The sequence below is a fragment of the Oreochromis aureus genome, linkage group 7 (genome assembly GCF_013358895.1).
Source record: "Oreochromis aureus strain Israel breed Guangdong linkage group 7, ZZ_aureus, whole genome shotgun sequence".
Lineage (NCBI taxonomy): Eukaryota > Metazoa > Chordata > Actinopteri > Cichliformes > Cichlidae > Oreochromis > Oreochromis aureus.
In genome coordinates this window covers 30,422,259-30,564,072 of record NC_052948.1, presented here as the reverse complement: position 1 = coordinate 30,564,072, position 141,814 = coordinate 30,422,259, and the positions used below count along the sequence as shown (strand labels likewise).

The following is a 141,814-nucleotide window of genomic DNA, read 5'->3' as shown; positions in this document are numbered from 1 at the left end:
CACAAGCCTGCCGTGGGCTCTTTTACTTACAGGTCAACATAGTTTAATGAATTTTGTGTTGCTGGACATAAATTTTCAAATTTTTGTGTGAATACAAATTTTTAAAAACAGACCATCCATGTCTGCAAAGCTCTACACGACTCAAGGTTTTATTAAAGTTAATTCTCCTTTATTCACAGAGTGCAGAAGACCAAACTCCAGCCTACTCAAAGCAAGAGAGAGGGTGCCCTGAAGGTATGTCATGTCTTTTACTCTATTTTTGATTATATGTGTTGTTACTGGGAATGCATTTATTTCAAGCTGCTCTGCTCTCCAGTCTTTTTTTGGCTAATCTCTTCAGCTGTACTCGAAAGAACACACTCACACTTGTGTTTGCTTTATGTAAACACTTTCTCAAAGATATTTTAACAAGGGAAAACAACTAATTTCAGTTTCTCTCTTCTTCTGTCTAGCTCCACATGCAGAAACTGTTCAAAGGAAAGCGGAAACAGAGAAAATTCATCTCCGTAAGTGTCTCATGTTAGTTTACACTGTCTATGTTGTGCTTTCCATGTGTTCATAGGTAACTGTGTGAGGTATTAAAGAGCTCTCAGAGGGATATGAACAAATCCTTAATTACACGCAATTATAGATTATAGAATTATAGCTATAGATTGAGTGGGAGACTCCAGCTGTGCATAAGTACTTGAAAATCTGCAGCATGAAAAGCTGGAAAATACTTAAAGTCTAGACGAGCCTCAAAACAAATAGAAACACAATAGAAAAGGTTGTGGTGTTTTGTCAGAATTCGAATCTTTATTGTCATTATGCTTTAAGAACAACAAAAATTGTATGCAAACCCGTTCAGTGCAAGTGAAAAGAGCACACTTTTAAGAAAAACAAAAAGGATACAAATACAATAAATTAAAAAAGAATCTCAGGATGTGAGTGATTCAGTGACTCACAGGCTGATATCCTCTCTTGCAGAGTCTACAGGCAAGACTAATGGATCTTACATCACGTGGACTCCTATGTGGGGAAAAATGAACTACGACAAAGAGAAGAATGCCATTGTGATTCCCACGACTGGTATCTACTTCATCTACCTGAGGTTTACTTTAAGCTGTGATGATGATGTGGAAAAGGCAGAATTCCGGAAACTCCATATACAGCTGCAGCGCTGGAGTGAAGCATATGGTAGAGTCACTACAGAACTGGATGCCTGGGAGAGTGTCAAGTGTCAAAAAGAGTCAAAAGACTACCAGACCTTGTTTGTGGGGCAGCTTTTTGACCGGTTAGAGGGAGAATTCTTGAGCGTGAAAGTCATAGATGGTTACAACCTGATCAAGACGTCCTTTTTTGGCGCTTTTCTCCAATAATTGGTGTACGTGATCATTGTCTCATTCTTAATGCATTTACTTTTTAAGTTAATATAACTTGGTGTTCTATAGGGTTAGGGTTGTGTTTGGTTTGGTTTTAGCCACATGCTAATTAGGCTAATTTCCAGAATCGAGACAAGTTTGCCTTTCAGATGTATTATCGTATATTCAATGAGGCCCCATAATTTGAAGGGCATGTTAATTGCATCCCAACCCTAGATGGGTCACTGGTAACCTGGTGGATGTTAAGGTTAAAATTTAAACAGTTGTATGCTCTATATTTTTAATCCTGGAACTTAAAGTGCCCTTATGCAAGCCCCTCAGTTCGTCCTGAACCATCCAGTTTGGGGTTTCAGTGTTTCTTTGTGGTTCAAGAGGCAGGTGCTCCACATAAGGGTAATTTCATTTCATCAGCTTTAAAGACTGAGCATACAAAATGTGTGTGTGTGGTTATTGTTTTAAATTTGCACTGAAAAATGGTTTAAAATATTTAAAGAGAGAAAATTGAGGGTGTTTATTTATTTTCAGATTACCCACTCATTTATCAATTTTACATGTTTATCCTAAGTTCCAGTTTGTTATCCCAGCCATTGCCATGTACTTTAGCATGAGATGCTACTGTTGTTTAGTTCTTTTGTTAGTCTTGCATCAGCCTTTTAAATAAACCTCTTAGATGTTTCATACATCCCTAATAACTTTTGTAAGTCTTTGAGTGTGTGTGTGTGTGTGTGTGTGTGTGTGTGTGTGTGTGTGTGTGTGTGTGTGTGTGTGTGTGTGTGTGTTCAAAAGCCTAACAGGCATATGTTAATGTTTAAAGAAGCCACCAGACCAGATATAAACAGACAGGTTTTTGTATTGCTTGTACTCAGGGACGCTTTGGGAAACAAATGAAACTCTACTAATAAAAGCACAAAACATACTGACGCTTGTCTCTTGCTTCTTATTTTATTCATATTGTATTGTTAGTCTCATAGTGGTGATTTTCACACTGCATTTTTTGGATTAAATGACTTTAACCAGATATTTGTTGATTAAATATGCTACATTTCTGGATGCTTCTGGCAGGCTACACTACAAAGGTTTTTTCTTATTATAACTGTTTTTAGTAGACTGCCTGTATTAATCCTTGTGTCAGATTTGTGAATTCATTCACTGACTTTCATCTGCTTATGTAATAGTAAACTTGATGAAACTTGGAAGTGGGAGGAGGGAAATTGGAGAAAGCAGGAGTAACAACAACAGGATGGGGCAACCTCTTAAACTGAGGTTAGTCACCTCAGTTTAAGAGCTAAAAATACATACTGAGTCAATAAATATAATGAAGTGATGTGTGGGAGCTGATGACATGAAATGTCAAATGATGGCGAGCCTTTGAATCGTGAGATAATAGCACGATTCACTCACATAAACATGAAGCTACACTTCAAGCTGAGGAAATTCCTCTGTGTGAGTAATTCGTTTATCCACACCCTCTTGCATCACAACTTTTCTACAGTAGCCTGGAGGGTTTTGAGCTTTACAGTGAATAACTGATGGCAGCAATGATGCAGCTCTATTTATTATTAGTAACTTTCCTGTCTGACCTGAGGAACAACAGAGTAAAAGCTTTAAAAGGCAACACTACCTTAACCTGGTCTTTTATAGAAACGCACCTCCAACAACATGAACAGATACAGCTTAGAGGGATTATCAATGTTATTTCTTTATAAAAATCAGCCTGGTAAAAGGTTGGAATTAATTCCAAGTATTTTCCTAAAGAAAAGTGGATAAGGCCATCTTCAGGCTGCAAGAAAAAGGCAGAGACCATCAGATTTTTGTACTTCAAGGAGGTTTACACTGACAGTAATACAGAGGAAAGCTCAACAAGCACTTAGCAACACTGGGATGGAAAAACTCACTTTAACAGGAATAAAACTTGCAGAACCACGCTCAGGGAGTGGTAGCTATCAGTCGTGACTAGTTGGGTTTCCATTATAAAACCCACATCCAGTATTCTAACAGCACTTCACTCTCAGGAGGAAGAGCCTGCAGGTTTCAATCACTGTGTGATTATACAGTAGTATGCATTTAATCATTAGGTATTATTGTAGGGTCTTTACCTTACAATAGTAGTGGCCTCAAGGTGCGTTATATTATGATTTGATGCTAAATAAATAAATCTGAACTGAATTAAGTTGAAACTGTAAAGTAGTTTTAAACTATGTTTTAAAAAGTGCTCCAGGCTGAGTCATGTCCTGTTCCAACAGCTCAAGTAGCTGTGACATTCCTGCACCTTCCTCTTTTGACATTTCACTGAAAGTAGAGTTTGGCAGTCATGCTCAGTTCATGTTTTATCAGAGGAAACATATAACCACAACCTGCTGTCCAAGACACCACATGTATTACTGTTATTAGTGTCTGGATGGAGACAAGATGCAGTACAGCAGATTTTGTGTTTGTGTCAGGGTGATTTGCAGAAATGCTTTCCCCTTTTTTTTTGGTTTAGTGAGCTATTGGTATGAATGCACTGTCTGGAAGATTAGGGGTATTTTGCTCCATATGCGAGGTAATATGGCATAGATCCACATGAGTGTACTGAATTTACCACAGAACCTACCTATTTTGTAGTCACATGTGTTAATTATGAGGTTCAAAAGAAAATGATTGTTACCAGCATGGGCATCTGGTCAGCCAGTGTTTCAGGTTTATTTGACTTTTAGATCAAAATTACTTTAAATGAATAATGGAAAGACACCCATGGACTGTGAAACCCCCAAAAGGGACAAAATAAGGTTAGACTTTAAATCATCAATTTTCCGTAATCAGTCATTTTTTGCTAGGTTATTTAAACAGTAAGGATGCTGCAGTCATAAATATACATGCATAATCATGTAATTACATCTTCAACAACTTGATGAATTTTCATAAACCGTCAAGGGACATTAAAATTTGTGCCTTCAGACTGAAGATATGATGGATTATTCCTATATTTTATTGTTGGAGAATGGGTCCCCTTCTCCAAAGAAGCAAAAATGTGAAAGAAAGAGACACTGCAACTGATGTCTTAACAAAATGCCATCCTCTTGCTAGTCATTATCTTATCTCCCAACCTTAAGTCAGGACTCTAACACACAGCAATGTGCATAAGCATTCTTATTTCATCCCAATATTGCCATAGTTACATATTAAGAACAGATTAGACATGTAAACCTCCTATCTCTGAAAATCTGACAAGAGATAACTAAGTAGAAAGCTAACATGAAGCCAGCTAATTTAGGCGTGTGTGTCCTAAAAATCACACTTTCCCACTGATAAACCCGTTGATTGCATTCTCACATCATATGAGAGTTTATTCACCAAGCGTCAGAATCCAATGTCACTTCAAAGAAAGTTTAACTAACACTTAACTTACGCTTACCGACAGAAAATTTTAACAACTCACCTCAGTATGGCTGTCATTGGCCAGAAATGAGCTTCACTGACTCTTTGAACCATGTCAGACTCCTTTCACGAAGTTTTATAGCCTCTTCCAGATTAATAAAAGTTGGATGTTTTTCATCCGGCTTTGACAGCTGAGGTAAACAGTGGACCGATAGCCAACAGAACTCAAGGGTGGTTCTATTGCAATTTGAAAACTACAGATGTCTGGCAGTGAAAACTTTACACACTGAAATTTGAAATTAGCTCTGGACAACGACAAAATAGGCACTTTAATGGTTTCCTATTCCAGAAATGAAAAGAGTGAATAGAAGAAATGAAGAGAGGTGAGGTCAGTTAAGGAACAAAGGAACACAGGAGCCAATGAGTGATAGGGAAAGCCAGAGCAGGAAGTGAGGTAAGGGAAAGAGTAAACAAATGCTACAGTGGATGTTAAATGTTAAAACTGCAGTTCTGTGATTTGAGGTTCTCATATGAGCGAATGCAACTGCCCAAATGCCTGAATGCATGACTTTGCCTGAACTTCTTGCAACAACTGTGTTGCGAAACGCACACAGCAAGTGGAAGAGTAGAGGTCAGTGTTGTGTAATGTTGAAATAATTGGGTGGAGACAGCCTTGCGTGCAAAGGAAACACAGTAATTATGAAACAGTTGTTCAGTAGAGGGGTCAGCTGTAAATTAGCCCAATGTTTAATGACTGAATAAACACACAGTTGAAAATCATTCATTTCTCATTAGGTCCAGGAGCAAAGGAGAGTGAAGGGACTTTCAATTATGGTGTCTAACTGAGAAACAGCAAAACTCTGTGCTCCAACCTACATATGCTTTAACTGCATCACCCCCACAGTTAAAATCACCTTTCCATTTGTACTTACCTTGACGCAAATTACTATTCACTTCCGGTGCCGTCTCAGATGGCAGCCTGTCTGGCATGTTCTCTGCATTTTAAGCTACATTCCTCTTTCTTTCTTTTTCCTCTTATTTATTTCTTGTTTTTCTACTTAGTTTTTTCAGTCTATACTTCTTGCATAGTCAAGTAATTTTTTATCCGTTTGGACACGCAATTCTCCTAAAACTACAACTCCTCTGCCATGACTGAGACGCCACACTGCACCTTTGTCTATAGGGCTTTGGAGTTGACGTCATGCCGCAATGTATTGTGGGAGCGCGGTGCCATTTTCCGGGTCCACAAATCAAAACAAACACACTGTGTTGGAACGACGACCACAAGAAACATGCTTAAAAGCAGCTGAAAAGAAAACGGACGGTATAGAGACCAATTGCGTCCAGAGGCGAAGCGGCGGTACTTGAAAAAAATACAGTGGATCGCAAATGTGGACCCATATGAAATACGGCAGTGGAGTAAAGACCCCGACGACTTACCGCCATTGTCCTACCCCGATATCTTTACGTATCTTGTTTGTGGAGTAAGCGCTTACACTGCGAACCAGTTTCGTAATTACAAGTCGCTGGAGGCACACATCCAATTTACTAACAGCTGGGTGCAAGATTTGGCTATTTTCAACCTGTGAGTACATCGTCATTCAAACCAAGGTAAGTCAGCTGGAGTGCATCGAGTGTAATAGCCATGGTTCACCCCCTACCACAATTAATGTTATACATTTATCAATGAACTGCTAAAATCTCGTTGTCATATTATGTGTCCATAATTGTAAAGTTGATGCAAACAACCACATTGATAATCGGGCAAGATATTACATACATTTCACAGGCAGGCTTCCCTACAGTTGTGCGAAAGAATTAGCGAATCGTTACATAGCACGTATGTCTGCAAAGTCACTCAATTTGATGCTTGTTCGCAATTTCTATAACCTCCGAGACCACCAACGATAATATTATTAAGCTATAAAGAGTGATCTGAACATATATAGAACTTACCGGAGTGAAAATGTCCAGTAAGTTAAGTGATATCTGGAGATGGAAGCGAACTGGATATCAGCTTGTCTCACGGCTGCTATCCAGGCTAGACGCCTTCGTTTGGTAAGGTCCACCATATGAGCTCCCTCATGTTGCTTCCAGGTTGGGAAAGAATGAAAAGACAAACCCTTTTTAAGCTTATTCCTGTGCCGGTCGTGCAATCGAACATTGCAGCCGACCACACAGCAAGTACGAACGATGGCTGTTGTGTGTGCCTTCGCTCCTATTTTGCTTGCGCTTTGTTTGGACCCGGAAAATGGCGCATCAGGCCAAAATCCTTTCCACGCCCACCCCCGTGACATCACGCTCCAAAGCCCTATAGCTGAGGCCAGCTGCTGGGACTCCGACAGCACAGCCGTGCCGGTGTTCAGCATGAGATCCCTGCGGTGTTCAAGAGGAACTACCGTGGCTGCAGAGCCTAAAAAGCACAACGACTGAAGATGAAAAGATTTTGTCCTGCTCTCCCGTCAGTAGTGACTGGTAACATCAGATCGCTGTTAAATAAGATGGACGAGATTGCGACGCTAACAGGGACAGAGAAAGTTTTCAGAGAATGCAGTGTTATGTGTTTCACGGAGACATGGCTGCATAAAAACATCCCGGATCAGGTGATGGATCTAAACGGATTTACGTGGGTGAGAGCAGACAGGGACCCTGGCAGCAGGGCAGCTTTATGTCTACAACCACTGGTGTTCCCCCAGTCAGGTTAAGGTGTGTAATAAACACATTGAACTGTTAGTATTATTATTTATAACATTTACTGCGAGAGTTTTTCCTTGCCACAATCATATTTAAGAAGAATTGTGTATGTTTCTGTTCTGTGTCCTGTGTACTGTTTGTTTGTATATGTGTCTTTTTGGCTGCTGTTACAACCAAATTTCCCCTTGTGGGACAATTAAAGGATTATTCTATTCTATTCTATCATCATTGTTTACATCGCAGCTGATGCTAACGCGGTGCAGGCGTATGACGTCATCAGCACTGTGACAGTGGACCTCCTGAATCGAAGCCCGTCCACGTTTGTAGCTGTAACGGGCGATTTTTACTACACAAACCTCCCCACACAACCCTCTCCACTGTTCTACCTACGTTCAAGCAATATGTGGACTGCAAAACAAGAGACGATACAACAATACAACAAGAAAAAGAGAGCTTTCAGAAACGGTATCAAAGAACAGTTGAAACTGGTGCAGAAAGCCAAGATTGCAGAGGGAAAAGAGTCCTACAGAAGGAAGCTGGAAACCAAACTGCAAGAAAACCAGGAAGGTGTGGAATGGAATGCGGGCCATTACTGGCCTGAGACAAAAGAGATGTGTTGGGGTGGACGGGGAAGTCGAATGTGCAAACGTTCTAAATCTGCACTTCAATAGGTTCGACTGTCTTGCGTCTCCATTTTCCTCCCCCCTCTCCTGCCCCCTCAGCCTGTCTCACTCTGTCCCTCTCAGCAGATGATATCAAAAGGGAACTGTGTGAGACTCATCCTGAAACACCTGCATCTGGGGTGGAGCCTTGGCTGGACCCCCTGCAGTTTGCTTATCGACCCCGTATCGGTGTGGAAGACGCCATCATCTACCTGCTGAACCAGGCTTATTCTCACCTGGACATTGTTGGGAGTACTGTGAGGGTCATGTTCTTTGACTTCTCTCATGCTTATAACACGATCAGACCATCACTGCTGAGGAATAAGCTCACGGAAATGCAGATGGACACCCCACTGGTAGCTTGGATTACAGAGTATTTAACAAATCGACAACAGCATGTCCGGCTGAAGCGCTACTGCTCGGACAACATCCGGACAACCGCAGGGGACTGCCCTATGACCCTTCCTCTTCACCCTCTACACGTCTGACTTCAGGTACAAGTCTCCGTCATGTCATCTACAGAAATTCTCTGATGACTCTGTCATTGTGGGCTGTATCAGGGAAGGTGGTGGACAGCTTTGTTGAGTGGTGAGTTAAACCATTTACAATTTAACATCACAAAGACAAAGGAACTGATCATAGACTTTCGGAAGCATGCTCCTCCTACCCCTGTCACCATCAGAGGGGCTGACATGGACGTTGTGGAGGACTACGGTACCTGGGGGTACACATTGACTGTAAACTAGACTGCAACATATGATTTTTTTTCCTGACCTGTTGGGGGAGGTTCAGAAACAGCGGAAACCATATAACCAGGTAAAACAGCAGCTCCTTGAACTAAATATAAAATTGGACTGATCTTCTCTGGAATGATGAGGATTTTCCCTCAACCAGCATCTCTTCCACACACCAGCGGAGGTGGAAGAATTCATACGAAGAAATGGACAACAAAATGACAGATAAACTCACATTGACTCCAGGTTATAGCAACATCTGAAAGGTGCGGTTTTGATGAATGATCTCACTTCGGAGCAAACAATATGCTGTGGTCATAGATGTACAGTTATACTACAGGTGGCCTTAGTCACGTTACATTCAACTAATTTTATTCTGATAAATATTACTTAGCCACTGTTTTCTGTTAATATGATTGTTGTGAAGTTTAAACCTTTAAGTCAACAACAGGGTGTTTTTTTCTGCTCCTTGTAAGAGACCAGCAGTGTAACCAAGTTGTAATGAGAACGGGCAGGAGAACTATAAGATTTCCATATGTTGGAAATCCTAGGATTGTTTTTTTTGTTTTTTTGTTTATAAGAGTTCATTGTTTTCAAGGTGCAGTGTTTTTCTGGTTGTAATTTCAAGCTCCAAGAGTTAAGATAAAAAGCAGTCAGGGTTAAGTTACTAAGGGCATTAACTGAATGAGCAGTGACTCCAATCTTGAACAAATCTCTGGAATGTAAGAGGCAAATTAAGTAATAAATAGACTCAAACAATATCACCCACTCACATGTAGGTGTGTTTATTCAAGAAACACACCTACATGTGAGTGAAATTACTCGGCCTAGTCAGGTGTTTTCAGGCTCCTTCTCTTCACACAATACTTATTCATAAATCCTTACCCATATGTATAAAAATCATGTTAGACCCCACAGGGAGGTTATGGGAATGTATACAGTGGCTTGCAAATGTATTCGGCCCCCTTGAACTTTTCCACATTTTGTCACATTACAGCCACAAACATGAATCAATGTTATTGGAATTCCACATGAAAGACCAATACAAAGTGGTGTACACGTGAGAAGTGGAATGAAAATCATACATGATTTCAAACATTTTTTACAAATAAATAACTGCAAAGTGAGGTGTGCGTAATTATTCAGCCCCCTGAGTCAATACTTTGTAGAACCACCTTTTGCTGCAATTACAGCTGCCAGTCTTTTAGGGTATGTCTCTACCAGCTTTGCACATCTACAGACTGAAATTCTTGCCCATTCTTCTTTGCAAAACAGCTCCACAACTGCCCTGTGACGGCCTCAGAGGTTGTCTAAGAGAATATTGGGAGCAACAACACCATGAAGTCCAAAGAACACACCAGACAGGTCAGGGATAAAGTTATTGAGAAATTTAAAGCAGGCTTAGGCTACAAAAAGATTTCCCAAGCCTTGAACATCCCACGGAGCACTGTTCAAGCCATCATTCAGAAATGGAAGGAGTATGGCACAACTGTAAACCTACCAAGACAAGGCTGTCCACCTAAACTCACAGGCCGAACAAGGAGAGCGCTGATCAGAAATGCACCCAAGAGGCCCATGGTGACTCTGGACGAGCTGCAGAGATCTACAGCTCAGGTGGGGGAATCTGTCCATAGGACAACTATTAGTCGTGCACTGCACAAAGTTGGCCTTTATGGAAGAGTGGCAAGAAGAAAGCCATTGTTAACAGAAAACCATAAGAAATCCCGTTTGCAGTTTGCCACAAGCCATGAGGGGGACACAGCAAACATGTGGAAGAAGGTGCTCTGGTCAGATGAGACCAAAATGAAACTTTTTGGCCAAAATGCAAAACGCTTTGTGTGGCGGAAAACTAACACTGCACATCACTCTGAACACACCATCCCCACTGTCAAATATGGCGGTGGCAGCATCATGCTCTGGGGGTGCTTCTCTTCAGCAGGGACAGGGAAGCTGGTCAGAGTTAATGGGAAGATGGATGGAGCCAAATACAGGGCAATCTTGGAAGAAAACCTCTTGGAGTCTGCAAAAGACTTGAGACTGTGGCGGAGGTTCACCTTCCAGCAGGACAACGACCCTAAACATAAAGCCAGGGCAACAATGGAATGGTTTAAAACAAAACATATCCATGTGTTAGAATGGCCCAGTCAAAGTCCAGATCTAAATCCAATCGAGAATCTGTGGCAAGATCTGAAAACTGCTGTTCACAAACGCTGTCCATCTAATCTGACTGAGCTGGAGCTGTTTTGCAAAGAAGACTGGGCAAGGATTTCAGTCTGTAGATGTGCAAAGCTGGTAGAGACATACCCTAAAAGACTGGCAGCTGTAATTACAGCAAAAGGTGGTTCTACAAAGTATTGACTCAGGGGGCTGAATAATTACGCACACCCCACTTTTCAGTTATTTATTTGTAAAAAATGTTTGGAATCATGTATGATTTTCGTTCCACTTCTCACGTGTACACCACTTTGTATTGGTCTTTCACGTGGAATTCCAATAACATTGATTCGTGTTTGTGGCTGTAATGTGACAAAATGTGGGAAAGTTCAAGGGGGCCGAATACTTTTGCAAGCCACTGTAGAAATCCAGAGTTTTTGGAAATAAGTTTTTAATGGATTTTTCACATATTTCAAGTGTTAAGCTGAATGTCCTAAACTATGTAGGTTATCTTATCCCACTGAAAATCAATTAAGCAAAGTTCACGAAAAAAAAAACCACAATCTATTGATCGTTACAGGCAAAATACAGTATAGACAAATCATGGAAATCCATTAACAGACCACATCTGAAAGCCTGTTTGTCTATGTTGTCCTTAGATCTGGAGAAACTTAGTTTTATGATTAAGGTTACTACGCCTTTAAAAAGATGTGGGGAAACCTTGTTTTTGAAATGTAAAGAAATGTAAAGAAACATAAATATAGTCATTTAATTTATATGGGAGATGTATTTTGTTATTTCTATGGAAAACTCAAGGAACCCAATAAAAAGTAAGAAATGGACTTCATGTGTTAGGTGCAGGCTGTGTGCAGACAGGAATAGGACCCAAGGTGCAGACTCCAGAGACCAAAGGTGAACTCAAAACAGCTTTAATACTGAACTCAAAAAGGGGTAACATAACATGACTGGAAAAAATCAAAATAAACTTAAACCAGAGGACTAACAGAACACACAGCTAAGTAAACGGTAGAACGCGACAGAGAGCACAGGAAAACACAGGGCTTAAATACGCAGAGGGAGTAATCAGGGAATGGGTGTATGGGCAACAGGAGGGAAACACAGCTGGGGCAAATCAGGACTAACGAGACAAAGAAGCGTAAACTGAACACACTGAGAAAAGACAGAGACCTTCAAAGTAAAACAGGAAACACAACACAGACTGAACTTAGACAAAGACTGACTGGACACGGGGATATAGCAACTAAGGATACACAGAGACGCGAACTAGACAAGGGGATACAGCTGACAGGGGAGACAGAGCAACTAGAGACGACAGAGACAAAAACCATAAGACAGAACTCAAAGAAACCAAAGACTAGAAATTATAAATAATATAACTAACTCAAAAACCCTGGGTCAACGACCCAGGCCTCCTAACATCATGACGTTAAACTACCCAAGATTGACGAGGAGACTGTTTATTACTGCAGCCAAATTAGCTGATGCCTCTCTAATGGACATCTACTCTGAATTTTTCGAGTAAATTTGGGTATGTATATATCCATATATAGTTAAAACACATCCATAAACACATTTTGGGAATTTAAAAAAAAGTGAGAGTGAACAAACGTTTTGACCGTTGTAGCTACATTACCTTAGCTCAGATATTTGCCAGGCATTCAATCCAATTGCCTCTCACTCAGTTGGCTGCAGTGTTAGCAGTAAAAGGACAGTTAGCACCGCTCTGAGCCCTCACTCTGAACCACATGATTGCCAGTCATGGACATCAGTCCATTACACTTTAAATGGCACCCTGATGCTGACTTACCCATATTTATTACACTAACACAAAATTAGTCTCATGCAGCACATTGATTTAATTGCTGATGTGTAATTGATTTTATGTTATTCAGGTGAATGTTACGTATTTAACAGTAAATCATGAACCATCTCAGAGGACTGTGCATTTTGCATGAAACAGGCTTTTTAAAAATTGGTTATTTAATTCCCAAATTAAGAAGAAGAGCACAAGGCTGGGCTGAAAGTGTCTGTATGAGCTGTGAGCAAGTGAGCAGCAGTGAAGGTTTGTGTTACAGAGATGTCAGCACAAGCACAGAAACAGCTCAGTGTCTTTTCCTTTTTTCTTTCTTCCTTTGATTTTTACTGCAACAGGTCCAGGTGAAAACATTTAACTCCGACTGTGGGTTCATTATCCAGTGGCCAATGCAGGAACTTGGAAAAATCTCCTGTGCAAATAAAATGTTTCTTTGTTGTGGCCTAATGCTGTGGAAACTGTAGAAGTGTGTGTATTGTGGTAATACACTTTAGTGTTGGTTTGGATTAACTGAGTGATGAGATTTAAGCTGTTACTAAAATATTTGGAAAAACTTTTTTAAAAGAATATAATGTGAAATAGAGACAAACATCGAAACATAGGAGTAGTGTTTCTTTATGTCATTTATCAATTAATTGGCTTTATTGTTATTGTAAAGTAAGGGAGCACAACAACAAAATTACTTTAGCACGTGCAAGACATACTCCACTGTATTACATGTATTATACAAGTATTATTTTGCACAAGGTAGAAATACTATATAACAGAGTTTAGCTGTAAAATATATAAATACTCTGAAAAAAAAAACATTTTGCAGTGTATTGAACTTATTCTTTTTAGAAATTTGCTGGATAAATTTAAAGCATTAATTTTGTTTTTGAATCAAACTCAATTTTAAACCACACAAACTTGGAAGAGTTGGCCAGAACTGAAACAGGCAGAACTAATGCAAACGCTATATTAAAAAACAGAATTTCATATAAAGAAAAATGAAAAGCGTATTCTATTAGTGCCAAAGTGCCTGCTCATAAGTGTCATATGATTATTTGTTTTCTTTGTATTATTGTTGGGTCTTTACCTCACAAAATAAAGCGTCTTGAAGCAACTGTTGTTATTTTGGCCCTATATACAATATATATAAATTGAAAAAAGTGAAACTAAATAACGAGATTTTATCATTTCCTTCCTGTAAAAGTTTTAGGCCTGTACTACGAAGCAGGCATGGTCTCATCCAGTTAACTTCATGAATAACCCTGGGTTTTCTCCACTATGAAGGTTTTTCACTTCTTACCAGGGTACATCACCATGCCAACTTAAGCTCCAAACATAATGAATAATAAGTTCTCTGGAAAACAGTGTCACCATTCCTGGATGGTCTCTCAGACATCTGTGCAGAGAGTAAGCAGGTTTTTTAATACTGTTTAATGTCTTTGTGTTACACTCATCAGTAATGAATAGAAATTCTTAGATGCAACTTTATTCCTTGATATTTTTTTCCTGTAGGTTGAATTTATTCATTTTTGCTCTATAAGCATTAAGTTATATTCCTAAAACAGAGCACTGTGTACTTTACTCTCAGACTCCACTGAGTCTGCAGCCGTAAGGATAAAACACAAAACTCTCTTTTAAACATTCATTTAATGAAATACTTCATTAATCCATCAGGTTCCCTCATGTCTGGATGGCAGAGCTGTGGTACTGATGTCTGTTAACAAACTCTGGATTTTTGCCAGCTTTCCTTTCTACCTTCAAATAGAATAAACTTTATTAATATCCAACAGAAATTTTAGGTTATCAAACCTTGGATCTGTCATATGTTGGGAAAAAGCATAAACATCTACACTATGGCGCCATTCGACAGTCACCCTGCCAATATAGCCCACTCAGAGGGAAATATGTAAAAGGTTTAACTTGACGTTACCTCATTAGTTATGCTAACATAGCTGTGTTGCTGTGTCGCACGTAGCACATCATTATATATCAGCTAGCCCAACTTCAGTAGCCCTACAAACGTCACTGCTGTTTAGTTTTCTGTCTTCATTTATGTTGGAAGTGATAGCAGAGCTGTACGTTTTAATTTTTTCAGAAATCTCTCAGTCAGAACATGCTATATCATGTTTAGGTAGAAACTAGCGAGCTAATTTCCTGCTAACTTTTAACTCTGTTAAATTTAATAAATTCTGTTTTCATGGATGCCTGAATGTTAAACTTAATTGTTACAGCTGGTAAAGCAGCAACGCTGATAATTTTTATTAAAGATGAAAGAATTTAGACAGTTTTTAACTCTCACTGATGTTGCAGTGTTCGTTTGACTTTGGGACCTGAAGCGGACGGAGTTTTGGACCCAGATTACTCCGTGAGGCTCCTGACTACGGTAGCCGTAATGCTCCGACAATCCATCAAGCGGTGCGGCTTTGTAGCTTACCAAAGTCATACTAAAACATTTTTCGACAGATTTTTGAGCGCCGTGTACCACATAAAATCGGTTCGAGGTCAGTAAGCACAACCAGAATTCATGCAAAAGGCACACCGGATTATAAGGCGCACTGTCGATTTTTGAGAAAATTAAAGGATTTTAAGTGCGCCTTTATAGTGCAGAAAATATGGTACATCTTTTGTCATGGTTAGTGAACAACTGTATGGAGAGAAAAGAAAGCAGACCCAAGTGCAGGCACTGACGACAGCGTGACGACAGCGTAGCTATGAGTGAATTTATTTACTGAAAGACAAAATGCAAACAAAAGCAGGGGGGGACTTTAGACTAACCAAACCTAAACTGGGATAAACTAACAAAAGAATACGAGGAAAGTAGTAAATGTTACAAAAACCTGAACACCGGGACCAAGGAGCCTGAGACATAGACACCAGGGATGAGATTACACGCAGACGAACCAGCAAAAAACGACACAGGGCTTAAATACACAGCGGGACAACGAGGGAAATGAGGCACAGGAGGAGAGCACAGGGAGTTTTCCTACATGACGAGACCAAGGGGAAGCAAAACTGAAAACATTAACATAGGACGCAGACTGTCAAAGTAAAACAGGAAACATAAAACAGAGACGCACACTTAACAAGGGGACACGGCTGACAGGGGAGACAGAGCAAGCATGGAACACAGAGACAGATACCAGAAGACTAAAGCTGGGCATACACTGTTTTTAGTCGCGTTATTCAGCTCCTGCTCAAACTGTACGATTGAATCTCAGGGTTTAGAAATTCGTCGGTCACGATGCAGGGTCTCACACTATAAGGCCCGATGCTCTGATGCGACCTGAGTGCTCACACTGTGCGTCCATAACATGAAGCTTATAACACAAAATCTGTCTCTCGCTCTCCCTCTCTTTCACTCACACTTACTCACACAGACACACACCAACACCATCAACTTCAAACTAAATTGCTAATGAAAAACATTGACCAGGCAGCTGCAATTGAGCAGCAATGTTCATCACGGTTGTTGCAGTCGTGATAATTTTGTGAGGCCACATGGAAAAGGCGCGGATGAGCTTGCCAAAGTTCTACAAGTTGTGCCTCCATCGCTTGTGTCCAGATCACACGCTGCACTGCCGTGCTACTCTGTCTTTTTCACTTCCATTTCTATGTTTGCTCGTGCGCAGTGTGAAAGGCTGCGTTTACCTAGGAGCAACAGGATTTCAAACAGGTTTCATTTTCTTGCAACCATACGATTGCTGATCGGGAGCTGGTCATGAGGTGTTAATCGCTTCTCATTGCCCTATGTATACTACACGATGCATGACACACGATTAAGGCGAAACTCAGGCTGATCCCCAAAACGGTCGCACGACTGAAAAATCGTCTCAAAATGGGCCAAAAATCGCACAGTGTATGCCCAGCTTAAGAACTTTAAATAACGCTGAAACCAAAAGACTTGAAATTATAAATAATGAACTCAAAAGACTATATAATAATTAAAAATACAAAACCCTGGGTCACTGGACCAGGACCATGACACCTTTAATGACTTTAAAAAGCAAGTGTCAAAGTACACTTACACTTCCACATACATTTGCTTAAAGGAGGTGGAGGTGCAGAGGTGGGAAGTAACAAATTACTTTGTTACTGTACTTAAGTGCAGTACTTAAGCAGATTTCTCAGGTATGTGGGTATTTTTTTTTCTGACTGCTTTTTATCTTTATTCCCTGCATTATTAAACATATTTGTACTTCTTACTCCTTACATTTTCTAAACTGGCTTGTTTAACATATATTTGAGGGAAGTTATTATTTTTGTCACTGCAAGCCTTCAAACATCAAACCGCTTTGAGCCTAAACAGTAACATGAAAGGAATCCTCTGTGTCTTAATCACTGGGGATGTTTTTTTGTTTTTTCTTTTCTTCTTTTTCTGGAACAGCACTTGAATGACAGTACTTTGTTCATTCATTATCAGTGTTATTTGGAGCTTTGTGATTTGTTCTGCTGGTTCTCTTCATCCTCTGTACTCCACGTGAAGAATTATTTCTCTGTAGTTGGGGCTACAAAGGAGGCCCACACATGATTTACTGGAGACAGGCAATGTGGCATCTGACTGCATTCGGTTAAGAATGAAGTGACTTAGTCACATAGACACGATCAATTCTCAGAGCCGCTGATTTCATAGTTTAGGAGAAAGCTTTTGAGTAATAAACGAGTCATTTTCTCCAGTTATGAGCATATATTATGCTTTCAGTTGAGGAATGTGTAAACATATTCATTTTCTGGTAAAGATAACATTTTCCCAGGAAGTAATTTTACCTTTAAAAGTAACGTTTTGGAATATCTCAGGCATACAAACTTTTAAACACACAGACTGAAGCTATTTGCAGTAATTGTTATTGTTATTATTGTAGGGTTATTGGGCCTCACAGCTCTAGGCAGTGAGGAAAAACTAATGTTTTCGTTCATGTTGTTCACTGTTTATGGCCTTTTTGTTCCGGGATGGATTACCATGTCATGATAGCTGTTGCGTTTATTTTTGTTCCATTTTCTTCTTTTGGCTTTTCTATCATTTTACTATTAAACACCAGTAGACTAATTCTGCTACACCTCCTCATCTCTTTCTAGAATTCTAACACAGTGTTTTTTTGTTATCTTACAAAAAATACTCAGTTTGGGACATTGTGAAATCAGTGATGTCTGGGAAACATTTTAGAGAACTAATTTAAAAAGTTGCGAGCAACAAAACAAGACAGCACCTGAAAGTCTGGAATCCATTTGCACACACATGGTGAAACAGAGCATGGTAGCTCTTTAAAAAGATATTATGTTTGATTTTTACAGAACAATATGGGGTTAGTATTAGGATGAAGTTTGGAAATCACATATGTATTTCATGCATCTTATTTGATTCCTAGTGTCAGGATCTGGAGACTCAACTGGAAAGTTCTATCAGGCACCTGAGTTCCTTGGTCTCCACCCCTGGGCGGAGCCATCATCCCTGCTGCAGTCCTGCACACCTGAGACTGATTCGGGGCAATCAGGTTGAGGATTTAAGGCCCCCTCAGACTCTCCTTCACCGCCAGTTCGTCAACGACCTCACATTTCCTAGACCTTCTTTGTTATCACCCTCAACCCCAGCTCTCCTTGGATTATCTTCATATTCAGGAAGAATACAAGGACCCTCACCTGCCTGCCCTCCAGCCTCACTCACCACCTTGGACACAGCGGAACTCAGGTCTGCCAGCCTTTCCACTACTCCCCTGGACTATCACCGCCTCTCCCTCAAAGCGAGGTTCACGCCGGTCACCAACGCAACCGCTCCGTACCCGTCACAACCTGCTAAATCCCCGTTCACTCCCACTGACCCATGGCTACATCGTTAGCAACACCTTGTCACAAATTCACCTGTTGACTAAATAATAAACACTGCAAAACGTTTGAGCCGTTTCTGTTTGTGGTTATCTGCAATCGAGTCCAATTTAGCTATCGGCCCGTGGCCATTGTGACACCTAGTGCCTGTTTATAAGCTCTGGACTCCCCTTTCACAAAAGACTACATATTCATGTTTATAATGGCGTTGTTTTGTAACTGATTTGTGAATGAGCTTAAACTGAACCGTTAAAGCTGACCAAGCTATTGGTCGATCCACTGGTTGGCGACAAATTAATCCTCGCCAACCATGAGTCCACAGTGCAGTGTTTAAGCTACTATCAAACATCCAGCTTCACTATATGTACTTTGGTGTATTGAGAAGTCCTTTGGTGTCCCATTGTTAGGGCTTGTGTGTCAGAGTGCAGTGATTCAGTCTCTGTCTGGAGACACCATGTTTAAGTTTAAGAGAAATATCTTGTGCAATTAACATGCTTGGTAATGTAATATATTCAGAGTGACACATGAGAAGGATTGTGTAAACAGTTGCTTTTGTACTGATGACACATGTTCAGAATCCCCCTGAAATCACAGTTTCTTAGTTTATTAAAACTGAACATCTGATTCTCTGAAACTTGATGTTATTGTGTCTTCTGTTAAACTCAATCGTTTTTTAAGCACATCAGCTATTTATTTACAGATCCACAGAAACACTGGTGGAAATAATGGCTTTATAAAACTCTGATGTGACAATCTTTCTCAATCTGTTTATGATACGAAAACTCACAGCAGAAGATTGGAAATGAGCTCCAAACATGCTGTTTGTGAGATAAATCTAGATTATTTGTAAAAATAGACACATTACACAAAGATTAAAATTTTTTGGAAGTAGTTACGGCGATGTTCAGATATAGTTTCACAATTTTCTCCCTGGTGTCCAATTGAACCCTTCTTCAGGGAATTTCACCAAAAAATGTCATTTGGTTTGTTTTTAAGGTAACATCTTTGAGTTTTTCTCCACACAACTAAATGCCCTGACCGACACGTGTTCCACTTTAAAGCCAAGAAGGCCAGGAGCTTACTGACAGCAGTTTAACTGTGGGGTTTTGCCATAATGAAGAACCAGACACGCTTTACAGTAACACACATGCAGGTTTATTGCACATCAAACTGGTGGCCCCTACAGGAGGATGATAACACTCTGAAATCATCGATATCTGGACAAAAATATCAAAGAAACTTTTGAGGGACAACTTGAAAATATCACCAACAAAATAACACACCTCCTAAAAGACCTGAATCCATTTACACACATATATGGTAAACTGGGTAGACTAGGTTTTGCACATCAGATAAAGAAAGAAGAAGCTTCCAGCTGCATCTCATGACTTACTGACATTTAGTCATAACTTGTTTTCTTCACATTGTGTTATCAACAGCCGACACTGTGGGGAGTAAACCTAAACCAAACTACAAACCTAGATTGGGTTGTTGGTGACCTGTTTGTGTTGCACATCTGTTGGTACCCATGAATCTTTAGGATTACACCAACTGAATGTCATTTCTTAACTGACGTCCCAGAGGTCTCTCCATCACATTATTCACCATCCGAGGTTTTACTGTCTTGTTATTCTGCCTCTTCACTTTCTTTTCCTTTTCTGATAGTGAAGCTGTTTTTTGGGGTAGATTTGACACATTAGTTCTGATTGTGAATTTATCCCTTACACTATGAGATAACATAAACCAAACAACACAAACTATAATTTTTGTGATTTTGTTGGCGTTCATGTTGGAAATCAACTCTTCCACATGGGAAGGAAAATACCTCTAAAGGTGAATACTGCTGGACAACAAGCAGCATTGTTGTTATTTTACATTTATACATATCTTTCCTTAAATAAAGTGATCGTCTTGGCTCTGAAGCCAAAATCTTGCGTAACAGTTATTTTTACTGAAAGAGGGAAATAGAGCCTTTTACATTCAGTTTCATAGACGTGCTGTCCTTGTGCTAATGTTCACAGTAAAAAGACCTGTCATAGTTGTTAACCACCCAGTGATGACATGGATTTAGGCTATAGTTTAGGAGCTGTAGTGTAGGGGCTACACTCTTCTGACAATGGGGTTGTTTTGTGGAGTAGATTGGCCAAAGTTCCTCAAGTTGTTCAATCATCCGTTTTGATTGTGAATTAATCAGTTGGCCTAAACCTAACCATACATTACATTTTGGAAATCAATGCTATGATGTAATTATTGTGTAGCTGTAAGGTGTAGGAGCTACAGTGTAGCAAGGGTACAAGACTATGGTGCAAAATATATGGCGAAGGTGTAGCGTATGGGGCTCTAGCGATTTAATGCGGTACTATGTAATACATTATATGACCAGCTGAATAAAAAGTATTATTTAACAGTGCGGCTGAAGGAAAGCTTAATAAGAGTCTTAAGAGCTTAATAAGTATTGCTAGCAGTACCAGATGCTGCAGGTGATCGTTACTGAGGGGTTAAACACATGGTTTGGAGCGCAGAGCCAAAACCCTTTTTTCCTGGGGATTTTCGGTCAATAAGTTTTCTTTTCTTATGAACTAAAGCATATTTGACCTGATATTCAGGTGTCACAGAAACTACAGCAGGCACGTAGAAATATCCCAGTGTCAGTTTCATTGAGCGACTTTAAATTAGGTTTCTATTGTTATTCTATGGCGGCCATGAAAGCTCTGTGGGGATTCCCCTCGTGACAGTACACACAGGTCTGGTATGCATGTTTCACTGCTGATGCAACCCATGCACAAACACTTTTCATCATTTAGTGTAACTTACAGATTACAAACAAAGGGATGTGCAAGACTTCAGTTTCACAAGATGAGTCACCTCTTTTACCTTTTTATGTTAAGCTTTGTTGGCACATGCACTGCATACCAAGTAACTTTGCATATGAAACTCGCTGTCACAGCTGCTGGAGCAGTGTTGCCAGATTGACTGGTTTTTGTACCTGTAGGGCTGCTTTTGAGTTTAATTGGTAGGGTAAATATGATCCTGGCTAATCTGTGAAGAAAAAGTTCTGCTACTATTCAGAGATCTTCAGGATGTAAATGTCTAGGAATGGAGGGTTCACAAGCTTGTCAACACACATGATCTCTTCAGTGTATCCTGGGCCTGCTTGCTTTCTCATTTAGATGTGAGAGATCCTGAACAACCGAGCTCCACACCCTGCCTGTGCACCCGAAGCCAGACACCCTTCTGAGGAAGCTAATTTCCGCTGCTTGTATGCATGAAACTCATTCTTTCAGCTAGTTCCTAAAGTTGACAGGTACAGGTGAGCGTGGGAATGTAGATCAACAAGTACATCAACAGTTTCTCTTTCTCCTATATCAGACAGTGCATGCATCGCTGAACTAACATGTGTTTCGGTTTCCTGTTTCAAGGTCTCTGAATTTTACTGAATTCCCCCTCCAATACCTGATTAACAGATACACAACGCTCTAGGAACGGCACATGCTTAGGTGTTACAGTCACAGCCTACAGCACAAGTCAGTGAATGTTGTGAAATATTACACTTTTGTTTGCTTTGTTTTGTTTCTTTTAAATAACAATTCAAACTAGCAAATTATGTACACATTTAGTTTTTTAGAGGTGTGGTTTGCTCAAATCTTTCTCCAGAACTGGTGGAAAGAAGTTAGAGAAAGTGGAATATGCTAAGACTTCCAGCCTCTGTCTGCCTCTTGATACAGAAAAAAGGAAGTCATTTGTTATATTTAAGCCTCAGTAATCAAGTGATACAACACTTTAATGCAGGTTCTCTCTCAGTATGTTTCCATTATATTCATCCAACCCAAACACTGAGCTGTGCCACTAACACTTGAAGAACATGATTACACCCTGATGCAATCAGAGTGAAATCAGATGGATTCTACAGGAGAGCATTTATTTGATTAACTGACTTTTTTGCAGGTTTTAAACAGACCCTTTATTTATTCAGCCCAAAATTCCTACACACCTCAGAAAATGCTCATAGCGTGGATGTAAAATGTTGCATCACATGATTAAATAAACTGAAGTAACTGAAGAAAAATAATGAGCTGGTTCTTATCAGTGTCTTGTTTTCTTTTTTGAAGCTGGAATCCCCGTCATGAAGTTCTGCATTTAAAGATGAAAATGGGAACTTTTGAGCTTCCACGTGTGTGACACAGCTTTACAGCAAACTAGAAAGCCCTGCTGAGCAAATAGTAGATGATGTAATTCATCAAGCACAACAATATCCAGGAAAGCATCATTCTGCACCATTAAACCTTGTATTCTTAACAGGAAACCCGCTTAATTTGCTTAACTGTAAATTTAGTGGAAATTTGAGCTCCTGATTTTGTTTGTGAAGTTGTTTTATTAAACTTTTTTTTTCTTTCCCAGCATCAAGTAGGTGTAACACTACCAGAGTGCAAGTACGGACACCATATACCTGCATTTACTCTAATCCAGCTTTATTTAAAGCAGGAGGGCCTGTAAAGACAAACTGACAGGTTGGTCAGTGACTTAAGTTACCTTAAATGTTATTGTTGCAGGCTGCGGGCTAGCCTTAAACTGGACACTGAATTCATCTTTTTTTATTAACTGAAAAAAATAAAAACAAATATAGAAATCTGTGACTGTCCTTTATCTACCTCATCAGCTTGAGAAGTTATAATTGGTTGTATAGTATTGTTTAGTACTTCCAGTCCACTCGTACCTCATTAAAGTTACTGCACTTTTGTTTATACACACTCAAAACTTTCCAGTATTTGTTTCAAATTAAAAGCCCTAACAGCTGCAAGAAAATTATGTGGGGAAAAAATGTAGTTAGAGCTGATAAAATTGCAAAATTATGACTCACATTGTAATGATTATTGCATGGAATTTTTCTTTAATGGATCAAACAAGGCCTGGGTCTTTGAAGTTTTCACAGATGATAGAGTATTTGCCAGAACTGTGTAAGTTTCCACACAACAATAGACAAGTTTGCACAGTCAACAAACTGAGGGCTTCATTACACTCTGTGTACACATTACTGCAATAAGAGGAAATCTAAGTAACAGGCCACATCAACATAACCTGACTCGTACAGTCACAGGTTTCTTTCTGATAATCATCAGTATTACTAGAAATGAGTCAAACAGGCAGTTTTGCATAAGTTTTTTCACACAGCCACAGATCAGGAGACGGGAAGCCAGCTGCAGTTTGGACTCTGCGTATAACAGAGGGGACCGTCACACTGATTTCTCTGGTCTCATAAAAATAAAAATACCGTAGCTGTGCAGGTATTTCCAGAATTAGGTTCAATCTCTTTAAATGGCAGGGCACCTACAGAGACCATCATGAAAACCCTCAGACTCACATCCACACGGTCGACATAAGCACGCTGTTCCACGAAGCCAGACGAGGTTCCTCTCCTGTGTACTAAAAACACTGGTGCCTAACAAAGAGGCTTTTGCTTTCATCTGAAATCAAAAGTCACCATGACTGGCTTTTGTTACTCAACAAATGCTGTGTGGAGATTAACGCATTCACTAAAAGATCAGTTATCACGGATGATGAGTCATGAGAACATCTGGTGTAAATAAAATCTGTGTCAAAACGACGTGTAGGCTCATTTTAGTCTTTCAGCACACCTTTTCTTTTCTTTGTGCTCCTCCATAAAAGTCCAAATTTAAATGAATCCACTTTTTTCTTCTTTTTTGAGTTTAATAAACTGAAAAATGTAATAAAATAACTGTATCATCATTGCCATTCTGTGCAGTTATTTGTATCAAAAGACCGTCCAAGAACATCTGAGCTCTGGGGAATTTATTAGCCTGTTAATTGTCACTTAGCAGATACAGTCTATGGATAGAGCTTGCTAACCAAGTTCTCCACTATCTCACCTTGATAAATCTTCATATTGTTTTATCCAGGTGGTTAAAGATACCTGCACAGCATTTTTGAAACAGCCCTGGGTTATTAGCATAGAAGTCAGTGCAGGGGTTCCCTCTGTGAGCTGAACCGATACACAAGGAGCACAAACTGGGGCCAACAGCAGGTCTACCCAGTCCACATGTGTGACGGCGGATAGAGGTTTTTGCAGAGGTGTGTGTGTGTGTGTGTGTGTGTGTGTGTGTGTGTTGCTTGGTCCATTAGCTCAGCAGTTCTAGGTAGGTGACGGGTACTTTGCCCTTTTCGTTTCCTCGCTCTCCGATCAGCCAGTCGGGGTCCATTCCTGGTACGGTGTAGACGGTAATGAGCTGAGAGAGAGAGAGAGAGAGAGAGAGAGAGAGAGAGAGAGAGAGAGAGAAATATATATATATCAACACACACATACAGGTTACAGTGAGCAATGTTACGTTACGAGGAAAGAAAATCATTGCTTATGATGTAGCATAACTGCATCCCGTCGCTGCTCGGGCTCACGTTCTTCATGCCAGCCCATTATCAGGAATTTCCCTGTCTTCCTCTCTGTGTTATCATCTTCAAACACTTCCTCCAATTAGCACCTGTGCCAGCATTTCTAAAGGTCTGCTAAGGGAAACCCATGTGTGAACAAAAGGGGGCAAACTGAAAACAGCATTGCATAATTATTGTACCACAACAAAGGAGGGCATCGATGCTTTTTCATACCTGCTGCTCAGCGTTTGGCTTTTTGTCAGACTCTGGGACCACGGTGATTTTTGTGAAGCCACTTTTCTCATTGTCAGGTTTTAAAAGTTGTGATTTTGATTTTTGTGAAGGAGACGCTCTCATGACTCATCGAGTGACATCACTGAGAGGCCAGTCTGTAGCATACAGTCTGTTGGATCGCTTGGAAACCTGGCTGGTACCAGATACTACCACCTAATGAAAAACCCTTAAAAATTAGCCAATCTGTGCCGAGCTTAACCGAGTAGGATGCCACTTTTATGTTTATGTGTGTTTTATTACCAAATTTTCCTAATTTGACTTTTTAAAAGTCTTACATTGAGAACAGCTCAGATGATTGCAAGTGTTCATAATTTTTTCATGAGTTGCGTATGTAGTCACTGAAAATCTCTTTTCCTCTCCACAAGGTGTTAAATGGAAGCTTGAATGTTTATGAGTTTATAGTTGAGTTAAACTCAAAGGGAAGCTGACACATCCTACCACAAGTCTAAAGTATTAGCCAACTCTGACCGAGGCCAGGCAAGTGCTAGAAAACTACTTTAAATACATGAATCACACTTTTTGTTTTCCACACATGCTGATATTATAGATAATGTTTTGTGACCTGTAAGAGAATATGTTGTCAAGTCTTCCCACACAAACATACAGTACAACATTGCATGAGGAGAGGAATTGAGGCTGAACTTCTCTCTGGAAAATAAACTGGATGACAGGATAAACTTAACTCCCTGCAGATAACATCCAGCTGTTACTGATTCAGTTGTCATCTGGGATGTCAATTTTGTTGTGGTATTGTTTTGTGGTTTTAATCTTATTTAGGGCAGCAGCTAGGCCAGAAAAATGTTCAACATCCAGCAGTGTGAAGGTGGGGGCCGATGGTGACTACTAGTCCTCACCTCCTTTACTTGTAATGATCAAAGTGGACCTCTCCGTGTTTATGGGTCACTGTTACTAATCTGTGCTATTTAAGGACATTAAACTTTTAGAAAAATGCACTGGTCAAGTTCAGGATATTCTGCTTTTATAGTTTTGTCCAAATTCTCCACATGTGACGAGTGTCAAAAGTCCCCCAATCCGAGACAATGTCGTGTCCATGACTGTTATTATACTCTATTAAAGTATTCTGAATGCACAGTCACTTTCATAATTGCATTTTCTATGTATGTATGGAAGGATTCATTCCTAGTTTTATATTGATTCTACCATTTGACATGAAAGGTATACCTGTCCACTGACTGAATTTAATTATTCATTTTTAAAAGGGAGCTGCAAGACGTTTTAAATGGGGGTCCTCTGGATGTTGAAAAATTGTTTTCACTTATTCAAATTATTTCATCAGCTTTAAAACTATTCACATTTGGGGTTTTTTGTTTTTTTGTTATATATTATACATGAAGCATAATATAAAAGATTCAAAATAAAATCATGTCAGTCAAACATAATTTATAATAAATAGTCTTGCTGCCTGACATGTCTGAGGTAAACTGAGCACCAAATTAGAGAAGAAAGGTGATTTAATTGTCTTTGAACGTAGCTTGGTTTCTGGTGCCAAACGGGCTGGTCTGAGAACATCTGCTGATCTGATGAGATTTTACCACCACACCATCTCTATTGTTTAAGTGTCTTTAAGCTGACAGCAAGGCCGAAAAGCACATCCAACCTTGAAGCGGATGGTCTACAGCAGCAGAAAACCACACCGGTGCCACTCCTGTCAGCTGAGGCAACCGTACCCAAACACGACCATAAACAGCATGAAAGCATTGATCCATCCTGCCTCGAGTCAACTGTTCAGGCAGCTGCTGTTGGTGTAATAGTGTTTGGGTCCTTTGGTACATGTGTTTCATGTGTTTCCAGCACCTTGTGTAATCTATTCCATAAAGAATAAAGGCATAGCGCAAGCAAAGGGCCCAAAGCCGGTACAACCAAGTGAGTGTATGTGTGGGATGTAATAACAGGACGTGCTACTTGAAGTAAAACCGATTAGTTAAAACAAATCATACTACATGCTACAAAACAAGTCTGTTTCTTATCATGATCGAGCCAATATTCATGTCACAATGTTCAATTCATCCATCCATCCATCCATCTTCATCCGCTTTATCCGAGGCCGGGTCGCGGGGGCAGCAGCCTAAGCAGAGAAGCCCAGACCTCCCTCTCCCCAGCCACCTCCTCCAGCTTATCCGGGGGAATACCAAGGCGTTCCCAGGCCAGCCGAGAGATATAATCTCTCCAGCGTGTCCTGGGTCTGCCCCGGGGCCTCCTCCCGGTGGGACATGCCCGGAACACCTCACCCAGGAGGCGCCCAGGAGGCATCCTTGTCAGATGCCCGAACCACCTCAACTGGCTCCTTTCGATGCGGAGGAGCAGCGGCTCTACTCTGAGCCCCTCCCGGATGGCCGAACTTCTCACCCTATCTCTAAGGGAGAGGCCAGCCACCCTTCGGAGGAAGCTCATTTCTGCCGCTTGTATCCGCGATCTCGTTCTTTCGGTCACTACCCACAGCTCGTGGCCATAGGTGAGGGTAGGGACGTAGATCGACCGGTAAATTGAGAGCTTCGCTTTTACACTCAGCTCCCTCTTCACCACGACGGACCGGTGCAGCGTCCGCATCACTGCAGCCGCAGCACCAATCCGTCTGTCGATCTCCGGCTCCCTTCTCCCATCACTCGCGAACAAGACCCCGAGATACTTGAACTCCTCCACTTGGGGCAGGAACTCATCCCCGACCCGGGTGGGCACTCCACCCTTTTCCGGCTGAGAACCATGGCCTCAGATTTGGAGGTGCTGATCCTCATTCCCGCTGCTTCACACTCGGCTGCGAACCGCTCCAGTGCGAGCTGGAGGCCTTCACCTGATGAAGCCAACAGAACCACATCATCCGCATAAAAAGCAGAGATGAGATTCTGAGGCCACCGAGCGAAAGCCCTCCGCCACTTGGCTGCGCCTAGAAATCCTGTCCATAAAAATTATGAACAGAACCGGTGACAAAGGGCAGCCCTGGCGGAGCCCATCACCCACCGGAAAGCGAGTCCGACTTATTGCCGGCAATGCGAACCAAACTCTTGCAACGGTTGTATAGGGATCGAATGGCCCGTAGCAATGGGCCAGACACCCAATACTCCCGCAACACCTCCCACAGGACACCCCGAGGGACACGGTCGAATGCCTTCTCCAAGTCCACAAAACACATGTAGACTGGTTGGGCAAACTCCCATGCACCCTCAAGTATCCTTGAGAGGATAAAGAGCTGGTCCAGTGTTCCGCGACCAGGACGAAAACCACATTGTTCCTCCTGTATCCGAGGTTCGACTAGCGGACGAACTCTCCTTTCCAGCACCCTGGCATAGACTTTCCCAGGGAGGCTGAGGTGTGATCCCCTGTAGTTGGAACACACCCTCCGGTCTCCCTTCTTAAAGATGGGGACCACCACCCGGTCTGCCAGTCCAGGGTACTGCCCCTGATCTCCACGCAACATTGTAGAGGCGTGTCAACCAGGACAGCCCTACAACATCCAGAGGCTTCAGGAACTCGGGCGGACCTCATCAACACCAGGGCTCTGCCACCAAGGAGTTGTTTAACTGCCTCAGTGACCTCGCCCCGAAATTGGCGGGTCATTCCCTCATCCCCAGACTCTGCTTCCGCCTCGGAAGACGTGTCAGTGGGATTAAGGAGGTCCTCAGTATTCCTTCCACCGCCTGACAATTTTCTCAGTCGACGTCAGTAGCGCTCCGCCAGCACTATACACAGTGCAGGTAGAGCACCGCTTTCCCCTCCTGAGACGCCTGACGGTTTGCCAGAATCTCTTGAGGCAGTCCGAAAGTCTTTTTCCATGGCCTCTCCGAACTCCTCCCACACCCGAGTTTTTGCTTCAGCCACTGCCCGAGCCGCATTCCGCTTGGCCTGTCGATACCTGTCGGCTGCCTCCGGAGTCCCACAGGCTAACCAAGCCCGATAGGACTCCTTCTTCAGCTTGGTGGCTCCCTTCACCTCTGGTGTCCACCATTTGGTTCGGGATTACCACCACGGCAGGCACCAACCACCTTGCGGCCGCAGCTCAATGCAGCAGCCGGCGATGGAGACGCTGAACATGGTCCATTCGGACTCAATGTCCCCAGTCTCCCTCGGAATGCTGTTGAAGCTCTGCCGGAGGTGTGAGTTGAAGATCTCGCAGACTGGGGCCTCTGCTAGACGTTCCCAGCACACCCTCACTACGCGTTTAGGTGCACCGGGTCTGTCCAGCGTCCTCCCCCGCCACCTGATCCAACTCACCACCAGGTGGTGATCAGTTGACAGCTCAGCCCCTCTCTTACCCAGTGTCCAGAACATATGGTCGCAGGTCTGGTGATACGATTACAAAATCGATCATCGACCTGCGGCCTAGAGCCGCCCTGGTGCCACGTGCACTTATGGACACTCTTATGTTCGAACAAGGTGTTCGTTATGGCCAAACTGTGATTTGCACAGAAGTCCAATAACAAAACACCGCTCGGATTCAGATCAGGGAGGCCGTTCCTCCCAATCACGCCCCTCCAGGTCTCGCTGTTGTTACCCACGTGAGCATTGAAGTCTCCCAGCAGGACAACAGAGTCTCCCGGTGGGGCACCTTCCAGCACCCCGAGGGACTCTAAGAAGGCTGGGTACTCTGAACTGCCACTCGGGCGCATAAGCGCAGATGACAGTCAGGACCCTTTCCCGACCCTAAGGCGCAGGGAACAAACCCTCTCATCCATCGGGAAAAACCCCAGCGTGCCGGCAGCAAGCCGAGGGATATTAGAATACCCACCCCAGCCCGCCGCCTCTCACCAGGGGCAACTCCAGACTGAGACAGAGTCCAGCCCCTCTCTAGGAGACTGGTTCCCGAGCCCAAGCCATGCGAGAGGTGAGCCCGACTATATCTAGCCGGTACCTCTCAACCTCACGCACTAACTCAGGCTCCTTCCCCACCAGAGAGGTGACATTCCATGTCCCTATTGCCAGTCTTGGCAGCCGGCGATCAGTCCGCCAGGGCCTCTGCTCTTGGCCACCGCCCAGCACACAATGCACCCGACCCCTATGGCGCCTCCTGCGGGTGGTGGGCCTGCGGGAGGATGGGCCCATGTCTCCTCTTCGGGCTGTGCCCGGCCGGGCCCCATGGACTAAGGCCCGGCCACCAGGCGCCGCTCGCCCTCGGGCACCCTCCCGGGCCTGGCTCCAGGGCGGGCCCCGGTAACCCTATCCCGGGCAGGGTAAACTGTTCCCTCGATGTTTTCTTCATAAGGGTCTTCTGAATCGCTCTTTGTCTGGTCCCTCACCCAGGACCAATTTGCCATGGGAGACCCTACCAGGGGGAAAAAGCCCCCAGACAACATAGCCCCTGGGATCCCTGGGACACACAAACCCCTCCACCACGATAAGGTAGCGATTCACGAAGAGGTTCAATTCAATTTTTACTTATACAGTGCCAAATCACAACAACAGTTTCCTCCATGCACTTTACACTGTAAGGGAAGGACCCTACAATATTACAAAGAAAACAGAAAACCCCAACAATCAGACGACCCCCTCTGAGCAAGCGCTTTGGTGACAGTGGGAAGGAAAAACAGAAAACCAGAACCAGGCTCAGGGAGGTTTCATGTTGTTTCTTGCCACGTTTCACCTCAGGGACTTTGTGAAGCTTCAGTTTACCATCTGTAACTCAGTATCTCTGCTGAGATGTGGATTTAAATGTCAAAATGACAGGATTAAGAAGACAATGAAAGATAAGTCAGAATACTTGGTGGAGTTTAGTGTTACAAAGGTCCAGGTTAGTTTTCCTTTGTGTGGTCTTCCATGTTTTTTCCATCATTATCCTTCTAGTTAATTTTCTTCCCTGCTGAGTTTCTTTAGAAATGTACCAGTGTTATTCATTATCGTATTTAATTTAAGTGTACATAAATGCAAGTCAAGCTGTGACTAACGGGAAAAGACTGGACAAACATCCTGAATCAAGATCAAGAAACTAAGAACCGGAACAAAAACTCAGAACATTAAACATTAACATAACCAGACCTTGAAACCAAAACCCTGAAATCCAGTGGAACTGAATAATAAATGAAAACTTTTAAGATAAGATAAGATAAGATGACCTTTATTAGTCCCACAGGTGGGAAATTTGTTTTGTTACAGCAAAGTGCAAAGTTATGTAGCAGAAATTAGAAAACACTGGAAAGCAATAAAATACAATAAAATAAAATAAAATAAAATACCATATACAATAGAATAAAATAGAAATACAAATACTATATACAACTGAGTAGGAAAATACAAAAACACAACTTCGTCAGAAGAAGAATTGCACATATAGCAGTCTTATTGCACATGTGTGGGTTTGTGTGTTTGATCAGCTGCAAAAGTCTTTATTGTGGAGTCTGACAGCAGTGGGGAGGAAAGACCTGCGAAATCTCTCCATCCCACACCGTGGGTGCCGCAGCCTGCTACTGAAGGAGCTGCTCAGTGCTGTCACAGTCTCCTGCATGGGGTGGGAGATGTTGTCCAACAGGGATGACAGCTTAGCCGCCATTCTCCTGTCACTCACCACCTCCACTGGGTCCAGAGGGCATCCTAGAACAGAGCTGGCCCTTTGGATCAGCCTGTTCAGTCTCTTCCTGTCCCCAGCAGAGATGCTGCTGCCCCAGCAGACCACACCATAGAAGATGGCTGAGGCCACCACAGAGTCATAGAAGGTCTTCAGGAGTGGGCCCTCCACTCCAAATGACCTGAGTCTCCGCAGCAGGTACAGCCTGCTCCGCCCTTTCCTGTAGAGAGCGTCTGAGTTATGAGTCCAGTCCAGTTTGTTGTTCAGATGAACACCAAGGTACCTGTAGCTGTCCACAGTCTCAATGTCCATACCTTGGATGTTCAGTGGTTGTAGTGGAGGATGCTTGTGCCTGCAGAAGTCTACCACCAGCTCCTTGGTTTTACTGGCATTGATCTGGAGGTAGTTCAGCTGGCACCAGTCCACAAAGTCTTGAGTCAGTCCTCTGTACTCCTTGTCGTCCCCATCAGTGATGAGGCCGACTATTGCAGAGTCATCAGAGAACTTCTGCAGGAAGCACTGGGTGGAGTTGTGGGAGAAGTCTGCAGTGTAGATGGTGAAGAGGAACGGAGCCAGAACCGTTCCCTGTGGGGCCCCCGTACTGCAGACGACCCTGTCCGACACACAGCCCTGAGTCCTCACATACTGTGGTCGGTCGGTGAGGTAGTCCAAAATCCAGGTAGTGAGGTGATGGTCCACTCCAGAGTTCTCCAGCTTGTCCTTCAGAACCGAGGGAAGAATAGTGTTGAAGGCACTGGAGAAATCAAAGAACATCAGCAGCCGTAGCTTGTGCTCCCAGCGGTCTCCAGGTGAGCGAGGGAACGATGTAGGAGGTGAATGACGGCATCATCCACTCCAATGCCAGGCTGGTAGGCAAACTGAAGTGGGTCCAGTGATGAGCTCACCAGGCGCCGAAGCTGAGCCAGGACCAGCCGCTCCAGGGTCTTCATCAGGTGGGATGTCAGAGCCACCGGCCTGTAGCTGTTGAGGTCCTTGGGGCGTGAAGTCTTTGGCACTGGTACAACACAGGAGGTTTTCCAGAGTTGTGGGACTCTTCCCAGCCTCAGGCTCAGGTTGAGGTTGAAGAGGTGCTCGATCACCCCACACAGTTGGTCCGCGCAGGACCTGACGATCCTTGAACTGATGCCATCTGGGCCCGCTGCCTTCTTGCCATTAATCCTCCGCAGTTCCCTCCTAACCTGGGTGGTTGAGAGAGACAGGCTGGAGCCTTGTGTTGATTGTGTATTGGATGCTGTTGTTGGGGGTGGGGAGGAGTGAGCAGGGTGAATAGAGGAGGTGTGAAGTGTCTGAGGTGTCAGAGGTGGAACAGCAGCAGTGGGGGTGGGTGAGTCTGCAGCCGATGTTGGAGACTGCCTCATGGATGAATCAAACCTATTAAAGAAATGATTCAGTTCATTTGCCCACCTCCACCATTTGCCCAGGCAGAGAGTTCTGATGTTTGTGGCCTGAGATGGTTCTGAGGCCTCTCCAGATTTCACCAACGTTATTTTGCTGAAGCTGGTTCTCCATCTTCTGCCTGTAGCTGTCCTTCCCATTCCTTATCAGTCCCCTCAGCTCTCTCTGCACCCTTTTCAACTCCTCCTTGTCTCTGGATTTGAAGGCCCTCCTCTTCTGCTTGAGGACAGCTTTAATTTCTGGGGTAATCCAAGGTTTGTTGTTGGAGAAACACCGCACAGTCCTGGTAGGTACGGTGTTATCCACACAGAAATTAATATAGTCAGTAATGCATGTAGTAAGGCTGTCAATGTCATCTCCGAGGTCGTCACAGATCACCTCCCACACGGTCGACTCAAAACAATCCTTAAGAGCCTCCTCGCTCTCCTCCGACCATCTCTGTACTGTGCGGGTGGCTGGTGGCTCCCTGCGCACTAAGGGCTCATACACAGGGACAAGGTGCACCAGGTTGTGATCAGATCTGCCCAGGGGAGGGAGAGGTGATGAACTGTATGCCTCTTCTGCATTGGCATACAGTAAGTCCAGTGTTTTATTGTCTCTGGTTGGGCAGGTCACATACTGGGTGAAGGTGGGCAGTGTGGAGTCCAGTGAGGCATGATTGAAGTCCCCTGATATTATGAGAAGGGCTCTCGGAGATTGTGTTTGCAGTCTGCTGACCACTGAGTGGAGAGTGTCACAGGCTGCATCCGCGTTGGCCGAGGGGGGGGACATATCGCGATAACATGCGAGAATTCCCGGGGCAGGTAGTACGGACGCATGCTAACGGCTAACAGCTCAATGTCTCTGCTGCAGAGTTGTTCTTTTACACTTATGTGGCCGGGGTTACACCATCTGTCATTCACAAACACTGTCAGTCCTCCTTCCTTTCCTCTTACCGCTCTCTCTCATCCTGTCCGCTCACAGCATCTGGAATCCCGGTAGTGTCACGCTCGTGTCCAGAGTTAGCGGTGTTAGCCACGACTCCGTTAGCATCATGATCAGTAGCGGTTTTTGATACGGCCGACACGGGCGGTTGCCCGGGGCGGCATCGTGGTGGGGGGCAGCATCACGGGCATTGGCAAAAAAAAAAAAAAAAAAAATTGCTTGTACTCATGCTGCCCCGACATCAGCCAGCGCATATTGGGAATGGCATAGGCACCGATCGGTTTTCTATCACCCATTTGCTGGGAGTAAGGGCGCCCTCCATTTGCGAGGTGCACCTGCTGCTTGCGGCACAGGGAGAAGAGGGCGGGGCGGCGGGGGATTCTCTGGCTGCCTGGAGCAGCATCTAATAACCAACTCGCAAAATAAAAGAAAATAAAAACAAACCAACAAACACGAAAACACGAAAACACCAGACATCATGATACAGACTTATAATTTGCACCGATGTTTTTTAGAATTTCTACGTGCAAGTGCGAGAGCGCAGAGGGAGTGTTCGCCCAGGGCGCCAAACAGGCTAGGACCGCCACTGATCATGATGCTACATTGCTGGTACTCCCTCTGTGACCAGGTTAGTGATGTGAGCTCATCCATCTTATTGGGCAAAGATCTTACGTTTCCAATAATTACAGAAGGAAGAGATGGTCGATAACGTCTTCTTCTCGGGCGACGGCGCTCCTTCCCAGCACGACACCCCCGTCTTTTCTTCCTCAGCTCGCTTGGAATGTCGAGTCTGTCTGCCGGCAGTACCGCTGTGGGACGCATCACTAACAGCTGATCCTTACTGTAAACAAAGGATCCCTGCTCTGGGTCCCCAGACACGGGTGAAAAAAGTAGAAAAAAACTAAGAAAAATGACCAGAACTAGCACAAAACGGTAGAACATGGTTGAGTCTAATTACTAATACGTTAGTTATAAAAATTACAAGAAGAAAAAAGATAAGAAAGAAAGAAACTCAGAATGAGCAGAGCTGCTGTAACAGGCTGCCGCACACGGGGGCGCCGGAAGAATTAATTGAAACAACTGAACAAAAAAAGACAAAACAAATGCACTTCTACATCACCTGCAACTCATCAGTGAACAGCAACGTTTTGGCCAAAGGTGGAAGATCGAGGCCGATTTTTTAAAGGTGCACCAGGAGGCCCACACATCCATTTGCAAACAGACGATCTCCGTTTTTGGGGGGTTTCTCCAAAAGTTGTCATTGTGACATTTGAATCCACTTCTCAGCAGAGATACTGAGTCACAGACGGTAAACCGAAGCTTCACAAAGTCCCTGAGCTGAAACGTGGCAAGAAGCAACATGAAATGAATTTTCATTCAAGCTAGAAGTCAGACAGATGGAGGGAGATGAAGCAGCTCCACCGTTGACCTTCATCAAAGATCTGTCACTTGATATTTTTAAGTTGTCATGCTCAAGCCAGAGCAAGAGCGAGATTAAAAATCCACTGCTTCACTTTTAGGTCAGGATGTTTCGACTTTATCGACCGCCGGTCCTGTGAAACTGCGTGCAGTGAGGTGGCTGTAATCGGAATGCATCATTTTATTCAACAAAATGTTGGAAGATGAAAATGTTGAAGGTGATGAACATAAAACTGGTAACAAAACATTTATTTTTGACAAATATTCTTGTATAAAATCTCCTGATTTACCAGATGCCAAGCAGTAACGTCCAGTGTAATTAGCTTCAGCCTGCATCCTCTTGGTCAATACTGTCTCTTCTTTTCATTTAGTTTGGTTAAATGATTTATTTTATGATGATTGTTGTTGTTGCCACTTAAAAAAATGCATAAATGATGGACTATTCTGTGGGTCTATGGACTAGTCTGACCCACATAATTGCTTTATGTGGATCAGACTGTCCATGGAAATGCTCGGTGAGATCTAATTAGAGCTGCTGCAGTCCTGTTTCGGGTAATGTTCAGCAGCTACTGATGTTCTCATCTCATCCCACAGACTTGCTCAGGTGTTCCTCACTACATGGAGCATTGTAGCAACCAACACATGCCTCAGGCCAGTGCCAAGAAAGATTTTATATATCGTCCTGTAATCATTTTTTCCACACTATAATCTAGCTGAACTGTTTTTAGTCATACTTCAGCCAAAACTGCCATAACAGACAGAAAATTAACTAGTAACTAGATCGGATCCTCCCTGGATGTTGAGGCGATCAGCAAGACTTCACAGTGGAAAGAGCAGGCATCAGCAGGACTACCAACACTTCCAGCATCTCACACAAGCTTTCACCTTCACTCTCTCCACAAACACACTTAAACCATACAAAGAAAAAAAACAGCCAGTACTTTAACCTGGATGCTTAAAACTGCAATTTTCAGTCTTAATATGAGGCTTGATCAGCTCCTACACAGACAGACTCGCTATTCTGAGTCTTTTAGCTTTAATCGCGTGAAAACACCAACCACCTACCCCCTGGAGTTTTTAACCCTTTGACACAATCACCCTTTTCTCTCATCTTTTTGGACATTTTACACTTCCATCATAGATCTACACCATAAGTATGCCAAACCAAAAACCCTTTCATAATTAAAGCTGCAGCTTGCCGTGCAACTCACTACAAACACATCGGGCTCATGCACCCCACAGTCCCACACTTTCCTTGTTACCCACAGCCTCTCACAAAAACACGCAAATTTCTTCCATTTCTTTATTTGAATCCATGAAAAATGCCAAAGAAACACAGTTACAAAGATTAAAAAATGTTTTTAATCAACAGCTATCAGCTGAAAACCTGGCATCTCTCAGCATGGTGTGCAGGGTGTCCTTAAAAAATTTTGAGGAAACTGGAAAAGTGGAGGACAAAAGCACTTTTCTATGCTACCTGAGCATTCAAAGCCCTTTAAACAACATATCTCATTCGCCCATTCACAGACGCAGTTTTTTTCTACGATTAAGTGCTTTCTTTTTAGCATTCACACTCGGATGGATTCACCAGAATGTAACTTGGGGTTAGTATCCTGTCCAGAGATCAAAAAAGCAACTTTCTGATTACTAAATGACCCACCCTACGTCCTGAGCTACATAGAGGATTCTGAGGATCATAGATAAGAGGAAAATAAGTTAACTGGCAGCCCTAAAAAAGCTATGTACAGCAGACGAACAGTATCTGAAAGTTATGTCCTTAAGAAACAGGAAAAATCCAGCAAAGACCTGAATCAGGACTGGAGAGGCACATCTGGACTTTCAGCTGATCCATCTATCATGCTCTTATCTATTACCTTATCAGGGTTTGGGTTGCAGGGGCAGCAGTTTAAGCAGGCCAGCGCTTTCAGCAAATCATTCCCAATCATTAAAGAATACATAGAATTAAAGCAAAGATATGTATGTACATGTTGGCTCAAGACTTTTGCACAGTAAACAGGATGCATCATAGACTCTGCATGGATTCAATGCAAAAGCATAAACTGAGCTTCAGTCTTCGGTCTCGCTACCCTGTTATTTCCTTCCCATAATAATGACCTCGTCATCCTTGTGTGTATCAGCACAGTAAACCCAACCCATCTTCAGTGGTTCAAATTTTTTTGCCTTCCCATACTCATTCTGCGGCTTCTCTAGCCCACCACATGTCTGAATACCGAACAAAGCACATCAAATTCTTGGAAAACTATGAGGATGTTTGCAGCATAAAAAATGATTTAACACAGGAGCTGAAGCTTTGTTGGTGATACCCAGCTCTTCCACTTTAAGCTTCAGAGGATGCATGTGTGTGTCTCCAAAAGCCACACAGTTGGGTGTCTTCCACAGCTGCATGAAATATTTACAGAATTCTTCCAGACACATGCTCGGAAGATCTAGATTTAAAAGCTCTGTATCTGTTTTTAATCATCTACAATTGTAGAGTCGTGTTCTCTTGGCTCCTTGTGTCACATAAATCAAGTCAATACATGCGGTGGAAAGCACAAATCTCCCCCACTCGCCACTTTTCCCACCTCCTGAAAATATAAAATCACATTGAAAAGCCGCATTTAATCACATATATATTTTTTTTAGTTCACCATTCTTTCTCATCGAGACACAAAGTCTCATTTTCAAGAGTGACCAGTTTTAAATATCCATACAAAACTGCAGCATGTTAAAACATACTATAGTCAATTACATATTCATCATATTCTTCTTATTATTGGAGATTAAGGATCGGAATTTCAGGAGCGGGACCACGCCTCCAAACATGCTCCTTCCGGTTCTCATCTATATAAGTTCCCCAGTCCTACAAGCTGTTCATTCTCGTTTACGTGCCCCACCGTCCCTCCACTTTTCAATTCTTTAACTTCTTCCTTTCTATTTAGTACATGGGGATCCGCCAGGCCTGGGAACCGCCGCCAGTCCCCTTCGAGACCTTCCCCAAACTACAGCTCAATTCATATCCAAGCCATTTGCCTTTATCTACTAAAAGACTGTCAAACAAAATGAGGGCCCAGCTAGTGAAATTTAGTCTTTGTCAAATTGCAGAGCTGGTGCGGTAGAGGTATTCCTAAGTACTCGATGACTTGTTGCTGTGGCCACTGAAAAGTTTGGCAAACAGAGGTCGAGATTATGAGCTGATGTGCTGCATCCTGCTTGTGGTCAAGCACACACACGAGTGTAGTAATACTGAGGGAAGACTGTGGTTTAGAAAAAACCCTGAGGAAGTTTACACATCCTGTAGCTGCTCAAACAGATCATCCAAATATAAAAATATTGCCCAACTCCAGCCAACTGCCAGGAACTGACAATGCGTGAGAAAGGTTCCCACCTTTGTTAGAACTGTACAAACTCAGAACAAGCTTACTTTTTTATGTCCGGTAAAATCAGTATATTTACAATGCCATGCAAAAGTTGAGCTTCACACTATGGAAACTGTCCACTTGGACAAGTTCCTAAAACACGCTTGGCACACAACCAGAGTGAAGTCAGACGGCTTCAGCAGAAAAACATTTATTGTAAGAATTTTCCAACCGAGCAGCCCAAAGCAGGGAATCATTCCAAGAAGAATCAGTTTGTGCCTTCCACTCCAAACACTTATAAAAATCAGCTGTGATTTGTATTCCTCAGCCAGGTACTCTGTGGAGGGTGAAGACAAGTGTCAGGTTTAATTTGTGACACAAGGACAGCAGCAAGAGTGAAAGAGAGGTTTAAAGATGGCAGTGAGACCTGCTGTCATGGTTTGGAGACGGTGACACTGACACATAGACAGGAGGCCAAGCTGGAGGTGTTCAGAAGTTCCATCGGAGTGAGCGGGACGGATGTGATTGCATGAAAGTTGTTCAGCTGCAATGAATTCATTAAAAATCATACAATGAGATTTCATGAATTGTTATTTAAAATCGGTCTCTCACAGTGACAATGCACCTACAATGTGAATTTCAGACCCCTTCATGATTTCTAAGTAGGACAACTTGCAAAATCTCAGGGTGTTCAAATACTTATGTTCCTCACTGTATATGCAAGGTGTAAAAACTGCAGATAGTCAGATTAACAGCAACAGTGTTTTGTCTATATCAGCCATTGTAGAAATTCATCTCATGTAAACAATAACGTGGTGCACAGGGTGACTTCAAAAAAGGCGCACACCTTTGACGTTCTGTGACTAAATCTCCATTTTCCTCGACCACACATAAACACAAAACTCTCCACCCTGACTGGGATATTTCAAAATCTCAGTTTTCAGTGATCAAAAACGCTGCTTATGTGTAGACGAAAAGCCCAAAAGCATAGAAAAAGCTGCGTTTTCAAAAATACCCATGTATGCGTAGACGTAGCCTTAATGTGTGTGCGTGTGTCTTTATGTCACTCTGTGTCTTAGTGTGTGGCTGAGAGGGAATGAGCGAATGGTCTGTGTGTGTGTGTGTGTGTGTGTGTGTGTGTGTGTGTGTGTGTGTGTGTGTGCGTGTGTGTGTGTGCGTGTGTGTGTGTGTGCATGGCTGGGTTTGAGGCTTGCTGGGCCTTCGCCGCTGTTGGACATGGTCACTGCTTCCCACTGGAGCTTCTGCCTGGGGTGCGAGTGCTTGCTAGTTCCAGGGCGCATGGCTTGATGTTCTGGTGTGGGCGTTGGCTCGCTCCCTTGGTGGCTTGGGTGTTTTGGACGGCCTCATGGGGGGGTTTGACTACCTGGAGCTGTGGGAACCTGTTCTTGACTCATACCAGGGTGGCTGGCCTCTAGCAGGTTCGTCTGCCTGTTCCCTCTGGTCCTCTGGGACTCTCACCCTATGACAGTGCCCCCCGCCCCGATGTGGGGGTGCCCCCCTCCTGTCTGTGTTTGACAAATGTGTCACACACAAATGGGTGTGTGACACCTTCTCTCACACTACAAGAAGATTCCTGCCGAAATGCCGTGCATTTATCGAGACTTTCAACCCCAGGTAGGCCAAGTATGGAGAAATGTAAGAAAAGAAAAATATCTGAAGAAAATAGAATATTTAATGATGCCTGGGCACATTTATTTGCATTTACTTCTGACAAGAGCGGCCTAATTTGTGGATTGTCGATCTTCCGATCCACATACGTATTTGAGCAGCCATTCTCCACCCAAGTGGAGTCGTGATAGTTTGCAGACTTTTTGATTAAATGGTTTTGTCGCCTTGAGGCGACTTTTGTTGTGATTTGGCGCTATATAAATAAAATTGAATTGAATTGAATTGAATTTTGCACGCTCATACAATAACCAGTTGGTCACAGTAAACACTGCAAATACTTCTTTAATATTAAAAAAAGTTAATTCTGTAAATTATGGTTTTAATTAATGGAAAAGGGATGATATAGATGGAGTGGTTTAGGGCAACTAAAAACTCTTTACTGTAAACAATGTTTCCAGTTCAAAACAAAAGATGATGAAAAACAGTAAATGTGACAGCACAGTGATTCCATCTTTTATATACAGTTAATAGTCTGGACAAATGTAAGTGCAGTTAGTTAGGAGTTGGTATTTTGTCAATGCTACATGGCTCAGTCCACGACATCTGCTGGACAAATAACCAAAAAGATGTCCAAGGTCACTGGTTTTTTTTGGTTTTGGAAAGTTGTTCTCTCAAATCTTTGAAAAAAAAAAAAAAAAAACAACACCACCCACAACATTTTTTCTTTAGGACTTTTTCAGAAATAGAGGGTTGTGGTTTGTGTGGCCTGAACTTTAGAAGTTAAACTACAAATGTCTGATCTGACATAAAACACTCTTTTATGTGGCGTCTCTTTAGTGCAAACCCTATGTGATAATAATGACTCCACTATTGCAATTGGGGGATTCACAGCCTGTCAGTAGATATCTTGTGTTTTTAAAAGCTGAGAATCATGTCTCGACCTGACGTTGGGATTTTAGGCCAATGAGTTATAAAGGGATCACAAAAAAATGCTGCAGGATGGAAACCTCCAAACCTTAATTTCATTCTGCACATGCCTACGCGCTCTTTCTATTCATACTCGTAGCCTTAAGCTCAGGAGTGTTTGAGACGAAGGCGGGTGAATACATACACTTCCCACTGGTTTGTCTCACATACCATAGAAACTTCACTTACATAAGTGAAGTATGTGTGTGTGTGTGGTGACTCAGCTTGACTCTGCTGTACCTCATCAGCCAACAGTGACAGCTCACTGGTGTCGTGGGCATCATAATCATACAGGACCCTGGCCTTCCTGGCGCCCGTGATGGGCAGCTGTGACTGCTCCATGGCAAGCGTGACCGGCTTCTGGCTGGATGAGGATGAGGAGGGGACGGTGGCTCCGGAGGATGCTGGTCCAGACAGAAAGGCAGGGGACACGGGATTGGGGCAGACGGAGGCAGAGGAGTGGGGTGCACTGACAGCATTAGCACATCTGTGTGAAGAGACATACACGATAGGTATGCTTTACTTACTGTAAACAAACGTTTTATGCCTCCCAAAAAGGAAGAAATAAAAATTTATTATTTGCAAAAAATAACTTCAAGCCTGTTTTTATTGAATTGAATCTCAAAATGTTTAAGGCTTTATTGGTGTTTTTTTTCTAATGTATGCAAATATTTTATTTTTTTTTTTTTTTGGGGGGCAGTTGGACAGTTGGACTTTTAGCAACAGTTTTAAAAGCAAAAAGCTTTCATCTCCCACTTCATAACCTCATACACAACCCCAGGATTCAGGATTACTGGTAGGCCTGTTTAGCAGCTGGACTGTCCTGATGTAGAGCCATACAGCTGAAATACATATAAACCACATTTTGCTGACGGCCATTTCCCCAAAATCTCCTCATATCTTCCACCCTCCAGTTCCTCTGGGGAGACTGAGGTGTTCCCAAGCCGCCTAAGAGATGTAATCTCCCCCCACAGTTACAACTTTTCCCACGATGGCTTAAATGAACATAGGGTCCAGTGAAAGCAGCAGTTTTGTTTACGTGGTTTGGCTTTAGCTCTAAAACTCATAGACTAGGGTCAGCATTAATGGGAGCGTCACTGATGATGACGTAAACAAGGATAACGAGACAACATTAAAACGAATTTCAGGTTTTGATTCGTCACAGGGGTGTTTTTCCAGTTTAAACTATGTTACCGGAGGTTATGAAAAAGAAGGCAGCTCAGTGTCTGGACCTTGTGTACATGTTTTGACACCATCCTGGTCTCTGGTGTGTTTGAGACCACATGCTGTCTGAATATTGAAACCAGCAAGTATTAGTTTTCAGGTTTGATCCAAATTTCAGGATTACTATGAATCATGAAGTCTTTCCAACTTGGTCTTGAGGGAACAGCTTTCTTATTTTTTGGCTCAGTATGACATATTTCAAAACGTTTTACAAATGTAAACACTCCATCTTAATGTCATTGATGGTCTCTTATTTTTAATCAGATACTGACATTTAATGATTTCCAAAACACTGCATGGCTCTTTTATTTACATTTTCACATCATCTGTGTCCAAATGGAGAGCAGTGTGTTCAGTGACCTCTGACCTTCACTGACACAAACGCCTCCAGATTCTGGCCAATGACGGTTCCAGCTTCATAAATCAGCCTCCCTGTCATGGATGCCAGGATGATGAAAACTTTATTCTAACACCCGAGACAACAGCCAAATTCATTTCACTGCAGTGAATTTGGACCGTTTTTGACTCTTTTTGACATCAGACTGAACAGGCAAAGAGTGGCATTATTAAAGGATGACACAGGTGAGCTCAAGTTACTACAAGTAGGTAGAGAGTAAAGTGCTTAGTTTAAATATAAGCTATTTTGAGGACTTTAAGCTACACGGTATTGCCAAAGGTTTTTACTCAGTCATCCAAATGATGGAGTCCAGGTGTTCCAATCACTTCCATGTCCACAGGTGTATAAAATCAAGCACCAAGGTATGCAGACTGCTTCGACAAACATTTGCCAATGAATGGGTCGCTCACAGAAGCTCAGTAAATTCCGGCATGGTACAGTGATAGGAGGTCAGCTGTGCAATAAGTCCAACTTTGAAATTTCCTGAATACTAAATATTCCACAGTCAGCTGTTAGTGGGATTATAACAAAGTGGAAATGACAGCAACTGTGCCATGAAGTGGTAGGCCATGTAAACTCAGAGTGGGGTCAGCGGGTGCTGAGGCACATAGTGTGCATGCCCAAACTTCATGTGGTTCAGATTAGCTCTAGGACAGTGCATAGTGAACTTCATGGAATTGGTTTCCATGGTGACCAGCTGCATCCAACCCTCTAATCACCAAAGTGTTCACTGTTCTGTGTGCAGATGTGTTCTCTGGAGTGATGAATCACATTTCTCCATCTGGCAATCCGATGGACGAGTCTTGGTTTGACGTTTGAGAAGAGAATAGTACTTGTCTGACTTTACTGTGCCAAGTGTAAAGTTTGGTGGAGGGGGGATTATGGTGGAGGGTTGTTTTTCAGGAGTTGGGGTCGCCTCCTTAGTTTCAGTGAAAGGACTTGTTGATGCTTCAGCATACCAAGACATCTTGGAGAAGTTCATGCTCCCAGCTTTGAGGGAACAGTTTGAGGACAGTCCCTTTCTACTCTAACATCTTTAGTTCCCGTAAGTAGCAGCATTTTGGATGACCATGAGCTCAGTAAGGACCAGACAACTTTTTGGGTATCACTTTGAGTCAGGATGTTTCTCCTGGATGTTTTTTTATTGCTAACATTGTTCAGGTACCCAGGAGAAATCTCAGTGTGACTGTGTTCCTGTTTTCTGCTTATAGATGGTGTGAAAACCTCTGTGATTATGTCCTTCCCTTTGGAGGCGCTTTATATTGTAAGGTCAAGACCCTCCAATAACACAGAGAAAATCATAGTCATGAACTACTGACGATTGTTATTGCTTAGTTGAAGGCCTTACTGATAAGTCAGATATTGGATCCAAGTTAATTATTGGAAACAATGCCATCACGGGTCCCTTGAGAGACTGCACCCACTCCCAGCTGCACATCAGATCCAGACTAAAGCCTGTGGTTATTTTCAGTATTTTGTGGTGTGACTAACTCTGATCTCTCCCCATAATTTAAACAATACAAGAAAAGCTGAAAATGTTTTCGATTCACTAAATATTGCGGTCGGTGGGAGTCATAGCAGTGTCTGCAAATAAATCCCGACCTGTTGAGCTCCCGCTGAAGGTCCTGCATGTAGTGATGACACTGAGCATAGTAGGTGGCCTGAGCTTCAGCGAAGTCCTGCAAACAGCGCAGATGGTTGAGCTGGTGGGAAAAGAAAGGAGAGGATTGACTCAACAGGAGTGAAGGACACCAAAGATTTTATAAGTCATCATGCACCTTTAACAGCCAGTTTTCTCACTCATGGATGAAGATGGGACTGAAATGTTTAGCTCTAGAAATGACCACTGACAGTCAAACAGCTGTACAGTCACCATTTACTGCCCAGCTTTACAGCAGTGTTACATAGGCACAAAAATGCTTTAATCACGGCAGTCCAATAATATTCCACAGGATGCTCATATTCAAAGCATTACAGTAGGATGGACACATTAAAAGAATTCCCCTGTGTTTTAGTCATGGCTCTTTTTTCTTTTGAACTTTTGATTATGCAGTATACATTTTCCTTATAAACTGGTTATGGTTCAAAAGGAAAGTGGTTATGTTGGAAGGGCATGCTGAGAAAAATATCTCTTGCCTTTCCCTGTCGTTTGTGCAAAATACCAGGTAACCCGTAGATGTTAACTGTGCAACAGGTTTTATTTTCAGTGAGTGCCAGCAGTCAGCCGGCATTTTAAATTATGTTTAATGAGCGACGCACACCTGAAAGGTGAAGCTGTGATGATGCTGAAGCATTGTTACCACTGTTTCATATGTTTCCACTCATACTGTAATACTGAGACATATCTACAAGCTAGTCCTCTGGAAACCATGAGGTGTGAGTGTGTTTGTGTGAGTGAGAGGGTGTGTATGTGTGTTTGTGTGTGTACTGGTTTAGAAATCTTTGTGAGGACAGAAAATTGGCATGCCACAATACTTGTGGGGAGCAACAGTCACTTATGCCTGTCCCACGAATTTGAAGGCATTTTTGAGGCTCAAAATGTGGTCCTAGTGTCAGGATTACAGTTAGTTTATGATTAGGTTTATACTAAGGGTTACGGTAAGTGGCTAGAGAAAGCATTATGTCAATTAGATGTCCACACCAAGATATGAAACGAGTGTGTGTGTGTGTGTGTGTGTGTGTGTGTGTGTGTGTGTGTGTGTGTGTGTGTGTGTGTGTGTGTGTGTGTGTGTGTGTGTGTGTGTGTGTGTGTGTGTGTGTGTGTGTGTGTGTGTGTGTGCGCGTACGCTCTGGCACAGCACTGTGTAAGGGCCAAATAAAATAATCTGCAACACTACTTTTATTAAAAATAAACAGATATATTACAATATAAACACACAGACACAAAGATGAGGTCAGGCCATTGAAATGTTCCCAAACTCTCAAACAAACATCAAAGCCTCTGCTTCTCTCTCTGCCTGAAGGGTTGGGTCACATAAAAGTTTCTCAGCACCATCGATGTGCTTTGTTGATGTGTAAACATCAACAAAGCTTTATCTGGTGCCTAAAAGCTGTCCGCCTTCATGCATTTCATTTAAAACATATTTAAAACCAATTTAAAATCACCATGAGAATAACATGGTTTGGTTCCCATATGTTCATCTGCAATATTTTGACAAAAACACTCGAATGATTCACGCCGCATGGCCTTTAACAGGAGCCTTTAACAGGAGCCCAGTGGGGTGACCGGCCTGCGGTGACTCACATGTGTGCTGCTGATGCCTTCAAGCAGCAGCCTGGTGACCTCAGCCTGGCGATCAAACTCCGTCTGGGCCACGCGAAGCTCGTGTTCTGCCTGGAGGTGAAAACGAGACGAGAGGAAGGAAGGAAGCTGACAACATGAGTCCTGCATCTAGAGAGCGCTTTCTGCTGGTGAGGGTACTCACTTTGTCCACTTCTTCACTGAGCAGCTGAGAGGAGCGTGGCAAGGACAGAAAGAAATAAAAAGTCAGGAAGAGCAGATTATCTTCATAGACACAGCTGAATCTACATCAGGGCTTTAGTTTCACACAGGGAAGGGAAAAAGCAGCCATCAGGGTGGATTTAAGGTGGATTTAAGGTAATTTTTATTGGAAATTTTTAGGCAACAACTATGGAAGAAAAGTATACTTTAATTAAGATTATTTAATCCACTTAATCCACTTACGTTTAACTCCTATCTTCTCAGAACATGCTATTTTTTACTTGGGGTCAAGCCTGCAGTACATTCCCACAAACCCGTTGGCCCTCTGTGCCTAAACAAATCTACTAATGCACACATCAGAATAAACAACTTGGTAGCACTTTATAATGACAGCCAGAGTATTGAGGTATTAGCAAGTGCTTCATTCATCATGTATATAGCTATTTATAAAAAACAGACATATTATTATGACTGTGACTGATAGCAGTGACAGCTGTACATGGTGTAACAATAACAGCTGCATAAACATGTCTGTGCTTATAAATGGCACTCTAAGGGGAAGTAAGGATATGGAAATGATTAATCAAGCACTTAATAATGCTTAACAGTGTGAAGCCATTATATATTATATTAATATATATATTATTTATATTATATAAAAAAACTTTTGTTTTTGTTGTTTCTCATATTAGAATGTGTGTTTCTGGGGAATCCCTGCACTAAAGTGGTGTCCCTGGAAAATGCCACATGCTGTGACAGTGTGCGTCGGATAATGACACCTGATAAAGGAGAATGCCTTTGCCGAAAATCTTGGCTAAAGGAATCTCCTTTTACACTGGAAAACGCCCTTAAAAGCGCAACCACCACTGTGGTCTGCTGTCATGCGGTCTTACTCATCATGAATATGATAAGAAAACATGAGGCTCAAAAACAGCCGTAGTCCTTGAACACATCTCTACTGTAACCTAAAGAGGAGACGCACCTGGAACAACCGGCATCAGCATATAAAAAGGAGCAGGACCAAAAAAAACTTATTTCAGTTACTTAGCGGGACGCAATGGGACTCTAATGAGGATTTTTGCAGGTTTTAAATGTTCCCATGTTGGAAAATGATGCTCAAGTTTCATCTTCCAGCACACAGAGCTATAAAAAGATGCCAAGGCAGAAATCTCTTGTCTGAAAATAAGACTGGGTGGGTGGGGTTATACTGTGCTGTGGGAAAACTGAGATGGATTACGAAGTGAAAGGATAAAATCGTGTGAGTCACCTTCCAAATGAGAAACAACAAATGGCTTTTTGCTGCTGTTTGCATTGAAAGCAGACATCACAGGGGAAACCCTGCTGCTAAACAATTCCACTAAAAGGGGCATCCTTACAACAGAAAGGAAACATTTACATCAAATAAAACCAGTTTGTTGTTTGTGTTATTAATGCCAAACCTTGCATTAGTGACCTTTCCACACTTCGCTTTACAAACACGTTTTGGTTCCCTGGGATCCAGTCTCCCTGTGAAATAATCTCAAATTCATGCCCTTTTCCCTGGCAGACTCCTGGCTATGACGACAACATGCGATATAAACTGTGCTTATGTTTATAATTAAGACTTAAACGCATCATTTCACTGAGTGAACCTGAGTTACAGGAGATGCTGAATAAAGGGAAAGCATGACCTCAAATGCACTGTAAACACAGCGATGACGCACCTCTCGCAGCTGCTGCTGAACTTCACACGACCTTTACTCTACATTCTGCAGATGCTGAAGACTGGAGGAACTGGTGTGGAGCTGCGCCCCCCGGTGGTAAACATGCAGTATTGTAGCGGGGAGGGAGCATCTTTTGCTTTGAAAAGACTTTATGGACAAATACTTCATGTTTAACCATCCTAAATGTAGATGTGTATCCCTGTGTGCAGGTTTATACTAGTTTATGCGAAAAATTGTGAGTTCTTTGGTCTACACGATGCGGTTTGTTCTCTAATGTTCCTCTGAGGCTGTCACAGAACCATGTTCTGTATTTCGACTGAGATTAAAGGACACACTCTGGACTCTGTTTATTTATTATATGGCCTCTTTTATTTAGGGCTGTTAGAGTAAAGGGGGCTGAACACATTCGCAGATTTTTATTTGCAAAACCTTTTGAAATCTTTGTTGGTCTGAATGTGAAAAATTTAAAGAGGGTAGGATATATTTTTAAAGCACTGCATGTCAGTTATAATGCTATTAACATTAAAATTAAAATCCCCCTGTCCATTTGGGATGAATGATATGGTAGAAGTAACCTGGAAGCTCTTTTTGTGAATAAAAGGTATGGTCCTCCCTACCTTTTGTCACACAAAGGATACAATTTATTACATTTCTCCAGGTTCATAGATTTTTATAAAGTTAATTTATTTCCCAGATTTACCTGAAGAGTCTCTGGTGGAAACTGTGTGACATCTCTTTGGTCTAGTTTGCTGATTCAATCTGCAAAAGCCATCAGTGAATTTCCTAAAATCGGGTTTTCTGGGAGTGTCCTAATCGGTGCAAGGATTGGTGGTCAATCTTTAAATGACCCTGGGACATTTTTGAAACTCTGAATCTCTCTTGTTGGTTCTCCTGAACAGGAAGAATAATGACATCTGATAATTTTGCTGCTTTTAACCTAGTTTATCCCTGTTCTGTGCGTTCTAAAAGTAACAAAGGGAGGGAACAAAATAACCATGAAGTCTAAACAGGAGGGGAAATAACCATGAAACACCCTAAAAAACATGTCTTTTCTACCCAAACTACTAAACAAACATGGGACTTCTAGTCTCTCCACGTGTCCAACCTTCCTCTGCTCTGACACGACTGGGTCGGGCTCCACGTCCCAGCTCTCCCAGCCGCTCTGCAGCTGGTTTGATGAAACCACAAAGGGGGTCAAAAAATCAAAAATAAATAAAAATCATATGTTGTGTAAACACTGTAACTGTCCTAAACAACATAACAGATTCTTTTTCCTGTCACATATATTTCCAGCATTAATATTAAACATGGCCAATAAATAACGACATAAAGGTATACCCTCAGGCTTCAGTCGGCTCTAAACCAGGTATTTGAAGCTCCAACCACTTCTTCTTAAATCAGAAGAAAGCTGTCTGAAAGGCAGAGGAACTAAAAAGGCTTGTTTCAGACTGAGGATGAACTGAGGCTTTGCACCAAGGCTCTTTAAGGATATTTTTATTTTATGTAAATGAAGCCATAAAAATCAGGCACAAGGTTACAAATAAAATATAATTGAATATAAAGTGACCAGGATCCCAGGGATTCTGTATTTATCAGGGAATGTTATTTGATCATAAAAATAATTAAGAACTTATAACTCCAATGAATTACAGCCATTTTTCAAAATAAAAGTCCATGCGTCATTCAGGTTCTGCTGATCGGTGTCTCTGTTTGAGCTGAAGCTGTTGTTTTTGTTTTATTTCACATCGGCGTACAATAAACTTCAACAAGCCTTCATTTAAAAAACATCAGAGCCAAAACTGAACAATAATAACCATGCTCAAACATGCTTGTGTCATCAGCAACACGTCATGCACAAACACCATTATCTCATGGCTAACATGACATGCTCGACTGAACATTCAAAACACAGCCCTGAAAGATCACTCATGCTGTGAAATCTGCAATCTAACAACTTTTTATTTTCTAGATGTTGGCACAAAATAAAAGAGCCAGTGAAGTGTAAACTCCAGAGCCCTGATGGGATCAGCTGAGATAAAACAAATCTCACTTTCACATCTTTGTGCTCCTCATCTGTGCTCACAGACTTCTGTAAAGAGCTTTTCTTCTGAGAAGACACGTCCAGGTTTAGATTTTATACCTTTCTATTATTCACCCCTGAGCTTTCTTTGAAATGATAAACGTTCTAGTCTAAAGCAGAAGTAAAGAAATAAACTCTTGTGTTTTCCTCTAAAAACAACAGGTCAGGACCTCACTGGGTTAAAAGGCTGTCACTTGTGCTTTTCAGTCTACAAAAACTTTTTGAGTGTGATTTGCAGAAAAATGCTGTTCAGATTAAAAATCTGAGATCCTGGTTTATGAAATAAGATTTTTTTTCCTTTTTCTGTTTATTTAACTTTCATTTAAGCGGCAAATTGTTAGTGACAGCAGCAGCCTGGCAGTGTTCGCTAATACGGCTGTGGCCAAAACTACATTTTGATTTGAATACAGTTTTTTAATACATCTGAGAACCATTAAAAAAAAACTGAAGCAGAGAAACACAAAACCTTCAGCTTATTGGGTTTTCTTTTCTCAAGCAAGCAAAAAAAAATTGAATACATAAATAACAATAAAAAATAGTATTTCTGCCCATATTTGGGAAATTCTATTTTACAGTAGCTGAAATCATATTGATAGCAGGACTGGTAGCAGAAGCAGTAGCAGCACTAATAACATTAGCAGTACTAGTATCAGGGGAGTAATAGTTCATTTCCATTTTAATTATTTAAGAGCAAATCACAATAACACGACGTTTTTTATACTGTAAATTAAAGACACATTAATACGGAGAAACCCCAATGATCAGACCACCCCATTATGAGCAACACTTTGGCGAGTGGGAAGGAAAAACTCCCTTTTAACAGGAAGAAACCTACATCAGAACAAGGCTTGTTTCATTGTTGTTATTATCATTATCATTAATAATAATAATAATCCATCCATCCATCTTCTTCCGCCAGCCGAGAGATATAATCTCTCCAGCGTGTCCTGGGTCTGCCCCGGGGCCTCCTCCCGGTGGGACATGCCCGGAACACCTCACCCAAGAGGCGCCCAGGAGGCATCCGAACCACCTCAGCTGGCTCCTTTCGATGTGGAGGAGCAGCGGCTCTACTCTGAGCCCCTCCCGGATGGCTGAACTTCTCATCCTATCTCTAAGGGAGAGGCCAGCCACCCTTCGGAGGAAGCTCATTTCTGCCGCTTGTATCTGCGATCTCGTTCTTTCGGTCACTACCCACAGCTCGTGGCCATAGGTGAGGGTAGGGACATAGATTGACCGGTAAATTGAGAGCTTCGCTTTTACACTCAGCTCCCTCTTCACCACGACGGACCGGTGCAGCGTCCGTATCACTGCGGCCGCAGCACCAATCCATCTGTCGATCTCCGGCTCCCTTCTTCCATCACTCGCGAACAAGACCCCGAGATACTTAAACTCCTCCACTTGGGGAAGGAACTCATCCCCGACCCGGAGTGGGCACTCCACCCTTTTCCAACTGAGAACCATGGCCTCAGATGTGGAGGTGCTGATCCTCATTCCCGCTGCTTCACACTCGGCTGCGAACCATTCCAGTGCGAGCTGGGGGCCATCACCCGATGAAGCCAACAGAACCACATCATCCGCGAAAAGCAGAGATGAGATTCTGAGGCCACCGAAGTGAAAGCCCTCCGCCACTTGGCTGCGCCTAGAAATCCTGTCCATAAAAATTATGAACAGAATCAGTGACAAAGGGCAGCCCTGGCGGAGCCCATCACCCACCGGGAACGAGTCCGACTTATTGCCAGCAATGCGAACCAAACTCTTGCAACGATTGTATAGGGATCGAATGACCCGTAGCAATGGGCCAGACACCCCATACTCCCGCAGCACCTCCCACAGGACACCTGTATCCTTGAGAGGATAAAGAGCTGGTCCAGTGTTCCGCGACCAGGATGAAAACCGCATTGTTCCTCCTGTATCTGAGGTTCGACTAGCGGACGAACTCTCCTTTCCAGCACCCTGGCATAGACTTTCCCAGGGAGGCTGAGGAGTGTAATCCCCCTGCAGTTGGAACACACCCTCCGGTCTCCCTTCTTAAAGATGGGGACCACCACCCCGGTCTGCCAGTCCAGGGGTACTGCCCCTGATCTCCACGCAACATTGTAGAGGCGTGTAAACCAGGACAGCCCTACAATGTCCAGAGCCTTCAGGAACTCGGGGCGGACCTCATCAACACCAGGGGCTCTGCCACCAAGGAGTTGTTTAACTGCCTCAGTGACCTCGCCCCCGGAAATTGGCAGGTCACCCCCCTCATCCCCATACTCCGCTTCCTCCTCAGAAGACGTGTCAGTGGGATTAAGGAGGTCTTCGAAGTATTCCTTCCACCGCCCGACAATTTTCTCAGTCGACGTCAGCAGCGCTCCGCCAGCACTATACACAGTGCAGGTAGAGCACCGCTTTCCCCTCCTGAGACGCCTGACGGTTTGCCAGAATCTCTTCGAGGCAGTCCGAAAGTCTTTTTCCATGGCCTCTCCGAACTCCTCCCACACTTGAGTTTTTGCTTCAGCCACTGCCCGAGCCGCATTCCGCTTGGCCTGTCGGTACCTGTCAGCTGCCTCCGAAGTCCTACAGGCTAACCAAGCCCGATAGGACTCCTTCTTCAGCCTGGTGGCTCCCTTCACCTCTGGAGTCCACCATTTGGTTCGGGGATTACTACCACGACAGGCACCAACCACCTTGCGGCCGCAGCCCAATGCAGCAGCTTCGGCAATGGAGATGCTGAACATGGTCCATTCGGACTCAATGTCCCCAGTCTCCCTCGGAATGCTGTTGAAGCTCTGCAGGGCGGGGCCCCGGTAACCCTATCCCAGTCAGGGTAAACTGTTCTCTTAATGTTTTCCTCATAAGGGTCAATATACATAATAATAACAATAATAATAATGATAATAATAATTTAAAATAAAGAAAGCAAATCAGACTTTTACATTTCTGCACCTACATTATGGGTACAATTGGTTTCATTTGGGTTGTTTCTGTTTGTCAATGTAACCTTTGTGTAACCTGATAAGTCATTAATTATAAATTCATATTTAATGTGGCAGCCTGGCTCTTTTTTTGAAGGATGGCTCACTTTCCTCACCTCAGGCTATTTTTGTTTATTTCGTGACGAGGTTGCTTTCTCAAAAGGAAAATACATTAAAATACAATTAAAAATGCATTTTCATATATTTCCAACATATGTAGAAATTTTTGTAGATTTTTGTTTGGTTTTGTTTTAGCAAAATCACACAGCTGTTTTTTCCCCACTGTCCTTACTTGCGGTTCACTTTGTTCATTTGTGATTGCCATGAAAAATAGTATATATATATATATATATGTATATACATATAAAAAAGAAAAACTAAATTTTTTGATAATAAGCAAAACCAAAGAAAAGACACAAACAGGCTGGAGACCTGATTGTTAAACAAGCCCATGTTAACAGCTTCAGCTGCAGGTCAGACTTAAAGATGCTGCTGTTAGTTTCTTTTTGGGGTTTTTTGCATATGAAATTAAAAATAAATGCATTTTCTTGATCGTCATGTGAGCCATGAGTTCTGAGGTGCTGCTCGTTTCTCTTACCGCTGATGCACTGGCAGAAAGAACATAATTTCGAGGCCGTGTCTCCTGAAAATCAGGTGCAGCCTACAGCAAAGGAGAGCAGGGAGGAGGAAACAAACACAGATTGGCACAGAAGTCATGCAGTTACAAACTGTGAGCAGACAAATAAAAACATGTTAGCAGGAAGCACAAAGCAAACACAACGAGAGCAGATCATTGAGCCTGAAGCTGGAAGCATCCACAGCATTTAACTCGTGACCCCTGCTGACTCCAAAGAGACGTCACAGTGAATAATTTATCGCCTGCTTTTAAGCTGTGAATGGTCAGAGTCGCATTACATTCTGATGCTGATGGAGCTGCTCCACCCTCCTTTTTGTTTGTAGACCATCGTTATTACTAAATTCAGTCTGTATGACCACGTTCTCTTCAGAGGAAATCATCCTGACACAGGTCAGCTTCAGAGACGAAACGCAAGCACCTGCAGCTGCCTGACTAAAACAAAATAATTCATTTATTTAATGTTTTTTGGGAGTTATTCTTCTAAAACTCTACTAAACGAAGAAAAGCTGCCTCATACTGAGCTGGACTTTAATAAATAAAACCACACAGCATAAAGTTTATTTAAAGGACACTTTTGATTTGATTTGTTTCCACAAACAGAGGAAGGTCTGATCATGTTGTTAGATTTTTCCTCCACTTCAAAGATTTTCTGTTTTATTGGAAATAAAAATAAAAAGAATTTTTTTTGTTTTTCAGCTTCTATAATTTTATAAATCCTATCGTCGTTCTCGAAAAACCTCATTCATGCCTGTAATTCTCTGCATGTGCGTCTTGAAAACTCATCTGAGGTTTGTGTTCAGATGCTGCTGCTCATCTTTTGACAGGTGTTTGATCACATCACTGCGGTTTTAGCAGGTTTACACCGGCTCCATCTCTGTTCAGGTTTTAAGATATAAAGCAGCTAAAGTTGCTCTGACTGCTGAGGTCTCGAGTTGAAGCCCTGAGACTCTGGAATAACCTGAAACTTCAGATTTGTGCTGCAGATTCTTTTAAATCCCGTCTTCAAACTCACTTCGTTTACCTTTGCTTTTAATTAAATTTCACGTTGAGTCCCATCGGGCTTTTTTATCTTGTAGTGTCTTTTTTTAGTTTGTTGTAAGTTAATTTTATTGTTTGTTTTCATGACGTACTTTATTATATTTATTTATTGGTCTATGGTCTTTTCTTGTTTGTTTTAAACTAACTTGTAAAGAACTTCTATCAACTTTGTTGCTTTTAAATATGCTGTAGAAATGAAACTGAACTTAAAGTATCTTGTGTTATAATATCTGAATTACTAATACCTATGAATGACATTGATTGGATTGATCGGACCTTTTGTGGCCCATTTCAGATTATTGAGGACCAAAAATTCCCATAAAAGTCTCTTCTTATGTAAAAAAAACAAACAAACAAAAAAAAACTAATCCCTGTCAGAAATCTACTACCGAAGGGCTCATTTGATCTGCATGAATCAGTACTGATGTTTTGTGCTGTGACAATGGTGCCCCCTGCTGGTACCACAGGCGTCTGAGATAGCTCACCAGCATCAACTAATACCAGGTTTACTGTGCTTGTTTTCTTCCATTCCTGCATGCATAGGATAATCTGACATAGCTCTGTTAGATTAAATCATTTTAAAATCAATGCGATGGTGAACAGATGAACTCTGAAGGCTCCCAGTGATCACTGAACTGGACTTTAGTTCTGATAATCCAGCTGAGAAATCTGCCACTGTGAGAGCGTTAACAGAGCAGCCATCGACCTGTCTGCTAACGAGGCGTCCACTGCATCTGTTGGAGTTTTTAAAGACTAAAACAAAAGACTGTTTGTAATATTTACATGCAGAGTTGGTGCATAAAGAAGCGTTAGGAACTTTTCCTTCATGAATCTGACAAACATGCGACAAGCAGCGCAGCCAGCCGGTAAGCTTTCCAACATGTCAGAGGTGAATCTGCTCACATGCACTCTGAACATGTGACCAAAACAAGAACAAAATGAGCACCTGACATACTTCACTCAAAGCTGTCTGAGTCTGGCTGTGCTCTGATGGTTTCTGATCTTAGGGTAGAAGAAGAACTGTTGAAATTTTATCTCACCGCTGCTTTGGCTTCTGCCTGCTTGGCTTTTTTCAGGCGTGCCTTACAGATGTCCAGATCCAGCCGGCGATTCTCCAGCAGCCGCCTCTCTTTCTGCACGAGGAAGAAAAAAGAAAACGATTCATTCAGCAAACAAACCTGCAGCAAACAAACCTGCAGCAAACCTGTGCAACACGTCATCACCCTGAAGACCTCCAGCAGCGAGTACATCGCTCTGACAGTTCAGGATTTGTGATTTGATCCCCATTTAGATTTTTACTGATTCTTTCCCTTCTTTATTTTTGTGTTAGGTCAATTTTCTTCTTTCTTTCAACTTCCTGCTTTATTTTGGTAACTACTTTTTCCTATGTATCACTTTTCTTTCCCGCTTTCTCTTTCCCAATCACTGGTTTTTTTTCCACTCTGTGGAAAAAGTCATGGGGTGAAGGAAAAGTGTGAAGGAGAACAGATGAGGACAAAGGAAAGGAGAGGTTTGGTGCTCGGACAGTCTGACTGCTCTCACACACTAAAGGTTCAAACATATCAGCAGGTTACGGCATTGAATGAAAAACACACTATTGATGAACATTTTCACGATATTCACCACACAGCCATGCTGACTGTTTGTTTTTAATGATGCTATGAATGGCACTTTCTCTTTTGCTTTGCTAAAGGATGTAAAAGGATGCTTACAGCTGCAAAGACTTCATTCCTATTTTGTATCAGCACATCAGTATTTACATATACTGACATATTTTCATATGAAACAGTCAGACTCACTGATATGGTCCTCCAGTCTCCCTCCAGGAAGTTGCGCAGAGGTGAGAGGAAAGTGGCGGCAGAGGTGTGGAGGAACTCGCGCTCGGCTCCTCCGAGCCTCTTCTGGTACTCCCCTACTGTGATCAGGGTCTTGCCTACAGTTACAACAACACAGCAGCACATACAGGTTCAAACCACAGATTTGATGGAGACAAAACAATCAAATCAGTTTTGAAATAAAATTTGGACTAAAGTGTGTTTTAGCTGTTTAAACACCCTCCACGTCCACATTTATTTTTTGTTTTCTTGAAAATGTTGTAAAATGCTTTGCTCTTTAACTGCTAACAGAATGAGAGCTGCTTCAGAGGAGCATTTAGAGCTTCATGAGTCATTAGCTGCAGCAGTATCAGTTTCAGCTGCAGCTCCACTCACCGTATGGCGTCTCTGGACCAAATTCGATGGCGGCCTCCAGCATGTACTGACCCAGCAGCTCCGCGTTGGTCGTCCTGGAGGGAAGCTTCTTGTCCAGCTTGTCATAGATGAACTCCTCAATCCGAGCGCCTGGATACAAGGTGATAAAAAGACAACTGTGACCAACACATTAAAAAAAATTATCCCACACTCTTTATTATCCTACATTTAAGAGTCCAATTGTACCAAAGGTGTTATTAATCTCTCTGAACAAGCTAATTATCTGTAATTTACGGCTTGAATTTATTCATAGTTTACTCCTAATACCAAAGGTTATCTTTGCTTCTAAAATTAGTTTTTTTAATGGGGAAACATTCCTCCAAATTCCTCTGATACACTATGTGTAAACACCAGTTCACTGCAGGTGTTTAATCTTCAGTAAATGCAGACATGTTGGCGGTTCTGAAAAACATTCACTTATGCACAGATGTAACTTTGGTTATGAATAATTCAAGCTGCATCAGAGCTGGCAGGAAATGGTTGGGGTCGGTGGTGGGCGTGTACAGCTCTTGAAGCATTTTTTAGTGGGAACCCACTAGTGTCATAATCTTTTATCTGATATTTTATCTGACATCGCCATATTGGTGGTCTTCCTATGGTATCACATTTATGTTTCTCTGGGGCCAGAATTGCAACTGACCAATCCCACCAACAGGGCATACAGGGGTAGGAGTGGATCGGCGTCTTTGATCATTAAATATTGGCAGCAAGATCAAAGCTGCAGCCCAGTGTTTCATTCAGCTAATAAAAGCATAGCCTTTGCTTTCCATGGCAGCTGGATCACAAATGGATCTATAATCTAAACTTCAACCTGTTTTTAACAACAGCATATAACAGCAGATAAATGTTGTGGGTGGCATCATATCTGTCTTGACATGATTGGTTGAAGTTGCCCATAACAAGCAGTTACAGACAGATAGTTCATCAAATTGCCTGCTAATCATTATATCAAAGAACCAGCTATTCTCCAAATAGTTTCCAGGATGACTTCAAACCATCTGATGGGTCTGGTTAGTATAATGTGTGATGGGAAATAAAAATACAAGTACATAAAATTGTACCCGAGTATGGTATTTGAATCAACCAGGCCCTGCCAAGGTATCAGTGGCTGTATCCCATCAAAAGTTGGCAGGTGTCTACCTGAATAGAAGGTCATTAGTAATTCAACACCTGTTTGTATCTACACCCTCCAGTCCAGACCTTAAACTGCACAGCAGACGGTGTCTGAAGCTTAAAATACTGTAGGTCTGTATGTGCTAGACTACAGATGTAGTCAGATGTTTATGTGCATGAAAAACCAGAGTAATTTTGGGATTTTAATAAACTATCCAGAGCTTTACACCACCATAGACTGAGAGGGTACCAACCAAGAACGAAGCCCCTGCTCTAGAATGAACACCACTATTTGGCCACAATGACAATATGTGTGTTTGGAGGAGTAAAGGTGAGGCTTTCAAACCTACTATCACTACACCACCTCTCAAGCCCAAGATTACTTTGACATTTCTGGCCCTGATGAGTTTATGGAAACTTTTGACCACAACTATGTATGTATAATGTGTAGTCACATCACAATGCTGAGTAGGCTTTTTACACAAAGCACTCTGGGAAAAGAGGCCAAGACTTACCAGTGTGGTCAACTGAAGCATGGAGGGTACAAAATACACAGGTCAAAGGTTAAGCATTACTCCCACCATCCAATCATGTTCACGTTTAACTATAAAAGCTTCTAAAAGGCACATTTCCAGAGAAAGTTCCCAAAACACCCAGAAACTAACGTCCAGGGACTTTCCCCAGGGTAAAAGTTCCTCCAGCAAGTTAAACTGATTAGACTAAAATTAATTCGTGAAATTGTCTCAAATTCTAATCTAACAACCTCAGAAGCTTCGACTTTCTTGTTAGTCCAAACACAAAATCCCTCTGGCTATTCATTTTCAATTATTGTCAGACACTAAAAACAAATCCTGCTTTTAGTAGGTTTCTCAGAAATGTAAAGCATTAAAAAAAATTGCAAGATTAAAAAGCTTTTATATATGACCACTTAGCTTTAGTTATTAACACGGGAAGGTTGTTATTCTTTGTAAAATACTAGCTCCTGAGCAAAGACTTTATAGGAACTTATTACATATACAGTTCAACAAAAGGGTCAAATAATCTATCGCTGGAATTCAGGAACTTCTTTTGGAAATGATAGAGCTCAAAAGGTTTCTGCTTCCCAGGGAAATTTCCTTTAGTAGAAACCTTAACCGTAACTAAATGTTACTGAGCAACAATTAGCAAAACACTGTCAAAAGAACAAGTTCTAAGTATGAACAGATCTTTTGTCAACAAGTTTAAGAACTACATCTTCTTTCAACTCAGTGCAAAGAGTTGAAGATGCGACTTTATATATGTAGGGGAACTTCTGCAATGTATAGAACTTACTGGGATTGGGCTGCAGTAGCACCTCTGTTTGTTTTAAGATCTTTTCAGTCCAATTCTTGGTGCAGTCGGCACGAGTGATCAGGTTCTCCAAGTGTGGATCCAACTCAGTCTTCTCAGCCTGGCCCAGCTTCTCCTCTGTGAACTAAGAGTGAAAAGTCACAGGTAGATGACACTGATAACAGGCAAACAAGCCCTAGAAGTTCTGTATGAATCTAAACCAGGTCATCCACTGCCCATCACCACACAGTTCTAGTGCCGGTTTGGATTATGAAAACCAGCTGATAGTTTGACAGTTTTGAGAGTTGATCATCACATAGCATTTTTACAGAAGTTGGGGTAACTTCATGGGGGAAATTGTGATCTGCATCTGCCAACTTCGTAGGGGTCCAGTAGCCACTTCTAACATCATTCCAACTTTGGGAACAGCAATTTTGTGATCCTTTGCTGGCACCAATTGTTTTTTTGGTGGAATCCATTCTCGTTTGGGCCACGTGCCCATGTCGGTGGAGAGGGACTGCATGGGGCGGATGTTTGGAGCTTTAAGTGAACATCTCAACAGTTATTGCATAGATTTCTATGGAATACTATACCGTAATATCTCTAATAATGCTTAATCTGTGATCATATTAGAAGAAGTGGGACATAATCAACAAATCCCAGATTGAATTGCTTACTTCACAGAATGAATTATCTACCAACAAACCACCAAATTAATAGAGTTTGTCACTGTTCGGTTGGTGTTCTCAAGATTAAAAGGTAATGCTTGACTGAGTCAAAAGGTTATCTTCATCTACTTCAAAAGGATGTTCATTTTAAAAAAAAAAAGGATCAAATGGCATTTTAGTTTTTATTTATACAGAAATTACAGAAAATCTCAAAGGTTTTACAAACCAATGTGAAAATATCTTAATTTTTAAACTTGTCCTCATGCTTTTCATCTACCGCTTACTCGATCTTTATGATCGCAATTCTATAATAATCAGAACAAACCCATCATATTTTAAGACCCAGACAAATTATCTTAAACCTCAGTTTCTAACTTATACATACGTTTTTATTCTCACTAACTGGAACTTTGAAGCATGTCTTATGCGATCAAAGATGAGAAGGCCCACTTCTGCTCTCTAATAACTGAGGCCAAAGATCGCCATCTGTGGTATCAGGCCGGGCTGTCAGATGATTTCTTTCATTCAAATCTGACTGACAGACAGCAACGGCGGCCAGCTGGACTTTAAAGGCAGGCAGAGGAATTCACCGTCACTGTCAGAAAGCAGCAGGGAGAAACTGACAGCAGCTTCATGGGCGAGATCGGTTCTTTAAAAGGCAAAAGTACTGGCAGGTATTCAGGAGCTCTGTGATGGACAGTCTGTTATTCAGGGCTGGATTATTGGACTCCACTCAGGGCCTTAGGGACTGTAAAAGCCGTAGGTCCACCAAGTTTTAATTCATTTGTGGGTATTTAATTAACCTTTCCTATCCTTTACAGCACAGCAATTTAAGGACTATGCAAATACATTAACTCAGCACTTTGTCATTTCTAGTTTTATATCTCTTGGAGATATATCTTTTATATACTTATAAATGCACCATGGGTGGCTTGGGGTGAAACTGAGTTTCAGTAGACTGTATACTGTGGTGCTGCTTTATTGACAATAAAGCTCTTGAATCTTGAATCTTAAAGAGTCTAACTGGGATAAATTTGAGCATTTATCCAAATACAACATTTAATCTAAAGGTCTTTAAATTTTCTTATTAAGCTTTTTGCTTGGTCACTGGCACCACTAAAACACCACATCGAGTACTGTAGTGGCATTGTGTCAAAATCTGCACCCAGAAGCAGCACCAACCACAAAGAGACAGAGAACAACTACAAAGATGCAAATTCACCACAAGGGGACACACACAAAGACTGAGTCTCTTTCGCTCCCTCTCTCTCTTAGTGTCTCACTAATGGTTGGTCAGACTTTTAAAGTCAGCGTCCACGAACCCGTTCACTCCCAGTCTGTGAGTCATATATGACACGTGTAGACATGTAAACTACAGAAAGAGTTAATGGTTTTCTGGTGTTGTGCAGAGCTGTTTTTTGTTTTTTTTATCCTGCTTCCTGCCTTCATTGGTTTCCTCTGTTTTCCCACAATGCACTTGGACAACCTCCAGGAAAGCAGTCTGACCTTGTTGCATTCATGAGTTCATTTTTTCCCAATAGGAGCAGCAGTGTGCAGAATAAACCAGTTAAAATGCTTCACTGAGCTTTACGCCTTTTATTGATTAATATTATTCCTTAATGATTTTAAATACATTATTTTAATCTTTGAATTAAAATCATATACTGTGAAAGTTCATATTTGGTGAAGTCAGAAGAGCCTCTGTCTGGATAGGATGAAGTGTCACTCTTCAAATAGAGATTGACAGACCACGTGACTTTCGCGCATTGCTTTGTGGGTACAAGTGGCAACAAAATTTAAAAAAAAGAAATCTTTAACAGCATAATAACTTAGCAATAAATTCAATGATTTCTGACTAGAAAAAAAACAACAGAAAAAATGCATTCATGCATTGTTCACGCATTGGTCAGACCACATGTTTCAAACTCAGAGCTCATGGAAGACATCCAGCTCTAACTGCAGAGTTGGTGTGATGTGGATCGACTGTTGTGCTCGACTTGCTCGGAAACAGTGAAGAAACTTGTTGAATTTTTGTTGCGTCATTGAGGCTTTTATGCAGATTAAATTCTATCCACAATGTTCAACAATATTGTACAGGAGACCCTTTTTTTATGTGGTCCTTGATGTGATCCCAAACCCACTTCAGCCTTTAATGAAAGTCAGTTTGACCTCCTGCACTGTAGACTGTCTTTACGGGTAACAGACAACTGCAACTCACCCACTAATGCCCAAAGGGGATCTTTCAATCACTACAGTGGCCTCTTGTGTCTCACAGGACGGATCTCAAGAACCCAGTTCTTAGTCTACCCAGCACTAAATGAACTTGGGCATAGATGCATGTGAATTTACTTGAGACAAATGGGAACCAAACAAAGTGAAGTAGCTTTCAGTTTTCATGCTCTCCAGCTGTGGAACAAACATCCTGAAAATATGGTCAGTTAGTTTAAAACAGGGCTTAAAAACTTGACTCTTTGAAGTGCCCTCATTTAACTTTAATCTTTTATTTGCTTCTTACTGTAACAATTCAATGTATCCTGATTATAATGTTTTAAATACAGTTTTGATGTCTTCTCTTTCTGTGATGAGTGAGATGGAGACCTTTTTAAGCCTTTAATGAAAAGTGTATCATATGGCTGCCGAATTTCTTACTGAAGCCTAAAGATCCAGTATTTTTCTGCTCATTACCTGACTTGTAGCACAGACTTTATCAATGAATTTCTAATTTTTCGAATGGGGTTTGGTGTACAAGTTCTCGAGAGTGAATGATTTAATGCTGTTTGCGACTGGTGAGCCAGATAAATTAATTAATCTCTATGTTGGGGAGTTGGAGGGGAGCAGGACGGAGCCTGCTGGAGTCACATGGGTGATGCACCCGATCACAGCCATCAATAATGGATCGAGGCTAGACAAACCTTTATCGGCTTACACGCAGCGGCTGCTCGGTCTGCATGGAAAACACGCCACACAAATACACTCCGTTATACACACAGACCTCACGAAGAAAACGCAAAGCTTCAGCTTCTTTAATCGAGCTCCAGGCCCAGCGGGATGCAGTGAGAACCTAGCGGTAAATCGGTCCACACATCACTGCCTGCAGCTGGAGGGAGGTCCGGTCTTACCTGCACGGCCCGGGTGAAGAAGACCCCCGCATCAGAAGCCAGTTTTTTCACGTTGAAGTCCATGATGGAGGCGAGCGGAGGCGAGCATACAGGCGGGGCTGTGCTGAGTGTCCCCGCAGAGGGAATCCTCCGGATCAGCTGACCAGCAGGAACAGAAGCAGGAGGAAGAGGAGGATGAGGAGGACTGATGTCAGGAGCTGTAATCCGCTTCGTTCACGATCGGAAATCTGCTCACCGCCCTGCGCTTAAAGAGACACCGCACCGGGCTGCAAGTCACGACTCCTCCGGTCCCCCTGCAGCAGTACTGAATCTCCACATGACCTCCTCTGACACCTTTACCGGCAGCTGTGTACAAAAGCACTGCAGAAATATCACAACCCTGCATAAAAAACGCCTTCAAAGCGGACCCGTCTGCTTTTCATGTCTTCTCCAGTCACATCTATCATTCAGGGGCGTTTCTACGGTTTTTTGATGGGGTGGCTGCAAACAAAACACCAAAACCTGCAGTTCCTCTAGTGTCCACCAGTGGCTCTAACAGCGAGCTGGTCCCCATTTTAAATTATTAAAATAAACATGTTTACAGATATATCATTATTTATTTGAAAGCAGGTGAAGACTGAAATATCTGCCTGTATATTTCAGGTTGAGACCAAATACATATAAAATGCAGAGTTGTTTAACTTGCAAAAGGTAAATATTTAAGGAGTGTGCACTTATAGCCAGCATACTCTTAGCACTGGATCCCAAGCATGGGAAGGGCTGCATCAGGAATACAGCATAAAAACATAAAGTCTGCCAAAACAAACAACCAGCTTCAAGCATGAGTTTTTCTGGAGAAACAGCAGTGAGAGTCCTAAAACCTGCTGATAATACACTATCACAAGTTTTAGCCAGTGATCATTATTTAAATCTGAAGGTACAGACAGACAAATTTTACATTACTGTGTATTTGAAAGTGGTACAATCACAGCAGTTTTTGACTGTGTAAAGTATTTTTGTTTGTTTGAATTTCAGTCCTCTGATAAAGGTGATTTAATGCTGATTTATTATTTTTTAAATAAAAGAACTAATTTGTTATAATAGATTTGTAAGGAGCTGCTTATATCACATATAAGGCAAGCTTCTTTTTCTTGGGCACACAAAATGACCCTATTACTGGATTGCAGTTTGTTATCTACATGAGGAAAGGCCCTCGAATTTGGACTTTTCTAAATCAGTGGTCCCCAACCACCAGTCCGTGAGTCGTTTGGTACCGGGCCGCAAGAATTGAGGCTCGGGTGTGAAATTCATGGTTTTCAGACCCAGGGAAACTGAGTTATCGTTAACTGAGTTTCCCTGGGTCTTTTCCCGTGTGTTATGAATAAATCTTTTTTTTTTTTTTTTTGGTACCAGTACTGATTTTATTTTGTATTTATCCGCAACACCTTAAAGGCCGGTCCATGAAAATACTGTCGGACATAAAAGGGTCCATGGCGCAAAAAGGTTGGGGACCGCTGGTCTAAATGTTTGAGGATTTAAAACAAACAAACAAACACACAAGCAAGCAAAAAAACAAACAAACAAAAAAACACATTATTTTTAAACCACTCCATCTTTATTGCTTTTTCATATTTTTACACCGATGTCCTGGAACTACTGAGATCAGGAAAACGTGGAACTCCAAACTGTCTGGATCCAAAGTTCTTCACTTCAGTTTGGACTAAACTTATCAGCAGTTACAAAACAAACTGAGAACAGAGTGTGGACAAACAGGAAACCTAGTGGATGAAATCTGAAAGACTTTGCAACACAGCAGTTCTCTCTCTCTCTTTTTTTTTTTTTTTAAATTATTATCAGTACATACATCTTCATAAATAAAGAACAGTCAAACCCAAAGAATAATGTTGTGTCCAGAAAGCATAAACGGAGACATTCAATGAACAGAACAGGCGACTGAGAAAGAAGATCTGTGCGACTCTAAAGAGCTTTGATCATACATCAAGTCCTCCTCATATTCCACTTCCACACACACTGAATCATCATGATCATCATGGTGACCGTGAGAAAGCAACAGAGACCTGCACCAATCAGATCCCTGAAATCACACAAAGAAAAACTGTACACGAGAACCAGGAAGCGCGTTTGGTGGGAAAACCCGACGCGGCTGATATGAAGTAGCTTAGATCCATCAGTCAGGCACCGCTCATGAATATGAGGACTAACGTTAAACCACAGAAAACGGGACGGCTGGTGATATGTTCCTTCACTGGCGTCATCTAGGAGGGAATCCCAGCGTCAGGAGCTTAGCGAATCAAACTGCACTCCAACTAAATCCTGTTAACAGCATCAGCGCTGCTTTCACCCCATGAAGTGAAGACAGTACTTAATCCCTGTTCCTCCAGCCCCGCTCAGGCAATTTATTAAAGTGGCACCAAATCAATTCTGAGAATTAACGAATCACTGACGTAAAACTGCATTCAAAGACTAAATGAGTGTTTGGGGGCATTAGGTCAGGCTTAAAAAGAGGAGCCAAGGAAGGGCGATTATCCTCAGAGGAAAAGTCTGAGGCTAAAGTCGCAACTTTGTGGGAACAAATGGTAATATTCTTTAAACAAGATGCATAATCTGCAAGAACTATTCTCATATTCTGTTGTATTATGAAATTATAGATTTTAATGTTAACGAAAAAAAAACATTTCTGAGATGGTTGAAAAAAAATGTGAGAAAACTGCAATTTTATCGAAATCAAACTTGTAATAATATCAAAAAATGCTCTGAGATTAAGGCTGCTAATTCACTGGATACGACTGATCTCTGAGACAAAACAAAAACAAAAAAAAACCCAAAACAAAACAAAAAAACCCAAACATTGATATTCTGTGAGAATATAAAATCATAGGAAGGAAAAAACTTTAATATAAATGAGTAAAAATAAATAAATCTTTTGATACAATAAAATCAAATTTAAATTACAAGAAAATAAACTAATATGTATTTAGGTCATAAAGTTTTAATTTCTAAATTTGAGAGGGAAAAACTAATATTCTTTGATGGTTAAAAACAAAGTTTCTCAGTACACTTCTAAGAAAGCACCAAAGTATTCGTTGAGGTTATAAAACTCAAATGTCCAATAAAAACCTCAGAAAAGTCTGAAATTTGCAAGAAACATTATGAAACAGAGATTTCGGTTGAAAAAAACCTTTGAAATTTTTCATTCAAAGTGTTACATTTTTGGAAATTAACAAATAAACTATGGCCTGTATTTGTCTCCAAGTGTTGAGCTTCAGGTTATTAAAGTCACACTGACAAATGTTAAACTGAGGTAGGAATCAATTTTGCTTTAAAAACTGGATTTGAAGACTAAAGGAGAGAAAATAATAAAAAAAAAGCTGTAATATCCTCTGACATTAAACTGGTTAGTTTATAATAGAAAATTATAGATTTACAAGAAAAACTAATTTATTCATTTATTTTCGATTAAAGAGCCACATTCCTCCATCCTGTACTGTTTGTAGTTCTCGCAGTTTAACAGATATTTTTGAATACCCCCGCCCTCAAAAAACAAACAAACAAAAACACATCAGAGGTGAGCGCAAGGAGGAGCAGAACTGATATCACAGAAGATACCGAAGGATTTATTCACAACTTCATGCTGGAGGAGCAGCACCAATCGAGCTGGAAAAAAGGAAACGAATGCCGACTGTCCTTTTCACACTGAAAACAAACAGCCAGATGTAATCAGGTGGTTTGGAGCATTGGCAAAGCTTCTGAGTCTGTTGGCCTTACTTGGTTGGTTCTGCTAACAGTGATTAAAGTAATATAAAAAAAACAAAGAAAAAAAAAAACTACAACAACCTGAAACTGCAGTTTAGAAATAAATAATTATAATAAGTCTGTAAAAACACTAAAATTCTTTATAATTTTCTGCATTTGGAGGTTTCTACCTATTAAGCTAAAAGCAACTTTTCGGAATTGAGATTTAGATATTTTTTTTTAAATTTTTTTAATAAAGTTTGAGTTACTTAATAAATTAAGAATGCCATTTAAAGAGGAAATTCCCGAAGTCATCTTTAAAGCTACAAGATGAAAAATGCCAGTGAAGGAACATTTTAAACTCAAAGACATCTTCAAGGTGCCCTGTGGAGGTTTTTCCTTTCTTTTTTCCATCACTAGGGGTGCTGTTGAGCTAAGAGAACTCTTTTCCTGGATTTCTGATTCAGGTGTTCAAGATATTCAGCTTTTGAATGTTTATTGTGAAACAAACAAGTTAACCTCAGGATCTCCACAGGGCATCTTCAGGGACACTACAGCAAACAGAGAGGAGAAATTTAGAGTCTGGTTGTTGTTAATGTGTTTAAATGTGTCAAAGTGTTAAGTTTAACCTTAACCTGGTCAGCAGGGGTGGGGATGAAACATGAAACTTAACCTCCCCTCCTTCTGAATGACTAAACCTGAATTTGAAACGAGTCAGATGTGATTTTTTTTTTTTTTTTTTTTTAAAGATCCCATCACCAGTGTCGAACATACAAGTGAACACACAGTTTTATTTTCCTCCCATTAGCTTTTCAAAATAAAACTGTTTGATTTAAGTGGAGGAGTTATTTTAGCAGCAAGCTGATCGACCAATAAACATGATGGGCCGTCAGGCGTCCTCAAAGGATAACCGTTTATCTTCCAACCTCCTCTCTTTTAGTATCATCTGGACCACTGGAAGCAACGGTGAGTTCAGAGAGGGAAATCCTGGGTTCTAGGCTTTTAACACCACAGAGAGAGCAGTACGAAGCATCAAAGCTCTAGTAAAGGCCAAGTATGTGGACACACGAGTAAACCTGTAGAGGAACTCCAAAGGCTTTCCATGAGCCTGTGTTTCCAGGTGTTTAGGTGTCCAGCTTTACTGGATTATTGTTGTTTCATTTAATTTAGTGTTGCGCTTCCAGAAGACTCAACTCCGTTAATAATTAAATGAAAATTGCTGAATATTTTACTGAGTTGAGTAGAGAGCTGTACTGACACTGATGGAGATTCTCATCATGTAGAACCGCTGAACATAACACCACGGAGGTCGGGCATTGCACAGTCCATGTTTAGTGCTGTAAAACAAAGCATGAGAGTCGAGGTCTGCATGTCTGGGTCTTTTTTCCATTAGACTTCTATAATCTGACTTCACAGGAGTCACCCCCTGCTGGACATTAGACGTAACACATGTCTGCCCCAAAGGCTATGTCCATCTTTTAATATACAGTTTATGTCCAAGTCAGTTCACCCAGAGCCTGTGCAGGGATCATTTCTTACTGTCTGTCATCAGTAGCTCTTTGTTTGTATAGAGGCTTTATCACTTTGTATCCGGAAGCCTTAATGTCCACATACATTTGTCCATGAAGTGTATTTGCTTTGATTAATTTCACCTCCCTCTTAGTTTAAAGCTCACCTCACTGCTGCTTCCAGTAAGAGTTACCAGATAGATTAAAGGTACTTTTTTTGTCTTTGTTTAAAAAGAGTTTAAAACCTAAACAAAAATCAAATACACCAACAGAATTAGAAGAAATTACTACGTTGTTATGTATGGACCTGCAGAGATATCAACTCAAGTTTGACTTCTATACAACCAGAAGCCTTTTTCCCCCAACCCAAGAAGCTGCTCCCTGCTGGTCACTAGAAAGAATGTAGGCTTTATAATGTTAGAAAAAATGGATGCTACACTGGCCGACTGCACTTTTTGGTTCAAAGTATTGCACAACAGTACAGCCTGTCCCCATTAAAATCTCAGCTGATATCTCTGTAGCTCAGCACACAGACACATTGGACATAATGTCAGAGCTGCTGTTTCTTTACAGTCTGTTGATACCTTGAGTTAACTTTAAACTCATTTTAAAAGCTGGAATCTGCAGTTTGAGTACCTTTAAGACGGGAGGCTGAACTACATGTGAATGGTCCTTTAAAGCGTTTATAGGACTGCTATGAATGATTCTGTGTATAGTTTCTTAGCACTGACCGCAATCAGCCAGACCTAAAGAGATTTAAATACAGCGTAAAGTCATGAGTGTTTACAGTTATATTATAAAACATACACACAGTAAAAGGATGAGACCCACACAGAATATTTACATATATAAACAAAGAAGTCCATCGTAGAGCCGCGAGGTCTGCAGCCCGCACACTTAATGGCTAATATTCACTGTACATGTGTCCCACGGCTCCGCGGCCTTCGCTAGCATGAGCGAGTGTGAGCTGAGGCCTCCGACTCGCCACGCAGCCTTCTTTTTGTTCAGTTACTGACAGCGAGCCGGGGACGGCTCGCGCTGCCGTCCGCTGGGAACCGAGCATCACTACGGCTGTTTTGTTCTGTTGTTTTAAACCTTTGACACGCAAACACACTCACACTCACTCACACTGAGAAATAACAGTCACCCAAACCCACAAACCTGTCCCCAACAGAAGAGATGTGCAGGAGAGGTAAGCACCCTCACAACAAAATACCATGCACCACGTCTTAAGTCCTATGTGTCAAATATCAAACTGCTGTGAGGAGGGTCAGAGACACTGTTCTAACTCTACAAAAGAAGAAGAATTATAAGAATAATGCACACAATTGACCCTTGTGGTGATGATGGTGGGAGGGGCCTCAGGTTGGTTTTCTGGATATTTACTGGGAATTTCGGCTCCCTTGGCGTCAGCCTCTCTGTCCGAAGTTCGCATCCTGTCCGGGATTCGTTTCCATCGGGTCTTCTTTAAAGTTTTCACAGTGCTCCATTACTTTTCTGCAAGGAGACGACAGTCACAGGTTGGATTTTTGTCCAAGAAGTTCTTAATTCGTAAAAAATATATATTTATCTAATTTATTTCTATCTAAATCATCTGTGAAGCCACATCAGTGTTAGTTTCTTTGATGTGCTGGGAGCCGGTCGTGACTGGTGGGTTTATTTCTCAGCCAGCGTTAGTTTGAGTCAGGAAAGATCCCATTTTTTTAAAAATTTAATTACTATCTATTCAGGTAATACCATTAAAGCACCTAACAGTAGAACAATGTCACCTAATACATGCTTTAAAAAAGTGCTTGTGATATCTGTCCTGCTGTGTTTGTAAGAAAAAATACAGAAATATTTGATTCAGCCTCAAACACTCAGTGATCAGCCCCAACCACTCTTATCATCCTCTCTGCTGAATGCAACAGAAGGCTTCTAAAAGCAGGAAAATGAGGTTTTCTGGCTGCTGCCCAGCCTCTGACTCAGTTACCATATCATCATACAGCTTGTTCACAGAGCCGTCAGTCTCACCGGGCCATGTCCTTCGTGTCTGGATGTGAGCTCTCCAGCTCCAGAACTTTCTCCAGAAGAATCATTCCTCCTTCTTTTATCAGCAGAGGACAATACTTGCTTGCTGCAGAGTGGGAAAAATGCAAATGGAACAAGTGTGAGATTCCCAGAGAGTGGACTGGATGGAACATCGGGGTCAAAAGAAGCAGGAAAAGAAAATAAAAAAACCAAAAAAACCAAAACAAAGCAGTTTGGAGACAAGTAAACGAGTAAAGATAAAAGCCGTGTCCAAATTCATGGGCTGCGTCCTCCTGAGGACCCGGCCTTCGCGGTCTACGTGGGCCAGGTCCTCCGAAGGCTGGGTAGGCCGGAAGTGAGCAGCTGTGAAATTGGACGGTCTAGCCTTCAGTTTTGCATCACCGCTGTCTCGGTAGAGTTTAATAAACTCGGCCGTCTGCTCCTTGCTATCTAAAATATAACAGGACACTGGCGTAAATTCACGATCATCTCACACTTCTGTTTAATCAGTTTTCTGTTTGACATTTATTCAGCTGTGTGGAAACTATAACTGTAATCTCAGCCAAACCGATTTACTCACAAACAAATAAAACACTGAAAAAAGCCAAACAATAATATTTTTAAGTTATCTAAGTGACTTATATATCATGTTTAACCTGAGTAGCGAAAGACCGCGGGGGGTTTGAAAACGATGTGCAGGGAGTCCGCTGTTGTTGCCCCGGTTAGCGATCAAGCTGGTGGGAAACAGACATCTCCGAAAACGTCGGAACACTTTTGCAAATATGTGATGTCTTGATAAATCAAGCAGATATTTGAAGCTTACACGGCTACATTCTCGTCTGAAAATATGTTAAAAGTTTATTTTGTGACCCAGAAACAGTAATAACAGTAATATTAAAACTAAGTCGCTACCGCCATTGTTGGAAACTGGAATTGTCTGGGCCGCGCTATGAATTCTGGGATATTTTGGGCCATGAAGGATACACCCGACCCATCCTTCAAATCTAGGAAAAAGGAGGACGCATTCGTCGGCTGCATTCAGAGGAGTCTATGAATTTGGACAGCCTTCGTCGCGTCGCTGTGACGTTATCGGCCTACAAATGCGACCTCAGGAGGATGCAGCCTATGAATTTGGACACCCCCAGTGTTTTACATATACCAAGTTATTCTGGTCTGTTAGGCAAGTCAGGTGACATATAAACCCTTCAGGACAGCTTTAGGGGTAAACGACACACGCTGTGCTCTGAAAGCTTCTTGATACTCACGGTAAACTGACACCAGGTTGTAAAGCGCCCATGTGGCCCAGTGCTGACTGACAGGGGAGATGCTCTGAGGCAGCAGCCGCAGGATGGGCTCGAATGACCTGAGAGAGGACCGTCGCTTTGTTAATACATTCAAAGAGGACAAGCCACCAGCGGCTGTGGAAGTTCACTGTAGAGGGGAAACAGTAACCGATCACCTGTAGTTGATGTTGCGCCGCGAGCTGACGTCCCAGCTCTGGATGGCCTCCCACATCTTCTCCATCACCATGTCTCTCCGCGGCTCCTCCATCTTCCAAACCTCAGGTCCGTCAAACATGATGTGCGAGAGCACTCCACAGGCGTTGTACGACACCTCGATCCCATCGGCCTTACTGTCCAGCAGGCTACTGCAAAGGAAACAGATGGAGAAGAGGACATGAAGAGGCTGAGAGGAGAGACTGTACGGACTAATAGTAACCACCAGCAGAGTCTCAGTCCAGGTGTTTCTGCCTCTGGTACCTAAACACTGTGATGAACTGCGGGGTGAGCAGCTGTGGCCTCAGAGCTTTGACCTCAGCCACGTTTCCCAGAAGACCCAACATGTTGCGATGAAGCTCCTGCTTGTCTGGAAACTCCTGCAGACAGAGATCATACAACATGAGATGAAAACATTTAGGCAGGTATAGTCAAGTGATGATTATATTCCCTCAAATACACTCAGTGTTTATAGGTGAAGGCAAATTTCAGACCAAACTTACAACAGAAAAAAAAGAACCATTAAAAGCAAAAATGTAACTACTCTTTGAAAGGAACATAACGGCAAAATTAAAAAAAAACTCAATAAGTTTAAGGATAATGGTGAACTTTTCTTTTTTTTTTAACTTTTTGACACAAAATTCATTTTAACAGAAATATTTATTTTAGCATTTTTCAATTATTACACTTATCATCATCTTAACAGTGTCTGAACACGAGCTGCACACAAGCAGTGAAAGAAGGCACTTTATTTGCACTTTATTTTATATTCCTAACAGCTCCTTTCAGGGTTTTTGCTTTAATAATAAAAGTGATCGTTGTTCGAGTCATTTCTTGTGAATCGAGCAACTTTCCATTTCAGTTCTGAAGAATAACGAGCAGCCTGGCTCATCTTCATCACCATAGTTTTGTTTTCAAGACACAGACGGGTGCTGCGTGAACCCACCTGCAGACACTCCAGGAACAGGCTCATGCCCCGACAGTTGAGGAACATCTGACAGTTGTCGGGCGTCTCGTCTGTGATGTTCCACAGGGCGCTCCAGGAAAACTCCATCACCTGGTCACACTGAGACACGCACACAAACACAAAACATCTGCTTTAAACAACAAAACAAAAAAAAAAGTATAACTGAATAAAGGTTAGTTTTTGTTTAAACAATGATGATGATGAGGAGGAGGATCGGTTTCCTGCTTCCAGCAGGTGGAAGTGTTATGTTTTCAGTGCTGCTTGTTTGTCCGCTTCTCACCAAGAATAAATAAAAACAACAAAACTGGACTTCAGGAGATTTGGTGGAGCACAGACAAAAGAAGAGACGCCGTAACACTGTAACACCTTCTCAGTCATTATAAATGTCTGGAAATTTTCAAAATTAAATACCTCCAAATTTGTTTCACTAAGAGGGAGATATCCCTGTACTACTTTCAAGGCATAAAATGCTACAAACACTCTGGCATATCAATTTAGTCACATGATTACTGAGCTGAGTTTAGTTATCATGGTTTTAATAGTAAAGCAGGGCTCCTTTTGATGTATACAGTAGTATTAAAAATAAGCAGGAATATTTCTCTAAAATGAGCCAGAGCCACTAGCCTGTAGGCCATGAAGACAAGATTAAACTTTGGTGTCAATCCGGGGCGCTCTGAGTGAGAGAGAGTGCACCGGCCTTTGTGAGCGCTCTTTCACTTTCTAAAAGCCACATATAAATCTGTAAAGCACTTAAACTCACCATTCTGTCCTGTAACTTCTTCTGAATTAAATTCAGCATTGTCTGAGAATGAGAAAAAAGTCAGGAATGAATTCATCACCTGTACAATCAGCAGCTGATTTCAGTCAAAATGCAACACAAACATGAGAAAATGCAGCGTTGCTACAGAGAAACAATCCTGAATCTTTGAAGGCAAGACACCAGCAACAGAGTCCTGAAGGCTTCCTTTACTGTAACGTTTGCTTTAAGTTATCGTAAATCAGACTCAATAATGCTGTTACAGCCATATATCACACCACAGATGTAGTACAAGTTTAGCATGTTAGCCTATGGTGAGTGCGATGGCATTTTTGTATAAAATTCAAATTACAGAGCACGTTCCTTTTCCAAACATGGCTAAAGCACTGAGATTTGATCTGATATATCTGCACTGTTGTCATCACATGCTCTCAGCGTGTTCACACAGCTTTCCTCTGAGTGCTCTGGTTTCCTGCCACACCAAAAATAAGCTTGTTAGATAATAGGAACTCCTGCTGCTGACCTTGACTGGCAGTAAGTAACAGGCCTGAGATCTGAAGTGGATCACTGACTTCTACACTGAGGAGGAAATTTATCCAAGATTTCTTTACCCTCACAAATCCCATCTTGCCCACAGCCTCCTTGTGGTGGTTGTCCACCTGGCAGACCAAAGCATTGCAGAGGTGCACGGCGATTCTCTGGATAGACTCATCCTGCCGGGCCGGCTCCAGGATCTTCAGCAGCAGCTGGTTGACGCGGCTGTACTGGAACTCGAGCTCCTCTGGGATGCTGAAGTTGCACAGAGTCAGGCAGCAGTTCCTCTGGACCTAGTGAGGAAACAGTAACTCACAGATTCACAAATCAAATGTATTCGAAGAGCGTGATTCCAAATATATGATGGCCTTTGTTAATAATCAACTGAAGGCTAAGATGCATTGTCAAGGTTTCCTATCAAATAGTGGACGTGAACAATTTCTAAGCCCTCTCTGATCTCCCAATCCTGCCCCCAGTTCTGAAGACACACCTTAGTCCTACAGTAAAAACGCAACTGAAGGTTTTAGAGCTTCACATAACACAAAATCTGCCCTTCTGCTTTAATTCTGTTAGTGTAGCCACTGACCATAACACTCTGCTCAGCTTATTTATGCAGCTGCTGGGTCATTGGGATGATATCAGACTTACAGTGACCTCCTGGTAGTGCTCCATCCCATTCAGCACCACCTGAATGACCTCCCGCCGTAACCGCACGCTCTGATCGCTGCGGTACTCGGTGTTGGTCAGGTAGAAAAGAGCGGCACTGCCCGTCACCTGGATGCTCTTATCGTATTTATGGCACTTCAGTGCTGCGATGACAAGCTGCAAACAAGGAAACAAAGGTTTCAGGGGAGGAATGAGAAGCAGTCAGGAGAGATGATCACAGGAAGTCATCGAAGGAGAACTTTAAGTCCTACCTGCAGAGCGCGGAGCAGCTGGCTGCAATGTTGTATCCTGGCGATGTCAAACAGCTGATTGATGGCTCTGTGGGCGAGCTCAGGGCGAAACTCTGTGTAAGCCTCGATGGCATTCAGGACCTGGTCTTCATTCTTTGATCCAGTCACCTGAAAAAGTCCAGAAACAAAGATTTAACCAACAAAACAAACCTTGAATAAAGCACTATAGATTGTCTTAATCTGCAGTTCAGCCTGGTGTGATCAGCTGAAAGAAACCCAGGTTCAGGTACCTTATAGGCAGGGATGTGCGTCACATTACAGAGGGTGGTGTCATACAAGCCCAGAAACTGCAGGGGCCTCTTCAGCTCCTGGAAAGGGTAGATGCTGCTCTTGCACGGTTCAATGCTAATGAAGAGGAAAACGCAGCTTATTAAGAACCTCATTTATCATCTGAGGGTCAATAAAGGGACATTGCAGCCTCAGCTCATCATTACCCACCTCGGACGCCCCATCGCTTCTTCAAAGTGTGGAACTGTGCAGTTATCTAGCATGATGTGACCTGAGATGTCCAGAGACACCAGGTGTACTAGACGCTGGACGATAGCCGTCAGGATTTTCTTGGTCATCTTAAACTTTGAGATCCGCCTGCTCTCCTGGGAGATGTCGAGATGCCTGAAGGAGGAGGGAGTGTCATCAGGGACTATTTTTCAAATGATCAGTGGGCATACAAGGGGAGCTACACACGTATTAAAATGACAACATGCAAACTGCTCTAAGCACTCAGTTTATCACAGTTTTTTTCCAAAATCTACATCAGGTGTGAAGCACAGCAGTGGTAGCATCATGTTGCATGGCTGTTTTGCTGCCAGTGGTACTGCTACAATGAAAACCGACTACCTCCAAATTCTTCAACTTTAAATCAGCTTAAACTTAGACACAGTTTGATGTTCCAACAGGACAGAAATCCCAAACACACATAAAAACTGGTTTCAGAATAAATAAAGCAGGCAAACATTAAGCTTCTGGAATACCCTTCCTACTTAAATGCCAGAGTTCGTGCCAGGACACCAAACAATTTAAGTGTGATCAAATATCCAGTCAGAACTATCAGGGAAGCATGTTGATGGCAACCAAATCATCTGGTTGCTAAGGACTCCTCAGCAATTTGCTAAGGGACATTTAACCAAATATTAGTGGAGATATATGCTTTTAACCCAGTGTGGATTAGAGAAAATTCAAACTTGTGCACTTAGTTCTTGGTTGTTGTTTTTTTTGTTTGTTTGGCTTTTTTTTATAGTCATTGCAGATGAATGAGGTACAGTCATTTCACAGAACAGTTCAAAGACATCATTAAAAGCCCAAGAGTCCCCATCATTCATGCCCATGATTAGTTTATGGAAACTTCAGTGTCTGATAAAAGGTCTCCTTTTACCTACAAGAGATCACCACAGCAGATAGATCTGAATTTTTGATTTGGCACTGATTTTCACACTGGTTGCCCTTTTTGACCCTCCTGTGGATTTAGGTCTCCTCCCAGTCTTGAACCAGACATTAATACTTTTTATTTGATGTGTTAAATGAACATTAACCCCTTATCCCCCATCCCACAGAGCTTACCTGAGATTAACGAGCTCCAAAACTGTGCTGATCAACTCCTCGGATAGGTCGACGTTGTAGAGAACAAGAGAGGCCAGTCTGTCCCTCCACTGGGTGAGAAAAGATGTCCCCAGTAACTGTACATTGGACAGATCTAGCGAGGTGAGCGACTTGAGGGGTTTGAGCAGTGTCTCGGGGTCCAGCTCCTTCGGCATGCCACCCAGGTTGAGCAGCCTGAGCCGGTTGAATCCCTGGAAGTTAAAGTCTGTTTCTAAAGCATGCCGAGAGGCAGGGGTCTCCTCCTCGTCCTCATCTGTGTCCTCGTTGCAGGCGAGCGGGGCGCCGCACTTCTTGTAGAAGATGTTGCTGCAGCCAAAGAGACAGAGAGAGACCAAAGTGTCGCGGAAGCAGGACAGCGCTTTCAAGCTGCGGGACGACAGGTTGTTGCAGTAGGTGAGGTGGAGCTCGATCAGGTCCTGCACACAAAGGCAGTGATTAGTGAGGCCCAGAGAAGAAACCACTGACATAAAATTATATAATTCCTGCCAGACGGGGTTTTCCCAGGTTTGAGACATGTTAGGAGAATTCTCTCCTTCCTCCAGTTTTGTGCATTTACTTCAAATAATTAGCATTTTTGATGATAACAAAGTCAGAAAAATACATCAGATTTCAGTTAAACAGGCATTCATTCACTTGACTTTACACTCTAATCATGCCTACTGCCATGCAAAGCTATGTTCTGAGCTCATGTTTCCTTCACACAGGCTTTATTTGTGCGGGCCACCAGTGAGGACAATGCCAGTCGCACTTAATTTACTAGCAAACATTTCCCTCACTCCTATTTTGAAAATTCAGTTGCTGTCAGCTCTAGCACTTCGTGTCTCCACTGGCTGGCTCTCTGGGAACGTTGCTGCTGTGCCAGTCCTCGATATAAATCCTCACAGAGGATGTCATCCAGCAGTCAGATAGACTCCAGATCCTCCATCTTGGACTGCAGCTGCTAGCTCTCGCTCTGCTCTGCAGCCTCGGTTTGTTTAGATTAGAAGCACAGAGACCACTTCTCCACCTGCTGCAGGTTCTCCTTAAAGTGACCCACCACCAACTACAGTCAAGACGGTAAAGCTGGAGTCCGTCCAACAGCAGAATGAGAGACATGGGGAATCCTGATTTTATACCTGCATGTTCGGCATTTTTTCCCCAGCTTTTTAGTTTATTAATAACCTGTGGATGAAACCTCATGGCAGATCTGAATCACAGGAACACTGTGTGATCACACAATAGCAACCCACCAATCACAAGTTAGCCCCACCCTAAATCCTCCCTGCTTTGATGCCCTTTTTGACTCTACTTTTCTAAATTATGGTTCCATTAGAGTCTGAGATCATAAACTCATCAGGAAAGTCTCTACTGAGGTCAAAGGTCAAGTGACAAACAGATTTATACACAATCAGACTTGTTTTTAAAACCAGGGCAGTTCACATCAGAGGACACAACACTACAGTGGGAGCTGAAAATAGTTTTTGCTGTATTTAGTCTTTTTAAATGTAGTGTTATCACTATTTAGGACAAACGGTGTAGAATCCACACACAGTAACACTGTGATCCAGGAGGGGAGCGAGCAGCCACGTCTCCATGGGATACATGAAACTCTGCTCACTGTGCTCCCTCAAGCTCGTCTATCTCAGTGCCCAAGGTTGTGTTTAATGTTTTGGCTGCTGTAACGCAGGAATTTATGGATAAATACAGTTTATATAACTTCATCTTATCTAAATTATACAGTTTTTTTTTCTGCTTAGAGACATTTTAGGAGAATTCCCTTGTCCCTTATAATTTTATTTAAATCTGATTTGTTCAGTTTTGTGAGAAACCCACTGCAGGTACAATACCTGAGACTTCCTATCAACTTTTAGAACTGAAGAAACCTTTTGATCACAGGTGAGACATCTTCAAGAACCCACAGGAAACCCAGCTGCCTTAAACTCAAGCATTTTAAACTATCCAGTGTTTAAATGTTAACACTCCATCAGCTACACCATCCACCTTCAATGCAGTTTTTCTTAAATGATTTCTGCTAATTTAGGGATAATTTATCTGAAAACAGAGATTTTGTTTTTTAGAATAAGTACCAACCAGAAGTTCGAAGCAGGACTGGCTGAACAAAAACAAATTTTCTTAATTTTTGTTGGGTTTCGATGGTCATATCCCCTGCCAAAAGCTTAACCTGGTGTGGTTACTCTTACCACCTTGTTGCCTCCCACCTGTTTTTTGATGGCTTCCAGGTCTCTGTCACGGACAAAGTCCTCTCTGAGCTGCACCCGGGTCAGTCTGGTGCTCCGGGGGTCTGAGAAGAGCTGGAAGAAGCTCTCCTCTGGTTCAAAGTTACTGTCTGTGTGGACCAGTTCCATGTATCTGGAAAACACAACAACAACAACAAAAAACAATTAAATGTCCATGGCTAATGGCATGACAGGCTGAACCCTTTAGAGTGTTACTCACGTGTTGACCAGCTTGTCGCAGATCTCGCTGGGGAGGAAGATGTCTGAGCGCAGGCACAGCTTGTTCCTGAAGCCCTGGTAGCACATCGTCTTCTTCAGGTTCCTCAGGCAGAAGACAGTCGCCAGAGACATGAGGCTGTCGGGGTTGTCTCCTGCTTTGGCTGCCATGTTCGCCTCTTCTTCTCTGGCTCAGATCAAGACGGGGCAGTGCAGGGGACCTGTGAGGATAAAACAAGAGAAGCATTTCTAATGAAACAGAAGAAAAAAAAAGTTCCCTTTTCTAATCCTTTAAACCAGAGAACATGTTTAATTTTCCCAACTAAACAGCATCCACATTTACTCAGTAACAGCTGTAAGAGAGAGATCAGTTTAGCCTCAGATCACTCATGCAAATAAATTCACTGGAGATTTCTGGGCTATTTCAACCCATAAATATTCAGGCAACAGAAGAACTACTTCCTTCCAAAGTATGACCATAATGACCCCACCACATACACTTTACTCGGACAATTAGGTATATTTAGCAAGTAAATTTAGCATTTTTAAGTTACAGTCAGGGTTTTTATACTGCTCAGAATGAACCTTTGAGGAATGACTTTGCTCAGAAAAACAACTGGCCCACAAGTAATTTAGACAACGAATGTGGGGGACCACATGAGCATTTTCCTGTTAATTTTGGCCATTTGATTAAGAAAATTGGTGACTTTTTTTAGGCGGAAGGCCAAAGCGCTTCTATGCATTAGCAACCTTGGTACTATATTTGATATATCAGGTAACTATACGGTTTTACAGATCATAACATTGTTTATTCTAGAAGCCCTATGTTATTTTTAGAGCAATTCGAGTGGTGTGCTTGCAACCTTTTAAGCCTTCCTCTTGTGGTTAAATGATTATCATCAGAGCTATGTGCATATGCAAAAACATTTCTTATTTCTTATCAAATAGACAAGCAGACTGCACCTGCAGACCTCCACCAACACTGAAAGTTAACTCCACTCAAAACTCAGTCCCTGTCCCTCTCATGACACAATAATTATTTAAACACTTATGATCATATTTTTATAGATGCTGACACTTTTGAGTTTAATTGGTGAAAATCACAATAAACAGAAGTACTTTGATAGTGAAACTGCTATTATCCCTCCCCACACACACAAATTTTCTGTACTTTTTACATTACCTTTACAATTTTTTTTACCACCATAACCTCATATTGTGACTGCTCTGATCAATGCTACTACAAATGTTAAAATAAGATAATACCTGCCACTTTAAAAACATGCATTAACTGCTGCCTGAAACTGAATATATAATCAAATTATTTTTTGTAAACTCCACTGAAGGTTCAAACACTTAATTCTGCAAGTGAATAAAATACTTTAAGTCCAAAACTTTTCTGTGGCATAAGCTGGGAGCTAAAGTGAGCTGTCTGCCTACAAATTCGCTGAGTTTTTGTCCTGTCAGTTAAATGAACATGTTTCTGTTAAAGGGCCTAACTGCTGTCACACAGCGTGTTTACACTTATTTGCATCTTTGCATACATGTTAGCATTTTACTTCTAACTGCTCTGTACCTCCTAACATTTTCTATAAACACATTTATCGTGTTAATATTAAAAGGTAATCGCTGCTGCTGTTGGACTGAAGCCAGAGGTCCAGCTTTCACTGTTTTTTTTTTTCTGTTGAGTTAGCCAAACACTCACACAGCAATGAATTCTGACTGTTACCAAGTTAGCAAGCTAGCTTAGCTAGCTACCTACACTGCAAAATAATTCCCTTTAACATCATTAACGCTGCGAGAAAACACAAAACAGTCATGAGTGAGTCTCAACAGGCTCAAACACCGCGGATGAGCACTTGTTATTCAGAGTTTAGTTATAACTCGGGTCAGCAGTGGATTTCAGCGTCTGCATTAGCTCAAAGCTAACGATGACTTTCCCCCTGTGCTACGATGCTAGCAGACTTAGCCGGAGGAGCTAGCGCAGAGCTGTGCGTGTGTGAAGCCGGGATCCGAGCGCAGGGCAGCGGCATCTGAGTGCCAGGCTCCCCCGCTGGGGTCCTACCTTAGCTCTCGCCAAGGCTTTGCGTTCCGGTAGTAGCGACAAACTGATAAATTATCAGCCGCCTTCACTCATCTGATTTTCGATTTCGCCCGATGTCAACAAACAGGCTCCGCCTCCTGCTACTTCTACAACTCTTCTTCTTCTTCGTCTTCGTCTTTTTCTTCTCCGAGGTCGGTGGCATCCAGCAGCCAGGTGCACTTCCGCCAGTGGAGTGAGGCTGATTCCAAATCTGCAGAAATACTCCTCTAAATATGGATATCCAACAAAGTAATACATTAAATAGTACTAATAACGGTTCATTATTCACCTTTAAAGGTGACGTAAATCGCCACAAATAAAAAGATGTTTATATTCACAAATACTATTTGACGTGAACACCTATTTAAATTCTGTTAAACCCAAGATCGTTCGCAGATTAGTCCTTTATTTTCTTGCCTCTCAGCAGCCATCTTGGTCATGCCAGCATTTCTTTTGAGTAATGGATCAAAAATAAAAATTAGACTCACCAAGATATTAAAAACATGCAGGAAAAAGGTAAATGTATCTATATTCCTTTGTATGGAGGATGAAATCTGATGATTTTTTTTAAAACAAAACAAAACATTGTTTTAAATTCTGTTTGTCATTTTCACAAAAATTAGAAAAACTGACTTACCTTTGTATATGGAAGACCAAAACTGCCACATGTTTAAAAAACAAAAATCAGAACTCTGAACAAATGCTATTAAATAGAAACAAAATTAAAAAAAAGAGAGAAAGTACATGTATTACTCAGTAAAATAATTAATTTCCCTTCCTACAGGAAAATTAAAAACAAGACTGAGATTGTGCAAAAGAATAGCGCGAAAGTTTTGGGTAATTAGAGGATGCTGTAGTGCAATTATATAATAAGAAGAATACTACAAAAAAAGTTTAAAAAAAAAAAAAAAAGCAGGGACCACAGTAAAAGACTGAGTTTAATGTAAACATGACACGATACTTGAATTTCCTGTTTACTTCTATCTTATTTTTTATTATTTCCTGTTTACTTGTTTGGTGAGATTAGTGATGCCAGCCTGAGTGACCTTCATTGTCTGTATGAAATCTGTATGTTTTATATAATAATAACATAAATAAATATGACTGATTGCAACTTCCTCTAACTGGCTTTTGGAAAGGATAATCATTTCAGACCTTCAGCATGCTTAATAGTTCAGAGTCAGACTGTTGTTTTTTACAATCAGCTGTTGTTTATTATTCACAAAAAATACGAAAATTTTTCACCATGATTAATGGAGACAGTGTAGGATTATTTTTGATTTGTTTCCTGATGTATATGATGTATGTTTTGTGTTTGTAAAGCAAATTCCTGCAATTAACTACCTACATCTTATCTCTCACTGACTGCGCCGCAAAAACAGAAAGCTCAAACAGTCATATTACAGATGGTGTTACATATTTCTGAATCCATAACTACGTGTATTCAGGCAGCTTGGCATGCAGAGACCCTGCAGCTGTCGAGGGGGGTGGGGGGGGGGGACTGTCAGTGGGAGTGTATTTATGTCCGATCTATGCCAACATTTGCGAGTTACAAAGAAAGGTTTGGGGCAATAATTAACTGTCTTTTAATTTATTAATTAAAAGCTCAACTCATAGCTCAAAAGCTCTACTCAGAATGTATTCTCTGGAGTAAATCTTCTTGAATTCTTCCGTTTAAAAATATATTACTAACTGGCCTGCAGGAGGCAGCATTGCAGCCGACAGTGCATTGCCTGTCGGATTTCCTTGTTAAAAGAAGAAGAGAAGTAGGAAGACTTCCCTGTGGCCAATAATTCATTCCTCTTTGGAAACAGTTAAAGGAAAACACCGTTTCCTGCCTCGACATGTCTACAGCGTACAGAAACAGGTGAGAGACATCCAAATCTCTGGCCTCGTGGGGGATGTAGGGCGCGCGCACATGCAGAAGCTGTTTATTTCAGCAGCTAGCCTCCAAAGCGTAGAATTAGCATTAGCAGCAGCAGCCCCGCTGACCAGACACGAGCCCAGTTACAGTCGCTGGAACACGCGCACCGTGAACGCTAATATGGGCTTTATCAGCTAAAAAGGGTCACCGTTAATATCGGAGATGGAAAGCGCGCAGGGTGCTTTGTAAACTCAAAGTATTCAGGTGTTATGCTACCTCCGTGTTAGCACATCAGGTGACACACAACTTCCTCCACCCCCCAAAAGGCTAACAATTAGCCACTGTCCGGCTAACGGTATGTGCTGACTTGTGTTTGTGTCACCGAAAGATTGACAATAAATCAGCTGTTCACACATAAACACTAGACCTGAACGGAAATTAAAACACATGTGCTAACTACAAACGAACCAGGCCCTCTGACCTGATAAGTGCTCGACAAAAAGACCTTAGTAATTCCTTTATTTGTTTTTCCTCTTTTGCTTTTTCTTTATTGGCAAATCTTTTTCGATAACAGTGCATATTTTACAGAAGCTGACAATATTACCATGTCTTTGCTGTCAATGTAATAATCAAATCTCAGAGTAAAAAGAGCCGAGTAAAAGAGTCCAAAACGATGTAAACACAAGCTGAAAATCTAACAGATAGAGGAAGGACGGTTACACAAATGGCAGACTATTATAATAGGAAAAACAGGGTGTTTTAAAGTTTCCTTTACATTTCAGGGAAAAGGGCCAATGTGGCGAATGTAGTAGGAAAAATAGTTACTGAGAATACCCTCAAATTTGTTAGAAGAAAATAGCAAATTTTGGAGGGACAAATGGGAAGATTAAAAGAAAATAATAGGCAAGTCTACACGGAAGAAATGTTTAATTTCTGAGGGAACAATAGCAAATTTCTGTGAAAATGTTAAGGAAATAAAACAGAAAATTAATAAGGAAATAACAGTCAAATTCTTATGGGGGAACATTTTTGAGGGAAAGGTGACACATTTGGGGGGGGGGGGTCAGTTTTATTTAAATAAAAGGCACATTTCTGAGTAAAAAAAAAACACCAAAGTGAGAAGAAAATGGCAGATTTAAAGGAAATAATCAAACTGGGGAGGAAAAATAGCAAATGTATGGAGAAAAAAAACAGATCTGTGACAGGGAGGAAAAAAGGCAAATTTGTGTGGACAAAATGGGCAATTATACAAGACCTGATACTGTAATGAGAAAAAAATGGAAAGTGTACAAAATTACATTTATTTACATCTGATGAACAGATATGTTTTCTGTGCTTTAAAAACTGGCTCAAATATTTACATCTGAATTCTGGGTTTAATTTTTCCTCTGGGAGTTCGGCTCAAACCTCTTTGGGGAACTGCCGTCATGTCCTCGATTGAAAAGTGTTAATAGTGAGCGATGCCATTTCCCCATCTTCATACTTGACTCAGAGACAAGAGGCTGCCATTAATCTTCTTATAAAACTCACTCTCTCCTGTTGTCTCTCTAACTCTGGTGAGTTAACAGTAGGCATTTGGGTCAGAAATGAAACTGGCTCTAATCTCGCCTCCTTTTTTTCAGGATACAAGAGTTCAAAGTTGCCTTGGCTGAAGAAAAAATCAACTTGAAGACACTGAGGGAGCTGTGCTTCAATGGTAACTGGATTTTTTTTGGGAGGGGTGGGGCTGGTAATTTAATAGTACAATATTCTGTTAAGCTTTACTGACTGAACCTTTCTTTGTATAATGCAGGAATCCCTTTTGAAGGAGGCATACGAGCGCTCTGCTGGAAGGTGAGTCGCCCTGCCTCATGGGACCATTTTAGCTTTAACTAGTTGTAATTTTGTAAACTGGCGTCTCACTTCAGACAAAAACATACCAGCAGAATCTCTGGTGTACTTTGAGGAAATGCCTCAAATACTTTATTACCTCATACTGTGAAAGGAAGATGTGCTGCCCTTTTACGACTGAACACTTTATAGTTAACTGGGCTGTTTGTGTCTAAGACAACTGACAATATTGGGGAATTGATTTTCTCTCAGTGAAGTATCCAAACTCCAGGAAACAGAGAAAAAATGCTGTCTAAGGGTTTCACCAATAGCTGCTGATCTTTTGTCTGCACTTTCTTTTTAATACTACAGCTTGTATGTCTACATCCCTGCTGACACATAACACTTCCAACACTCCCACCACATGAGACCAAACTCCAGACTGTATATAAAAGCTGGACATAGCCTCAGTGATGTCACCCAGTGGTTTTGGAGTGTGCAAGGAGCTTTGATCTGTTTGTAGGAGTGAAACGTCTTTAATTATGTTTTTAATACAGTGCGTCGTTTTAACACTTCCACAGACCGCTTGGACTCAAATGTTCTCTCTTCTTGTGTTTTGTTTACCTCCTTCCCAGATCCTTCTTAATTACCTACCTGTTGATCAGACCCAGTGGGAGTCTTTCCTGAAAAAGCAAAGGTAAGTGGATCAGTTTAAAGCCCGATCAAAGAGCTGGTGCTTTGATTTTATTTAGGAGAATCCTTGTTTTGTGTCAGCTGCTCTGAGTCATTGCATTTAATGTTGTTAGGAGATTAAAAAAGGATGAAAAGCAGCAGCTTCTGTTCTGACTCACAAAACCTGATGCTGCATATTATGGTGCATTATGGTTGAAGTTGCAGCTCTGTTGTGGTTTCCTCCGTTTCACATAAGAGCACTGAGACCCAGTTTGGTCTTAACCACTCTTTCCTTCGACTGGGGAAATGACCGAAATCTAAGAGTGTTGAAAAAGGACATTTTTAGTAAATGAATATGCAGTCTAAAGAAGATTGTCTTTTCCACCTCTGATTACTTAGATTCAGCAGTAAGTCTGCTCTGTGAGCTTCCCGATGTTCCATGTGCATATATGGAAAGCTGAAGGCTTCTTGACTCTCATTCACTTTAAATGTGCCGAACTCATGCATGGCCACACTACACTGTGGCTCTTTTGCTTTGTTTTGTGCAAGCTGCTCACTTTTAAAAGATGAGCCAACCTAATTTTAAATGCTGCAGCTCAGCCGAGTAGTTCTTAAAACTTTTTGCTTCGCTTTAGTCGCTGGAAAAGGACGCACAAGATTTATCAGTCATCAGCAATCCAAAAACAATGACCCAAAGTAAGCTTAAAACTTAAAAAGGGTGACATACAGTGGCTTGCAAATGTATTCGGCCCCCTTGAAGTTTCCCACATTTTGTCACATTACAGCCACAAACATGATTCAATTTTATTGGAATTCCACGTGAAAGACCAATACAAAGTGGTGTACACGTGAGAAGTGGAACGAAAATCATACATGATTCCAAACATTTTTTTACAAATAAATGACTGAAAAGTGGGGTGTGCGTAATTATTCAGCCCCCTGAGGCAATACTTTGTAGAACCACCTTTAGCTGCAATTACAGCTGCCAGTCTTTTAGGGTATGTCTCTACCAGCTTTGCACATCTAGAGACTGAAATCCTTGCCCATTGTTCTTTGCAAAACCGCTCCGGCTCAGTCAGATTAGATGGACAGCGTTTGTGAACAGCAGTTTTCAGATCTTGCCACAGATTCTCGATTGGATTTAGACACCAGACAGGTCAGGAATAAAGTTATTGAGAAATTTAAAGCAGGCTTAGGCTACAAAAAGATTTCCCAAGCCTTGAACATCCCACGGAGCACTGTTCAAGCGATCATTCAGAAATGGAAGGAGTATGGCACAACTGTAAACCTACCAAGACAAGGCCGTCCACCTAAACTCACAGGCCGAACAAGGAGAGCGCTGATCAGAAATGCAGCCAAGAGGCACATGGTGACTCTGGACGAGCTGCAGAGATCTACAGCTCAGGTGGGGGAATCTGTCCATAGGACAACTATTAGTCGTGCACTGCACAAAGTTGGCCTTTATGGAAGAGCGGCAAGAAGAAAGCCATTGTTAACAGAAAACCATAAGAAGTCCTGTTTGCAGTTTGCCACAAGCCATGTGGGGGACACAGCAAACATGTGGAAGAAGGTGCTCTGGTCAGATGAGACCAAAATGGAACTTTTTGGACAAAATGCAAAAACTAACACTGAACATCACTCTGAACACACCATCCCCACTGTCAAATATGGTGGTGGCAGCATCATGCTCTGGGGGTGCTTCTCTTCAGCAGGGACAGGGAAGCTGGTCAGAGTTGATGGGAAGATGGATGGAGCCAAATACAGGGCAATCTTGGAAGAAAACCTCTTGGAGTCTGCAAAAGACTTGAGACTGGGGCAGAGGTTCACCTTCCAGCAGGACATCAACCCTAAACATAAAGCCAGGGCAACAATGGAATGGTTTAAAACAAAACATATCCATGTGTTAGAATGGCCCAGTCAAAGTCCAGATCTAAATCCAATCGAGAATCTGTGGCAAGATCTGAAAACTGCTGTTCACAAACGCTGTCCATCTAATCTGACTGAGCTGGAGCTGTTTTGCAAAGAACAATGGGCAAGGATTTCAGTCTGTAGATGTGCAAAGCTGGTAGAGACATACCCTAAAAGACTGGCAGCTGTAATTGCAGCTAAAGGTGGTTCTACAAAGTATTGACTCAGGGGGCTGAATAATTACGCACACCCCACTTTTCAGTTATTTATTTGTAAAAAATGTTTGGAATCATGTATGATTTTCGTTCCACTTCTCACGTGTACACCACTTTGTATTGGTCTTTCACGTGGAATTCCAATAAAATTGATTCATGTTTGTGGCTGTAATGTGACAAAATGTGGAAAAGTTCAAGGGGGCTGAATACTTTTGCAAGCCACCGTATACACGGGGCGAAAAACAAGCAAACTCAGAAGGGAAACGCTGAGAAATTTACAAGATGAAAAACTGTAGAGTCATTTTTCTTTTAGAGTCTAAAGTATTTAGTCAGTCAAACTTGTCAAAGAATAGAAAATCAAAAAAGAAACTTTATTTAACTTCAAAGACAGGACGTGAATCCTTCCATGTGATTCACTAATATATGAGAATCTGATGTGACTGATCAAATTCATTGATTATTAATCAATTAATGTATTCTTTCCTTTTCTTCCATGGGTCTCACAGGGAGGTGTACTCCCAGTTCCTAAAGGAGATGATCATCCAGCCCGGCATCGCCAAAGCCAACCTGGGCCTTTCCAGAGAAGACGTGACGATGGAGGACCACGTGAGTCATCCTCTGTCGTTCTCTCTTCACTGCAGTGACGAGCTGAAAGAAATAATGAAACCAAATTGTGCTATGAGTGATAAATAGAAATGCAAATTAGCATCACCTCCCAACAGTTATACGAGTGTCAGATTGAGATAAACTGCAGATTCTCCTGCCGAGTGCCATTAAACTGTGTCAGGTGAATATAATTACACATTGAGGTCTAATATAGTCGTAAAACATGCACGCAAACTGCTACCGTTTTCAACTCGAGCACTCAGCAAGCGGGAGTTTGGTCTGGGTCTGATTCTGTTACAGATCTTTAGTTGAGCTCTGCATAATAAAGATTTTACTGGACTCGCAGCATTAAATTTTATGGCTTGGCTTCATAAGGTTGTGCTTGAGTGAACCTTTAACCGTGTAAGTACTGAATAATACCTTTCACTTTGTGACTGCTGCCCACACTGTGCACCAACTGTGTGCAGTAATTTATATTTGCACGATAGCACACAGTGTAGCATAAACTAGAGCTGTTACAGAGGCTTTTTAAACAACCAAATCCATCACAATGAGTGCCTACAAAAGTAATCACTCATATGCACACGGCTGTGCTTCATCTGAACATGTGCACCATGTTCCATCCACATGGTGCACATGTGGATGGAGTTTGAATGTCTTTTTTCTGATCTGATTCTTTTCAGCCTCTGAATCCAAACCCTGACAGCAGGTGGAACACCTACTTTAAAGATAATGAAATTCTGCTGCAGATCGACAAAGACGTGAGGTAAACGCCTTTATCAGCTGTTCTGTTACTTCCTCCTGTTAAATAACAGTAATGTGAATGTGAGTGTTCACCTGCAGGCGGCTGTACCCGGACATGGCGTTCTTCCAGCGCCCCACGGAGTACCCCTGTCAGCTGATCCTGGACCCTCAGAACGACTACGAGACGCTGCGTCGGCGAGTGGAGCAGACCACGCTGAAGTCACAAACAGTGAACTGCAACCGCAGCGGGGTCACTAATGTAAGCCTGCATCCAGGGCATGAGTGCAATTGTGGGGTCCAGCTCAGTTTGGCTGATTCAGGCCCATCTGTCGAATTTTGACTTTTGTGCCCCGCTTACAGTATAAACAGGTTAGTTCAGATACGTGTCGTGCTGAAACAAAACCATCATCCTGGTATTAACAGCAGGAAGGGTTGAAGTTACTCACAAGGCCTGCATCAAAGTTGACACAGGTACAGCTGAGAAAAGAAAACAGGTAATGACTAAGAATTCGGACCCATTAGAAATGTAATTAGTTGTTGTTTGTTGTACATGACTTTTCTGTAAACATTTATCAACCTATAAATCACAAACCTAAATAGCTTAATTACTGCAACATTACTACATAAAATGTTTAAAACTACACGTTTACACAGTCACTTAAAGAGGAAATGGTTCAGCATTTTTCTACAGGTCAGGCATTTTAACCCTCTGATTAATATCTATAATAGGGGTTTTTAATTAACCTAGAAATTTAGATGTAAATGACTGAAAGGGCAATACTTTACCTCAAAGGAATGATTGTGGTTCTTTGGATAATATCTGGACAAATGCCTCTCTCTCTGCCATCTGCTGTGACCGTCTTTCAACCTCAGTTAATGGTGAAAAATGTAGATGTCCTGTAACAGGCAGGAAATAAAAACTTGGCAGTTATTAAAACTTAAACCCTCTGGTGACCGCTAAAACGTGCACATAATGTGTAAATGTTAAGTTTCAGTTATGTGCAGAAAAAGTGTGTGTTCACAAAGCAGCCTCGGTCGCACAGTTTGTGTGAACTAACACACAGAAAAAGAAACAGTAGTTTTATTCAGAGGGCAGCAAGATTATTTATGTAATGGAGAAACCCTGCTCATGTGGATATGACTAATCAGCATGAGCACCATGTCTCCATTTGGTAACATTTACAGACATAACTGGCATAAATCAGGTGTTTCCTTCGCCAGTAGACGATATAACATGGGCACATGTCTAATTGTCATTAATAGCATATGTTCTGTGATAATAAGAATACATTATATGTGCATTTGGCATATTTGCATTACAGTTTTGTCAGTTAGCATAAAAAATGCAAAAAAAACCCAAAACTAGAAGCAGCGTTAATCCTTGCTGCCATGTGATTGGCTGATTAGATATTATCATTACTGTGCAGTTGTACAGGTGTACCTAACAAAGTGGCCATTGAGTATGTGTTACTTCAAATCTGTTTCGAATCAGCTGTGTCTTGTTTTCTCAGGTGAGTTCACCTGGAAAGGCGCTGAACCTGTATCCGTCTAACGAGTACGAGGTGCTGCCCAATGGCAGTGAAGCCCATTGGGAGGTGGTAGAGCGGATCCTCTTCATTTATGCCAAACTCAACCCTGGCATCGCCTACGTCCAGGGCATGAATGAGATTGTGGGGCCAATTTACTACACGTTTGCCACAGATCCCAACAGCGAGTGGAAAGGTTTGCAACGTTTAAATTGGGGGAAAAAGGCTTACATAAACTCCATATGTTTTCCTTTTGGTTTTTTTTTTTTTTTTTTTTTTTTTTTTTGTCTGTTTGTTTGTTGTTGTTTTGTTTTTTTTACTGCGGCATCTCACAGAGCACGCCGAGGCGGACACCTTCTTCTGTTTCACCAATCTGATGTCAGAGAACAGAGATAACTTCATCAAGAGCCTGGATGACTCTCAGTGTGGCATCACCTACAAGATGGAGAGCGTGTACTCCATGCTCAAAGACAAAGACATGGAGCTATATCTTAAGCTGGTAAGGTCCACCTTTAACACATTTCTTGCTCCTTCCACTAAACACAGACACAAACAAGTATTTTCTTCCATAAATCAATCACCAAATTGACTTAAATATGCTTTGTAGCAGAGCTGCTTCCACTCAGCCCTTTTCCAGTTTCTCTTATTGATAAGAAAGTAGAAAAGATCTCTCCTGTCCTTCCTCTTGTAGGATTTAAATACTTTTTGTCTGACAGTCAGCACTTTTCAGAATGTTTCTTTTCAAGCTAATCGCCCGTAACTGCTGTGATTCTTGGCTGTTTGACAGACTTTCTTCTCACTCATCAGGAATTTATTTCCTACAAAGCAGCAAAAAAAGAAAATCCCACAGGTTAAACTGGGCTGACCAGACACTTTTAAAGCCTACTGACTCTGAATTACTCAACATGAGCTCTCACAATCAAAGCAACTTGGAATTTTCATGTTAGATTGTATGTAAAAGATGATGGGGGTTTTTTTAAAAATTATTATTATTATTATTATTCTTTTCTTTTTTTTTCTTTTGGCAAGAATCAACCTCTGGGGATGAAAATCGAAGCCAGTGCTGCAGCACCACAATCTAATTTCTCTCGTGGTCTCTTGAGGCTGGCTCTAAAAGCGAGTTAGTCCCCATAGACTCCCGGGTTAAAATGTCCAACTTTTCAGCAGAAATAAACACCTTTACAGCCTTCTAGAATGTGACTGACAGGTGGATGGTGACACAGTCATCTGTAGCTGCTAGCTGTTTGTTAGGTTTCACCTCAGCTAATTGGAGTCTCTGAACTGGACCTCTGGACTGTATGGTATTGGCATCTTCTGGGCCAATTTCCTGAGGATAGGCCTAGCAGACAGATAAAAACTGTAGTCAAGCCTGAAACTGTAGACCTGAGTGAAATCCAAATGGGTACTAATAAATCTTCCAACTCCAATAGATCTGGTGACAGTGGCTAGCCTGGGTGTGAGCCCACTGGGAAGTATTCCGAGTTGTTTTCAACAACCCAAACTAAGCTGTTTCTGGCCATTACACCTAGTGCTCCCAAAGCAGCACCCATAGGGCACACTTCTAATTCACTGTCAAAATATTACATTTTTTTTCTTGATCAGCTGCAGGTGCAAGGAAAAAAATAAACAGAGCCCTTGGAATGACCAAGATATCTACTTTGATTATTCATAAATTCATAATTAGTCATATTTATAGACAAACACAAAGTCAAAACAAACCAGTATTGCTGTGTTTTCTTTCATTTATGGAACATCTTCACGTTCTCCCTGGAATAACATTTTAAAAAAGTAAAATGCAGATTAAATTCTTGTTAAAAATCATTGCATTGACTTCCTGTGTGTCTCCCCCCCCACAGGAAGAGCAGAACATCAAACCACAATATTTCACCTTCCGCTGGCTCACCCTGTTGTTATCTCAGGAGTTCCTCCTGCCAGATGTCATCCGCATCTGGGACACACTTTTTTCTGACCAGGACAGATTCCATTTCCTCATCCTGGTCTGCTGCGCTATGCTCATGTAAGTCTTTCAGACTGGATTGAATTTATTTCAGTTATTTTTATATGTCATCAATTGGACATCATTCTCCTGAGATTTTTAGCGCCAAATACAATAACTTCAGTTTACTTTAAATTTAGAAATGCAAACATGCAAGCAATCCATGTCTTTATCTTTAACACATGCCTCTAGTTTTATTAATTGATCTGTCATCTTCATAAATAAATATAATTGGGCATCGTCTGCATACAATAAAAACTATGCGTTATTTTCTAATGATATTACCTAAAGAAAGCGCACAGAGCATGAAATGTTAATTATTCCAGTCTAAAAGACTATGGGCAGACTAAGTCCGAGTCAGGGTGCTATTTAGCATTACCGTGTTTTTTGCAAAGAGGAAAAAATGACTTGGACATTCTTTGCAGAAGTACTTGAGTTTTGTGTGAATTTAGAAGTAGGCATTAGTTGTCTTGCTTCATAGATGGATATAAGTGGGTGTCATCTGCATAGAAGTGTGTGCATTGTTTCTTTTTTGTTTGTTTTTTTTAAATAACATTTCCTAAGGGAAGCATTCACACTGCGTCAACTCCTCCTTCTCACAGACTCATCCGGGATAACTTATTGGCTGGTGATTTCACAGTGAACATGAGATTACTGCAGGTACTCTAAAGCACACAGTGTTCATGTTCAGACATGTAGCTGATGCTACTGGGATTAATTGGGCTGGATATGTCTTTCAGGATTACCCCATCTCAGACGTCCACACCATCCTGACCAAAGCCAAAGAGCTGCAGGATACGTCCTAACCTGGTCTCCCTCCTCATCCCGCCTGCTCTGGTCATGTGTGGTAGGTGGGAGTCGAAAACAAAAAGGAAAAAAAAAAACAACAAAAAAACATTTGTCATGTCAAATGTGTTGTGGATGGACCTGACCAATGAAGAGTCTGCACAGATGTTTGGGACAGCGTGCAAAACTTGGGAGGACATGCGGAAACTTCCTCGAAATGAGTGGAGGCTGGAAGGGTGCCATGTGTCATAATGCATTATGGGAAAAGGCTCCCTTGGTACGTGCCTGTCCTGCTTTCTCAGCCATCTCTCCCGTGGAGACAAATGAACGTCTGTAGGGAGGCAGGGCCACAGTAATCCTACACTACCAATCGTAACCAGATGTGTTCAATGAAGGAGCCAAGAATTCAAAGGAAACTCTCACTGCGATCACGTATGTAGACCGATTGAGTTTAACTGTGTTGAGCAGTATGTGCATGCATGTTCTCCTAAAAAAAAAAAAAAAAAAGTTAATTTTCAATGATTTTTGCTAATGTAAGAAACATGTATGCCTTATCTTTTGAAGGATGTGAAATGGGAGATGGCATTCCTGTGTATATTTTCACTCTGACATCAGAAACATGAAGCGTAGGTTCCGCCTGTTATCATCTCAGCAGTGCTTTCTAAACTTTTGGAGAATCACAGCAGAAGGAAACTGCTGTTGAAAGACAGGTGTTGTTTTTTTCACACTGAACATTGTTTTCACAGCAGTTTTTTTTTTGTTTGTTTTTTTGCCTCTAGCCCAATGAAGCAATATAATTTCTGATCAGCAATCAGTCGAGCTTCTGGAAATTGCCAATTTAGTGTCATCGGCCAATCGGAGGAAATGTGTGAGGAGCTAAAACAGCTTGTTTGAGACAGAAGGATTAACTGAGGGGCTTTATCAAAGCCCAGGATAAGATAAAGAAGGATTATTCTTATCTATGAATCATGCACAGTTGCTCAAGTAATTTAAAATGAAAAGAGGGTGTTTTTTGTTTGTTTGATGTTTTTGTTTTTGGATAGTAAGGAATTATCTTTACATTGCAATGCATCAACTACACAGCTGCCTTTTAAGCAAACTTCAAATTTGAAAGTTGAAGACATTATCTAAAAGTTGGCATGAACCACTTCTTTTCTAGTCTTCTTTGCTACAGAGTGCAGTTGTTCAGTCAGAAAAGAGGCTTGGCTGTTTATTACAAAATAAAAGCCTTGCTAAATTGCTAAGTTAATCACTTTTGGTTTAGACTGATGATGTTCAGTGTGAAACGGCATCCTGGCTCATTGCACTTTTCTCTTCTAATGTGCACGTCTGTGTCCAGCCTTGAGCTTGTAACACGTCAGTGAGGAGAATCGATGCAGAATCAGAAAAGAAGCGATCTGTTGAAGCTTATTGAGTGATGACGCTCATATGAAGGCACTCTGTGTGGATATTTGATCTGAACACGGATGAAAAGAGGTCATTCTAACTCTAAGAATTTGTAATGTGGCCCTACATGCACAGGCCTAGCAGGCACCAGGCCCAGGGCCATTAAAGTGCAGTGTTTATCGTCATTACAAACACTTCTCAGAAGTTGGTTTGGGCATTAAATAATCTAAGCTTTCCCTGTCTGCTTTTTATTTTCTGCTTCTTAAAATTAAACCTAATCTTACACACTATAGAAACATTACTTTTCTTCATTTACTTTTTACCTACAGTCTGTAACAGTGCTGAACTTTGAGGAAGTGTTAAGTTGCTCTTTCACTTAAACTGAAAAGATTATTCTTGCTCAACTTATCATAATGAATCAAAGTGGACCTGTTCTTCTTTTCCTGTTTCCTGTGTCATAGTTCCTGCTCCAGTGGTGGATGTTCATATTAAACACTGCCAAAATTTCAAATAACGAGGTCAGTGTTTGTACAGTTAGTCCCTTTGATACCAAAGCTCAGGCTGCAAAATGCTCCAAACACTCATTTTTTTTCTACTTTTGGACTTGCATGAAGTCACAGAGAAGGGACGTCCCTAATATAGTCCTCTTAAGCACAGACGCCCCACACACTTCAGTTGACAAGGGGCAGCCAGTCAGAAGAAAGTTGGCTTAAAGGGGGTGGAGCTAAAATGGCTAGCTTGAGATCTAAAGGACTGCTCCAAGGCTCGGTGTAAGATAAAGAAGTATTATTTTGAACTGTGAATTATGCAACGCTCCTCTTGTAGAGTGCAGGAAAAAAACTGGAGCTTGAAATTAGAAGAATGGATCCACTTAAATCTAAAACCAGTAAATCTCAGAACCTGAGAAACGGCTGTTTTGTTTTAGTGACCGCTTTTAACTGTAAGACCTAATATAACACTAACTGTAAATCGAACAACAGCTTCATATGGGAATATGTAGGTAAAAATTAATGAATTACACAAACTGCTTTAACACTTTGAGACTATGAAGTCAACATTAGTTGGGTGATGAGGTGAATCCAGATATAAAGTTTTTCCTGATGGAAAAAACACAAATTTTCTTGGAAAGTTATGACTTTATGATGTCATTTTGGCTTTTTGTTTTTTTGTTTGTTTTTTTTGTTTTTAAATCTTCTTTAATGCTTAACATTTCTTTAAATATCACTCTTCTTACCTTCTTTAAACCTGCAATGGCCCATAAATTCTGCTGTAAAACTGATCTAAGGGTGTTTTCACACCTATGGTGTTTAGTCTGTTTAACTCGAGGATGTGTGAACATGGTGATCACAGCAAAACAACCACACCGAGACCCTTTGGAGGAGGTGGTCACGGTGCGGTTCCAAATGAACTCCAGAGCAGTTCGTTTATGGTGGGAGCGGGACCCCAATCTGAACCAACTACCAGGTCTACGCTACAAGTCTGAGCTAAAAAACGTCCCGTAGTAACATATGGTTGGATTCACAGTACAGACACATCTGGTCGCTGAGTGGACCGAACAGTTCACTTGTATTAATCTCTGTGTGAAAACAGACCAAAGCACAGGGAAAAGCTACAAGTTTACAAACTCATCACTTATTTAGACCAGAGTAAACGAATGATAGGTGTGAAATCCCCCTAAACTAACAATAGAAATCAATATTTAGTCAAGCTGGAGATGGTACGTCGCACTTTAAATGAAATGACAGATCTTCCAAAATCTGTATTTTCAGATTGTCCCAAGTAATCTGAGCTGTTTTTGTTTTTTATTAAGGAAAACTGGAATCATTTTTTTCTGTGCAATAATTTCAGTTTATTTAATGAAGCTGTGCAAAATATTAGTCTGGAAAAACACATTTGAGCTCTGTTTTAAAAACTGCAACCAAATCAGTATTAGAATGACTACAGGTTTCATAATCTGAAGCCACAATCAGATCATTAGTCAGCAAGATTTTTTTTTAATTTTATTTTATTTTTTTTATTCTAATCTTTCCTGACAATAAACTGCAGAAAACTTCAAAAAGTGCAATTTGGGTGAAACTTTCAAGGCTCATGTCACCATGTGAGATATATGGCTGCTGAAAACAAGTGATAACACATGACCGGCCTCCTTTCTACCTGCACTTTGATACCAGGGTTATTCTCCATATCCTGGTATCATACTCCTGCAGTTTAAATGTGTTTTTCAACCACAAAAATATTTAGATCTCAGAAATCCTGGAAAGAATACATAAATAAAAAAGCACCAAATTTCATCCCAGTTGATGAGCTTTAATGTCCTGTTACTGTACAAACACCCACGGTGTTAAGATAAAGTTATGAGTAGCTTCAATAAATGCACTGGCGTTATTGTACAAACAAAAATGAGCTGATTCTGAGGAGGTCTGCTGGGAACTTTTCTCATATTTTGCTGATTTTACATAAAATCTGTCTCACTTCTTGTTGTACTTTCTAACCTCTTACTGTCCATTGAGTAGTTAAGGGTTCAGTCAGATCTTCCTTTTCTGTTTTATCTTATAACAGATGAACTTTGAGGCCAAAATTCCTTTAAGAGAGTTGACTTGAGAGGCCCACGTGCTGAAACCATGTTTGTTAACATGCTTAAAATGCAACTGCATCACTGTGACTGATACAAGGTTAAAGATCAGTAATCACGTTAAAAATCTGAGATTACAGTTTTTCCCCCAAATAGTCACAATTATGATTTTTACCATAAGTAGCCCTGCCACAGCTACAGAGGTTGTTCATATTTCTGCTGACACTGTTAAATCGATCTTTTTCATGTTTCTGACTCTGCGAGGAACAAACGCACAACTACACTAATCTTTGTTTCCTGACAACCTGCAGCCGAAGTAAAATCTGCTGTTGTTTGTTTTGCATCTCAAGAAAAAGCGGGCATGAAAATTAAAGTATTTAAGTGTATTTTAGTTTCATTAAACCACTTCTGAACATCTGGAATATTCTGTTCAGTGTGAAAGAGCAAGTTTACGAAGACCAAAATTATTCTGTATTTTTACTATGTTGGGATTTTTTATTTTTTTATTTTGAGGGACTGTTACTAATTACATCCACATGCACCTCTTTTAATGTGTATTTATTTCTATCCTGTGTGTGTGTGTGTGTGTGTGTGTGTGTGTGTGTGTGTGTGTGTGTGTGTGTGTGTGTGTGTGTGTGTGTGTGTGTGTGTGTGTGTGTGTGTGTGTGTGTGTGTGTGTGTGTGTGTGTGTGTGTGTGTGTGTGTGTGTGTGTGTGTGTGTGTTTGAAGGGAGGGGGTGATGTTCTCTATACTCTCAATGTCTTACATCAGTTATATGCATGGAATGGATTTTGTAAGATGATTTTTGTAAAACGTCTCCAGTGTTAAGACTTGTAAATATGTTTTTACATGTTTGCAGACGTGCATTAAAATAAACAATGGGATAAATCACATGCCTCTTTCTTTCTGGTTTCAAAATAAGTCGTGTTCTGTAGAAGTCTATGAGGACCCTACTTCTCCTGTGGCCTCTGTAAACACTTTCATGAGGACTTTGGTCTCAGTTGCTAGTTTCAAGTGTTTGGTCAAATAATCATCATGTTTTATTTACAATCATGATCTCATTTACAGTAAAAGTAATGGTAAAGCAACATATGCCTTAGGTTGGGCCTACCCTGAGATTAAGTCATATTTTACAGCAGACAGCTTCACACATCATTACTGATATATCACAGATCGAAACAAGCACCAGCCTCCAACACTGAAGTATAAAAGCTGTAGTTCCTCTAATGTTGTCTTAAGGCTGGTTCTCACCCCTTCAAACTGTACTTAAGCTTAAAGTTGGTAGTATATTAGGGGAATGACCTGGAGTGCCTGAACTGGATCTACAGACCATGTTTGTTTTGTTGATCCCTTTTGAAGCATTAATGGAATTATCTAACATGGCGTGACAGCCACAACAGACACCAAAGCTCTAAAATGAGTTCTGAAAGCAGTGGGTGGTATCACAGTAGCTACACACACACACAAAAAAAGACGAATTGATCAGACATCCTCGACCCACATTAGTTTTTTGGGGGGAGGTTGTTTGTTTTTAACTGCACACACAAAGTGCAGACAATTCAACAATAAAAAATAAATAGTGGTGCTCTATAGTTTTAACCACCATAACAGTTTTATATCACCTGTTGCTATTTATTTTTTGCATAATTTAATTAGTTTTACTCAAGCATTGTGGGCATTTTTATGTATTGCATGGTCCTAAATAACAGGAAACGCATTACTCTTCAGATAAGGTGACAACAGTGCATTACTTTTACTACAGGTGGTTTATTACATGCATAAATAACTTTGAAACAACTCCGATACAGAAAGGGCCTGCTGCTGCTCTCCCCATACTGAACACCAGCGGGTGCTGTTCCATCCTCCCACCGCAGGGGGCAATAATGAGCCCAGTTCGCTGATGAAAATGCTGCTTATGGATAAATAAGCTTCACACAAAGTTCACATTTCTTCATTATTAGATGTGTTTAAAGTAGTTTTTTCAGTTTAGCAAAAGAGGGACACTAAGAAAGAAGAGTAAGATGATGTTTTTGCCTACACGCGCCTGTTTTTTCCCCCCTGCTCCGTAAAAAACGTTAAGCTAACGGCCACTTCTCACTTCTCCCATCGTTTCTTCGGAGCCGTGGAGACTGAAGGTAACTTGGCTAGTTTTAGCGGTTTTAACAGCGGAAACTAACGCTCAAAATTAATGACTGCCTATTTTAGCGAACACAGAACCGCACACACTGCATGTTTGATGAGAATTCACTATGTTAAACCGATTTTTATTCATGAAATCCTGATTGTTTTGTTCTATTTTGGCTTGTTGTGATGAATGCAACCTTAGCGCCGCCCACCGTCATGTGAAAACTGCTTTAGGAGCAGCCCACTCACAATATTAATATAGGCATAAGCAGATTAGAAAACCCTGCAGAGGATAAACAAATGTTAGCTGTCATGAAGTTACCGCTTTTGTTTAAAAATATTCACTTAATCTCATTTCTTTGGCCTCAGGAAGTGTGGTGTACCGCACCTGTGTTCTTACCTGATCTCAGGAGGCTGCCCTGTTCAAAAATCACCTTAACTCTTGTAGAGGTTCACTAAAACCTGCTGCAGCCGAAAGTGTTCATTTAAAAAACAGCCGTATCACCAACACTGATTCAGAATAATTTACCTTTAAAAAAACTCAAATTCGTGGTAAAAAAAAATAGTTTTAAAACAAATTTAAAACGGCAGACTTTCAGAAGAAGGTTAACTTGAGCTTCAAGATTGATAATAGTACCAGATTAATTTCATGAGTCTGTGTCTGATGGCTCTGATTTATTTGCCGCATTTTATTAAAATCAGTGTTAGTGCACGATTAACAGGTGGGTGTTTTGGTGCCTTACATTGTTCACTTGATAGAACAGTTAGATTTTATGTAACACAATCAAAATAATGAGAACCAAAGCTTATGTTAGAATTATGTGACGGTTATTCACTGTGTTTTATTTTCAGTGAAATCAGAAAATACCGCTCATATGGATGTGTGTGAAAACCTGGGACAATATTAGTTAGACTGACTTTATATTAAGTAAGTGTGTCCTCGTTTCAGGACAGTTGTTCCAAAGTCCAGGTTTTTTCTTCCTGGTTGGTAGAGCCGTGCCTCGAAGTTTAGAAAGCTTTGGTTAAAAAGCAACTCTGTGAGTTAGTTCTTCTGAATTATAAAAAGAGGACTGCAGTAATTCTGCTCAGTGCAGAGCGGTAAGTGTGTGTTTTATAGTTAACAGTGTGATGTGTGCTTTCTTTGTAGGAACAATATCTGCCACATAATTCATCTACTAAAGTAAAATTTAAAATGCTCATTTACTGCTTAATATAACTCATAGAGGTCACAACATGTTTATGTTTACTCTAAAATCTGTTTACTCTATGTCACCACAGACAAAGTTGATTTGTTTTACACATGCATGAAAACAGCCTTTTCCTGGTCCCTTTCACAATAAAAGTCACACACAGAACTAAGTTTCCGTAACCGTTTAAAAAAATTGTGAAAAAAATAATATCTTTATTTACTCTTAGTGTTTTAATCCTGCTGTCCAAGGATGTGTACAATGCCAGTCAAAACGTTCACCCATTCAGATGTTGGTATTGTCTGTGTCCAGACTGCTGATGAACCTGTACCAATAACAACATAAAGTGTGGCTTTAATTCAAGCTTTTCTTATAAATGTTTGCTTTACAGAAAAACACACACACACACACACACACACACACACACACACACACACACATAGTTTCAGAGAAATGCACCCTGGCAGATGATGCAGAATGATGTCGCAGAACTCAGACCAGGATATGATGACTCTTACCTTCCTTCACAGGCGTGTAGGATGCAGTACTGCAGTACTCGTGGTGGGGTCAGGGGCTGGGACTTCCGGGATGTGCTGTTTTCGGGCTACGCCCCAGATGGAGGGATGTTCATGCCAGAGAGTTTGCCTCTGCTGAGCCCCGACACCCTCAGGAGCTGGAAGGGGATGTCCTACACCAAAGTGGTGGTGGAAGTCGCTTCACTGTTCATCCCTCCTCAGCTGATCCCCAGAGACGACCTGGAGGGTGAGCTGGGGGGAAAAATTCACCGTTGCATGCAGGTAGAACTGATCAGATAATCAGTGAGTCCTGTTTCCCATGTTTCTGTGTCCCAGTCCTTGTGGGTGAAGCCCTGTCTGGCTTCTGTGTGCCAGAGGTGGTCCGAATCGCCAGGCTGAAGGGGGGTCTGTCCATCCTGGAGCTCTTCCATGGAGACACCCTGGCCTTTAAGGACCTTGCTATGACCTGCACTGTGCGCTTCCTAAACTACTTCCTGCAAAAAGAGAACCGCAGGGCAACTGTTCTCGTAGGTGAGAGGGAAACTTGTTTTTATTATGTGATAAAACAAGAGAACTAGACCCAGGTGTAAAATTAGCATAAATGTTGTCCTCAGGTACGTCTGGGGACACCGGTGGCTCGGCCATCCAGAGTGCCAAAGGTCTCCCGGGGCTGGACGTGGTGGTGGTTTACCCCCGAGGACGCATCACTCCAGTGCAAGAGAAGCACATGATCTCCTGCCTGAAGGATAACATCCATGTTTTTGCAGGTACACACACAGAAGCTCAAACAGCCGCGTGTTTTATTCTTATAAAGTTTCTCTGAACCAGTCACACTCCGTCTGTAGCCGACGGCAGCTCTGATAACATAGACCAGCCACTGCGCCGCCTGTTTGCCGACCAGGAGCTTGTTAAGTCTCACGGCCTCATGAGCCTCAACTCAGTGAACTGGTCCAGGGTCATGATCCAGCTCGCCCACTTCATCTACGCCTACTTGGAGCTCAGTGGGGTGAAGCAGGACGATGTGGGTGCAGCGCTGCCGGAGCTGGAGGTGGTGGTTCCCACGGGAGGGGCAGGAAACATTGCAGGTGGGTTGATAATGTAAGATTTCTCATCCATGTGAGAAATCTTGGTCAGACTGATCTGAGAGCCAAAGTAAAATCACCAGCATTACGATTTTTAAAACCATTTTTATTCAAAAAGAGAGGTTTCAGTTACTCAGTTTTATTTATTATATTGTCAAAAATAACATCCAATTATCTGGGTCCTGCCTGCAGGGTAGGAGTCCTCAGCATCCAGAAAACATCAAGAATTTTCCAAATATGAGACAAATAATGTTTTTCTTTATCGTTACAATCCATCCCGATCTCCTCCCAGTCGCACGTTCCCACAACACCACATCTAGAAGGTGTTCAGGAGGCATCCCGGTCGTATGCTGAACCACCTTCACTGACTCTTTTCATGTGAAAGAGCATCGACTCCTCTCTAAGCTCCTCGTCCTGTCTCTCAAACTGTGAAGTTTTTCCACAGTTCGATTTTGTACCCATGAAATAAGGTAAATTGATGCAAATTTACCTGATGATGCAGAAAGAAATGGATTTATCTGCAGAGACTATCCCACAGACCGTGGATTCTCCTAACGCCACCATCAGTCAGAAAAGGAGGAGGAGCTTAGTGATGCTTGAGCTTGAACTTCATGGATCAACTTTTCTATCAAAACAGAAGCTCAGCTCTCTTCACTGCAGCAGACCTTTACAATGTCCTGATCACTGCAGACACTCTGTTTGGTCCTGGGGAAAGTTTATCCTACGTCCTAAGTAGACTAAGTATGATCCAAAGACGTCTATGAAGAAAAGAGCACAAGCGAGCACATCACTTTGCTTTGTACAGAATTACTGGGACTTACACCTGGAGCCAGGTGTGGGAACAAGCTCACAGGTGCACACCCAGTGGATGGACCACATAGATCTGCAAGGTCTCATGGAAAAACGTGAAATAGTCTACAAAAAACCTTTTTTGCAGCACATGTATTTTGTTGAGTCTTAAGAGGAAAAGCATCACCACAGCAGCCAGTAACTAACCAAGCAGTTGTGTGATTTTGCTCAGTTCTCTCCAAACCCTTCTTTTCTTTTTCTTTCTTTTTCTGTATTAAAGTTAAATCATATACTCTTAGCTATCTATGACCAGCAATAATGAACTCGTCGTTTGTTTCTTACTGTCGGTGGCATCAGTAGGATCATGTTGAGGGACTTTGGTCCTCTTTTTCTGTGTGTCTGTCTCTCTGTCCTTACACGAGTGCCTCCTTATAAAAACTGTTCCTGTCTCTTTTCTTTTCGGTCAGCCGGCCTCATCGTAAAGCAGATGGGACTCCCCTTGAAACTGGTTGCCATGGTGAATTCCAATGACATCGTGCACAGGATGGTAACCAGCGGTGATTTTTCCATGGCAGCTAACGTCACACAGACGTTGGCCCCGGCTATAGACATCCAGGTAGAGACGCTACACCTGCTCATGTGTGCAGAGTGTATCTATTTCCTCCAGTCCTCAGACAGCCTGATGGCTTAAGCATTTTATTAGAGTGCAGTTCCTCTGATGTTCACTTGAAGCTCTGACAGTCAGTTAAAATGTCCAACTTTACAGCAGATTCACCTCTTTATATCAGCTGCACAGGGGTAAATCTCACCTGATCTCACCTGTTTAAATTGTATTAAGGCTTAAAGTTTCCATTATTAGAGGTGTGGCCTCTTTGACTGACAGGTGGGTGGCAACACGGGTGACATGTCTCTGGTTTATTTGTCTGCTGCAGGACCCATACAACATGGAGCGAGTGTTCTGGCTGCTGCTGGGCAGAGACGGCCCCAAAGTGAAGGCGATGATGGAGGAGTTTCAGCGCTCGCACCGACACTCACTGCCTGAGAACCACCGCAGACTGGTACCCGTCATCTAGCTGGTCCACGCCAGTGCTTCTCCTCTGATGGTCTAATCTGACTTTTTCCTTTTCAGTTGTCGCAGGTTCTGTCGACGGGGACAGTGACGGACGAGGGGATCCTGGAAACCATGAGGAACTGCTGGGAGGAGAACCAGTATGTGCTGTGTCCTCACACAGCTGTGGCAGTTTGGCATCACTACCACTGTCCTCACAGCGCCCAGCTCAACAGGTCAGACACACCAAGTTTTAATATTCAGTCATATCACCTGTGCTCACGATGTTCTTGAGGCTCTCCTCTGCAGATACTTTATTTTGTGACAGATAATAATCAGCTGATAGTTCACGGAGTCTCTCATCTCTCTGATGAACTTAGTTAGTAGTAGTAATAACCTGCTGGGAGGCATGTGACATTTGAGTGTTAAGTCCACTTTTCTCTCGTTACAGATGTTACATTGCAACTGCTTCTCCGGCCAAATTTCAGGCAGCAGTGGAGAAGGCAGGTTTGACCTTTGACCTTCCAGAGGCGGTGCTGGCTTTGGAAAAGCTGCCGACCCGTTATCAGGAGCTGGAGCGGAGCCAGAACTGGTGTGAAGACTGGGAGGGCAGACTGAGAGAGAGAATCCACTCTGTGAGCGCGGCGAGGAAGAATGGCATGACTTACTACACCTGAGTGGACATTAAACAGTTTTCAGGTCAGGTGACTGGCAGCACATCGCTGATCTCTGAACCTGCTTGTCAGGATTTAGTGAATGATATTGATGGTAAAAGAATCATGTGAGCCCTCAGGTGGACTTTGGTCTGTGGTGTCATATGACTTCTGTGTTTTCACACCTGAAACCAAGCCGTCTCACCACAGCTTCAAACTGTATGTGACAAATAAAATGAGGCTGATTTTTATGACTTTAACCGTCTCAGCTGCTGTTTTACTAAATTTATCACTGATGTTCCAGTTTCCATCAGCTTATAACCCTGAAAGGGACAATCCCAGCAGTCATGGAAACACTAAAAGGATGTTTGAGGCATTTATGTATTTTTAAGTTTGGAGATGGTCAACAGATAAAAACAGTCTAGCTTTCATGAAAGCTCACCCTGAAATGTCAAATCAACATAAATTTTACAAATACATTTTTGGCAGGACATTCTTCATCATATTTTGGCACCTACATATCAGTATCAAGTACTTTTTGTACTTTTGGGGCCTGAAGTCATTTTAAAACCTTTGTTTTTGTGTGTCATGTTGAAGAGGAATCAGCTAAAGAAATATTTAACCTTTAAACACAGCCATTGGTAAAACACTGCCCCCTGCTGGGGAATGTATCAATGAAAATTTCCAGATGGTAATTACAAACACTACTTTTATAAATGTTAAAGTTTTCCAGATTTGAAGGAGGGGAAAAACCACACACACCAACAGATAAATATTCCTGCCACTATCACTTTTGTCAAAGATTATAATAAGATTGCACATTTATTTTGATAAAATATAATTTGTGTTGACTCTTTTGGCTCCTTAAAGCTGCCCTGTGACCAAATGACTGAAAAAACATGTGGTTCAAAGAAAATACTGATATATAAATACAGAAAGGAAGGTGGAGGAACCTAACTAAATGTTGACATACATAAATATCCAAATATATTTATAAAAATTATAGATATAGAACTATAAATTTCATTGATGAAATATAAAGATTTAGTAATAAATATGAAAATACAGGAATACATATGTGCAAAAATATAAATAAATTAGTTAATTAAACTGCTTATCCAGTGGATGTGGCTATAGATATACTTTATATTAGATAAATATCAGTGTAGTACAGCAAATTTTAAAATACAGATACAGAAATAAATACTTGCATCATGCCAAAAATAAATGTATAAATAAATATTTAAATATAAATCTTCATAAATAATCAACATATAAAATACAGGATTAAACAAATTATTGTTACAATACATTTAAAACATATCATTCAGTGTATACATACTGAAATAAGTCAATATAAACCATTAATTATGAAAATACAGAAATATATGAAATACAGACACATGAATATAAAATTACATAAAGAAAAACTTTTTTAAAGCTTACTCACCAAACATCAAAACTAACATTCATTTAGTTTTTATTTATTTAGACATTTATTCATTTTTTGTGTGACTTTGTACACTCAGTATTTTATTCATTTGTTTTTAATAATCTTAATTCTTCATGTATTACTGTGGTTATGTCTCGGGTCGCGCCACAGATCTCAGAGGGACGTAGTTACCTGCTGACCTTGGTACCACAGCTGCGCCCAAATAATACACATTCTTTTAATTTCTTCATAAGTAAAAAACAAACAAATAAAGGGATGTAGGAGGGGAGGAAAAAATGAAAGAAAATATTAACTGGGCTGTCTTTACTAAAGTAAAAATGTCGAGCTTGTTCCGTGAACGCCTCTCCGTCACGCTGTGAACTCTCCGAGGTTTCCTCAAAGCAACACGAGCTTTGACAGCTCGACATGCCAACATGGCGCCTGGCAGCTAACGCAGACACCTCCTCCTCCGTCTTTATCGTTATCTTTGTTAGCAGTGAGGAGATCAGCGGGCCCGGGGAGGATTCACAAAGAGGGTCGGTGAGCGGATGTCTGTCCCGGTCTCTGTCTCGCTGCTGTCCGGTACGTGAAGCCGGCTTGTTTCTGAACCGACAACAACAACAGGAGGAGCGGAGGGCGGGCTGGTTCAGCGGGGCTTCTTCACCTGTCGGCCGGTATGTCTCTCAGGTAAGAAGGCGTACCTGTGACGGCTCGTTGCTGTGCTGGCTTTCCTCCCTCTCGGCCAAGTCAGGTGACCCGTTGGCATTAAAATGGCTCTCAGAGATAAGAAAAGAGGAGCGTGCGGCTGACTGCTGTGACATTAGTCTGCTTAAATAGGCTCGTCAGGCTTATTAAGGTTAAAGGTCAGAAAGGTGCCACATCACCCTGATACAGGCTTATTTCACAGAGGCTGCTCTTATACCCGAGTTTCTCCTAAACAGAGACTCCACTGTCTCTGCTGTAGAGTCACAAGAGAAGGGCTTTTATTTGTCATCCAAATCTAATCAGTGGTTTTCATTAACACCTGAACCTGGTGTAGGCTCCACCCATGAGTGATTCATATTAGATAATCCTCTCCACTTATTCTGCTCCAAATTTTTATTTCTGGACTCCAACTGAATAGCTTTGCATGAGTCACACTTCAAAATAATCCTTCTTTATTATATACTGGGCTTATTTAGCTATTCTCTCTTTAATAGGGTGTCTTAATTATTGGCTGCCCCTCATAAACACAAGTGGGTGGAGCTTCTGTGTGACTGAGATGGCATGTTAGGAATATCCCCTCTGGCAGAGGCTCATATGATGGGTTCAGACCAGCCACATCTAACCACACAGTTTTCAGTAGCTGAGTAGAGCAAGAAAGCAGACATCGACATGAATGACCTGCTTCTGTTTCTCATCTTTCATTAAAAACAGATGCATTCTGCTTATTTCAAGCTATGTATTGAGCATATGAGTAGCTGAGGATGCTTTAAATTAAAAAATAATCCTCCTTCATCTTATAAAGTCGTCTTCTGATTGGTTGCCCCTCATAAACAGAAGTGGGTGGGCTACTGAGCAGGAGTATCCAGGCGGTCTGAGTAGCTTTTGTTACCTTAACGTAATTGAGGAATTTTTAATGATAATTAATAATGCAGTACATATCGAAAAACATGTCCTCAAGCTGCAGAGAGGCTTAAATAAAATAAAATATATTTATGTACTGTCTGGATAGATTGGTGGTGGTGGTGGTGGTGGGGGTTGGGGGGGGTGGGAGGGAGGCTTAACTGGAGACTATAAAGAAGGCATAGAAAAGGATGCATACTGGGAAAGCAGCAACAAAAGCTGAGTGCTGAAAAGCAGCACAGGTGGATAAATTTGGCTTGGTGCCGGCACATTTGGCAGGGCTGAGTATTTGATTATGGAGCTGCTCTCATCCGGTGTGCTTCTGGTCTGACTCTGGCACACCTGAAACCACACAAACACAAAAAGGAGACGCTCAGGGAGGGACGCAGGTCAGCAGGAGGGAAAGGGAGGGGGAGGAGGGTGTGGCACATGAAGCAAAATCTGTAGACAGCCTCTGTCATCTGTTTAACTTCCACCTGCTGGTTTTGCTTTGTGTGTGTTTGGATGTTTTTTGGCCATACAGAGCACTTACTGGACTTCGTCAAACCCTGAGGACCGCTGGAGAAATTAGGCGTGATCATGATCTAAAAATAGTTTAAAAATTTAACTCTCGCTGCACATGCCTACCTCAATGTTTCCCTCTTCTTTTGCTCTTATCTGCTTCTCTGTCTTCCTCACACATTAATAAGTGAGCCAAGCAGCAGGCACCCAGCAGGCTTTTGCTGCAGCTGTCTGATGACCACGGTGGCGTTTGGGCGGAGACGCGCATTCCTCAGCTACATACCTAACATGCTGCAGGTTCCTGTGAAGTCTCAGGAAGTAGTCTTGGCCCTCAGACTCTTCCTCTCTGGTTTTGCAGGAATTGGTGAACTTTCCTCGTTGTGACCTTTAGTTGTTTTGTTTTTTTTCCTCTCTGCAGGTAATCTAAAGAATCTCAGATAACCTGCTGATGATGTCATCACCAATGGCAGCAAAGCCATCCACTGCCTCTGCCTCCCAACTTCGGCCCTCCACAGCTCTGGACTCACTGTCCGTGTCTTCCCTCTTAAGCGGGGATCTGGACGATGAAGAAGACGGAGGAAGTCGAGGAGGTGAGGATGAAGGACTGGGAGACCTGGAGGTGAACCCGTATGATGGTTTGCCCTTTTCTTCGCGATACTATGCCCTGCTGGAGGAGAGGCAGCGCTTTCCAGTGTGGCGACTCAGGCAGAGTCTGCTGGAGCACCTTGAGAGCCACAACATGGTCCTACTGAGCGCGCCCAGTGGGTCTGGAAAAAGTACGCAGGTAACCACAGACAGGAAAACTTTTTTTTTTCTAAAATGTAACAAAGCCAGTCAGATCTGTGACTGCCTCCCAGTTGCTCCCATTTAGAGAGTTTCCTAATCCATATTTTCATTCTTGGACTCTACTACAGAGGCTTTGCATGACTCGCATCAAAATAATCCCTCTTTATCTTACACTTTCCACAGCTACGTTTGGCATCAAAAACGAGGCCTGATTTTTGGTATTTTCTATGTAAATTCTCACTGTGTTTTGAGTTTTGCTGGTTTAGAAGCCTGTGTGCTTTATGGTGGTTTTACTGGTCTCACTCATTTAACATCAGACTGAGCTGTACGTGTCCAGTCTGACACCCCGCCTTTTAACGTGACTCGTGTTTGGAGCCAGCCTCAAGTGGAAGCCTGGAGGTGGTTTCTGTGCCGGGTCTGTTTCTCAGGGATGATCTGGTTATCTATATACCTGCTCCATAGTTCCACCCACCCACAGGCTAATGAATGACACCATTAAACCACTGTGATAGACTCACAGTGCTGTGCTGTAACCTGAACACTCATTCTGTCCTGAAACACCCACAGATCTCATTTCCAGCACCTCCTCCTTCTCCTCCACCTCTCTGTGAGTCTTTATGTGCTCGTTCCTTCGGTCTCTGTTGATCGGCTGTTTTCTGTGATACCATCACTTTGTCTTTCTTTTTGTGTTACAGCCTTTATCTGCGCTGTCTGTTTATTAACCTGATTCTGGGTCACATAGCTGTTATCCCGTTGACCTTTGCCCCTCAGTGCGCTCACTGTATGTCAGTAATTTCTTCTGTTTTTACTCAGTGTTGAATGAGTCCTGATTTCCTCCTCAAGTTTTAATTTAGAAGAACAAAAAAGTATAATAAGGGTTAGGGGTGGGAGGTATAAACGGTATACAGTAGAAATGATATAAATTTTGCCAACGGTAAAGATTATGACTATACCGCTCTACCGCGATAGCGCATGTTGATGGTGTCATTAAGCTGCGCTTGTTTTGGTTGAAAGCATCGCAGCAGCTGCAAGCAATATCATCTGCAAATTGTGCCGGGCGACCGTAAAAGTGAAGAGACAAAGCACGTTTTGGAATATGAGGAAAGCCAAAAACTGCGCTACCTCCACTTCTGTACCATTGATTTATTAATTGAATTCCCTCGCAGCTGCTCTATTCCCATGTTGTTGCAGTATATTAATGATTAACCGGGTACATTTGTGTATATTCTGGGTCTGAATATTTTGCTTATTTTGTATTTAATTCTTTATTCTTAGTTGGGTCCCCATCAGCTTCCCCCTCCTCTTAAGATCAAATGAAAGCTTTGATTAAATATGGATTTAAGCTCCATTTAAGGCCCAGCTTGTTCTCTTTGGTCACGTGTGGATGACACGTCAGTTGGTAGTGTTATTGCTGTTCATAAGGGATGGATGTAGCCGTGGTGATGTCACCCACTGGTTTCGGCACCTTTTGAAGACGACTAAAGGTAGGCCAGGTGCAGGTTTTGGGACTTGTGAACTGGTTTCTTGTGGTGTCTGAGGTCATGCAGCATGGCAGTGGTTGGCTGGTCGCAGGCATGGCAGGCTCAGTGAGCAGACTTGACTAGCAGATGAGAGCAAATTCAAGCAAGAGAACCAATCACAAGCAGCAGTTAGAATTTGAATGCTTACAGCCAAATGACAGCAGTCCATCCAAAACCTCATGATGTTGCACAAGTATACTCTGAATTAAAGGCTTTGAAGAACTTTATTAAGTCTAAAAACATCGTGTGACCTCCGTCCTCCCCATGTGCTCACTGCAGGTTCCTCAGTGGTGCGTGGAGTATGCGCTCTCCTACGAGTTCTCTCATGGCCTCGTGTGCTGCTCGCAGCCTCACTCGGTGGCGGCGGTGAGTCTGGCCCTGCGTGTGGCCGATGAGATGGACCTCAGCCTGGGTCTGGAGGTCGGCTACAGAGTGCCCAACGATGACGGCTGCACGCCTGACACCATGCTCAGGTTAGATCGTTTTGAAATCTTACGCTGTGTTCAAAGTAATTTCATCTCTGTAGTGGCAAATAAAAAGTATTCAGATTATTCTGAAATTTCTCCCTTAGTGAGATATAATATATTTTTGAGATAAATGCTTTTTATTATGAATTATAATGTTATTTAAAAAATGAGGCACACAGTGCATAGAACAGAGCAGCACTGCTTCCCGTTCTCAGTTTCAAACAATGAGGTAATCGTAAGTAAAAGTAATCCATCTGCAGTAAACTTCAGACTGCTCTGAATCTTTGCTTCAGTATTTACACTAGATATTGTCTTTCTTCTGCTTTCAAGATCAGCTGCCAGCAGTATATCTTATAAGCATTGGATGCTGCCCCTCTGCAGGCTTCAAGAAGGTGATCAATCAGGGGGGTCTTAAAAAGATGGGAGCTGAAACGACTCGTTTCAGTTAGATGAACCGAATGGTTACATAAAGGCTCGGTGAAAGATAAATAAGGATTGTTTTGAACGGAGCTACTGCATCTCGTTCCCTGTTCTCATTTAACTCACAACAAGGAAGCAAGTATCAAATTATTCCTTTTGTTATCCTTTGAAAAGTCTTTGAAACGAACCTGCAAGAAAAATTTCATCCATGTTAAAGTTTAAACTTCTGCATCACTGGATTTCTTTGGTTCTGGATGAGAATATTCCTCGGCCTTTCTTCTTCAGCCTCACCTTCAATTCTTATTCTCTGTACACCTTTAGTTTCCTCTGAGATTGATCCCCGTGTCCTGTTTTGATGCCCTCTCCGCAGGTTTGTCAGCGACACGCTGCTGTTGGAGGAAATGATGTCAGACCCCCTGCTGCATCAGTACGGCGTTGTGGTCTTGGACGAGCTCCAGGAGCGCACAGTGCCCACAGACGTGCTGCTTGGCCTGCTGTGCGACGTCTGCCGCCAAAGGCCCGACAACTTCCGGGTGGTCCTCCTCACTCACCCCACTCTCGCCCCTCGGCTCGCCACCTTCCTGGGACCCTCCATCCCTCACCTCTCCCTGGACAACCTCCCCTCAGAGCCCGCTAATGGAGACCAGGAGGAGGAGGAAGAGGGTGGAGCAGTGAAAAGGAAGACTGTGAATGTGGAGGTGGAGACACTGTACAGGGAGCTTTCGGCGGGGAAGGAACCCACCGCCGTCGCCTGTCACATGGTGCTGGATCTGCACCGGAGAGGAGAGGAAGGAGACGTGATGGTGTTTCTGGCCAATGCACAGGTACACGAGTAAACAGCCACGGAGAGGAAAGTAAATCCTCCGAGGTTTTTTGTAACAGAATATCTTTAAAATTAATCTGCACATCAGCAGGCATGAAAATAATTTAAATACAACCTAAGATGAAGGAAAGCATTAATCATTTAACAAAAACTAAACCAAAGACTGATTTAATAATAATAATAGTGTACACTATATTAATCCCAAAAGAAATTAGTCTGTAGGAAATTAGTCCTCTGCATTTAACCCATTCACTCGGTGAAGCAGTGGGCAGCCACCAATCCAGAGCTCGGGGAGCAGTGTGTGGAGATGGTACCTTGCTCAGGGGTACCTCAGGGTTCGCCCCGACCTTCCAATGGGGCGAACACACTATGTACTGAGCTATCTCTGGTTCAAACAAAGTAAACAACACCTGGGCCTGTTGGTACAATCACACCTGATCTTATTCCTTTAACACGGTGTTTAGTTTTTACACTTTAACACAAAGCAAATTGCCCAAACCAATCTTCATTCTTTATTTTGAGCTGTAGAGTTTCACCACCTTTGTCCTGCAGAGCAATGAAATAAGGTCAGCTTCACCTGAGATGCGTCTGGGGCTTTGCAGGTGTCTGATGTCCCTTCTCAAATGAAACTACAAATATGCAGAAATCCCTCATGTGCTTTCTGTACATATTGACCTTCACTTTAGACTCTCATTTAAACTCCCTTTGTGTCAACATCACCACACCTCCTGCTCCTTCACTCACTGTTGAAGCCTGGCCTCCCTCGAGGGTGGTTTAGTTAGGATTACCTGGAGTGGAACAGTGTCAACTTCTTTTTAAATTGACACTAAGTGACAATCAGCTCGTCCTCAGTTTGGAGAAGCAACACTAGAAGAGAAGGACAGGTGCAAAATTAAACCAGGCCACCTAAAAACGTTCACTCTGTTAAGTGTGCTCTATATTTAGAATATTTTGACTTCTCTGTCTTCTATCAGAGAGTTAAAACCATCAAACTTTGGCAGGAGCATCATTTAACCTCACAGAACACAAGCTAGGTGAGGTTTTTTTGTGCTTGTTTGTTTGTGGACGCTGTTTTATTTTTAGAGAAATGCCCCAAAAGGAACCAACAGCACAAACAAGAGGGAAATCAGCAATGGAGACAAAACCGGTTATGTATCAGGTTGTAAATGTTTATTTCTGCTTTAATGTCAGGCACTTTAACATGGGAGTGTATGGGGACTGACTCACTGCTGCAGCTCCAGTGGACATCAGGGGAACTGCAGCTGTTGGTGCTTTTTTTCAGCCTGGTGATGAAAACGTGTCCCCTTAATCAAACCCTCTCAGTGGATTTAATCGTGTCCTGTCTCCTCTCTGTTAAACAGGAAATAGAAGAGTGCGCCGCCCTGCTGGAGAAGGAGTGTGTAGCTTTGAGTCCTCAGCTCGGCGCTCTGCGACTCCTCCCCCTCCACGCCGGACTGGGTGGGCTTACCCAGCGGATCTACGAGTCCGACCCTGATGCATCAGCTCTGAGGGAGGACGGCGGCTCTGAGGACAACTCGGCAGTGGGAGCTGGAGGTGTGGGCATAAAAAGGAAAGTCATCCTCACCGACGCACTCGCAGAGGCGTCCTTCTCACTGCCTGGAATTCGCTACGTCATCGACATGGGGCTCCAACTAAAAAATGTCAGTTTATGTTTTTGTATTAACAGCAATATTTCATGAAAAGTATTCTTTTTATTATAACTTAATAAACTTTACTCATATTCAGGCCTGTTTTTGAGCTTGAATTTAATTGATGTTCTGTGGTAGGTTTATAATCCACAAATTAGAGCGAACTCTCAGGTTCTGAGGACGATCAGCAAACACCAGGCCGACATGCGCACTCAGAGGGTGAACAGCCACCTTCCAGGTACGCCATCTGTTCAGGTTTCCCTCCCACACAAACTCTTCTGAAGTTTGCTGAAGAGTTATGAAGCACTGACTGAGCTAATCACAGCTCAAAGACTGAAAGATAAAACTCCATTGGTATTTCCCTTAGACTGTAAATAAAAGATGTCCATAGCTGCCATGATGTCACCTGCTGGTTTCTCAACTTTGGGGTTGAGAGTCTGAAGTGACCACTGAGCTATGAATTGCACATATTTGCATCCCCAGCTGGTCGCAGCAGATGCAGCCCCTACCTGAGCCTGATTCTGCTGGAGGCTTCTTCCTGTTAAAAGGAAGTTTTTCCTTTCCACTGTCACTAAGTGCTTGATCATAGGGTGTATTGCAGTATCTACCATTTTAAGGCAGCAGGACAGCTCATTTTTACAGTCGCTCCAGGCTGAACAGTGATAATCAGCCTGAACAGCTGCCGGGTAACTTCAAATGACCTGAAATTGATTTAGTGACAACAGCTCACTGAGATTTAGTTTAGATGCAATTTTACCAACTGATTAAAGGCAAAGGGAGCGACAAATTTTAACTTTTTTTTTTTTTTTTCAAAAAATAAGCTCAGTGCAGGATTTAGGGACAAACAGTCCAGAAACCTTTCAGATGGATGTATATGATAGCATAAATGTATCAGTGATTGGTTCTACAGAAGTAAAAGAAGACCATTAAACATGAGCAGAATACAGCGGTGATTAAATGGGTTTAACTTTAGGTGACTGTGAGGTGTAAAACAGAGTCGTCAATAAAAGTTTCCATGTAGTTATAGTGCAGTTCCTCTGGGCAGACTGCATGCTGCCATCTTATGGTAATGTTTGGTATTACATGGACAGGGAGAGGCCTAGCTCTGTATTTTTCTTCACACTCTGCTGGCCGCGTTAGATAATTCTGGGAGGTTTTGAACTATTTTTAAACAGGAGTTTACAGAAAATATGTCACTTAAATCGACCTGCAGTGTTTCACCATGGCTGTTAACTGTGACCTCTCTCACACCCTTTAGGCCTGTGCCTCCGTCTGTACTCCCAGTCCCTGTATGAAGAGGGGATGGCGGAGGCTCACAGTCCAGGTGTGATGGAGGAGAACCTCAGCCACCTGGTGCTGCTGCTGAAGAGGCTGGATATTGCCGACATGGGGCAGTGCAAGTTCCTGGACAGACCAGGTGACCTTTTACAAACCTCCTTTGTGCCACAGAGCGCACAGTGAAGGAGGTACAAGTTTGTACCCACGCTAAGGAGACAGTCTTCTTTAGCTCTCTAACATTAGAGTCTGGTGCTTCGTGGAGTGGTAGTAGTTTGGATTTACCCTCATACCCTCCTCTCTCTGCCCCTCCCTCCAGCCCCTGAGGCCCTGATGCAGGCCCTGGAGGACCTGGACTACCTGGCAGCGCTGGACGACGATGGAAACCTGTCAGAGGTCGGCATCATAATGTCAGAGCTGCCCTTGGAGCCGTCGCTGGCGAAAGCCCTGATCGCCGCCTGCGAGTACGACTGTGTCGACGAGCTGCTCACAATAGCCGCGATGCTCACGGGTAAGCGAGCATTACAGGAAGTGAAGCCCGATGAGAGACATTCGTTCTACGTTGACTCTTTTAATAAAGAACATGTGATCTGATCTTTGTGTTTTCTTGTTGCAGCTCCTTCCTGCTTTGTCACTGCAGAGCCCAGCAGAGAGGAGGCTGCCGTCACACACTGGAGGCCTCTGATGCACACAGAGGGAGATCACATGACTCTCATCAATATATATAATGCCTTCTTGGAGCGTACGTACACTTAACCTCCATCACAGATGTACTGTGCTCAGCAGTGATGCTGCAATATTTTTCCGGAGCTTTAGGCAACTTTTTTTCCATTAAACAGAGAAATTTAACAGAACAGCCTGTGGACTCATTTCCATGCTGTATTTGACATTAATAAAGTTGAAGCCTATAGGAAAACCCCCCCAAAACATTTTCACTGTTTTCTGGGTAAAAAGTCCTGAAATTCAATAACTGCTTCTGCTGGTCCCTCTCTGATTGCTGGCCTGTCTGTGTGTGATGACTGCAGACAATCAGGATGAGGCCTGGTGCACGACGAACTTCCTCTGTCACGCCGCCCTGCGATTGGCTGTAGTGATCAGGGCGCAGCTGCTGGAGGTGATGCAGCGGATAGAGCTTCCCGTTTCTCCTCCTGCTTTCGGATGCCAAGACAACTGCACGAACATCAAGCGTGCTCTCATCTCAGGCTTCTTCCTCAAAGTAAGCTCCTTGTTTTAAAAATATTTTTACCCATAGTTCTGCTCTTCAACTTGGTGAATTTGTGTAACACTGACTCCTCCTCCTCCTCCTCCTCAGGTGGCTCACGATGTGGACGGCTCCGGTAACTACCTCCTGCTAACTCACCGCCACGTGGCTCACCTTCACCCCTTCTCTTCTTACCTGTGTCGACAGCCGCGGCCCGACCCCCCCAGCTGGGTCCTCTACCACGAATTCACCATCTCCCGCGACAACTGCATTCGCATCGCCTCTGACGTTCACCCACAGATGTGAGTTAAAGCTGCGGATCGGCTGCAATGTAGTAAAAAAGTGGCTTCATGCAACTTTATTAAAATGAAAAACATTTTTAATCCCAGTGTCTGAGCAGATTATAGTCTAACTTAAAAATGAGACCTTCTGCAACTCTCTCAGCTGCCTCGAGCAGCCTCGGAAGGATGAGGGTGTAAAAGAGTCGTGTTTTGAGATGCTGTTGTCACTTAGTGCTGATTATTATCACCTTTAAGCATCTCTGTTGACGCCTGTCGTGATTCCTCGTAGGTTTGTGGAGCTGGCGCCACAGTACTTCCTTGGAAACCTGCCTTCGAGTGACGGGAAGGAGCTGCTGATGGAGCTGCGGCAGAGCCTAGAGCCGCCGGGGTTGTACGATCAGGAGGGGGCGACGCAGGAGCACGACCGGAGTCCCAGAGACGCTGAGGGGGGGCAGGAGCCTCACAATCAGTCCAGCACTGAGCTCTGTGCCATCCAATGAGAAGGGAGAAGGGGTGGAGCTTCTCAGGAGAGGATTCTGAAGAGTTGTCGGTCTTCTTGATGTGTGACTTTACACGTGCAACACTAATGTACAGTCCTGTGTGTCTCCTCTGTGTGGCGGCTATGAACACTCACACCTCCTCATTTCCTCCTCTTTTTTTTTTTTTTTTTGACTTTATTTAAAAATGAATCTCAAACATTTGCTTTTATTTAAAGAGAGATTTCTATGTTTCTATGAATTTAGAGTTTTAAATTAAAGACAAAAAAGGTAGGAGCGATGAGGGTGAAATACCGGAAGCAATACTCCCTGTTAGTGCACGACCTTTGACCTCTATGCAGACGCCCATGAAGAGGTGCTTCTCAGGGCTCACTGTGATCTGTCGTGATGCTGATGCTTTCCAGCTCTTTTGATACAGTTTTCTTGCTCAGTCTTTTCCCTTTTGAATAGAATTTGTGTCGGTGCAAAAACTGCTTGGAATAAAGTGAAGTTTTTCATGTTTTCAGGATTTCAGCTGAGTGATTTTTCACTTTGTAGCTACCTGATGTTTAACTTTTAAAGTCGCTTTGCTGTAAGATTTAAAACTGTCAGTTATTAAAGAGAATTTCCTCCTCCAAAGAGTCTGTTGGTCTGTCAGTGAGATTACACAAAAATGATGAGGCTAAACCACAGACAGAAGTAAAAAAAAAGGATGTAGCAACCGTGAGTTCAGCCACTGGTTTTGGATTTTTGGGGGAAGACTGTATTTCAACAAGAAGCAGGAGTGTCAACTTTGTCCTTGCTCAGCGAGCTGTGTAGATGCATTACTCAGGCAGATATAATTTACACTGAATGATAAACAATAATGATGCCTGTAGTAACAGGACATGTATTTCCACTTTTATTGTACATACATGCAGCATATTGCGTTACAAGCTGCAGCTTTGCAATCAGATCAATCTCTGCTCAGGGGGTGTTTGCAGAGCTTTAGGGGATTCAGTATGTACATGTCAGTGGACAGTTAGGATTGGAGCATCAGCGGTGAAGGAGGTTTCTGGTCTTCAGTGCTTCAGTGCGGCGTCCCTCATGGTTTGGTACGCAGCCTTGTTCTGCTTAAACATCTTCAGCTCCATCTCGGTCTGTGTGCGCATCCCCTAAAGCGCAAAGAAGTGAAATCAATGAATTTACAATTTATTATAGCACTTAAAGACCAAACATGTGAGTGCAGTGTGACCTCCAGGTCTTTGGTGATGGCGTGGTTGGGTCCATGGGTGACCATCAGGATGCGGTAGGCCTGACAGATCAGGCTGTGGCCCTCCTCGATCTGCCCTGCATGCCAGTGGGTGACACCTGCCCGCATAATGGCCATACCCAGCTGGGCGTTATTGGGGTGGTACAACTTCCTGTTCACAAAATCAAAGGGGGCAAAAGTCATCCAAAATCGACATTTTAGATGCTTTAGATACACACTCTAAAGCAATGAGTATATATTTTAAATTATTTATTCATTATTTGTAGGTTTACTTTATATTAACTCTCAGCTCCAGCTGGATTACAGGCCAGGTTGAAGTAGTGTGTCTCAAGCATTAATTTAAAAGGCGCTGATGTTTGGGCAGATCTGTTATGAAGTGATGGACTGTTTCAAAGCTCAGAAGCAGCAGATAAAAAAGCGTTAGAACCTAGGCTTTGTTTTCAACCATTTGAGTTGTGCTCCTCCACATCGAACGAGGCAGCTGAGGCAGTTTTGGTATCTGACTAGTATGCCACCTGGACACAATCTAAGTGAAGTGTTTCGGACAAATCCTGCCAGGATAAGGTCCTGGGGCAAACCCGGTACACGCCAGAGATGTTATTTTTAAAAATTTCATATTTACTTTTTCCTCAGTTTACATCAGCCTCATTGTCCAAGTTACTAACATAGCAACCACACAGGATAATGCTACCACCACCATGCTTTACTATAGGGATAGTTTTAGCAGATTACAGGCAGGGACTGATGTTTTACCTCAAAACTGTATTTTTTGCCTCATCAGATCTAATAGTCTGGATCCTTCCAGCTGTTCTAACAGAAAGGCCCTATTAATGAAGTACTACTTAGATGGCTGTCCCTAATCTCTTCAGGGGAAGCTTTGTTGGAATAACCAGTTCATCTTTGTTCCCCAATCAAGACCTCAGTCAGTTTCTCTATGAAGAGTCCTGGTGGTTCCCATCATGATAATTTTCAATCCTACAACTGTTTATAACTTGCATAGTTCACATTTCTGTATAACTGTATATCTCAGATTTCTGTATAGTTTTTATTTCATATTTATATCCTGTTCATAGCCTGTACATAGCTTGTACTCACTACAGCCTGTACATACTTATAGTTATAGAATATTCATAACATACTTCACACCGTGTACATTATAACATACCATAATAGACCCTTTTCTGTAATATACTTACACATCTATATTATTGCTAATATATATTGTAATATACCTATATCACGGCTAAAGCACTTCTGGATGGATGCAAACTGCATTTTGTTGCCCTGTACCTGTGACATGTGCAATGACAATTAAGTTGAATTCTATTCTATTCTATTCTATTCTATCTTCCATTTCACACATGGTTTTAGACCCTAGCCCCAAACCTGGCGGCTATGTTGATCTGATACACAATCTATTATCAGCACTAACCTGTATCCCTCCACCATCCTGTGGGCGTAGTCTGCTGCCTTGGCGAAGGACCGCTGGTATGACAGGACTTCGCTGGCGATGCTGAGCACTCGCAGCTTGTACAGGTTAGTATCTGCCAGGACATTCTCCTGCTTCTGCAGACACTCATAACACAACTTCAGCACCTGAGAGAGGAAAGGAGAGATGCTCACTCGACTGAAGGAGTTAACAAAAGCATGGCAACAGTCATCAAGAGAGGGTTAGGTTGAAGGAAGCTGACAGGGGCGTGGTGTACCTCATTGTAATCTCTCTCAACGCGTGACTTCTCAATCTTCTCCAAAGACTCCTTACTGAAGGCCGTTACCTCCTTTACCTTATCCACAGATGGCTGAGAGAAAGAGAGAAAAGTCGAGGTAAAACAACTGAAAATACACTTTAAAAACAGTCTAATGTTTGCCCTCGCACTTTGCTGTCTGCAACCGCTGTCATCAGGTCATCCTTGATGTGCTTGCTGCAGTGCTCACAGGTGCAGTCAAAGTGGAAACGCTCCTTCAGCTTCTTCTGGCGGTCAGCCGAAAGGTTCAGGAAGTCCACATAGCTCACGGTCAGCTCTTCCCCCTCAGGGATTTTCCCCAGAGCCCGTAGCTCAATCCTGGGACAGAGAAGGACCGGATGGTGTAGGTTCTCAGTCATCCAGGTCATGGTAGTCTAAGGAGCTTGGAAAGAAAGTGACTGGACTTCTTTAAGTTTCGTGAAGTCATTTCACCTCTCATTCAAAAGGCTTCTCCAGTTCTAAAACCATGTGGTGGAAAGTCTCAGGTATTTAAACCCCAGTGAGGGTTTACGATGGTTATCGAGCGTCTTAAGGGAAACTCTGAGGACATCACAATGCATGTAAATTGTTTTACAGTGGAGGAAACTGGACTTTGTTACCTATCTGAATATCTTGAATCCCGGAAGCCGATTAGTCCATGTCCACTATGATCTCTGCATACAAGTGTACTTTTAGAGATATGGGGCAGGTTGATCTCTTGTTTATAATCATTATGATAAGAGAGGTACTATCATCAGCCAGGAAAAGACCAAAACCAGCTATGAGCATCTCTCAGAAGCTTACTTTTTTATATCTAACAAGCGTTTACGAGCATTTTCTTCCTCATAAGCTTACATGAATGACCAACCTATTGGGTGATTTGTTAGCATTTACTGCTTTATCTCTTGGTTTTGATGCTTTGACACATCACAGGATAACTTGCAGGTTTATCAGTTCAATTCAATTTTATTTAGATAGTGCCAAGTCACAACAACAGCCTCAAAGTACTTTTGTAAGGTAAAAACCAAATGCAGCCCTGAGACTGGTGACGTTTTGGCTACTGTTTGGATACACTATATTTGAACTAACGTGGATATTTAGCTATACGCAACCTTAGTGGTTAACAGCCTTAGGTGGATCCTGTAGTCACTGTGTTATTAAATCGAAAACTTAAAAATGCAAAAGTTCTTATGGAAAAGCAGTTCACATCTAAGAACCTCTTTTAGTGCAACCAAACCTGCACAGATGCTATGAAGAGGAAACTATCCACAGAGATCAAAACTGATTTTCTACCAGGCTGTAAACATGTTTATTTCTGCTGTGAAGTTGTAAATTTTAACATTAGGGGTCTATGGGGACTTGTACACTTCTGGAGGGAGCCTCCAGTGGACATCACAGGAACTGCAACTCTAACCTCAACTTTGGGTGTTTTTTAGTCTAATACTTTTGTGTTTTTTTCCTCAGCCTCACAGGAAAAACAGAAAGATAATAAAACTGTGTACGTGGCATTCTGCGTTATAGCTGGAATAAACACTGGCGTGTGTGTCTGTATGTTCTCACTAAAGCCAAGTCATATGTCGAACCGAGTGGTGAACGTCTGGAAAACATACCTCCTCTGAGAGTGGAGAGCAGAGCTCACAGCTGACTGGCTGCAAAGAAAAGAGACAGTCAGACGTTTATACGCTGCACTCTGTTTAAAGTAAAGTATCAGTGTGGTCCACTAAACCTGCCAGACTCTGGCTTTATTACTGTACTTTACTTCCCTAATATATGCCTCCATATATATCTGTAAATTAAGTCGTCACAAGCACAAAAGACACATAATATATAACTTCTTAGCGTTAGGAGAATGAAATTCTGCATGCATTCAGCAAGTTTACCAAAGATTTTTTCTAATTGCTGTGTTTTGTTTTTTTTTATGAAAAGACCCTGATAGATTTATTTCATGACGGAGCAGTGCTCCGCAGCTCGGATACGTACTTCCCGTGGTTGAGGATGACGGTGCAGTTAGGCCAGCAGTCATGGTTGACCAGGCACAGGTTGGGAAAAAGACCCACACCCACAGCCTGCAGCCCTCTTTGGTCACTCAGGGTGAATCCATTACACTTGATCTGCAAGAACAGACACAGTTGGCAGGGAGGGTAAGAAGAGGCAGAGGCAGGGCTAGGATGGTGGATTTGGTGATTAATGATGAAACACTAACGATGCCAAAGATGTGTGAGATATAGTCGACAGAGTGCTGCCTCGTCCCGTAAGACCAGTACTGAAGGAACTTGTGCACGTCAGCCCGGAGCTGCTTAAAGTCTTCGGCGGCCAGGTCAGCCACATGCTCCTGCAGTTGGTCAACGGAGATCAGCTGACTGTCGGACGCGATGCCCGTGTCCTTGTGCATACGCCACAGCACACGAGCTGCCAAGCTGTCGCAGGAAGAAACAGGAAATTAAAGGTTCATTCATCCATGTCCAAGATTCCCGGGAATATCAGACAGATTATAGTCCAGGACATTAAACCTTGCAGGAAATGCATGATGTAGTGCAATGTTTCCAGGTATAGCTGGGATTTTGTTGTAGATGCACAATTCTAAAACAATCATGTGACACAAACCCCCAGCCTGGCTGATTTATTAGCCTCAGAGCCTGGAAGTTCAACCCCACTGATCATGACAGCAGCAAAGGCTTTAACCAGGTCACCGATGACCCATTAAGACTTTGGTTAAGCTTTTCAATTGGGTTGGTTGGAACACCCCAATTGAACCCCACCCCAAAAGAAACTTTACCTATTTAGCACGTGGTTAAAACAAAATCCAATGCTAATCTTAGCTTGAGATGAGTCACAGGTGATTTGGTGGGTTTCCAGGGATAACAGATAAATGGGATTGTTGGTAGTAACCAAATACAAAGCAAGATTGAGCACATTTGGACAAACCTTGCACTATCACATTTAACATCACTTCTGGTATTAATAAATCTTAGTTTAAGCACGCTTTCTGGTACTTTGCAGCCTGTAAACAGCTCTTAACTGCCGGGAATGTGTGAAGTCTGCAAGCATTCACGGTCTTTTCATACAAAGTTTATTTCCCTTCTCTTTTACAAACTTTATTTATCCAGGAAGCAAAAACATTTCAGATGTTAGCACATTTTTCGATGGTGGGAAAACCCAGAGGTCTCTGTCATGCACATTTTCTTACCGAATATTCTCGCTGGGCGCGCTGCCGAGCTTCTTGATGGCGCCACACTCCTGCTTGTGCTCGTTCCAGCACGCGGTCTGGCAGGTTCGGTCGCAGTAGTGGGCAAACTTGCACTGAGCGCAGCGGTGCAGATTGGCCTGATGGCGAAAGCAGCTGTGGCACACCTGGGTGGCCAAACTTAAAGAGAAACACAGACAGGTTATAGGTAAAATCACAGAGATGAGGAGTGCTCCTATGCTCAGAGAATAATGAAGGTATGTAGCTTTTTTTCTAGTTTCCCTGATTCTCATTTCTTTATCATTCTTTAAACCACACAGAAGTTTGCAGGTCTGTGTATACTGGTTATTCAGCCCTCTGTGCCGGTCCAAAACAACGCCAAGCAGCCTTGTTAATGCCTCTCACCACTTACAGCCTCCTCAGTCTCTTTGTAGTTTTGGACAGCTCCCGCCTTACACTGTGCAGAAACCCTCAGTGCATGCCTGCTTCGGTGAGCTGCCGTCTTGCAGATACGAGCTCTTATAAGGCTGTAACACTAACACTGCTACCAGATCTGTGTCTGGTATTCTAGCACATCAACAAACCAGTGTTCCCTTTAATACCAGCTGATTTTAGCCACCAGCAAATCATCACTAACCAAAACAAACATGTAGAAAGCTCAAAAAATCAGGAATCAGCTCCCACCTGATCCTGAGATCCAATAACTTTAGTTCATTTAATGAAGGCATAAATATTTTTACCTTCTTGTATGAAATTACAGTTACAGGCCCTCATCATAATATATCATAGTTTCAATAAAGATCAGAGATTTCATGTCCTTGTAGAGGAACAGAAAAAACAAACTGGTTCTCTGGATGTTTGTTTTCCAAAAATTTGATGGATAAATCTTCAAAACAATTAATCTTTTTCTTTTTTACCTACATTTGGACACAAGACTCATTATCTATGTCAAAAGGTCAACTCTCAACTTTGGTGCCAAAAAACAGAAACCAAGCTGGAACGACTTTAACCTCAAATGGCTGCAGCTTATTCAAACCACTGAAACCAGCAAAGCAGACCACATCAATCCAGTTCCTAATGACGTCGCACTGGCCTCCTGCGTGTCCCAGTTTGACTTTTGCTGTGTTGTCAAACATCCGTCCCTCTCAGATTTTCGGGGACAGGTCTGTTTTCTGTCTCCAGAGGCCAAACTAAACAGTGAGAATCAACCTGCAGATCACTGCATACCTGAAACAAACCACCACAAACTTTTTTATGTTCCATATGTGACGCTAAAAGGCGTTACACTCATAAATCTAATCTTATATTAATAAAACCTGAACGTTAAACCTTGTAAAGGTGTCATAATCCTTTCTGCTGGAGCCTCCTCACATTGCATCCAGAACTATGTCCCGCTCAAGTTCACATGACACCTCGATGGCCTTCGTGTTGCTGATGTCATAGAATTTGGAGGTCTAGAAGGAAGGTCATGACCCTGAGATGGTGACCAACGCCCACAGTCTGAGTACACCTGAGACGTGTTCATGCAAAACCCAGAACGACCAGGAGACCCGTACCTGTCAAAGACCACAGCTGCAAAGCTGGGCTCGGAGAAGATCACTTCCCCCGTGTTGAGCTCTTTGGCGGCCCTCAGGCCTCGACCTTTGCTCCCGGCATCAAACAGCTCGGCTCGCTCCATGTTCCCTACAGTCATTGTGCCGGGCAAACAAAACACAGAGGAGACAGTGAGAAAGGAGAAAGCAGCCGAGGGCGGGACAGGCTGAGGGAGTGCAGGACTCTCACTAACATTCGGGTGCCCTCTCTCTCTCCTCTTAGGCCGACCCCTGCAGAGGCCAAAAATAACCCTGAAGGGGTTGAACCACCTCAGCAGAGCGGTAAGAGTGGGAGGGAGGTGACGGAGGTAAGAGGTGGTGCGTGTGGGTGCTGAGGTAGGTGTCGTCCCCTTGTTTGGGTCGGTTCCCCCGGTGGTATTTTGGTCCAAGGCAGCTGTGGCTGTCTGTCAGAGGCACATGACAGGAAACAGATTCAGTGACTTTATCTTTGCTTTTTACAGTAGAGTGGAGGTGACTGCATTCAGTTTACACCCATTAACACATAAAAGAAGATTTTAAAAGTCTCAAAAAAAAGAAATTAAGTCACTTTAGTGTTAATTTTCATTGGAAAACAGACAGAAATACAAAGCCATGCTTCATATTTAAAACAATAAGCAGCTGCAGCCTGGGTTCAGGAACTCACCTCAAACTACATTATTCCTGTTTTAAAGTCACACCATCCACAAAGCGATGAGTCTGAAATAACTGCAGGCCTAATAACCAATAAACTGTATATCAGTCATGCTGACTGGTCACATGTGCAAATAAAAGAATTAAAAGATTCAGGACAAGTAGCGAAGAGGCGGCACCAATGAGAAAGTGAATCCAGGTGAAATAAAAGAACGCTGCCCTCGTTACTGTGGACAGGTGTGAGCTGCACACTCCGCACCAGTATGAGGAAAACCTGTATAAATGATATTTCCAGTAAATGTACATTGGTTACAGGCTGTAATTAAGGTCCTTAAAATAATACTAATATGTGGTGTAGCCTGAACAATCTGATCTATCGGCATCAGCATTTTAAATGGTTTGCAAATTGAAATAAGTAAAGAAGAGACGAGAGAAACACCATTCATCTGTGCTGTGAGTATCACTGTCACAGTTTATCCACCAGAGGGCACTCTTCAACAACACAGTTTGAGGATTTGTTCCAGTTTCTTCATTGACCCTCCCATCGACAGAGCTCCGGGGGAATCTTGTGAGTGCCGATTAATTCAGTCTTTCTTCTCTTTATTTTCATGAAATAATGGTGAAAAACCGTTAAATTATATTATTTCAGACTCACACGAGGTTCTCTGAGCTAACCGATGTATTTACTTTCTGTGACTGTGTGAATCAGTGATTTCACAATGTTTAGCTAACACACGGGCGGAGGATTTAAAGTCGCGGTACACAGTGTTGGTCGGTGTTGTGTTAACCGAGCACCGTTCATGCTGTACATCCAGTGACTTATTCCACTGTGAGTTTAACAGTTTAGAGCTGAAATCACTTAAATGAGACAAGAAGATGATCCAGCTCATCATCATAACATCTGTGCTCGCTGCATGCCATCACACTGTATAAAACACCTGATTCTACAAATGAAGGCTGTGATGAAAGAGTGAGCAGATTACTAAAAACTGACTGTGTCGCATTTTCTCTGTTTCACATCCAAACTGCTTTAAAAACAAACATATTGAGTTAGATTTTTCTTTAATCACTGCATCTACTATCTCATACTCATGTCTAATTTTAGAAGGAGCATCCAACATATAGGAGGGCCCCCATTGGTACCCTCATCCTAAAAGCCTCCAAAGAGGTCCAGGTCATCGGTCTCCAGCGGGCAGGTTGCGGATCCCAGAGGAGGTGGATGCCTCAGAGGGTTTGTTACACCAGCTACACCAACCAAAAAGAAATGGTTTCTTTCTGCAGTCTGATCAGCTTCCACTCTCTTTACTTTAAACATCAAACTCTTCAAGAACTAAAACATTTGCTTCTCTTTCATTCAGCCTCTCACTACAACCACATCCAGCTCCTACCACGTCGTCACAGGAGGAGCTGCTGGAGGTCTCACAGGGCCTGGATCAGCTTGCGGAGGTGCCATCTCCTGCTGCTACTCCTCACAAAGCTCCCCCTCAATCTTTGGCTCCTCCATCATAACCGAGCAGTTACTGGCCTTGTCCAACCTGAGCCCTGGTTTCCACTGCCAGACCAGATGAGGTGAGCCAAAGGTGTTTAGTCTTCACATGGGTTTGATCAAGCCTGCTGCGTACACAGGTAGAGGATATAATGAAATTTTTACCTTTAAGCTGCTCTGTTCTCACAGTATAAATGACGTTCACACTTTGAGATCTACGTGTGATGAGTTACAGAGAACTGATTGGGGTGGAGGAGCTGTAGCAGCAGCAGGCATCAAGCTCAAGGATGTCAGCCGACACGCTGGACGAGGGGACCGAGCCACCGTCATCGCCTCCGATGCTTCCCCCCCTTCTGATGCCGACGGTGGGTCAGCTGGAACGGGCAGAGATGACCCGATGCTGCCGTCTACATTGGCTTACTCTAACTCCGCTCACCCACCCCTGTTGCTTGTCACGTGTTTTCATGGTGTTATGGTGTGAAGATTCATGTGCTTTTGTGCTGAGGAGTTTTTGTTTTCTGTTCTCATACTGATCCCCAATCAGGAGCTCAGTCTGAGTAGAGTTCTCTTTTTTTTTTCTCCTCCACTGCACTTTTGTGTTGTACATTTCATTCTTTTTCTTTACACTACCTGTTCTGACCTGTCTCCCCAATGTGAAGTCTGTGTAATGTATGTATGGTTGGAAGAGGTCAAATTTTGCTGCAGACAACTGCAAGTGACAAATAAAGGCTTCATCAAATCAAATCAAATCATCGACATGGATATCACCAGCACAGTGACGTGTCTCCAGACTCCTTTTTAAAAAAAAGAAAGAACTACTTGGCATCTTTGTTTACAGTTATTTCCATCACAGTGACAAGAAATAATTTATTAGTCCCAGAAATTATAGCAGCAAAGTACAAAGCGTAGGAATAAATCAATAGATGCAGCATACCTAAGAACAATAATACTATGCAAAAATAGAAGGAAATATAAAATATACAAGGTAGAAGAAATATTTAGACATGCATGTAAACAACAACATGACAAGCTTAACAGCTCAAACAGTGCAAACACGATTTAATTACAATTACACCTGATTTCATAACAGAGTTCACTTCTGTGTGATTTCAGCTCAGACAGATTTTAAAGATGTTCACAGTCATATGATGGAGTTCACTTAGAAACATCAGTGTCAGTGATGGAGGTCTTTACACTCTACCACACATTTCAGATGTTCAGTCACACTGAGGAGTCGGTCCGAGGCCTCCATGTCAGGAGGAAACACTGCGGAATGAGGAGGACGTTTTCTACAGACACACTTTATCACTGCTTACTACAGGTTAGCTCAGGCCTCTGGAGAGAGTCAGGCCGAGCGTGAACGAGTCCATAAAGAACTACACGTAACAAATGTTACAGAAATCTGCTTTATGTTAATGATAGGAAAATATATCTGATCTTTAAGTCATGAAATATCAAAGTTAGTCTCATAACAAAGAGTCGTGTGGAGAGAACTAACCGACAACAAAGAGCAGAATATTCAGATATCTGAACTTTGATCAGTCTGATTCACACCTCCAGTTACTTCATACATTTCAACACAAATAAGTTGAAATAAAGTTCCTGTTGTCATCATAAATTTATTATATTAACGTGATGTAATGTCACTTAGCTTTGCTAATATTTAAAACGAGCTGCTAGAAATGCCCTTCAAAGAGTCGTTTTAACCTTTAAGTATATTTCAGAGCCTCAACTTCTCCATTTTTTTAAAGATAAATCAGTACTTCAGCTTCTCCCTGAGGCTGTTCTGTACTTTGAGTATTTAAGTATTTGTGTACTTCTGGTCCTGGCACAGGACTGAAGCATTATCCACACTAACCCTAATTTCAGAGACCAACAGGATATAAAAACTTCATTAACGCTGATGAAAGTTTACATTTCTGTCTTTTAACACAAACTCATTAATTTTATAAATATTTAAATAACATAAAAATATTACTTAACTGCTGTTAAACACGTTTACGAGCACACAATGCATCGAACCAGCCTCTGATCAGGAACATTTATAGCATAATGTGCCGCTTTAAACTTCACACTGATCTCATGTTGCCTTTACAATCTTGCTGTGATCTCAGTAAAAAGCAGCTCTCTGCTGTCGTGCGGGAGAAGCTGAACTTAGCACGTGGACATAAATCCTAAACCTTAAAATTTAAATGTTTCGGCACTGCTGCCATTGCCTGCTTATGTACCACCAGGGGGCGGAGTCAAACGCACTTCCTGCATGATTTAAACCTACAGTGAGTCAGCTTAAAATGATTAAAAACAGATTTTGTGCGTGTTTTTAAAAAGGAAAATGAGGAACGCTTCACGAATTTGCGTGTCATCCTTGCGCAGGGGCCATGCTAATCTTCTCTGTATCGTTCCAATTTTAGTATATGTGCTACCGAAGTAACACGACAGCTCTAAGGACCCGGGAGCAATTTAAAGCCCCCCGTCCTGGAAGCTGTGTGACTCACGGTTACAGGGGGAAGAGGCTTAAACTGCGTTTAAACTGATGGGAAACAGCAGCAGAAACATGTCTGGGTGCTGCTGGGTCGGTTATACATCTGTAAGAAGACACAGAGGCTCAGAGAGCGCCAGTCTGAGTCTGTTCCTCATTCTCTGCTTTCACTTTGAGCCTGTGAGACACACGGAGGCATTGTGGGTAATTTACACAGATCAGTTGTACTCACACGCTGCTGATTGGACGGCTGAAGGCAGCAGAACAAAAGTAATAGTGAGCCATAATAACAAACATTGCTCATTACCACTTGGTGGGAAATTCGGCACATAGTATACTTCAGAATCTCAGCTTATTGTGGGCAAAAACACAGATCAGGAAATTCAGGCTGCGGAGGTCGCGGACAAACAGACTCGAGGACAGCTTGTACAACAGCGCAACAGCCCTAATCAGTGCTAACAGCTGACCTGACTGGCTGCCTCCATGGACAATAATAATAATGATACTAATAATGTGCAATAAAAATATACTCTCATTCTTTTTATTTCTTTTTGTTTATTAAGTTACCGTGTTGTGTTGTCTTGTTTGTGTTGTGCGTACTGCCAACGTGGGACAGTTTTGCAGTTTCGTTGTACTATTGTACTAGGTATGACTGTGTAATGACAATAAAGCGTTATCTCTTATCTCTTAAAACAACAGCTGCAGTTCCAGTGGCTGCCTCAGGGCGTCGCTGTGTGAACGCGAAGCTGAGGAGTGTGACTGCAAGAGGAGGAAATCAGCCACATCACCAATCTCATGAAAATTATCAATTACTTCTGATCAAAGCATTAACAACGTCACAAAGATGACTCGTGACAGCCTGCACTAAACTAGTTGGGCCAGCTTACGAATCCGGCAAAAAACATTTGTCAGATTTTCAGGTTTATGTCGTTTTTTCTTCTGGATCTCCACAATTTGACCTTAGAACTGAAGAAGTTTCTCGGATGAGAGGTGAAACGTCTTCAAGCAAATTAAAGAAGTCTAGACGCTTTTCTTTCCAAGCTCAATAGACGTCGGTTTTCTTCCCACAATCCCCCGCTCGAAAGAGGACAGGTGACGGTGAAAGACTTTAGCCCCACTTCACTAATCTTCACTAAAGTTTGAAGAACTGAACAGTTAAAAATTGTGGTTTTAAGTTTGCAGTAATAAAGGTGTTTTTTCTGCCCTACATTTCAAATTAACATGCTCTGTATTTATTCACAAAAGACAAACTCGTACATTTGCAAAATACGGCTTTAAATATTATTCCAGCTCCACAACCTCCTGAGCAAATCGGCTCATACTGTGGGAAATATTTGAACTTCATGTTTTTTATTTCAGACTTTCGGCTGGGATGCTACATGAGGGCTGCAAAGCTCTGCAGAGCAGAAACTCTCTGTAACCAACAACCATCGCCGAATTTATTAAAACCTTCCTGCATAATTCATCTACAACGTTGGAGTTGATATAAAACTCGCTTTATTGGTTAAAAAGCAAAGACACAGTAATTTAGCTAAATATTGAACGAATTCTGGCGCGCACAGGAGCCACTGTCAGTCCGCTAAAGAATGATTAAAAACAGATTTTTGCGTGTTTTTAAAAAGGAAAATGAGGAACGCTTCACGAATTTGCGTGTCATCCTTGCGCAGGGGCCATGCTAATCTTCTCTGTATCGTTCCAATTTTAGTATATGTGCTACCGAAGTAACACGACAGCGCTAAGGATCCGGGAGCAATTTAAAGACCCCCGTCCTGGAAGCTGTGTGAGTCACGGTTACAGGGGGAAGCGGCTTAAACTGCGTTTAAACTGATGGGAAACAGCAGCAGAAACATGTCTGGGTGCTGCTGGGTCGGTTATACATCTGTAAGAAGACACAGAGGCTCAGAGAGCGCCAGTCTGAGTCTGTTCCCCATTCTCTGCTTTCACTTTGAGCCTGTGAGACACACGGAGGCATTGTGGGTAATTTACACAGATCAGTTGTACTCACACGCTGCTGATTGGACGGCTGAAGGCAGCAGAACAAAAGCTGACTCAACAACCCTCCTCCCACCCTGTTCTCTACCCGCCTGAAGGCTGGGAGAGAGACGCAATCAGGAGGGGGGAAGAGAGAGAAACCCGGCCCTGCTGCACCCAAACAGAAAGACCTCCACAGGGTCTGGATCCTGCATCAGGACTTGGATCTGGAGGTTTTTCTGTATCCCAGCAGGACCTGGACTCATTCTGCTCTTCATTCTGCTGCTGACCGCGCCTCTGAAACATACGGAAGAGGATTAGGGCCACTGGAAAGAAAAAAAAAAAAAGAATTCTGACTTTAATCTCAGAATTCTGAGAAAAAAGTCAGAATTCTGAGATTAAAGTCAGAATTCTTTTTTTTTTTCTTTCCAGTGGCCCTAATCCTCTCCCGTAGAAACAGCTCCTGATCTGGCCTCTATTTTAAAACCACTCTTAATTATTGTTATACTGAATGCTGCCTCAGAACAGTTCCACCAACCTGCCACAAGGGTGACGCTGAGATATAACAGTCTCTGACTTAAGACGACAGTCCTCACCAGACTCCGTACAAAAGTTGTAATATTTAGTAGCCTCAGGGCATCGCTGTCCTACTGCAAGCTGTGTAGTGGGGGTGCAAAAGGAGGAAATCAGCCACATCAGCAATGTCCATTAAAAGTATAAATTACTTTGATCAAATCATTAACAAGGTCACAAAGATGACTCATGACACCACGGAGTAAACCAGTCGGGTCATTTTACCAATCCGGAATAAAATATTGGTCAGACTTTCAGGCTTATGTCGGTTTTCTTCCCACAATCTCCCACCTGAAGGAGGACAGGTGACGGTGAAAGGCTTTAGCCCAGCTTCACTAAAGTTTGGAGAACTGAACAGTTAAAAATTATGGTTTTAAGTTTGAAATGTAGGTCCGAAAAAACACCTTTATTACTGCAAATTAACATGCTTAATTCACAAAAGACAAACTCGTACATCTGTAAAATACGGCTTTAAATATTATTCTAAGCAGAGGTACACATCCTGCTGAGAGAATCAGCTCACACTGTGAGGAATACTTGACCTTCATGTTTTTTGTTATTTGAGTTTTTTGGTTGGGATGCTACATGAGGGCTGCACAGCTCTGCAGAGGAGAAATTCTCTGTAACCAACATCCATTGCTGAATTCATTAAAACCTCCCTGCATAATTCATGCACAACTTTGGAGTTGCTATAAAACTCACTTTCTTGGTTACAAACCAAGGACACAGTAATTTAGCTAAATATTGAACGGAGTCTGGCGCACACAGGAGCCACTTCTCTTTTTTTATCTTTATTTTCTTTTGTGGAATTTACTTTGAAAGGTAATTAAAATATAAGGTAATCCATAGATGGTCATGAAAAAAGACCCCCCAGTTTTACTCCTCAGGGCCACTGCAGCCTGCTGAGGAATTCAGCTCAACACTCATGTCATTCATTTTGACTCAGACAGCAGAGGAAACAAACTTCATCTCTGCGTATATTTGGATTCAGCGACTTTTGAAAATCTTTAAATGTATTAAAATCAGATTTTCTCTGTTCGGGTAACGCTCACAGTATTTCTGGTCATGATGGCTGTCCATCCACAGATGGGGTGGTGGTGGTGATGGAAGGGATTTCCTTCAAAATAAAAGTCCTGCCTAAGTAAAAGTACAACTCAGGTCAACTGTGTGTTTGAATGACAGTAAATACAGAAGAATAAATGTATATACTTTTATCAAATTTAACATAAAGAATGACATATTTTAATAATGTGTCTGAGAGATAACTCTGAAGCACCAACACGTGTTCGTCCCGCTGCAGCCCTTAATGTGAAAAATCTCATTAACCACGTGAACTCTTAAAATGGCCTCCATTTGTCATTATGACATCCATTTTGAGCTTAAAAGGTCCAACAAAAGGAGCAAGTGCTGACTCTCCAGGTTGGTCCAGCTAATGTGTGACCTCCAGCGGCGCCTCCTTTTTTTAATTACATTACACAAACTTCCCTTAGGCACTATCATTAGAAGGTACAGAATACATTTTCACTGCTATGCAGATAACACTTTATCTATCCATGAAGCCAGATAACACACAGCAATTAAACTCTCTACCACCAGGGGCCGAAGTCAAAGGCACTTCCTGCATGATTTAAACCTACAGTCAGCTAAACGATGATTAAAAACAGAGTTGTGCGTGTTTTTAAAAAGGAAAATGAGGAACGCTTCACGAATTTGCGTGTCATCCTTGCGCAGGGGCCATGCTAATCTTCTCTGTATCGTTCCAATTTTAGTATATGTGCTACCGAAGTAACACGACAGCTCCAAGGACCCGTGAGCAATTTAAAGCCCCCCGTCCTGGAAGCTGTGTGAGTCACGGTTACAGGGGGAAGAGGCTTAAACTGCGTTTAAACTGATGGGAAACAGCAGCAGAAACATGTCTGGGTGCTGCTGGGTCGGTTATACATCTGTAAGAAGACACAGAGGCTCAGAGAGCGCCAGTCTGAGTCTGTTCCCCATTCTCTGCTTTCACTTTGAGCCTGTGAGACACACGGAGGCATTGTGGGTAATTTACACAGATCAGTTGTACTCACACGCTGCTGATTGGACAGCTAAAGGCAGCAGAACAAAAGCTGACTCAACAACCCTCCTCCCACCCTGTTCTCTACCCGCCTGAAGGCTGGGAGAGAGACACAATCAGGAGGGGGGAGGAGAGAGAAACCCGGCCCTGCTGCACTCAAACAGAAAGACCTCCACAGGGTCTGGATCCTGCATCAGGACTCGGATATGGAGGTTTTTCTGAACCACAGCAGAACCTGGACTCATTCTGCTCTTCATTCTGCTGCTGACACACGTGGACTTTGTGACGAGGGGGAGAAAAGCGCTGTATCAGTGCATAGAGAGCAAAGCCCCACCCCCACCTCAGACACTCAGACACCTTGTCTGTTATGCTAATTCTGGCATACAGACAGACTGCTCGTCAGATGCTGCAAACCGGTTCTGAGACAGGTGAGAACTTGGCCTGCAGGAGCTCTCTTTGTTCTTCAGGACTTTTTTGAGCACACTGACTCAGACATGTTCAGGGAGGCCGCAACAAATGGTGACCTCCCTGCAACCAGAAACCGTGGATGACTGCATAAGTGCGTGAGCTGCTAAGGATTCGAGATTCCGCCTTCAGAGCAGGCGACAAGGCGGCCCTGGGAACAGCGAGGGCTAAACTGTCTCGTGCCATCAAAGCAGCGAGGTGCGCGCTTGCCAGAAGAATCCACAGCCACTTCCAGGACAGCGGTGACATGCGGCGCATGTGGCAGGGCATCCAGGCCATTACCAACTACAGGAAGACAACACTTGCCTGTGATGGTGACGCCTCCCTACCAAATGCGCTGAACAACTTCTATGCACGGTTTGACGCTCAGAATGATGTGTTGGTGAGGAAGTCCACCCCCCCCTCACAACTTCTGTGTCTGACCTCTGCTGATGTGAGGAAAGAGTTAACCCACGGAAAGCTGCTGGTCCAGATAACATTCCTATAAGAGTGCTCAGGGAATGTGCAGACCAGCTACAGATGTCCTCAGTGACATCTTCAACCTATCCCTGAGCACTGCTGTTGTCCCCAACGTGCCTCAAGGCCACCACTATCATTCCCGAGCCAAAGAATTCCCCAGTGTCCTGCCTCAACAACTACCGTCCCGGCAGTCACACCCATCATGATGAAGTGCTTCGAGAGGTTCCTCATGAGGCACATTAAGACCCTGCTGCCACCCACACTGGACCCACTGCAGTTTGCCTATCGGCCCGACCGGTCAACAGACGACGCCATTGCCACCACCCTACATCTCGCCCTCACCCACTTGGGCAAAAAAGACACATATGTACGAATGCTGTTGATAGCCTTCAAGTTCAGCATTCAACACAATCATTCCTCAGCACCTGATTGTAAAACTGAGCCAACTGGGTCTGAACCCCTCCCTCTGCAACTGGATTCTGGACTTTCTGATGGAGATGTTTCAGACATTCCAGATCGGCAACAGCATCTCCAACAAAACCACACTAAGCACTGGAGCCCCTCAGGGCTGTGTGCTCAGCCCACTTCTGTTCACTCTGCTGACTCACGACTGTGCAGCAATGCACAGTTCGAACCACATCATCAAGTTTGGTGATGACACGAATGTGGTGGGTCTCATCAGCAAGAATGATGAGTCAGCATACGGAGAGGAGGTGTAACAATTAACGGACTGGTGTAGAGTCAACAACCTGTCTCTGAACGTGGACAAAACAAAAGAGATGATTGTTGACTTCAGCAGAGCACGGAGAGATCACTGCCCACTTACCATCAATGGATCCTCTGTGGAGGTCGTCAAGAGCACCAAATTCCCTGGTGTCCACCTGGCAGAGAACCTCTCCTGGTCCCTCAATACCAGCTCCATAACCAAGAAGGCTCAGAAGCATCTCTACTTCCTGCAGAAGCTGAGGAAAGCCCATCTCCCATCATCCATTCTTATCACCTTCTACAGAGGGACTATCAAGAGCGTCCTGAGCAGCTGCATCACTGTCTGGTATGGTAACTGCACTGTATTGGATCGCAATACCCCACAACAGATAGTGAGCGCAGCTAAGAAGATAATTGGAACCCCTCTCCCCTCCATCACGGACACTTCTAGCACCAGCTCCATCCACAAAGCCACCAGCATTGTGGAGGGCCCCACACATCCGTCACACACTCTCTTCACCCTGCTGCCCTTCTGGAAAGAGGTACCGGAGCATCCGGGCCCTCACTGCCAGACTATGGAACAGTTTCTTCCCCAAAGCCGTCAGACTCCTGAACAGTCAGTGACTGGAATGACACACACACACACACACACACACACACACACACACACACACACACACACACACACACACACACACACACACACACACACAGGCACACCTTCATACATGTCACTACCAAGCACTTATCTGCAGTATCTCACACACCTTCAGACATCAAGTTACTTTTTGCACAATGCTCAGCATTTTGCACATTTCCATTGCACTGCCTGTGTCTGTATCATCCTGTTCTGTCTGGTGTTGCACTGTCTTGTCTTGTTTATTTTTGCAATTTTTTGCACACTGCACTTAACGCAGTCCTGTGTTTGTCCGTTGCATGTCATATGTAGCACCAGGGTCTCAGAGGAACGCTGTCTCATTTTACTCTGTACCGTACCACTGTACATGGTTGAAATGACAATAAAAGCCACTTGACTTGACTGCTTCTGAAACAGCTCCTGATCCGGCCTCTATTTACAAAACCCTTTCAATTATCCCCAAAAGTTGATTCTGTTCATTTGGACATAATGTTTTTCAGTGGGAGAAATGTTTCAGCACTTAGTTATCCAAGTTACTCATCAGTCTCAGCTGACTGCAGGTTTCCCCAACCTTGCGATCAAAGAATATTGATCATTCATCAAAGCCCACTGATCAATGGCCATGAGTACCATTCACAGAGAGTTGAGGAATGGCTGCAATCACAGCATTGTAAGATGGTGAAAGATGTACCCTTACAGGGCTCTAGAGTGCGACCAATTTGGTCGCAAATGCGACCAAATTTTTCAGTGGTGCGACTAAAAAAAATCTTTGGTCACACCAGTGCGACCAACTATTCGGGTAACAAAAAAAAAAAAAATCTCTGCAACTCTCTGTGTGGTCAACAACAGACACACATTATGCCCTATTGTGGACTAAACCAATCAGAGATAGTCAGGGGCAGGGCCTCTCTGATTGGCCGTGGTACAGTTGAAAGTGCAGGTGGATAGAGAGAGGTGAGTAGCTTGAATAAAGCCATATCCTGAATCGATTTTTAAATATAAATGTATTTTGCCAGAAACGCCAGATTCTCATATTAAAGCTCACAAAACTATTTCAACAACCACCAAACAGCAAACGAGAGCAGGTAAACTGACTCCACACAAAGATGTAAACACAAAGCGCGGACCCGACGCATCAGAATCAGCTTTCTCTTTCTAGGCTTTCTCACCCGATGGCACGTAGATGGGCACGGAAACGCCGTCGGAGCTCACCGATTCTGATGCGTCGGGTCCGCTCTGTGTTTACGTCTCTTTTGCGCTGATTCTGAGCTGCAGGTTTTGTCTCTCTCCAACCAAAATTCACCGAGCCAGCAGCAAAAGAAGATCCAAACTACGCTTCACATTTGATAAATGTCGTCATTAATTCCCTCTTACTTTTGCTGCTTTGCTTTCACCACGATAAAAATCACACTTCATGCACAGCTCTCTCTCTCTCTCTCTCTCTCTCTGTACTTCATGAACAGTTTCCCGTCTCAAATCTGTTTTCTGCATTATTCATTCGCTTATTACCCACCAGTCTACCATTGTTTACAGCGCTGTCGACTGCTGTCTTTTTTCTTCTTCTTTTTTTTTTTACTTAAATGACCTCGGACAAGAAAGCCTAATTTCTGCTGTTCAATACAGAAGAAATCTAAACTTTTTAAAATTGTGCAAAATTGCAGAATATTTTAAGGTTATCTGCTATAAAAAGCCAGACCAGGAAAATCTGCTTCATGTTTTTCTGTGTCTTATTCTCAGTCACTTTCACACAAAGGCATCTGCTGTGATGTTCACAATTCTGATGAAGTCTCACATGTATCAGTACTGATAAATGATCAGAATTATAATATTTCTGACTGTCTGAGGCTAATTGAATAGAATCAGGACTTCAAGAATCGGAATCGAATGGATTATAGAAATCAGTGATGATACCCAGCCCTAGTGAGCAGCCTAGGCCTGACAGAAGTGGATGTAGCTGTGGGTAATAAGAAAAGATGAAAAGAACTATTGATAACCTTTTTGTTAAGTTAAGGCCTGATCCATCTGAAATTCATAGCCAGCTCTGACATGGAGCCATCAATCTTTGAATGCTGAAAAAACAGCAGTGTATCCAGAAAACACATTATATGCTGCAATAAATGCACTGCCCAAGTGTCCCCTCTCCCCACTGCCTTTCAGCGGCAGGCAGCAGCAAACAGGTCGTCAGAGGAGGCCGAGATGATGATTAAGTTTAACATTGTCTACAATATTGCCAAAGAGTGCCAAAGCACTTTAAGTACAAGATTGTTAGTTAATCATTTACAAATCAATATTGTCAATATTGTCTCACATGTAAAACTGTGGTGTTAAGCGATGTGGTTGAAAAATTTGAGTGCGCCTAACTTTTGTGCCGGTGCAACCGTGGCAAAAAGTTAGTCTAGAGCAGGGGTGGGCAATCTCAGTCCACGAGGGCCGGTGTCCCTGCAGGTTTTAGATGTGTCCTCGAACCAACACAGCTGATTTAAATGGCTAAATTAGCTCCTCAACATGTCCTGAAGTTCTCCAGAGGCCTGGTAACGAACTAATCATGTGATTCAGGCGTGTTGACCCAAGGTGAGATCTAAAACCTGCAGGGACACTGGCCCTCGTGGACTGAGATTGCCCACCCCTGGTCTAGAGCCCTGCCTTAGGCCCCCTCCTTGATTCAGAGATGGTCTTTCCCTTTTGGCCTCCTTGACTCCGCGCTCAAACCAGCGTTCCTCCCTGTCCAGGATGTGTACATCCTCATCATTGAAAGAGTGGTCACTGGCCTCTCTTAGACTGCGGAGTTCTGGCCTGACGAGCTCATCTTTTCTGTGCCATCTGCTTAGCCAGAAGTTGTTTGGTTTCCCCGATGCATATTCATGGCAATCCTTCCTCCTGGCACTTAACAGCGCACACTATATTCCTCTGTCTGTGTCAGGGGACCCAATCTTGGGATGGACCAGTTTTGGGTGCAGTGTGTTTTAGGGTTTGAAAGCCACAGAGACTCGGTGTTCAGAAAAAATGGGTCTCAACTGTTCCGATACTCCTGACACATAAGGGATCACTACAGGTTTTTGCTTAGGCAGCAGTTGTCCTTCTCTCCTGGATTGCCTGGAGCTCTCTTTAGGTGCCTTCCCGGCTTTGATAAATGCCCAGCTGAGATAACCACATTTACTACATCCAGATGAACAGAATCAACATTTGGGGGTTTCTTTAAGTGGATGATTGGGCATGTCTCAAGACACTTGGAGTTTTATACTTAATTCTGTCTCTGAACATTGAGTGTATGTGTTACAAGAAATAACAGCTGCAGTTCGAACAACCTGCTAAAGGGCAGGTTTAACTGCTGTGTTGCAGAATAGAATTTTAAAAAACAAAACAAAAGCAACTGTGTTTTTGAGTGACAGCAAATTCAGAAGAATATATTTAAATACCATCCATCCATGGTTGGCAGGAAGTAACGTCTCTACACTAATGTGAGTTGAAGACGGCTCTTATGTCTTTTTGCAGTTCTGACTTTTTAAATAGATGCATACCGAGGCATACTGCTCCCCTCCTCTGGTCATTCCTTTAATTCCATCACAAGAATAAGATCCTTGGATCAAGTCAGTAGATTCAGTTTTCAATGATCTGTAACGTAGATCCCTGACAAGTCTGCATGTAAAAGTTTTCTTTCTGCATCAGTAAGTGCAAGTCAGTGTTTCTCTTTGGTGTTGTTTGTTTTGTTACATTACACATGCTTCCCTTAGGCAGTATCATTAGAAGGCAAAGGGTACATTTTCACTGCTATGCAGATAACACTCAACTTTATCTATCCATGAAGCCAGATGACACATACAAATTAAACTGTCTACCACCAGGGCACAGAGCTAGAAGCACTTCCTGCATGATTTAAACCTACAGTCAGCTAAAGAATGATTAAAAACAGAGTTGTGCGTGTTTTTAAAAAGGAAAATGAGGAACGCTTCACGAATTTGCGTGTCATCCTTGCGCAGGGGCCATGCTAATCTTCTCTGTATCGTTCCAATTTTAGTATATGTGCTACCGAAGTAACACGACAGCTCCAAGGACCCGTGAGCAATTTAAAGCCCCCCGTCCTGGAAGCTGTGTGAGTCACGGTTACAGGGGGAAGAGGCTTAAACTGCATTTAAACTGATGGGAAACAGCAGCAGAAACATGTCTGGGTGCTGCTGGGTCGGTTATACATCTGTAAGAAGACACAGAGGCTCAGAGAGCGCCAGTCTGAGTCTGTTCCCCATTCTCTGCTTTCACTTTGAGCCTGTGAGACACACGGAGGCATTGTGGGTAATTTACACAGATCAGTTGTACTCACACGCTGCTGATTGGACGGCTGAAGGCAGCAGAACAAAAGCTGACTCAACAACCCTCCTCCCACCCCCGACTGACCTTCACCTGCCCGCCTGAAGGCTGGGAGAGAGACGCAATCAGGAGGGGGGAGGAGAGAGAAACCCGGCCCTGCTGCACCCAAACAGAACGACCTCCACAGGGTCTGGATCCTGCATCAGGACTCGGATCTGGAGGTTTTTCTGAATCCCAGCAGGACCTGGACTCATTCTGCTCTTCATTCTGCTGCTGACCGCCTCTGAAACAGCTCCTGATCTGGCCTCCATTTTAAAACCACTTTCAATTATCCCAAAAAGTTGATTCTGTTCATTATAAATGACCTCCTTGGCTTCATGTGATTCTCCAGGTTGGTCCAGCTAATGTGTGACCTCCAGCAGCTCCTCATCTATTAGCTCTATTAGGGACGTCTCTACACTAACGTTAGTTCAAGACAGCTGTTATGTTTTTTTCGCGTTTAAAAAAAAAATAAATGCACACCAAGGCATTCTTCTCCCTTCCTCTCTTTTCAATTTATATTATACATGCTTCCCTTAGGCAGTATTATTAGAAGACATAGTATACATTTTCACTGCTATGCAGATGACACCCAACTTTATCTATCCATGAAGCCAGATAACACACACCTATTAGTTAAACTACAGGAATGTCTTAAAGACAGAGACCTGGAGGACCTCTAATTTTCTGCTTCTTAACTGAGATAAAACTCAGGTTATTGTACTCAGCCCCGAAAATCTCAAAATCTCAGAAATATGGTATCTAACCAGATTCTTACTCTGGATGGCATTACCTTGGCCTCCAGTAACACTGATGAACCTTGGAGTAATTTC

General features: G+C 42.4%; 7 protein-coding genes, 1 long non-coding RNA gene and 4 other non-coding genes across 20 annotated transcripts in view; 4 read left to right on the top strand and 8 right to left on the bottom strand.

The window, feature by feature from the left end:
- LOC116334123 (tumor necrosis factor-like) overlaps positions 1 to 2,282 on the top strand; it is a 3,175-nt gene extending 893 nt beyond the window's left edge. The window contains exons 2-4 of the mRNA XM_031757451.2: positions 180 to 234; positions 453 to 506; positions 967 to 2,282. Coding sequence (XP_031613311.1) covers positions 180 to 234; positions 453 to 506; positions 967 to 1,358 — 501 coding nt within the window. The 3' untranslated portion in view covers positions 1,359 to 2,282. The remainder of the gene's footprint in view (positions 1 to 179; positions 235 to 452; positions 507 to 966) is intronic.
- A 21,190-nt stretch (positions 2,283 to 23,472) lies between these two features.
- LOC116334146 (endophilin-B2-like) lies at positions 23,473 to 63,884 on the bottom strand. 4 transcript variants are annotated; one of them, XM_039615725.1, is made up of 12 exons: positions 63,439 to 63,884; positions 59,655 to 59,796; positions 57,192 to 57,320; positions 56,781 to 56,914; positions 56,022 to 56,114; positions 53,905 to 53,967; positions 46,550 to 46,573; positions 46,369 to 46,458; positions 44,727 to 44,827; positions 41,744 to 41,990; positions 39,336 to 39,452; positions 39,151 to 39,245 (listed from the first exon to the last, which is right to left on the bottom strand). In XM_039615725.1, exons 1-11 carry the CDS (start codon positions 63,499 to 63,501, stop codon positions 39,342 to 39,344), a joined length of 1,197 nt encoding a protein of 398 aa, XP_039471659.1. In that variant the 5' UTR covers positions 63,502 to 63,884; the 3' UTR covers positions 39,151 to 39,245; positions 39,336 to 39,341. The 4 variants fall into 4 exon arrangements, with proteins under 4 accessions (XP_031613343.1, XP_031613345.1, XP_039471659.1 ...); XM_031757483.2 differs by lacking the exons at positions 39,151 to 39,245; positions 39,336 to 39,452 and adding an exon at positions 23,473 to 24,846 and having other exon boundaries at positions 63,439 to 63,877; XM_039615726.1 differs by lacking the exon at positions 53,905 to 53,967 and having other exon boundaries at positions 39,152 to 39,245; positions 63,439 to 63,882.
- A 1,126-nt stretch (positions 63,885 to 65,010) lies between these two features.
- Positions 65,011 to 81,699, bottom strand: zer1 (zyg-11 related, cell cycle regulator). The gene is made up of 16 exons (XM_031757459.2): positions 81,492 to 81,699; positions 79,431 to 79,647; positions 79,193 to 79,343; positions 76,956 to 77,410; positions 75,837 to 76,010; positions 75,629 to 75,743; positions 75,360 to 75,506; positions 75,091 to 75,264; positions 74,520 to 74,735; positions 73,912 to 73,953; positions 73,131 to 73,250; positions 72,449 to 72,564; positions 72,148 to 72,336; positions 71,954 to 72,051; positions 70,692 to 70,794; positions 65,011 to 70,175 (listed from the first exon to the last, which is right to left on the bottom strand). The coding sequence occupies exons 2-16, from the start codon at positions 79,595 to 79,597 to the stop codon at positions 70,088 to 70,090; spliced, it is 2,355 nt and encodes a 784-aa protein (XP_031613319.1). The 5' UTR covers positions 79,598 to 79,647; positions 81,492 to 81,699; the 3' UTR covers positions 65,011 to 70,087.
- A 1,545-nt stretch (positions 81,700 to 83,244) lies between these two features.
- On the top strand, positions 83,245 to 98,481 carry tbc1d13 (TBC1 domain family, member 13). Its single transcript, XM_031757438.2, has 12 exons — positions 83,245 to 83,376; positions 84,996 to 85,069; positions 85,166 to 85,206; positions 85,818 to 85,879; positions 88,484 to 88,583; positions 89,267 to 89,349; positions 89,427 to 89,586; positions 90,839 to 91,049; positions 91,189 to 91,352; positions 92,710 to 92,870; positions 93,452 to 93,509; positions 93,590 to 98,481. Exons 1-12 carry the CDS (start codon positions 83,354 to 83,356, stop codon positions 93,653 to 93,655), a joined length of 1,203 nt encoding a protein of 400 aa, XP_031613298.1. The 5' UTR covers positions 83,245 to 83,353; the 3' UTR covers positions 93,656 to 98,481.
- Positions 89,597 to 100,220, bottom strand: LOC116334113. Its single transcript, XR_004200512.2, has 3 exons — positions 100,118 to 100,220; positions 90,114 to 90,224; positions 89,597 to 89,804 (listed from the first exon to the last, which is right to left on the bottom strand). It is a non-coding gene; the product is annotated as an uncharacterized LOC116334113 (long non-coding RNA).
- On the top strand, positions 99,474 to 105,251 carry thnsl2 (threonine synthase-like 2). Of its 3 annotated transcripts, none has more exons than XM_031757433.2 (9): positions 99,474 to 99,728; positions 101,435 to 101,666; positions 101,756 to 101,950; positions 102,034 to 102,186; positions 102,265 to 102,504; positions 103,758 to 103,906; positions 104,223 to 104,348; positions 104,420 to 104,574; positions 104,790 to 105,251. In XM_031757433.2, exons 2-9 carry the CDS (start codon positions 101,444 to 101,446, stop codon positions 105,013 to 105,015), a joined length of 1,467 nt encoding a protein of 488 aa, XP_031613293.1. In that variant the 5' UTR covers positions 99,474 to 99,728; positions 101,435 to 101,443; the 3' UTR covers positions 105,016 to 105,251. The 3 variants fall into 3 exon arrangements, with proteins under 3 accessions (XP_031613293.1, XP_031613297.1, XP_031613295.1); XM_031757435.2 differs by lacking the exon at positions 99,474 to 99,728 and adding an exon at positions 100,704 to 100,815; XM_031757437.2 differs by lacking the exon at positions 102,265 to 102,504.
- A 1,040-nt stretch (positions 105,252 to 106,291) lies between these two features.
- On the top strand, positions 106,292 to 118,068 carry dqx1 (DEAQ box RNA-dependent ATPase 1). Of its 3 annotated transcripts, none has more exons than XM_039615574.1 (12): positions 106,292 to 107,110; positions 109,079 to 109,313; positions 111,115 to 111,308; positions 112,093 to 112,546; positions 113,907 to 114,206; positions 114,333 to 114,432; positions 115,453 to 115,611; positions 115,789 to 115,980; positions 116,086 to 116,211; positions 116,495 to 116,685; positions 116,782 to 116,972; positions 117,241 to 118,068. In XM_039615574.1, exons 1-12 carry the CDS (start codon positions 107,100 to 107,102, stop codon positions 117,449 to 117,451), a joined length of 2,364 nt encoding a protein of 787 aa, XP_039471508.1. In that variant the 5' UTR covers positions 106,292 to 107,099; the 3' UTR covers positions 117,452 to 118,068. The 3 variants fall into 3 exon arrangements, with proteins under 3 accessions (XP_039471508.1, XP_039471507.1, XP_031613309.1); XM_039615573.1 differs by having other exon boundaries at positions 108,948 to 109,313; XM_031757449.2 differs by lacking the exons at positions 106,292 to 107,110; positions 109,079 to 109,313; positions 111,115 to 111,308 and adding an exon at positions 111,631 to 111,694.
- A 217-nt stretch (positions 118,069 to 118,285) lies between these two features.
- Positions 118,286 to 125,543, bottom strand: LOC116334109 (histone-lysine N-methyltransferase SMYD1-like). 2 transcript variants are annotated; one of them, XM_031757431.2, is made up of 11 exons: positions 125,374 to 125,543; positions 125,144 to 125,270; positions 123,591 to 123,767; positions 122,607 to 122,820; positions 122,384 to 122,514; positions 122,014 to 122,052; positions 120,556 to 120,742; positions 120,386 to 120,478; positions 120,112 to 120,275; positions 118,662 to 118,830; positions 118,440 to 118,581 (listed from the first exon to the last, which is right to left on the bottom strand). In XM_031757431.2, the coding sequence occupies exons 2-11, from the start codon at positions 125,263 to 125,265 to the stop codon at positions 118,489 to 118,491; spliced, it is 1,389 nt and encodes a 462-aa protein (XP_031613291.1). In that variant the 5' UTR covers positions 125,266 to 125,270; positions 125,374 to 125,543; the 3' UTR covers positions 118,440 to 118,488. The 2 variants fall into 2 exon arrangements, with proteins under 2 accessions (XP_031613290.1, XP_031613291.1); XM_031757430.2 differs by lacking the exon at positions 125,374 to 125,543 and having other exon boundaries at positions 118,286 to 118,581; positions 125,144 to 125,367.
- Positions 125,544 to 129,623: 4,080 nt separating this feature from the next.
- On the bottom strand, positions 129,624 to 129,729 carry LOC116334150. The gene has a single exon (XR_004200519.1). It is a non-coding gene; the product is annotated as a U6 spliceosomal RNA (small nuclear RNA).
- A 1,667-nt stretch (positions 129,730 to 131,396) lies between these two features.
- Positions 131,397 to 131,502, bottom strand: LOC116334151. The gene has a single exon (XR_004200520.1). It is a non-coding gene; the product is annotated as a U6 spliceosomal RNA (small nuclear RNA).
- Positions 131,503 to 134,004: 2,502 nt separating this feature from the next.
- Positions 134,005 to 134,110, bottom strand: LOC116334152. Its single transcript, XR_004200521.1, has one exon. It is a non-coding gene; the product is annotated as a U6 spliceosomal RNA (small nuclear RNA).
- Positions 134,111 to 140,572: 6,462 nt separating this feature from the next.
- Positions 140,573 to 140,678, bottom strand: LOC116334153. Its single transcript, XR_004200522.1, has one exon. It is a non-coding gene; the product is annotated as a U6 spliceosomal RNA (small nuclear RNA).
- Positions 140,679 to 141,814: the final 1,136 nt, after the last annotated feature.

Bases quoted from the DNA above. Each gene is read 5' to 3' on its own strand.
- LOC116334146 (XM_039615725.1), bottom strand. From the start codon at position 63,501: ATGGACTTCAACGTGAAAAAACTGGCTTCTGATGCGGGGGTCTTCTTC. The intron at 57,321-59,654 runs GTAAGTTCTATA...CCTTGTATCCAG, and splicing joins GCTACTGCAGCCCAATCCCA to GCGCTCGGATTGAGGAGTTC. The intron at 41,991-44,726 runs GTCGGGATTTAT...CTCTTCACACAG, and splicing joins CTTCAGCGGGAGCTCAACAG to ATGTGCTAATGCTGTCAGTG.
- zer1 (XM_031757459.2), bottom strand. From the start codon at position 79,597: ATGGCAGCCAAAGCAGGAGACAACCCCGACAGCCTCATGTCTCTGGCG. The intron at 77,411-79,192 runs GTGGGAGGCAAC...CTTTGTGTGCAG, and splicing joins TGGAAGCCATCAAAAAACAG to GACCTGATCGAGCTCCACCT. The intron at 75,507-75,628 runs GTACCTGAACCT...GGACTTTTTCAG, and splicing joins CGCACATCCCTGCCTATAAG to GTGACTGGATCAAAGAATGA.
- tbc1d13 (XM_031757438.2), top strand. From the start codon at position 83,354: ATGTCTACAGCGTACAGAAACAG. The intron at 89,587-90,838 runs GTAAGCCTGCAT...TTGTTTTCTCAG, and splicing joins ACCGCAGCGGGGTCACTAAT to GTGAGTTCACCTGGAAAGGC. The intron at 91,050-91,188 runs GTTTGCAACGTT...GGCATCTCACAG, and splicing joins TCCCAACAGCGAGTGGAAAG to AGCACGCCGAGGCGGACACC.
- thnsl2 (XM_031757433.2), top strand. From the start codon at position 101,444: ATGCAGTACTGCAGTACTCGTGGTGGGGTCAGGGGCTGGGACTTCCGG. The intron at 102,505-103,757 runs GTGGGTTGATAA...CTTTTCGGTCAG, and splicing joins AGGGGCAGGAAACATTGCAG to CCGGCCTCATCGTAAAGCAG. The intron at 103,907-104,222 runs GTAGAGACGCTA...TGTCTGCTGCAG, and splicing joins CCCCGGCTATAGACATCCAG to GACCCATACAACATGGAGCG.
- dqx1 (XM_039615573.1), top strand. From the start codon at position 108,978: ATGATGTCATCACCAATGGCAGCAAAGCCATCCACTGCCTCTGCCTCC. The intron at 109,314-111,114 runs GTAACCACAGAC...TGCTCACTGCAG, and splicing joins GGTCTGGAAAAAGTACGCAG to GTTCCTCAGTGGTGCGTGGA. The intron at 114,207-114,332 runs GTCAGTTTATGT...GTTCTGTGGTAG, and splicing joins TGGGGCTCCAACTAAAAAAT to GTTTATAATCCACAAATTAG.
- LOC116334109 (XM_031757430.2), bottom strand. From the start codon at position 125,280: ATGACTGTAGGGAACATGGAGCGAGCCGAGCTGTTTGATGCCGGGAGC. The intron at 122,053-122,383 runs GTACGTATCCGA...TTTTCTTTGCAG, and splicing joins GTCATCCTCAACCACGGGAA to CCAGTCAGCTGTGAGCTCTG. The intron at 118,831-120,111 runs GTTAGTGCTGAT...TTTTGTGAACAG, and splicing joins AGGATGGTGGAGGGATACAG to GAAGTTGTACCACCCCAATA.